Raw genomic sequence first — 111,359 nt, 5'->3', positions numbered from 1 at the left:
CCCAGCCAAAGCATAGAAGCAATTTGATGTAACCTCTCTTCAAGCAGGCCATTTTAACGCTTCCCTTTCACATACTATCTTCAGGGGCTTTATGTAAACTCCCCATCAGTAATGATTAACATGGGAAAAGCGTAGGATAGAAAAAGCAGATGTAGATCATTCAAATAGACTGTTGCCAAGTCTGTTGGCATCTATAGGAAACCAAGAAAGTCAGCAACTCCAGTGCCGGCGCCGACTCTGATCATAAAAAAAAATCCCATTTTTAGACTCGCTCATGAGATTTTGGCTACCTAATAACTGGACCTGGGAGAAGCACACCTACTGATTTTTGGATCTGTTTTCTATTCTTAAACGTGGAGCAAATTCATATCCCACCTGTCAAAAAACACAGAAAGCGAGATACATATTTTTCTGTGGTGGTTTCTTTTCATAATTTTTAGTGTCTTTTTTCTTCATGTTCATCCCTGTGTATTTATTCAAGGCACCCATTTTTGTTTGTTTTGGGGAGGATGTTTTCTCCATTCTACTAGACACTGTTATGTTTATTGTCCTGCCACCATCCTGAAAACTGTTTCACAAAGCTAGAGGCTTTATAAAATGTCAAAAAGTGTTGGGCTGTCCAGTCCATTAATACCTTTTAGAAAATAACAGATCTTCCAACTAGGTCTAAATAATTATCTTCTATATTTCCCCTACTCCTACTGTTCATCTAACAATTATGGCACCACAACAAAATTCATGGCATATTTCCCACATCATTTCTCTTTCTTATCCTCTTTTGGTCTGTGTCAAACTTGCCTGTACTTTTCCTTTTATGGGCAGCTTCATCTCCATGTTAGACCAAAAGTGTGCTAGATAACCAGTAAGGGCCATCAACTAAACCATCAACATGGCAACCCTTCAGCATAACTCCTTTCACAAAAGAACAATTTCATATCTAGTGGGGTGATTGTTTTCAATTACGTAACTGTGTATTCATGCTGGTGATGATCAAATGCACAGATAAATGCAGCATGTATGCAACTGACATTTGCAAAATAATACAATGCGAAACTGTCTTCTACGTTGACATTTTATGACTTTCAAAAAAACCCCTAAATATGCAAGTCAGAATGCATCAATTCTCCGCATGTATAAATCTGTGTGGTATAAATCTGCTCCTTGAACATCTGTCAGATACTTCTTTGTATAATGTATGAGAACATGTAAGTGCACTGATATGACACACAGGATCACAACACAGACTGACATACAAGCAGAAGGACATAAATAGACAAGACAGAGGTGCTCTAGTTGTTATCTCACACTGAGTAATACCTCTCTCTTCTAACACTGATTTCAATGGGACTTGCTTGTGGGGTATTGTATAGTCAACATAAGGGTTGCAGAATCTGGCCCAACATGAGAACAATAGGCCGGATCCTCAGCTCATGGAATGCAGCATGTCCCCATTGGCTGGCCCAATATCATTAAAAGAAAACAGATAACCCAGAGTAGAAGCCAGTTACAGTGATTGGTGTAAGAGGGTCAGAGCCAAAGCCTGATAATAAAATTCATATCTCTCTCTCTCTCTCTCTCTCTCTCTATATATATATATAGAGAGAGAGAGAGAGAGAGAGAGAGAGAGAGAGAGAGAGAAATGGAGAGAAAGAGGGAGATCATCTCTCAGAGCTCATCCAGAGCTCTGTGATAATAATAGAGAGCCCTTGAGGAAGCCAGCCCTGATTACAGAATGGGCCCCACCTGAGAGAAATTAGGTGATTTCAGGTTAACTACTGAGTGGGCCCAGCTGAGGAAGGGCTGGAGGAAACAGAATGCAGGGAGTCAAAAGGTGCCTGCAGGGTGTTGAGTGAGCACCCAGAGGACAGATTGGGAGACCTAGAAGGGAAGGAAAGAGGTGAGGAAGGAAATGGCCCATGGAAAATGGTAATATGGGTAGAGGATTTGATTGAGCTGTGCAGTACAGAGCCCTGGGCTGGAACCTGAAAGTGAGGTTGGGACTGGATTCCCCTACCAGCCCCAAGGAAGCGGTGTACAAAGGTAGCTGAGCCCAGAGAGGGGGCTGGAGTCTGAATGTGACCTCGCTGAAGAAGGAGCTGTGGAGAGGCTGGAAGCTTTTTATTTCTGTTAAAATAGCTTTGAATTTGAGTGTGGATCGCTGACCCTGGAAGGAACAAGCTAAAGACTGTGCCCTGGCTGGAGGGGTGAGTTATCTGCAAGAAACCACCCCAGCCCCAGAGTGAGTGTTGACAAGGACACTGTGATGCTCTGCCTGGCCATGAGGAAGTGCATAGTGGTGAGTAAAGCCTGTTACAATGCTTTTTCTTACATTCCTTTAACTGCAGCATGTCTACACTTTTGTAGTTTTCCCTGTCCACTCTCTCTTTTCCTACACCTCCTGGCAAGCACTGTATCCCAGCCCAGGTGTACGACCAGCTGATGATAGCACCTTTGGCGAACAGTAAATGACATACTGTTCTTGGCTATTTTTCTATTGTGTGACTCCATGTGCTGCTAGCCCCCTATCTGGAGAAGGGATTCTTTCAGCAGCAAATTAACATGAAGTGATTTACTTTGTCCACATTGGATACAAAGTTAAGGAGGTGGGGAGCCTGACTCCAGGTTGCACTTGCTTTTGAAATTTTTATTTCCTTATTCCATAGGTCCTTTGGAAGAAATTTCCTACAAAATGAAATCCAAGATTGCCTACCTGGAACTTCTTTTTTTGGATGGGATAAGTACTGCTGGTAAGTCATATAAATATCTGTGCTGCTAAGATTTGAATTTACTTAGCTCCTGGCCTAGCCCAAATTTGATTGTGTGTTTTTTCTTTATTTTGTTTGTTTGTTTGTTCTTATTTTAGATTGTGCTGCCTTGGAACAATAAATAAACTCCAAACTAGAAGAGGCCCAGTCTGTGCATTAAGGGCAGGCTTGCTCTCTCCTTTATTTTCACTGAGCAGTACTTTCATTGCACAAGTCATCCCCCTGACTTGAGTGGGAAACTTTTACTAATAAGACACTAGAAGTGTGTGCTGTAGCAGCATCGATCCCTTGTTGGCACATTGTCAAGAGCTCAGTTCCCATTTGGGTGCTTTAGTGAAGTAGACAGACTTTCGAAAGTGCTCCACAGCTGCCAGCTCCCACCATTCTAGCCTCCTGAAAATCTGCTGCTAAATGTTTGTCTGGACCCTCTTTAAAGTGAGAAGGAATGTGGGCTCTTTTCTGGTAGAGTAGTTCTGAGACATTGTAGCTGAGGATAATAGAAGAGACTTGATTCTGCAATTCAGCTAATTCAAATGATTGCGGTCCCTGGCTGAACTCCATTTCCCAGGATTATTTCAACCTAAGATGAGAACTCTTCCTCTTCCCAGGTCTGAATTGCAAGCCCTGGAAAGTCTTGATAGAGCATCTTAAGCAGCATAGTGTAGAGCCCATCCAAGCAGGTATGCATGGCTGTCTAAATGACTGAGTTTCATTAGCCCCGATTTAGCTTCTCCCTCCAACAACTGTGTAACTTAACTTATCCTGTAATTCTATGTTTTCTTAACTACTCGTTTTTCATCAGCTCACTACCTGTCAGCTTTTTATTTCTGTGAAAATAGTTTTGAATTTGAGTGTGGATCGCTGACCCTGGAAGGAACAGGCTAAAGACTGTGCCCTGGCTGGAGGAGCGAGTTATCTGCAAGAAACCAGCCCAGCCCCAGAGTGACTGTTGACAAGCACACTGTGATGCTCTGCCTGGCCCTGAGGAAGTGCATAGCGGTGAGTAAAGCCTGTTCCAATGCTTTTTCTTACATTCCTTTAACTGCAGCATGTCTAAAACAAGTACACTTTTGTAGTTTTCCTTGTCCACTCTCTCTTTTCCTACACCTCATGGCAAGCATTGTATCCCAGCCCAGGCGGAGCGGCCAGCGGGGGGGCGTCCCGCCGATGGCCGCGGAGCTCTTCTCCATTTGATTTACTTCTGAAGGGTTAAATAGTCTCACTGCATTTCATACGTAAAAGGAAGTGAGTGCGCATGGGGCTTGAACTTTGTAAAACTGAGGAAACGTCTCCCTTTTTCTGTCTGTCCTCCCAACTGGAGAGACGAAGAGGTTAGATAGCATTGGCTCGCTGACCCAGCCGGAGGTGGCGGAACCATATCCCAGACCAGAATCCATGACCATTTGGGGAAGTCATTCTGACTGGGAGGGAATCAGCAAGGACATTTCTACCTATCTCTGGTGTCATGAGGTGTGCCAGAGAGTGGTAAAGCCCAAGACTAGGTCAAGGCCCCTCTTCAGCCACTCCCCATGATTGAGGTTCCATTTCAGCATGTAGCTGTAGATATTCTGGGTCCTTTCTCTAAGAAGACCTCCAGAGGAAAGCTGTACATACTGACTTTCATGGCCACAATGCCAGGGCTGGTGTCGGCTGTGGCCACAAGGCCAGGGCCGGCGCCTGAACCATCTGAACTGAGGAGTCTGCTACAACTTTGACTTAAGGGGCACGTGGCTTTCAGCTCATACAGTCAAGGCTCTTACACTAAGATTCAAATGTCCAAGGTTCAATCCTGCCCACTGAAAACTAGGGCCTGTCAGCGTTACAAGTGGGGGCTCATCTGAGATGTCAACTGGGAAGTTTTTGAAGCTCAGAATGTCCTTCAACATGTCCTCTCCCAGAAGTACACCCATAGGTGTTTTACCTCTTCCAGGGGCCGTGTAGATCAGGGGTGGCCAACCTGTGGCTCTAGACCCACGTGCGGCTCTTCAGAAGTTAATATGCAGCTCCTTGTATAGGCACCGACTCTGGGGCTGGACCTACAGGCGCCAACTTTCCAATATCCAGGGGGGTGCTCACTGCTCAACCCCTGGCTCTGCCACAGGCCCTGCTCCCACTTCACCTCTTCCTGTCCCATCCCCTGAGCCTGCCGTGCCCTCGATCCTCCCCCCTCTCACCCAGAGCCTCCTGCATGCCACAAAACAGCTGATCGGGAGATGAGGGGAAGGAGGGGGAGACGCTGATCGACAGGGCTGCCGGTGGGTGGGAGACACTGGGAGCAGGGTGGGGGAGCTGATGGGAGGCTGCTGAGTATAACTGTGGCTCTTTGGCAATGTATATTGGTACATTCTGGCTCCTTCTCAGGCTCACGTTGTCCATCTTGGTGTAGATTATAACATGCAAACACTTTGCCCAGGATTCTAACACCCTAGTGCTATTTACTTCAACACACAGAAAAGACACAGATTGGAACCAAAATTGTAAACCCGATATGCAATTCCCTGTCTGTTTCCTCAACACACCAAACCATTCTATGGGCCTGGATTAGGGTCACTTGGTGTCATCCAATATCCTTCTGTTGCAATGCATCACTTATATGCACAAAAACACAGCCTTCTCCCCCGGCTCACATAACCTTACCTTGGCCAGTTTATCCCCTTCCTTCCTCTGCCCCAACTGTCCTGTGGCTCTTCCCCCAGTGATTTCTTTTAGAACCTTTTGTTCTCTGTCAACCTTCAATAACTTTCCACTCCTAACCCCCATTCTCCTTAACATCAACTTGGCCAAACTGCTTCCCTACTTAGCATAAGTATGTTTCCCATTGTCCTCAGCCTAGTGAGTACCTGCTGTAGGCAGTGCCGGCTTTAGGAAGTGCGGGGCCCAATTCGAACAGTTTCGACGGGGCCCTGGCAGGGATGACTAAAACAAAAACACACACACACACACACACACAGACAGGCTAAAAAACACATGGGGCTTGTACTCACCGGACAGTGCTCCGAGTCTTCGGGGGCACTTTGGCGGCGGGTCCTTCACTCGCTCCAGGTCTTCGGCGGCACTGAAGGACCCACCGCCGAAGTGCCGCCGAAGACCCAGAGCACTGCCAGGTGAGTAAAAATTAGAAAGGTGCTTCTAGCCAGGGAAGAGATTCTCACTGGGCATGGGGCCCTCTTAGACGCGGGGCCCAATTCGGGGGAATTGGTGGAATAGGCCTAAAGCCGGCCCTGGGTAGGTCCTGTCCATCAGGATGGATTCGCATAGAAAGAGGTTTCCTATGATTAGGAAATTTTATGACGACAACTTCATAATATCAACTAGAATTCACAAGTCTTACAGACAGACCCCCCCTCCCCCCCGACATGCACACAAACAAATAAAGACATACAAATCAGGCTTCTGTACACTCAAGTCAGCAATTCTATCCCTCGGTTTTCTGACCAACTGGTGTCACCCCTCCACACCCTCCAAATCAGGCTTGTGTGCTCCTTGCCACCAACAACCAATTTGGTGTACAGAATGTATTAAACTTTCAGAATTAACATGAACAATGCCTACAAATTACCTAAAGCCAACATTTAAAATGATAGTAATAAACCTGCTGGTGGCATCAGATCTAGTGAGGATCTACCTCTCTACCAACTTCTAGTGGTGGATAGTAATTCTGAAAATACTACTTTGCATTGAAAGGATGGGGGCAGGGAATCTAACAGGACCAGAACTGAGACAGATGCAAGGCCATGCAAGTTCATAATTATACAGCCCGAAAATAACACTAAGGTTTAATAACGCTTAAAGATACTCATATTTTGGATTTATAATGCTGAAAGATGTTATTCTTTATTCTTTGGCACCAAGAAATGCATTTTTCCACAGTATTTGCTCAATTCTTAACCATCTACCTGTGACGTGTGTTAAAATGACCGTTTGACATGTAGCAACTTGCAATAGCTCCACTCTACATGAATTTCTGCTTATGTGACCTTGATGTATATTAGAGTTAGGTTTCACTAGCATTGCAGCTCTTGCCGCTGGCGGGCATGTTTCATTGTGGCTGAGTTATTGCATATCAAAGTTGTGGAGTGGGTCATCTTGACTCTACCTTGCAAATTGAAAAAAAAAAATTCACTCAAATATTTATTTTTGCAGTAAATTAAAGATTTGACATATTAATAAATTCTCAGAAGTGTAGAGAAATGAATTATAATTCATATTCCTTCCGTACGCACACAGGAATTGAAATGATGACATCTTCCTTATTTTATTTGTATTTTTTTCTTTTTTTCCTTTTTTTAATTTTATTTTTTTCCTCGAATTTGGAACTCCATTTAACTTGGCGTCCTAGGTGACCGCCTAGTTCACCTATATGAACGGGCCATCCCTACACACACACTCTCTCTCTCTCTTTCATTCCTTCCTGTGATGGGGTGTTTACCCCACTGTTGCCTGGAAAGGGTTGATGCAGACTGGCTGAATGAGGGAGCCCACCTGAGGAGGAACAAGCTGGACTGGGACTATAAAGACACGAGATTGGAAGCAAAAGGGACTGGTAGGAAACTCTGTAGTTCCAGCCTTGGAGAAGGGAGGTCTGGTTGGGCTAGCAAACCTGGAGTCAGGCGAAGCTAGGACTCAGGAAAAGGCAGGAAGGTTCTAGAAGAGACCAGACCTTGACTGTTGACTAGTGGGTCCCTAAGCTGGAACCTGGAGGAGGGTGGACCCAGGTTTCCCTGCCAGCCACTGAGAGAGTGGCATGATGAAGCAGTGAATGGGAAGACTGCCTAAGGCTGCTGGTAAAGACAGACTTTCCCACCCCAGGAGGTCTGCTCTGGGGTCTTCCGTGGCCCCGCTCCCCTGACCAAAGCGCTGGCTGGAGCACGGCAAGCCCCGCGGCCCCGGCTGGAGCTCCGACCAGAGCACGGCAAGCCCTACCCTGCAGCCCTGCTACCCCAGGGCTCTGGGGGCTATTTAAATGGCCTCTGCTGCCCCCCCTGCCTGCAGCCAGCTCTGCACCCTGTGCCCACAGCCAACCCCTGCCAAACCCCCAGCCCTGTCTCCAGCCAACCCCTGCAGCCCTGTCCAAAGCCAGCCAGCCCCACACACACCTCTGCCTGCACTGCAAGCCCTGCCCGCACCCGGCCCCGCACCCCCCTGCCCTGTCTCCAGCCAACCCCTGCTGCACCCCCCTGCCTGAAGCTAGCCAGTCCCGCACTCCTCTGTCTCCAGCCCTGCCAACCCCTGCAGCACTCCCCTGTGGCCCTGCCTGAAGCCAGCCCGCCCCACACTCCCCTGTCTCCAGACAGCCCTGCACCCCTTGCCCTGCCTGCAGCCAGACCCTCCCTCCAGTCAGCCCCTGCCCTGCCTCCAGCCAGCCCCATGTCCACTGCTGCCCTGCAGTTCCCAGGGCAGTAACCCCGCACACCTACTTCAATGAGGGGGGCAGGGAGCAGCTGGGACTCACATATGTGCACACCCCAGGGAGTGGTGGGGACCCACACATGTGAAACGGCCGTCATTAATAACCAATCAACAGCATATATGATGCAATGTACATAATATATAATTTTATTATTTATATAGCTCTGGAAAGCAAATAGTACATGGAAGAAATTAGAGGCTTTTTTTTTTTTACACTTTTTTTTAGTCATCCCTCCCAGGGCCCCGCCGAAAATGTTCGAATTGGGCCCCGCACGTCCTAAAGCCGGCCCTGCTGGTCACCCTATTTGAGACAAGGTCGTAGGTTGGGTTTGGAGGTATCTCATTTAGGAAGGCTGGTGGATTGGGGTGTTTGTCACTAGGAGGCACCAGTTCCTCTCTCCAGGTAGGGCCATGCCAGGGGTAGGTTTGTGCTGGGATGGATGCCCAAATATGGGGCTCTGTCTCCTTATATAAGGCATGTCTCTCGCCCCCCCCCCCCGCCCGCAAACATCTGCCTCTCTCCCTCAGTCTTTTCCCCAATCACTCAGCAAAACAGTCACAGCCCTGCATCCTCCCCCAAACCCCAGCCATACACACTGCAGGATGTTGTTGCTTGAATCTCAAAGCTAGACGCTGGGAACCCACGTACCAAAAAAGCCACCGATCATTTCCTGTCAATATATTCACTGAGGTTTCACAGGCTGGGCGGATTCTCAGAAACAGAGACCTAGGTGACGCCTTGTTTGCATCTCCTCCCCTTTCTGCCTGATACTGTCTTGGGTGGCTTTTTTTTTTTTTTTTTGCAAGAGGCTGGGACCTTATCTCAGGCACAAGGAGCAGCAGCTGCAGTTTCTGCAAAAGCGATAGCAGCCACAGCAAGCGGGGTGGGGGAAGGCGTCAGAGAATGTCGAGTTTCCGCTCAGCCCCACAATCCCCTTGTAGCTGCGGGAGGGAGGAGGTCAGTGGGAGAAAACAATTTTCTGTTTGCCAGATCTGCCCCAGCTCTTCTGAGCGAGCCTCACCTCCCAGTGGCAAGGCAAGGGACAGAGAAACCACAGAGAAAGAGAGACACACACACATCAAAGCTTCCCAGGGCCAAAACAACAGCTCACTAACAGGAAAGAAATAAAAAAAAAAATAAAAAAAAGAAGACGCAGGCTCAGAGGCAGATCTGCTACTTGGACTAATCACAGCTGTTCCAGAAGACACACTGATCTAGACTGGTGCAATTAGGGAAGTAGATGTGGGGAAATCTTCCGCCCAGTACTCATCCTCCCCTGCAAAGAAAGAAATAAACACATAGGCATGCATGTGTGCAGAACTGCCAAGTTTTGTGCCGCTCCCTGCGTGACATGTTAGGTAATATTATGTACTGAGCTGTTATGCATATTCGCAACTAATTTGCACATTCGCATAAAACTTCGGGGAGGGAGGGGGGACAGCTGTGTGAATTTACTGCCCGAGAGTTGTCAGTTTGACAGCTCTAGTGGATACAAAATGCAGTTTATCTACTGTTTCCCAAGTAGATTGCCCTGCCAGCATGCCTCAGACCTAATGTGTGTGTGATTTTCTGTAAAGATAACTGGGGGAGTTCAGTCTTCACAGCCCATGCAGGTCTTGGCCTCTCTGCTGTGTCTGCCAATTTTTGTTAAATAAATAATTACTTTATTATTATTATTATTATTATTATTAAGGCCCTACTTAATTTGTGACATTGCAGAAATTGTGGATCCTGCAATATTAGGCTTCCACCATAATTTTAATTTTAATTAGCTTACATTGCACAGTCTGCAATTTTGCATATATTTTGGGGGTTGCAATACACACTTCCCCCCCATTAGTCAGTAGAATCCCATTTATCCAAGCTAATACTGTCTAGGCAGGGCTTGGGCTGTCAGCCCTGCACATGGCGGGACTTTCACTGTCAGCCCCATACATTAATGACTATAATATAGTTGCCGCAAAATGTCTGGTTATAAAAAAAAAAAAAAAAAAGACCAGGCATAACTTGAGTGTTTATATTGTTCCAGCGAATTTTTCTTAAACAAATAGATCTTCTCTGGCTTTTTCAAATTGCCACAATTAATAAAGGTCCATTATTACTTTTCTGTGATTTTCCCTGTCTTGTCCTCAACTCATCCACAATTACTTGACCATCATCCCGCAATTCAAGTAGGGCCTTAATTGTTTCGTATTATCATTGTGCCTAGGAGCCGCAGTCATGGAGCAGGACCCTATTGTGCTGTACAAACACAAAACAAAAAAGATGCTGCCCCGAAGAGCTTACAATGTAAGTACAAGCTCACAATCTGATACAAAGCATGGGGGGGGGGGTAAGAGACAGAGATAGGGGAAGCATGGTTTCCAGTATTACCATCCTAAAAAATCTAATACATAGACAGAAAAAGCCTTCCCATAGCTTCTTGATATCTATTATTTGTTATCCAGTAGCACCAACAATGCCGTCCATGCGCATACACATTCCCTGCTTGGAAAAGATTAGAATATAAAGCCAAGCCATATCCAAATATACATTTTATTTCCCAGTATAAGTGATGGCCAAGATTTTCAAAAACAGCAAGTGGCTCTGGGTTGCCTCCATTTTTGTTTTTGTTTTGGGGGGCTGGTGGTGGTGTCCATAAAATAGCCTGATTTTCAGAGGATGGATGGTCAGTGGAAGTTTTGCTTCCATAGTAGCAGGACTGGGGGCTAGGGAACTCTTGAGTGCTCAGAACTTCTGAAAATTAGTCCACTTATTTAGGTGCTTAAGTATGGACTTTTCAACATCTTGATCTATAAGGTCTCTGGACATAGATCATGTCATATGTTTTTCTGTTAATGGTCAGTATTGATATATTTTTCTGTGATTAATTTATTGTTATTATTATTATTGATATAGGATCATCCCACTAAGTCTGTTAAACTGGATTTCATATGGGTATGTTCCCTGTTATATAGACTAATTATCCCACATTCCTCCATTGGGGAGCACGGTGTCATGGAACAAATGAGGAAACAGCAAAACTGTTTTCCAGTATGTGACCTTCAGAAGCCGCATGTCCCCTGGTGGAGGAGGCAGGTGGGGAAGAGAAAGAGAGGTACGTTGGTAATGGTCCATAAATGTATGAGAGAGACAAGGTGGGTGAGGTAATATATTTTATTGAATCATCATCTGTTGGTGAAAGAGACAAACTTTGAAGCTCCACAGGCCTCTTCTTCAGGTCTGGTGAAGCTCTGTCGAGCTCAAAGCTTGTCTCTTTCATCAACAGAAGATGATCTAATAAAATATTTCAGAGTAGATGTTCAGAGTAAAAGATGTTACTTCACCCACCTTGTCTCTAGCATATCCTGGGGCCAACATGGATAAAACACTGCAAACAGAAATGTATAGGCAGTGTGTTACAAAAATGTGGGAGTCAAGGGTCATAGGGGAAAGGAAAATCAGTCTGACTATAAAAGTCCATTGAAAGTACTCTCATCTGTAAAAGAGTAGTTTTATACCACAAGCAAACTTATTGCATTCCTGCATGAGGATGACACATGATATTCCTTGACTTTATTGTTTTAAATTAGACAGAACCAGGAAGACAAAACTGACCTACTACTTATCTGTGTCAAGTGGTTAAAGAAAAGTGAAGGCATTTAGGATAGTTCAGTTGCTACCTTTTAAGTCATTAATGACATTAGAAGACAAGGTAGGTGAGGCAATATCTTTTATTGGACTAACTTCTGTTGGTGAGAGAGACAAGTTTTCAAACTTACACAGAACTCTTCTACAGGTCAGATATTACCTCATCCACCTTGCTTCTCTAATCTCCTGAGACCAACATGGTGACAACAACACTGCAATTATTAATGACATTGTTTAATGAATAATAACGTGTACTTACCTAGTGCTTTTATACAACTCTTTCAAAGGGTTTTGCAAGAGGGAATCACTGTTTTACAGACTGGGAAAATGAGGCAGTGGAAGATGAAAAGACTTGTCCAAGTCATTAGTACCCATCTATGGTGAGTCATAGCTCCAAACACTTACCACTTGACCATGCTACTAGCTTTGTGGATGGTAGGAATGCAGGCTCCAACCTATGCTCTGTCAAGCATGAAAGTAAACCTGCTAATAAGATATAAACACTGGTGCAGAGGTCTGTTTTAGTGTACAGTTGCCTCTTATTTTGCAGAACAAATGTTATTAATAAAAAAAAAAGTAGGTGTTCCTAGAAAATCCGGCAGTGTTGGTAACGCGTTTCCTGTTTGGGACAGGAGAAGGACAGAGACGTAAGAAAGAATTGTTTCTTGATGGATGGAGTTGAGGAAAAGCAGAGGCAAAGTTCTTGTTTTTCTCCTTTTAAAGCACCACACTACAAAGATAGCAGAAGCTCCTATTGAAACAGAGACTTTGACTTTGCTGATTGCTGTCTAGGGCCCAACTTCCCCCCTGCAGGATACTGGAAGTGGATTTCAGTGGGGAAAATCGTGTTCTGTGACCCTACGTGGAGTGGAACAGGTTAAAACCTACGGCTCATTACGTTGGAGAACTCACCATATTGGAGGATGGGTATCTCCATTTTCCCATTTTGTGGGTCAGGGTGGGATATGACACTCCAGCCCTGCCCCTCTGCTAACATTCCTACCTTGCTTTGCGGGCTGCACGCCATTTATTACCAGGGAACAAAACTGTTTTTTGGGTGAGGGGAAATTACACCTTTTAGAAATACCTACATGTTGTCTAGCAGGTTTCTAAGCATCATTGACTTTAGGGCAGGCAACCGAAAGTTCAGCACTGCCCAGTTGGGACAATTTAAAGGGAGAAAGATTTAAAAAAAAAAATGGAGTGTGGTTTTAAAAGTCTCACTGAAACAAAGAGCCAAGCAATGCTTAATTATTTTTACAGTACCATAGAGAGGGCCCTTCTGACATCAAGGCCCCACTGTGCTAAGCACCCTACAAATGCGCTCTAAGAGACAGTTCCTGCCCATAACACCTACATGGAACCAGACAAGAAAGAAAAGGGGAAAGAGAAGTGAAGTGATTTGCCTAAGCTCACACAACAGGTCAGTGTCAGAGCTGGGGATAAAGCTTGGTTCTCCTGATTCCCAATAAAGTGTCGTGGCCAGGAGCCAACACTGCCTCTTTGCCTACAAAGGATGCTCATGTTAATTCAAAGGAGGTAAACTTGAGAGGTCTGGGAGCTGGCAGCCTGGATCATCTTTGCTGAATGTGGGACATAATGAGACCCAAAACAAGGGATCTGAAGGAAATAATCATATGCGAGACTCTAAAGGAAGTCAGATTAATGTCTTCATCGTAAATAACACCTATTCTCACTCCTTCATGCTAGTAACCATTTATAGTAACAAAAGAGAGGCAGATACCACCAGATCCTGTTGGGAAGGAAGTGACTTTGGGTCTAAAATGAAGAATACCCTTTTTAAGGGAGGGATTGAGAATAGTAAAGAGACTTCTAGAGCTGCAGAACATCCTCATGGCCCATGCTGTGCCTCTCTCATAGTGGCTGGTCCAGGCTGATTATAAGAGCCTCAGACTGCTACCAGCTAATGGAGTTTCCCCTTTATTATTATCAGCAGCACCTAGGAGCCCTAGTTATGCACTAAGACCCCCATTGTGCTAGGTACTGTAGATAGATTGCCTCACCCCAAAAGCTTTTAGCTTATGCTTTGAAGTGGTAGTTCCTGGATTCTGTCATGGCTCAGGGTAATTACACTTCAATTTAAAATCCAAGGACTCCCTTCCTCCCCACCATCTGGGGAAGTAGGCAAAATCTCTGAAAGAAGGAGCTACTTTCAAGTTGCATTTTCACTAACCAGGGGCACAGGTTTTCTTTCCCAAGTCCTGCCCTGTTTGGAATCAGATACATTACAATACATCCTTACCATTGGCTCTGAACTCGGAATGGCAATTTCATGGGCTAGTTTTACTAACCTCCATTTTCCATAGTGGAATGGTGCAGGCAGCAGGTATTAGTGGCAAAACTAGATATAAGGAAGAGCTTTAGAAGACGAGGTGGAAGAAAAGACTAAGATGCCATGCAGCTATGTGAGTCTAATCATTACAACTCACTAAATACATGAAGCCCAATACATCCTTGCTCTAACACTTTGTAATGTCACATAGGCCATTAGCTAAGCCTGACCTAAATTCAAGCATTTTTAAATCTAGACAAAGTTTTTTGTTCTCTTGGAGCATTTGGTATAATTTACAATCATGCATAAGAAGCTTTGATTCTTGTCTAAGTTTTTTCCCATTTTTATTTTATTTATTTATATTTTAAAATAAAGTAGCTGCAGTATGAGCAATCTGAAAAATGTTACTAATGTGCAGTTATATTCTGAATAGTGACCCTGAAACTACGGTCTTGTAAGGTGCCGTGCTTATTGTATCTTTATGGCTTACATGATGAAGTCATTCAATCTACAAGCAAAATTATTTTCTTTGTAATTACTTTCAAACTCAAAGTACATTCTGCCAGTCAAGTTGGGATCATGACCACCAGTACAAATGATTCGGCAATTGGAACTTTGTTAACAATTCTATTCATGATGCCTGAGCCAGAGTAGAATCTGTCTCCCTCTTCTTCAGAACTAACAGTAGTAACAATTCATTTTTGTAACTCACGTCAGCAGTTATGACTTAACTATACTGCTCTCTTGTGCCTGTATGTGCCATTTCTACCTAGCCCCTTTTCTAAGCACAACCACATTTTAAAAATCATAGGAAATAACAAATGCACAATATAAATGAAACATTTTCGGGCCTCAGTTTTTATGGCTGCAGTTTCCCCCTGATTTTGCTCAAGACACAGATATGCTCTTTCTTCCCTGGCCTATCCTTTCCCCACCAAAGGGATTAGTTATGTAAATTGGAACTTAATCCCCTAAAGGCAAATTTGCAGTTCAAGTCCAAGTGCCTGTTTGCATGGCCAACTGGAACCAAAACCATGAAGAAACTGGGGGTGTTTCGCATTTTACCCTATTTCCTTAAACTATAAAGGTCTCTGTCAAGTTATAAAGGCAACCGACCAGATTTTTTTTCCTTTTAAACAAATTCATAATACAATAGATAAAAGGGAAGGGGGGGGGAAACCTTCCTAGAAAAGTGAGCTAAGGCTCAGTGAATTTCAGCAACGTGGCAAACATATTGTCTGCTCCTGTGACTCTCAAAAGAATGTAATAAAAGGAAGACAGCAGCCCAGCAGGCAACTTCTAGGGGAGCCGTCTGCCTTCCAGCCCCTTGATGTAACGCTTGAACAGGTGCAATATAAAGGATGCTAAACTGGTGATTATTAGGGCTGTTGGAAAAGGTTTCCTCTCTGCTGTCTGATGTGAATATTTTTTAAAGGCACAGTATTAAGTGATATACCGGCCTTTTACAGATCACCTCTTCTAAGGGGAATACTATGTTTGCACAGAAAAAGAAAGTTGATCGTTTAAAAGATATTCGTCCTGATTTGTGGCACTGTATATCAGGAATACTTCTTGGGAAATCAATGGAATGATAGGGGTGTAAGTGAGAGGGGAATCAGGACCACTGTGTTGCATTTCAGATTGGCTATTTTTCTCAGCAATGTCAGCCATTCCCTGGACTGACTTCAGAACAATAGCTGACCTCCTAGCCATTCAAGTTTGCATAACAGGCTGCAAAAGTTTTTAGGTGTGTCTATCTTTGTGGAAGTTGAGATAAAGTTTGTTTTTTTCCCTTCTCTGAAGTTGCTGAACTTTCAAGATTATCTGTCCTTATGGCTCAGCAACCAACCAAAGACTAAATAACAAGCAAAGATCCCATATGGTTCAGTGATTTCTTGGTTAAGCTTCTATCCAAGAGGCAGCATTCTCTTATTCTTTACATGATTTCTTTTAAAAACAAAACAACAACAAGAACAACTGAGATTTACAGGAAGGGAAGTATGTTTAATATCAACTATCCAACTTTAAAATCCTCTTTTTATTGAGGTTACCCTCTTCTGTTCCTCAGCCAGCTCTGATCTCTTATGCAACATGTACTACTAGTACAGGAATAGAATTGAGCAATTTAAAAGGACACCTACCTATTAGACCCCTCCTAAACTAGTGCAGGATTGTCCCTACACTCTACTTTTTTCTGTTGCTTTGTCCAGTCTACTTTTTAGTGCTTTACTCTCTGGGACAGACAGTGTTGCCTAGTGCATGGGGCACCGGGTTGGGTGTCTTGAGACCTGGTTTTGACCTGCTGTATGACTAGGGCAAGTTATTCCTGCTCTCAGTTTCTTCCCCACCCTTTGACTATGTAGACTGTCATATTTTATGGGCAGTTGGAGGTTGTTTGTAACTCTGAAAAGTTCGTAACGCTGAACAAAAAGTTATGGTTGGTCTTTCAATGTTCAGTTGTAAACTTTTGACTTTAACAGCTTTGAAACTTTACTATGCAGAGGAAAAATGCTGCTTTCCTTTATTTTTTTAGTAGTTTACATTTAACACAGTTCTGTACTATAGGCTATAGGCTAGGACTATAACAGTGTTTAAAAGAGAACTGGCTAAATTCATGGTGGTTAAGTCCATAAATGGCTATTAGCCAGGATGGGTAAGAATGGTGTCCCTAGCCTCTGTTTGTCAGAGGATGGAGCTGGATGGCAGGAGAGAGATCACTTGATCATTGCCTGTTAGGTTCACTCCCTCTGGGGCACCTGGCATTGGCCACTGTCGGTAGACAGGATACTGGGCTAGATGGACCTTTGATCTGACCCGGTACGGCCGTTCTTATGTTCTTATGTCCTGTATTTGCTTCTTCTTTTTTTTGACTCTGCTGCTGCCTGATTATGTGCTTCTGGTTCCAAAAGAGGACTGTGGTTGACTGGTCAGTTGCTAACTCTGGTGTTGGTAACTCCGATTAGTGTCATCATAATCTAACTCAGTGTACTGTAATAGTGCTCCTTACACTATGCTTTTCCAGCTACACTTTTAGTATTTAACGTCAAGATATCCTTACGCAATGGATGTGAAACTGGCAGGGCCATTTTCCTCCCTGTTCCCCTGGCAAGATGCTTTTTCTAACAGGTGCCAATGGGTTAACAAATAATTATTTTAGCTTGTTAGGAGCCAATGCATGCCAGACGGTGGCGCTGGCGGTGCCCCTATCTGTCAAGAAGGAATTGTGTAGATAATAGGATTTGGGGAATGGTCCTAGCTGATCACTCCGGAGATATCCAAAGTGACTGGAGTGGGGAAGCATCCCAAGTTTTGCACACACGTACGGGTGCATATTTAGATTCCTGGTCAGTTTCCAAGGGGAAAGACGCTAAAGCGAGGAAGCAGGGGAGGAGAAGAAGAACAAAAAAGCTCCCTACCCATCAGGCTCCTGTCTTTGAACCTAAGATTTTACAGAGCTTCTACGTAGCCATGATTGCTGTATAGACTGGAGAGCTTGTGTGTGTGTGTGTGTGTGTGTGTGTGCGTGTATGACTGTGTGTGTGTGTCTGTGTGCGCCTGTGTGTGTGGATGGGACTGTGCCACCCTCCAGCGCCTGCCTGAGCCCTTAGCCAGCGCCTGATTGTCTCCTTGCGGGAACAATGTGGGTTTGCGCTGGGGGTCCCAGAATCCTGTCCCCGCCTGTGCAAACCGTGTGAAAGGCAGATTTTGCGAGAAGGGGGCAACGCACGGAGGAGGAGGAGGAGGAGTGTGTCCGTAGCGGGAGGAGGGGTGGAAAAAAGGAAGCCCTCATGGAAGTATGAAGGAGATGGTGGGAGGCTGCTGTGTTTGTTCTGACGAGAGAGGATGGGCAGAGAACCCGCTGGTCTATTGCGATGGACACGGTTGCAACGTGGCTGTACATCAAGGTAAGGCGGGGAGGGGAAGACCCCTCTCCCCAGAGCCGGGCTCGGCTTGGGGGGAGTGGAAGGGGTGTGGGGAGAAGGGAGGGGGGAAAAACCCAGATCCCCGCCCCCCTCCTTTCCAGGCACAGAACAGTGATGGGAAGCTCTGAGCCATCCCGAGCTGGGGGGGGGGTAGAAAAAAATGGGTGTGGGGGGGCTTTGTTTTATCCCTATTGTTCGAAATAACGGTATTATTGATGGGCCCTGCTGCGGTGTAGGGGACTATGCCCAGGTGGCGGAGCAGGGGGCAGGAGCAGAAGCGGTTTGGGGACCCTGGTGCGTGTCACCATTGGGGTGGGAGTGAAGGGGGTGGGTGGGATTTTTTTTGAGGGAGGGGCGCTAGGTGGGGAGTGGGGTCTTAGCCTCGGGTGCTGAAAGCAGCAGCACACACACGGGAGGCGCCCGGGTTGTTTACTATTCGCTGTTGTTATGTTTGGGAGCAGGGTACACTCTGGGAGTCCTTAGCAGGGTGCAGTGACCTCTGGCTGCGTTTCCCCTGCTTCCTTCCGGAGGAGCGTGTGGTTATTAGGAGGGACCGGGGTAGGGGGACGTCTGTGGGGGCAAGCTCCTTAGGGACAGTGTTTGTGGGGGTGGGATCTGATGGGAGGTGCAGACCCCCGCTCTGCAGGCGGGGCAGGGGCTTGCAAGAGGTGACAGAAAGGCAGGGAAAGGGACCGGGGCTGGCAGCTTTAGCGGATTATTAACGTGGGAGCGGGCGGGCCGCAGGATTGCGAAGGGGGTTAAAAGACCCCTCTTGGCAAGTGTTTCTTCAGCTCCCTGCTGCACATGGCTGGGATATTAATGCCTCCCTGGAATGAGTTAACCCTTTCGAGGGGCAGCACCGGGACCCTCTCACAGGCTGGGTCCTGCAGAGGGAGGCAGCCCCACTTATCCTGCCTCCCACCCCCAATAAGGATCACTTGCATGTGTACATGACTTTACACAGCTGGAAATGTTGCCCTCCTCAGATCGGTGGGAAATAGTTGTTTTAGTGGAAGCCCAGCAGAAGCAGAGATGGTGAAAAGCTGAAGAAGCATAAGATTATCACGTGACTTTTGTTTAATAATAGAAAGTATCCTGCTCTCACCTGGTGTCTGTCTATCATCATACACACCCCAATATCTATCTATCTATCTATCTATCTATCTATCTATCTATCTATCTATCTATCTATCTATCTATCTATCATCTATCGCACTGCCCTAACTGCCCCAATAACAAGGAGGTGAGTGAAACCAGACAGTCACTACACTCTGCAATGAACTCACAGCAAAATGAAAAGAAAGAAAAAAAGACAGAAACCGTCTTTCACTTGTGGGCAAACGCTGCTCCCAAGTGATCACTTTGTATCTGAGCTCTGAGTCCTCCTCAAAGGAAATCTGCCCAACACGTTCAAAAGCCAAGCCTCGGAACTTAAATTCATAACTCTGCTAGACACGAAAAATCACGGACTTAATAAAGACACCAGATTTATGGCTCATAACAACAATCTGTAACTCACTAATCCTCCTTTGTCCTAGGACATCAGAGGTGAAGACTGCCCACTTGTCCTTGAATGGTCTCTTGCAACATGTGCTAACGTGTGCTAACTCCTGATCTGTTCCACCTTGTATTTAGCTGTGACACATTTACCTTTCCCAGACCTGAAGAAGAGCTCTGTGGAAGCCCTGAAGCTTGTCTCTCTCACCAACAGAAGACATTACCTCACTCACCTGGTTTCTCTTTCTCCTTATTATACATAAGCCAATAACCATCATTATTGTACATAAGCCAATATCTATCGTACCCCAATATTTCTTTTCCTCTTGTTCTCTTTCTTTCTAGACTTTCTTATACAGGTTGCTGTGATTGGGAAGTTGGGCATTCCTCTGTGGCTTATATGCCAAGCTCGCACCTGTAAAAAGAGGTCATTTGCAACCAGGCAAGCAAGGGGAAGTTAAACAGAAGCAGGGCTGCCCAGAGGATTCAGGGGGCCTGGGGCAAAGCAATTTAATAAGAAAAAGTTGCAATACTATAGAATACTATATTCTCATGGGGGAAATTGCCCCACTTGCCCCCCCCCTCTGGGCAGCCCTGAACAGAAGAAGCAGAGCGTGCAGGGGAATTCTCCTCACAAACAGATGCGGTGCCTCCTGTCATAAAAGAGTTTATTCCAGGATGCCTCTAATGATCTGTTAGCATGTAGTTGGTCACTCTGAAATGACACTGGCTTGTTGTTTTAATGTCACTGGTGTAACTCTTCTACTTCCTATTTTTGTAATACCAGAAACTTGAGGATATTTTTCTTCACTACTGATTATTGGGAATGGGGGGAAGAAGGGCACTGGCTTCTGTGCCCCACCCCCGGCCCTGAACATTAACACATATGCTTTTAATTGGTAACTAGGACAGTTCCCGCTTTTACAGTGCTTTATGAGTCTGAAATGTCTTTGTGTACAAGCCAATGCAATTATATTGGGACTGTATATGTTTACTACTTGCTGCAGAGACAGCAGAGCAGGCACAGAACGTTGTTTTGGTAGGGCCTACAAAACCAACTTCTAGTTTATAAAAGCCTGAGTCATAAAGTAGTGTATAAAGTATCCTACAAACTAGATGTTTAGACCTGGAAGACTTGCCTCCTTCAGGTTATAATAATTTTAAGGGACATCCTATTTGATATCCTTGCCACCCTCCCTTACTACAGTACCTATGAACATGGTATTTGGATATGATTTTGGCATACTTTAAATTTTCTCTTCCAAACAGAGTTACTTTGTTAATTTATCTATTTGGGCTTTTTCAACACCAGCAAAGGTAAACCATGTTTAGCTTTTGACTGCATGAATAAAATAGAGCCAAAAATGAGCTTACTTTAAAACTTCACGTTAGAGCTGGTCAAAAAATGGAATGCAATTTTTTGTGAAAAATGTCATTAAAATGTTGTCCCTTTTTGTTACTCAAAATTACATTTTTCAACAAAAGTCTCAAAAGCAAATTAAGAACATTTTCAACTCTGGTCCATGTCCAGCTTATATTTTCTTTCTTTCTCTCTTCTTGTTCAAGCAACAGGCAGGGAAACTAATCATGTCTTCAGCTGAGTGCTTGCCTCTGGCAGTAAGCCCATTGCTAAAGATGGACCCAAGGCACTCCTCTGTCATTGCTTTTATATAGTTTCTATTTTCTTATGTGTATGCCTTGGCTCGTCCTGGAGTGAGCCAGCCCTTTCAGTTTAACTCCACCACCCCCATTCCTCCCCCCGCCCCCCCATCTCACATAAAATCTCAGACATTAGAGAAATGGAGAAAACTTATAGTGGCCCTGTCCTGTCTATCCCCAGGGAACATCACATGAGTGCTTCCAGCATTATATTTTCAGATGCTTTGTCCAACCTAGTTTCAATGTTGGGGACTCCATTCCAACTGTCAGCTCAGCTTTGAAGGTTGAGTAAGGAGGATGTAATTTGTTCTTTGCTGACGGGTCCCTACATCCTAGCTGGAGCATGAATGACCCTACCCCTGTCTTCTCTTTGCTTCTGTTGCTTTAAACCCACATGCATCCTTCCAGAGTCAGCAACACTTTCTTAAAATCCAGCAAGTACATCCCTTGATGGGTTAGATAGAGGCACTGCTGCTGAAAGAGGTAGGGCATCCTCACGTGACATCGCCAGTCCTTGGAAAGGATTATAATGGCCAGGATGTCGGCTTGCCCCATGGCAGAAGGGAAGCAGGCCGATTATAAAGGAGAGAGCTTCTGTTGACACAGAGGGAGCTGGAGACAATCAGTTATGCTGGGAGAGCAAAGAGAGGGGAACATTTTGATAAGAGTAGGGTGAAAATATGAAGATTTCATGGATGCTAGCTGGAGGCTGTTACATTAAAGTGGAGCTTCTTCCCCACGTTGGTCCAAAATAGCCCAGATTTGGTGACCTTCCTGGCATGCTGAAAAAGGCATCTCTTTGACAGGGTTTTTGGAGAGGGCTAAGGGCATGCTTTTTACAGTGACAAAGAGATGGAAGGGATTTTATAGTTGTCTGGCTGGCAAAGTTCCTGGTGAAACGATTGCTTTAATGCTGCTGTGATTTTACTGTATTATTAATGATGGTTAGGGCACCTAGAGCCTTGGATAGGAGTCTTTTTAATTATTTTAAATCTAAATAAAGCAGAACCGGGTGGATTTGAAATTGGCTGGGGATTGTGGGAGTTGTCTCTCCACTCCATTTAGGTCAGATTTTCCAATGAGCTCAGCTCTCATTCAGGCCAGATTTTTCAAAAGCTTTCTGCATGTTGGGTGCTGACCTCTTCTGAAACTGGCCTGAAGTGTCACAGTGAAGCTGCTGAGTACTTTGGAAAACTTCCTCACTTATTTAAGTGCCGAGCTCAGCTGAAGATCTGGCTCCAGTTGTGGATCTAAGGAGAATGTTCCTTACCTTTAAAGCCCTCCTCTGCAGCCTAGAGCTAACTGCATGCCAGACAGCTGCTAAGGTCCTGTAGCAAGGCCTTAGTTTTGAGAGCCAGACAATCCTGGGTTTTATTCCCCACTCTGCCAGTAAGGCAAGTCAGTTTGCTGCCTTGTGCCTGTATTTACAGGGTGAAACTCCACAACCTGCGTTATGCTGCAGGTCAGACTAGAATTAGATGATCTAATGGTCCCTTTGGCTCTCTTTTTACAATGCACTAAGGTCTGCAGGTCTGACCAGAGCTAGAGGATGTTCTACAACAGAGTGGGGGTGGGGGTGGGAGAAAGAGGTGGGTGTATTGTGTTGTGTTGTATTGTATTGTGTTGCTTGGTGGTGGGAGTCGGGAGGATAAGCTGCTGTTTAATTTTAATTTTGGCTCTTGTAATTTAAGTCTGGCTGCCTATAGCTTTGGAGAGACAGCCCCCCCCCCTTTTTTTTTGTTTGTGTATGAATCTGAATAATTTAAACAAACAATGAAAAAGCCGAATTAATTTTCTCCTGCTTCCCCCTCACAGCTTGCTATGGAATCGTCCAGGTTCCCACCGGACCCTGGTTCTGTCGAAAATGTGAATCTCAAGAGAGAGCCGCCAGGGTGGTGAGTACAAATCACACCTGTCTTTACACTGAATAGATTATTCTGTTCCCCGTTTACTCCCCAGGAGTGGTCCAGTGGGGTAGGAAGTGGAACTCAGGAGATGTGGGTTCTCATCCCAGCTCTGCTGATAACCTTAGCCAAGTTACTCAAATATTCTTCCTCCTATTGAAGTTTAATAGGATTTGAGTGCCCAACTCCCTTTGAAATACCCTGCTTGATTTAAATCAAACCCATCTTGTATAGACAAGGCCAGAATCAGTAGAAGCCTGGTTTAAGAGTGCCCACGCAGCCTTTTTCACTGGTTTAACTACATTATTTTAAATCACAGCTTTAGTTAAACTAACGTAGACAAACCCTTGCTATGTATTTGTGCAGCACCTATCACAGTAGGGCCCCCTGTCTCAGCTGGGGATTGTAGGGGTCCTGGCAATACAATTATAGCTGTTTCTCCGATGGACACACATAAGTGAAGTGAGTTGGCAAGGAGCTCACGCTAAGGGCTTGTCTACACTGCAGAGTAGTAAGTGGAAGAGTTAGGAAGAGAACCCATGTCTCCTGGCTTGCAGACCCCAACTCTAACCATTAGATCCCACCCCCTGTTGGAACCGGGACTGCAAACAAGACCTGACTCCCAGACCCCGACCCTTCTCTAACCATTGGGAAATGCTGCTTTTATATACACTGTGGTAAAGAGTATGGAATGTGCCTGAAGGTGGTTTTATCTCACGCAAATAGTTTCCTAACAGAGAGTCAGGACAGGAACGGTAATCTGGATTTCACGCCCCTCCTCCCCGTCGCCTGTGCAGAGGGAAGGACACCCTGCTGCATTAGTTACAATGCAAACAGTGTCTAAGCTGAAATAATATACACGCACATGCAAGTCCTCCTCGGGGGGGGGGGGGCCCTCACCTGTGAACCTGGTGAGGACTGTAATGTTTCAGCAGGAGACTATGCCCCGCAATCTACCTTCAAGATAGCAGGAGAATAATGGCCCTGCAGGTGGTTCTTCTTTTAACTCACCCTCGGTGAAATCTGTTGGACAATGCATAGTGGGCTTCAGTCATGCCATTCATTCATGTGACATTCAATCCTGGCTCCATAATAACCGGACAGTGATAATCTTATTTCCTAAGAAGAGCAGGGGGTGACTGTCTATCTAAATCTCTTACCTTATGTGTATTAGATGCCAGCAGTCCTAACAGCAGATGCACAGATGGGTAAATACCTAGAAAGAGTCTAGTCCTTTGATGTAGGAAGCTGTGCATCTGGTGATCAGAGTGAGGGACTGACTCAGCTCTTGTGAGTTCTATGCTGAGCTCTGCTAGCTATTTACTATGTGGCCTTGTGTACCACAACACAGTGGATTGGGTAGTACGCTGACACCTAGAAGACGTGGGTTGTGTTCCTGGCACAGCCAGAGTCTGGTGGCTTTGCTGTGCCCTAGTTTCGTCCTCTTTAAGAGGAAAATTATCTGCCTCTGGGTAGCCTTGGTTGCAAAACACTGCTGTAGAAGTGCAAAATGTTCTTAGTATCCCAGTGGTAGGATCCATTGGCATCCATATCTCACTTGCAGTGATTGGCTCTGAGCTAAACTCCACTGAGAAATAACAGCCAGGCTCTGATAAGGTTTTGCACTTACATAGCTCTCGCCATATGAGAATCTCAAAGCACTTTATAAAGATTAAACCTTACCTCCCCCCAGAACATGAATTGGGTGAATATTTATAGCCTTGTTACAAATGGGGGAACTAAAGCACAGGGAAATATATGACTTGCCCAAGGTTTTAAAACCTAGATCTTGTGATTCCATACCCCTGCTCTGACCACACTCCCTCGAGCTGGGAAGAGAATCCAGTAGTCCTCGCTCCCAGTTCCCGGCTCTAACCATTAGGTTGTACTCCCTGCTCTAGAATTCCTAACTTCTAGGCCCCCCCGCTCTAACTTTTAGGCTCTGTTCCTTTCACAGAGCTGGAAGGAGAACCCAGGAGGCTAAACTAGAGACCATGTAGGTTGAATGTAAGGAAGAAGTACTGCTAATCCCTACTCAGAACCCCTCCTCAAATTCGCAGGTCCCTAAAGGCTGCTGTGGACGTTAGTGTGCTTACAGTAAGCAACTGAAAACCTATTCCACTTTGTAATCAAATTGTCTGGGAAGCCCAGTGAGCTGCAATGGCCCGGAGGGCGGCTTTAGCTGTCTTTTAGAAGCAGGGCTATTAAAAGTCTTGTGTGGGACTGTTAACCCCTCTTGTTATGATCAGAGCTTTGCTAATCGCATGGTGGGAGAGACACTTTGATCTAAGGGTTGGAGAGGAGAGTGTAGGGGCCTTTTCAAGTGCAAATTTCTTATTACAGGGCTTCAGTTTACTCTGTTCTCTCTGGGCTTTTCTGGGGTTTCCATGCGGATCATGGGAGCAGCTCTCCAGTGCCCTCCCTGGCAATCCCAGCCCAGTCAGCAGAAGTGTGCAATGCAGCCATGACTATTCAAATGCCAAAGCAATACCCAGTGTCTTTCATTCTTGTGCTGGGGGGGAGGAGGGGTTAATGCTGAGTTCCTGATGGACTCTGCCATTTCCCCCCACGTTTCTTATTATTTTTAATATTATTTAGCGCAGGTGAAAGTTGCCTGTTTGACAGCCCATGAGACTTGAGTCTCTTATTTATCCAGAGAGCAGGTACAGCATAGACCAGGAGAGCAGAAGCTTCCCAAACTCTGCCCATGACCAATAATTTCTCAGGCTATTTTTATATTATATACACATATTAATGTGTATTGCACTAGAGATCAGAGACCATGTGTGCGGCTGCTCACATACAACTACAAGATGATTACAGAATAAGGGTCTGATTCTCCATTGTCATGCATCTTCTGCAGTCATTGACACCAGAGCAAAGTGGGTGTGAAACGTTATCAGATCGGAGTGGTAGGATCTGATGCCCAGTTTGCACTGGTGCAAAGTGCATGGCGATACAGAATCAGGCCCTGGTGCAGCTACCCTGTTGCAAACCCCTCCTGTAGACACAGTTTGCGCTGGTGCAGCATAATTTCCTCTGTTTTGAAATGGGTCTAATCTGCCCTGGGGCATATTGTGTGTGTCCCACCAGCATAAAGCACATCTGCACAGTCGCTAACACCCCATTGTAGAAAAGAGCTCAAGCCTATAGAAGAGGTTACCTCCAGGGGGCAGAGAGGAGTTGGATCTCCATGGCCCCTTCAACTATAGATGTTTTTGACGAGAATGCCAAAAGGGAGCAATTGTTTGTTGCTAACTGTGATGGTGATTTTTCTAACTCGGGACACTGTTCCACTGAGGAGTGGAATCTCTAGAGCTTGTTACATCCACATAACACAAAAAAGGGCCCACATCCACTACTCTCCCCCCCCCCACTCATGATGATGGCCCCCATAACAACAGCTGGTCATAAATTTTCAGTGGAAACATTTTTTTTGACAGAAAATGGCTTTTTCAACAAAATGAACATTTTTGCAAAAAAAATAATCAAAAAATCAGTTTTTCATTGAAAATTTTCAGGGTTTGGATTTTTCTTCCCAAACCTGAAAAACTTAAAAGAAAAATGTCAATAAAAATAGAAAATACATTTTGTTTGCCTTTAATTTTTTCAGGGGAGGAAAAAAAAATTCTCTCCTGCAGCCTCTTGTCACAAACATTAGTGCGAGGTTGGAGGCACGAGTTTGCCAGCATCAGACACGCTCCTGGGAATACACATTTGGGTACAGAATCCATGCCAGTATTGGCACAGCCATCTTGAAAGCTCATTGTGGGTTGGGGTCGTCCAACCAGGGAGCAGGAAAAATACCATGTGAGCCCTCAGCTGTCACAAATAGTCAGATACAAATTGCCAGTGATACAAAAAAGTGTGGAAAGAATTAATACTGGGACTCACCATCTGCTGTGAGGTACTGGGTGGATCCAACGTCCAGGGCAGGGTGTGTTAACGAGTCTCCACTTCCATTGTGCCCTCCGGCCATTTTAATTAGTGCAGCCAGGTGCGTGTTCTTGAGCCAGGCTCTTGTCTGTTCCCTCCTGGCGGCTTCCTTTGCGGGAACTGCAGGGGGCTGGCTGGGTTTGGGCAGGTCTCGCCTCCCCTCACCACTGGAGGGCATTTCCTCAGCCCCCTTTGGCTCCAGCAGCCTCCCTGGTCGTGGGGCTCCCTCTCCTGCTTCCGGAGAGGCTGGTGGAGATGGGAAACAGGCCCAGGAAGGACCCGCAGCCTGGTGTGAGGCAGGGAGTTGGTCTTGGGGGGCTGGTGGTGCTGTGGAGGGGGCCCGGGGCTGAGTTGGGTCTTGTCTCCTCCCCGTCCGCCATGGCCATTTCTCTCAATGGGGCCAGCCCCCCTCACCGCCACACTGCACTATCTCTGGGGCCACTTCCTCACTCTCTGGGCTGCCTGCCCCTTTCCCTTCTCCACAGCGGGCAGCCGGCCCTCGCCCACTGAGGCCCCCTCAGTGACCGGCTGAGGGAAGATGGCGAAAGGTGGACGGGGGGCTCCAGCCATTGGTCAGAAGGAGAGCTGGGGCGGGGCTCCCTTTGGAATTCCGGCCTCTGCATCCTGGTGAGTCCGAAGCCTGCAGCCAGGGTGAGCTACAGCAGGGCTGCCCAGAGGATTCAGGGGCCCCGCCGCCGAATTGCCGCCGAAGGCCCAGCACTTCAGCGGCGGGTCCCGGGGCGGAAGGACCCGCTGCCGCGGGTCTTCGGGGCACTTTGGCAGCGGGTCCCGGACCGGAAGGACCCCCCGCCGCCAAATTGCTGCCGAAGACTCAGAGCGGAAGAAGCTCCGGGGGCCCGGGCCCCGTGAGAGTTTTCCGCGGCCCCCGGAGCGAGTGAAGGACCCCGCTCCAGGGGCCCTGAAAAACTCTCGTGGGGGTCCCTGTGGGGCCCGGGGCCTGGGGCAAATTGCCCCACTTCCCCTCCCCTCCCCCCCCGGGCGGCCCTGAGCTACAGCCCTGGGCAGAGGGCCTGCGCTAGGGTGACCAGATGTCCTGATTTTATTGGGACAATCCCAGTATTTGGGGCTTTTTCCTATATAGGCTCCTATTACTCCCCCGTCCCCATCCCGATTTTTCACACTTGCTGTCTGGTCAGCCTAGCCTGCGCACAGCACTGACAGCCCCAAGCATCCAGAAATAACGAGCCAGACCAAAATCACACAATTGGCTGAAAAATCCTGAGATGATTTTAAAGCCCATTTGGGTTCTTTTTGTTTGCCTGCGGCTTCTTGAGTCCTGGTTTCTCCACAACCACAAGGGCCAGAAATTTACTTTAAAAAAAAGCTGGGAGTTTAATGTAATTCCATGACTACAGGAGCTGGGATTTTAACATCAAACATTGTGAGACTTGTGATAAATACTCGTGAGTTGGGAATGCTGCTGGATTTTACACTCAAAGCGGTAGCTACTGAGAGCACTTTATGACCAACCCATATTATGTGAAATATCTTCCCATAAAACCATTACAGGTATAAAAATTGGTGCCTGGGCCCTGATAAACCATGGACAGAAAAAGGTGCAGGATTTTTTGAATTAATTGTTTCCTGCGGATGCTTTGCCCATCTTTGAGCTGAAACCCTCCAAGCTCATTTCACAGTCATTAATAACTCTTGGGCCTAGAATTGTAAAGGCTTTCAGGCATTGCCACACTCAGTGTGGCAATGCCTAACTGAGTCTAAATCTCTTTTTCAAAAGGGATTGAGACACTTAGGAGCTAAAATTGCATTGCCAGTTGATAGGATTTAGGTGTTGCAATGCTGACCACAGCAGCATCTAAATAGCTTTAAAAATCTGCTCCTTGTTCACTACTGACTGAGGTTGGACCAGTGACCTAGAAATGAAAGACGCTGTATCCCCTGAGCTAGCTTCCTTCCACCAAGTGTATTATCACAATGAGGCAAATAGAAAAGTGACCCTGGCTTAGATCCTCAGCTTGTGTGAATCACCATAGTACCACCGAAATCTATGGAGCTATACCAGTGGTTCTCAACCCCTGGGGGTATGCAGAGGTCTTCCAGCAGGTACATCAACTCACCTAGTTATTTGCCTAGTTTTACAACAAGCTACATAAAAAGCACTAGCAAAGTACAAACTAAAATTTCATACAGACAATGACTTATTTATACTGCTCTCTATTACTATACACTGAAATGTAAGTACAATATATATATTCCAGCTGGTGTATTTTAGAATTATATGGTAAAAATTAGAAAGCCAGCAATTTTTCAGTACAAGTAGGCTGTGTCACTTTTGTATTTTTATGTCTGATTTTGTAAGCAAGTAGTTTTTAAGTGAGGTGAAACTTGGAAGTACGCAAATCAGACTCCTGAAAGGGGTACAGTAGTCTGGAAAGGTTGAGAGCCACTGAGCTACACCAATTTACACCGGTTAAGGATCCGGGCTCTTAATCACGCACTGGATCCCTCTGGTGTAAATGCAGCACTCTGGTATTAGAGAGATAAGGTCAGTGTGGTAACATTTTATTAGACCAACTTCTGGGGGAGGAAGGTACAAACTTCCGATCTACACAGAGCACTTCTTCAGGTTGGGGGCAGGAAGCCGAACAGCTCAGTCGGAAGGAAGCAGAGTGACTCAGACACTTTACTTCCTTTCCCAGACCTGAAGAAGAGCTCCGTGTAGCTCAAAAAGTTCATACCTTCAACCAACAGAAGTTGGTCCAATAAAGTATGTTACCTCCCCCACCTTGCCTTTCTCATGTCCTAGGACCAACACAGCTACAACACTTAAAACACTTTGGTATTGCAGACAGGACAATATCTGGCTCTGCTATCAAGTATCCTCTCTCCCCTCCCGCCCCCTTCCTCTCAGTGAAGAAAACATCATCCCACATAATCCAGCCATGTGCTAAATGAGAACATCTCTGTCCCCCATCCCCTACCAGGAATCATACTAACCTCATTGTTTCTGTTTGATTTCAAGAGATGTGAGCTGTGTCCCCACAAAGACGGAGCCCTGAAACGGACCGACAATGGAGGTAAATGCCCCTGCACAGAGTAGCCAGCTTGCTTTCTCATTGCATTGTCTGCTGGGGTGATGGCAGCACCAGTTCCCGATGCAGAGTAGTGGTTAATAACCCAGAAATTACCGCACTCATTGTCCGTCTAGGTTGCCAGTGCTGGATGCTGTCTAGGTTGCCAACCAGTGGACAATACTGAATGCTCCAGAGGAAGGAGTAACATCTCTCCTATCATACACACATGTGCCTCCTAATGTACCTACAAAGGCAAAACTATTATCTGGAAAAAATCCTTCCTGACCCCCATCTGATATTCTGGTTTATGCCCTGAAGCATGGGGATGGCCTTTGTAATTTTCACCTAAGATAGTGTCACTGCAGATGCTGCTATTGTTCATATAAATATATAACCTACTAAATTATTTACTTCAATCATATGCTGTAGCAGTGAGTTACAAAGGTTAATTATGCTGGAGAGAATACCTCCCAGTAGGGATAAGAGGGGAATTGATTCTCCGAGAGAGCTATTCAATCCTTGCCCTCTCTGCTGAGACTTCCAGCAAAGGAGTCGGTTAGTGGGGAGGCAGCATGGCCTAGTGGATAAAGAAGAGGTTCTGTTCCTAGTTCTGTCACTGGGTTGCTGGGTGACCTTGGGCAAATCACGTCACCTTCCTGTAACTTAGTTTTTCCCCATCTATAAAATAGGGAAAATGATACGTCCTTGGTAAAATGCCTAGAGATCTGTGGAGGATTAAGAGCTAGGTATTCTTATCATCATTACTAGTGGCTGTTGGGATGATGGTTCAACTTAGGTACTTGTCCCCAAGAAACTGGACTGAGACCCTGCAACTCATTGCACAGAGACAACTGAAGAGCCCTCAGGTGGCCGCAGTTACTAATGAATAGATGTGGAAGGCTGAGATTTTTATTGGTAAATGTCAGTAAATGTTGATTTCACCGTACACACACAAACTGGTGAAAAAATATTTCCATCGATAATTAAAATGCAAAGTAAGAAAAATGCTGCTTGAGAACTTCTTAGAATTTGATTTAAGGATATTTGCTTTGTATAGTTTGATGTGATGTTGACAATTTTTGTGTGAACGGTTAGTAAGCTTTAAGTCTATGAATCTCAATGCCTAGTGTCATTAAATAATTATTGTCTGACCTCCGCTATTGTCTGTCCCCCCCCAAATGTCCCGCCATTATGAAAATTTTAATAGGTAATTGAAAATAACTGCTTAAAAATAAACATAGATAGTAGATATTGACGTTATGAAAATATAAAAATTTAATTTTGCCAAGCCTACGAATCACCTAGGCTTCGTCTGAGCCAGTCAGCTAAACTGGAAAGAGTTCAGTTCTTTTTAAGGTGAAATGTTTTCATTTTGGATGAGCTGCCCCTGCTGGCTGGAAGGCAAAGCATGGTCCTGACCTGCAAGAAATTTGTGGCTCAGGTACAAGAGTTCTCTGGTCTGGAAGGAGTGGGCGTAGGGGATTTGTGTACCTCTGGAACATAGCAGCCCCTGCTGGCTATCCTTCAGACTGGCAATAGCATAGGCTCCCACAGAACATCATTGCTCTGTTCTCTGGGCTGCAGTAGCCATGAGAAATGCAGGGCTGAGATAGGCAAATGACTAGGCAGGGGTGAGGTTGGGAAGAGGGGAAAAACAGCTGTCCAGTCTTCCCACACAGGCACTTGGTAGGGTGCTCAGTGCCTGTCCAGAGCTGACCTGTTCAAAACATGGGGAGGGTAATGCTGGTCCCAGAGGCAGCTGGTCCAGAGCCGGCTGGATGAGAAATGTCTTCCCCATTGGATGCAGAGCAGGCAGGGTGGGATGGTGCATGCCTCAGATCAGTCAGGGTGGACAGCGCCCACCCTGGTCTTCACTAGCCTCAGAATGAAAGATGAAAGGAAGCAAAGGGAGCTGTCCCACACTGCAGAGTTTCCTTCCCCATTATCAGACGTCCCCAGCCTCTTGCTGCCTCGAAGCATGATGGAGTTTGGTCTCAATGCTCACGGCTTGCAGCCAGCAACGTAATCAGCTCTGCAGAGTGACTGTTACTTCTTCAAAGCTGCTTATTTCCCTGCAGTGCTGGTGAGCCTGCCCCTGGGTCGCACTGAGACCATCAGGAGTTGGATCAAATGGAGAGAGCTTTTCTCTGATGTCTTCCCAGTTTAGGGAAGGAGCTCATGAGGGCCCCTGAGCTGCAGAGAAGGGACTTTAAAGGTGGTGGGACCATTAGGTAGAGCCAGCTACACGATAGCTGCCTTGCCACAAGGCTAAGGGCACAACTGCAAAAGCCAAAATACCACGTTGGGGGATTGTATTGTAATAACATGATAGTCTTCTTCCACTAACGTTATGATGTCGTTTGGGCTGTGCCAACAGGAACTAGAAGTGTTATAACCATGTCACTGGATAGCGTGACAGCCGCACTGCTTACAGGGCGGTGAGATGATCCCGTAACAACGGAGTTTGGTCCTGTCTACGTGGGCCAGACCATACTGTGTGCCACCAAGATTCCTCCCAACGTGGTAGATTAGCTAGTAGAGAGGGACCCTAACTGTCTCGCTGAGCTAATGCTGTCCCAGGCAGGGTGGAGATTCTGCTTCTGCATCTGATTCCATTGAGGATTCGGAACTTAACAATCAAGCTGGGGGAGGGAGAGGGGCTGCTGAAATGAAGGGGGACTTTTCCTCCAGACTTGTCCCAGCCGCATCTTGTGGAGAGTTGTCCTTCTCCCAGGTGGCTGGTGGTTCTGGCTGGTCTGCAACGATCTGGGCTTCAGATCTCGAGTCGGTCATTTGTGGGGAGGAGTGGACATTCTAAACCTGCTCTCCCCAAGAAATCTCGGTCCCTTTAGTTAATATTTGAAGGTGGTATCTAGCTATCTGTCTGTCTACAGAGGATGGCCATCAGTTCTTCTTCATGTTCACCGATGGTGGGACAGGAAGGAATCAGCTTAATTTGAAGTAAGACAATGTAGGTCAGATATTAGGAAAACATTTCTAACTCTAAGAATAATGATGCACTGGAACAGGCTACCGAGGGAGGCTGTGGAATCCCCATTGTTGGAGGTTTTTAAGAACAGATTGGACAACCTCCTGTTAGAGGTGGTCTAGGTATAATTCATCTTGCCTCAATGTGTGGGGATGGACAAGATGACCTCTTGAGGTCCCTTCCAGTCCTATCTGTCTCTCCTTCTCTCTCCCCATCCACTGATCATCACCATAGGATCTGAGTTCCTAACAAAATTTTCACAATCAAAATCTCAAGGCCAGGCTGTGATTTAGTTTAGTTCCCTCCCTTCCAGCCTCCTCCGAACCTTGATTCCATCCCGCTGCCCGTTTGCTGTCCTCCCCAGGTCTCTGGCATCTCATGGGGGCCTGCTGTGATCTTCTCTCTCCCGTTTGCCTCCCCAGGCTGGGCCCATGTCGTCTGTGCTCTGTACATCCCTGAGGTGCAGTTCGCCAACGTGCTGACCATGGAGCCGATTGTCCTGCAGTACGTCCCTCACGACCGTTTCAGCAAGGTGAGGCTGCCTGAGGAGGCAGAAGAGTTATTAGAGCTAAAAGATTTGGTTGGCACAAGGACAAATGGGGTTAAACTGGCCATGAATAAACTTAGGCTGGAAGTTAGAAGGATTCTGACCATCAGAGGAGTCCCTCTAGGAGCAGCGGGGAGAGCAAACAACCTAACTAGTTTTAAAATGGAGCTTGATATAGTTATGAACAGGATGATATGACAGCCTGCCAACCCCTGAGCACACCTCCTTGTGGCATGGCATGGCCCCAGAGCTTAATTCGTGCCCAGGCTCAGTGCTGGCGCCTCTAGGCTTGCTGTGTTAGTTATGAAAGTAAAAAAAATTGCTTGAGTCCTGGCACCTCTTTCATTACAAATTAAGCCCTGCGTGCCCTCTCTTCTCTCTTCCTCTTGTCATGCAATGATTTACTAGTAGACCAGAGTACTTAGACCAAGATCCCACCCCCCAGCCCCAGGAGGCTTATTTATTAACTCTTGCACAGAGTACAAACTCCTTAGCTCCTCAAATCCACCCTTCTTCTGGGAGCTAATTCAGACAGGCCTCCTCCCACAGTCTCCACCTGGGCCTGTGTGCACTTAGCCAGGTAGACTTCTACCTCCTGCTAGCATCTCTATATGCTGCTTTCCATGAGAGCCTCTTTTCTCTAGGCGCACCCTCCCTCAGCTGAGCTCTTACCTTTTTATCAGGTGCAAGGGGGTTAATTATTGACGGGGGGCTGGGCTGGGCTCATTCTCCTTAAAGAAGCCCTTTGTAGGTAGACTGAGCCCTGCCTCCTTTTAAAGGGGCCAACCACTCTGTGACATAAGGGCGGACTCTATGATCCAGGAGGTCTCTGTCAGTCCTTTCTCTCTTTACTCCAGATGCCCCCACCTCCATATGGTCTTTGTTGGGCTTTTTCTAATTCCCTGCATTTCCTGTCCACTTTGGGTTCATTTCCAGGTATTTTATTCCCTTTCAAAAACATATACTAAAGTGAAGTCTCATTAGAATTCTAGAATCACAGGGTTAGAAGGGACCGCACGGGTCATCTAATCCAATCCCCTGCCAAGATGCAAGATTTGTTGGGTCTGAACCATCCCAGGCAGATGGCTATCCAGCCTCCTTTTGAAAACCTCCAGAGAAGGAGCTTCCATGACTTCTCTAGGCAGCCTGTTCCGTTATCCTGTGGCTCTTACCATTAGAAAGTGTTTCCTGATGTTTAAATCTGCTCTGCTGTAGTTTGAATCCATTTCCTCTTGTCCCACCCTGTGGCAATTCTGGCAAGTTACCTTGATTTCCCTCCGTTGTCATGGCTCAGCTTCTGACTTGTGCCTTTGCATTCCCATTGTCCTCACCCGGCCCTTGCCCAGAGAACACTTCTCGTTGTGTATGTATGCAATGCCCCATATTGTGGTGTGAACCACTTGTTATTGGGTGGGGGGGGGGAAGAATATGAGTGGGATTAGACCGCATCTGTTCCTCCCCCCCACATATTATTAGGGGATGGCAGGAGTGGAGCTTCATCTACCTCAAGCATTGCAGGGAGAATGGGGATGGGTCTCCCTTTGACCCACATGTTATGGGGAATTTGTGGGCTGAAGCTCTCTCTGACTCACGGGTTATGGAGAAACATGTGTGGGGAGGAAGGGGAAGGAGGCTGTTATTGGGATCAATGGGGCTGAGGCTGAGTGGAATACTGAAAAAGAAACCAGTATCAGTGTCACAGGAAGGAACTGACACGGCCCAATAGAGAGAAGTTTGGGAAGGTCTTTGCTGCATATGGAGCAGTGTGCGTGGGATGGGGAAGGCCTGTCCTTTGGCTGCCCATTGCATGGCCTCCATGGGGCTAGGGGGATGGCTCACAGCCCTCCGTTTCCTTTCCCTAGACTTGCTACATCTGCGAAGAGCAGGGCAGGGAGAGCAAAGCAGCCTCTGGGGCTTGTATGACCTGCAATCGACATGGCTGCCGGCAAGCCTTCCATGTCACCTGGTGAGTCGCCGCGGTAACAGCCCCCATCCGCTGTTTTGTCTGCCACAGCCTTGAGGCCATGTTAAACAACAGACAGGACCCCACTCCAAGGGGGACTGGGCAAATAACACTGGCTTTATATTTTGGGGGGGGGTCCCCCTCACAACTACCAGAGGTGGAGGAGAGTCCCCAGGGTTGTGTGAAATTTCACAAGAAGGAGGCATTCCCAGGGCGGGGCGGTGAGTGACGGGGAATTCCCTAGGACTGGGTGAAATCCAATGACAGAGAGGCTGCCTCACAACCCAGGGATGCTTTTTCACAAGCACAGGGCCTGGAACAGCTTAATCAGAAATATGTGATTTTCCCATCTAGGGTGACCAAATAGCAAGTGTGAAAAATCGGGACGGGGTGGGGGGTAATAGGAAAGCCCCAAATATCGGGACATCTGGTCACCCTGGTCCCATCTCTCATGTACCCTCAGAGCCTGTCGATCGCGGGAAGGTTGGAATTCCCTGCCTTGTGCTGGGAACAGCCTGGCTTATGAGATCTTGTCCCTTGGAATAATCACATATTGCTCAGACTAGGCCTCAGCTAAATGCAAAAATTACGAACAGAGGTGGTAGAAAATGTTCAACGTTTCCACTAAAACATTTTGCGAAAATTTTCCCCACCAGCTTAGAGAGAGGTTGAAATGGTTCCAAAGTGTCGAATTTTTGGTTAAAATTTTCTCCCACCGTTTTTAAAGTCGCCCCACCTCCCCCCATCACAAACCATTTATTGAACAGGCCAGGATGGGAAGCACTCAGCACCTGGCCTGTTGAGGTTTATGCTCTGCCCTGCCCCCCAATCTTGTGTATTTCAGTGCCCAGATGGCCGGCCTCTTGTGTGAAGAGGAAGTCCTGGAAGTCGACAATGTCAAATATTGTGGCTACTGCAAGTATCACTTCAACAAAATGGTGAGTCCCTTTGTTTCGCTGGTAGGGCTTATTCCCGCTTGAAAGGGGAGGCAGCGTCTTGGGGGTTGACCCTGGATCATCCCAATGCCTGGCAGCAGGAGAGGATCTGAGGACATTTTGGGCAGACCGTCTGCCTGTGCCATGGACGACTGCCTGGTTCTCTTGCTCCGACAGGGCTAGCAGAGCCTGCGAGTGGCTACCCTCCCTGACCTTTGACCCAAAGCACTTTAAAACTATGGAGCTGGTTCTGGCCCCCTGCTCCCGTCCCTGTAGGGCACTCTGGGAGCACTGAAGGGCTGTAAATAAGCCTTAAGGGGCCGGGGGGAGGGAGAGAAATTCTCCAGGTGCAGGAGCAGGGTAGGGCTGATGTAAGCTGCCCATTACTGCTCTGGCCTAGGTGGTGGTGTTGGGACCAGTAGGGGACGTGTCGGGGCAGGAGGGAATGTGGTGCTACAGGGCTCTTGGTACTAAGGGGGTTCTGAGCCGTTGTCCAGACCATATGCCTTCCTGAAGATGTTGCTGTAAGACAGAGCTGCCCTATTTATGCCTGGAATCTGGGGTGGCCCAAAGATGGCATGAAGCCACCCAGGAAACGCGGCACAGAATCTGGCCCTATCTATATATACAGCCCCATCAAAATGCAGCCACTTCTGGGGAGGAGGCTGGCACGCTGCCCGGCATTCAGGGTAGATTTGGGGCAAGAGGAACATGGGCTCCTCCTCATTACATCACTAGAGGAATAGGAGGGAGAGGGACCCTTCCCAATTTAGAGACCCCTCTCTCCAACCCTACTGGAAAGGGCACCTAATCCCCTGCGCTCTCGGCCACTCCTTTGTTTGCTGGCTTTTCCCAATCTCCTTCCCGCTTATCAGGGCTGTCACATTCAGTGTCTACTATCTCCGGCCTCCTCCCCAAAGTCAAACCAGAGGCCACATTCCTGCTATGTGGGTCCCTTCATCACCCAGGGCAACCATGGTCCTGTATCTACTTTTCCGAGGCTCTGATAGGTGGCAGGGCTCCCCAGCAGCCACCTCACCAGGGGTCTGAGAACAGAGCTTCCCTCACCCAACATCTTACTCAAGAGCATTGGCCTTATCTAGGAAGGGAGCCTGTATGTAGAAGCCAAGCAGGGGGGTGGGGTCGGGTCTGGTTTGGGCCTATCTATATATATCTACCCGTGTGAGCTGAGCAAGGGTTTAGGGTGGTACAAATCAGGTCAGAGTGCCGTTGCTGGCACAATTCACCTCCTCCTCATAGGTAAGCTCCTCTCCTCCTTGCTTACAAAGCTCTCACACCCAGGCTGGGCCTAGCTACTTCCTCCGCCTCATGCGTGTCTTTGTGCATTGGCCATGTGTCGGGAGACCAGATGTCCCGTTTTTATAGGGAAAGTCACGTTTTGGGGGATTTTTTCTTATATAGGTGCCTATTACCCCCCACCCCCGTCCCGTTTTTTCACAGTTGCTATCCGGTCATCCTAGCTATTTGGCATACAGGAATTGGATAGTATCCCTTGAAGCAGTCTGTGAGCCCTCTAGAGCAGGGGTAGGCCACCTATGGCCCGCGTGCCGAAGGTGGCACGTGAGCTGATTTTCAGTGGCACTCACACGGCCCGGGTCCTGGCCACCGGTCCGGGGGGCTCTGCATTTTACTTTAATTTTAAATTAAGCTTCTTAAACATTTTAAAAACCTTATTTACTTTACGTACAACAAGAGTTTAGTTATATATTATAGACTTATAGAAAGAGACCTTCTAAAAACGTTAAAATGTATTACTGGCACGCGAAACCTTAAATTAGAGTGAATAAATGAAGACTCAGCACAGCACTTCTGAAAGGTTGCCGACCCCTGCTCTAGTGGCACTCAGAGCAGAAGTATGCATGTGCAACTAGGCTTGGCATGTCAGTTGTGTGTACTAAACGCACTTGGGCTCCCCGTATGGTTTCTTCACACCATTATTGTTGTGTAAAGGGCAAAAGGCACAAGAGGAGGGATGTGAAGTGGAGCCACATTTAAGAAGCGGGGGGCGGGGGGGAAGGGCTGTCCATCTAACCAGATGGAGAGGGGAAATAAGGGAAAGCATGTCTCATTAATCTCCTGTCCTCATTCAGCTCTCCCAGGAGGTTGGCAAGCTGTAGATTATCCTGCTTGTAATCTTCTTTCTAGTGAAAGGGTGAAACTCCTCCATCCTCCCTTCCCAAGACCGGTCCAACATGTGCAGATCCAGCAAAGGATCATGTGCCACTGTCTTAGGCCATGTCGACGCTACAGGTGTTACAGTGGCACAGCTGCAGCTATGCCATTGTAGGAGCTGTAGTGTAAGATGCTTTTATGTCGACAAAAGGGGGGTTTCTGTCCCTGTCGGTAATCCACCTCTCTGAGCAGTGGACAAGGGAAGAATTCTTCTGTTGACCTAGCCACGCCTACACCGGGGGTTGCCTCGGCTTAACTACAGCATTCAAGGGTGTGAATTTTTCATACCCCTGAGTAGGGTGACCAGATAGGATGAAGAAAATATCGGGACACATTGGGGATGAGAAGGGGGGGGAGTCCCATGGGCGGAGCAAAAAAAAAAAGCAGGAGTGCGAAATATCGGGACAAATTGAGTCCTGACCGAACATCGGTTGGGAGGCGGGACAAACGCCTAAATATCGGGACGTCTGGTCACTCTGCCCTTGAGCGACATAGCTAGGTCGATCTAAATTTTAAGCGTAGCCGAGACCTTAGTCATGATTTTGCTGTAGTGCTGAAGCTTTGGCCCTAAACTCACCATTGGTTCTTTGTTTTTTGTCTATTCTCCATCTCCTCCCCCCACCCTGCTTATCTCAGAAGACATTGCGTCACTCTGGAGGCAGCTCCTTCATCGCTGGGAGAAGAAGCCGGTCTGTGTCACCCGCTCAGGAGAAGCCCGTCTCCCACCATGAGAGGCCAAAGAAGGTAATGTTCCCCTGGGTATGCGTCTGTGCATTGAGAGAGCAAGGACTTGATCATATGGGGTGAAAGAGGGGAGAAGAGGGGGTGGAGGACACCGGTATCCTGTCTGAGGTGTCATTGCCATCCAGAGGTGTTCACAGCTGGAGATTTGCCCGTTGGGCTGCGTTTTCAAATCGCACTCTAGAAATACCTGCTAAATTTGGAAGCATAGCCATGGTGCATGTGAAATGCTGCACGTACAAAGGGAACACGTGCCAGCAGAGGTGCCCATGTAGCATGCTTCCCCTCCCTTCCCAGCGACTGCTCCATACGGAGGACAACAGTCTAGTGCTGCTGCCCGCTAGCAGAGTTACTCCTTTAGCTCAAGTGGGAAGAGTCTGTGCTGTGGTGCTGAAAAGCAGTGGGTTCAAATGCAGCTGGTGACTTATGCTCGAGGTTGTTATGCTCACAGACTTTGGAGGTTTTGCTTTCAAGGACCAAGAAGTTATGGGTCATAAAACTTTAGCCAAGTTGTTAATTGTAAACAATAAAATAATTCATAATAACAAGGAAGGTGCATAATTAGTCAGATTAAGCACAGTCACATGGATCCTGCCCTGCGGTGCAAAACTAACCAAGGAAATATCTCATTTTGGTTAAATGATTATTCTGAAGAATGTCACACTCTTTGTCTGTCTGGAATGATAGTTATTTAGATGAGTAAGATGTGCTCACTGAAATCACGACAGTATTACATGTTAACGAGAGAGACAGTTATGTGCTCTCCTATTGTCCACATTGATGTCTTCTGAGACTTTATGGATCAAATTCTGCTCTCAGTTATCCTGGTGTAAATCTGGAGTGACTCTACTGAAGTCATTCAGCTTTGCACCCGTGGAACCGAGAGCAGAATTTAGCTCATTGCACAAATGCAGCTGATGGTGCCATGCAAACTGGAGCAGGAACTCCTAAGATCTTGCCATGGGTGGTGTCTGGGGATATCTGGCTTGCTAGCTTTTATTTTGTCTTGTTTTAATACTGCAGCCCTCCATAAATAAATAAAGCAATTCAAATCCAGCACAAGCTGGTAATAACCAAACTCCAGAACTCCCTGATGGCTTGTTGGGTGATTTCTATGGAATGAGTTGGGTGGGTCTCAGCCCAGTTCCCAGTGGGCAGGCAGGTCCACCTTAGAAAAGCAACATGGCTGCAGTGAACATGCCACCTGACTTCCTTCTTGACAGCCCCTGCCGAGAGGGGCTGAGTGGGTCGCGAAGATTCATCTCCCCTCTCGTCCCTATTGAGGGGTCCATCCAGATCTGGGTTGAGGCACATCGGCCAGTACGTGCGAGCACCGTGTAGTACCTGATCTGTAGTCGAACATGGGAGACGTCAGTTTCCAGGGATGCTTGTATAAATTCATATGCACCCAATTGCTGACTCTGAATGGGCAAATTTCCTGGTGTAGACGAAGCTAAGATGCACTGGGATATATTTACTCCTCTTATAAGTTGCAGCTGCTGGGAAGGAGGGAGAGAGAAAGAGCCTCTGTTTCATGGATAGAGAGAGCTGGAGCTTGGCACAGGGTAAACAGCTGTAATGGAACGTGCTATTTTTAGCCAGCACCAGCCAGAGGGGTTGGGGGAGGGGGATGGGATCAGTGTGATTGACAGGAGCTTTGGAGATCCCAGCTGGAATTATAACTGATTGACGCTGCGAAGGTCAGGGACTGTAAGACGGTTCCTATATTTACACAGACTTTGGCAGCGGGGGTGGAAGGGGCGGGATCATTGTCATGTGCGTGGCAGGTAGGAGCTTAGGTGGTGCCAGTCTCCAGGCTGAGGCTTGAAAACAGGTTGGCACCAGAGGGGACGCCAAAGCAGGAGGAATGTATGTTTGTTTACAGGCATTTCGGCAGCGCTTGCTGCTGTTGTCATGTCTGGGTGCCTCACAAACATGGATGGACTCGGCTCCACAATTCCCCCCCAGCCCTGGGGGGATCATTGCTGCGTTTGTACAGCCCCTAGCATAGTAGGGCACAGGCCCATGATTCCTAGAGCTCTACCGCCATGCAAATAAATAATCATAATCGTAATCATTCCCCCAATACAGATGGGGAAACTGAGGCACCAAGACGGCTAAGTGTAAACCTCCTCTCTCGAGGGGGATGAAGCAGCTGACATGAGAATGGTCATGAAGCACCCGGCCTTGCCCCTCCACTCCCACTGAAGTCTGTGTGAGTCATGGGTGCTCAGCAACATACAGTTAGTTGTTAAGGTGCAGGAATTGAAAGAATTGAACTGAATACAGATTGTGCGGGTACCATAACCGTGTCTAATGCGCTAGTTCAGATCCGTTACTCCCCGAGCCTTTACGCAGCAAGCGTCTAGTGGCTAGATCAGGGGACTGGCTCTCAGGACTCCTGGGTTCTATGCCTGCTTCTACAGATGACCTTGGGCAAGGTCACTTTCCCTCCACTTCTTAACCACTGGTAATACAGGCATTGCAAGACTGAGCTGTCTCCCAGGGAGCATTGTGAAATGATTCATGTTTGCAGAGCTCTCTGAGAGCCTGGATGAAAGAGATCTCGGTGTTATTAGGGTTATACCTTACTATACTGGTAAAGGCCTTCAGCTGTCCTGCCCTCTCCTCTGGCCTTCAGGAGAGGATTTGAAGCCCTGGTAGACCTTGGGTTCATCCTTTATTGCTAATTATCTGGCTAGCATAGGGTTTTATACTGCTGCCCCTCACTCTAGTGTCTGAGTGTCTTCCATGTAAAATCGATAGCAATAGCGAAATCCCTAGTAGACGTTATATTGCTATGGAGTTTGTACCCATGGCAGCCAGTGATATGGAGCCTTAATTCCATTACCCACTTTTTAGCTTAGTAGGGAGGCCCTGGACAGGAAGGACTCAAATGAAAAGCCCCAGTCAGATTTAGGAGAAGGGTTTCCCCTTGTTTGCATCAGCCCTGATCACATTGCCAACCCACGCTTGCTCCAAGCCCCGAGGAAGTCATGTCGCAACACGTTACCTCACAGCGTGACGACACAGCCTCATTGTGTGGTCATGCTGCTTTGGGGTGCCCCAGAAAAATGCGAGACTCTTGCTGTCCTGTGAATGTGTGATGGACTCATGGAAATCAGCAGTGGCCCACATGTTGGACGTAGCTTGGGGCTGGAACTAGCTAGATTACCTTAGCCGCACGGGTTCGACTCAGCTGTGCCTGGTGTAATTTCCCTGGAGTCCGTAGTCTTCAACAAAATTACACAAGAGGTGGATCTTGACCACTGAGTACTAGGGGCAGCTCTCATAGATGAGCTCCTAAAAGGAGGGGATCCTGTCAGCTGTTGCATAGTCATTATCGGCCACACGGCACATTTCAGAGTAAATGGGATTTGCTGGGCAAAATCTTCCTTCCTTTTTCTCCACTTTCCCCTGCTGTGCCTTCCATCCCAGAGATGGCTGCATTTCAGCAGAGCTGTATGTACGTAGGACCATACGCCAAGATCCTTACATAGGTCTGAAAGCTGCAGGTGCTTCCTGTTATGTGCTTAATCCCACTGCTTTGTAGGGGACTCTTCACTGCCCAGCAGCAATGGTTTGTAACATTAGGATCATGGCTTTTTACTTGGTCTTTACGGAAGCAAAGCTCTGACTGACGTGAAGAGGGAGTCAAAACAGAGTCGAGAGAGAATAAGGAGCTCAGGATTTAGCCCGCTGAATTTGTTAGGGGTTGTGTCTGGGCTTTGCTAAAGAAGGGCTCATAGTTTGTAAGGAGCGTTCACTACACTGGAAAGAACCCCCCCCAGCACCTGAGTTTCAGAGCCCAAGTCAATGTACTTGGACTCACAGGGCTTGGGCCATGGGGCTAAAACTAGTAGTGTAGACGTTCCTGCTTGGGAGCTGGGGCTCTGGCCCCAGTGGCAATGTCTACACTGCTATTTTTAGCCCCGCAGCCTGACCTCCATAAGCCCGAGTCCATTGGCACAGGCGTTGAGACTTGGTGCCATGGGTTTTTCTTTGCCATGTAGACATACCCTTTGGGACAATAGACGCTGATGGTGTGGCCCTGCTAGCCTGTGTGCCAGTCCCTCTCAGGAACCTCCAAGCGCTCGCGGGTTCAGCAACCCAAACATTTCCTTTCTCTTGTGCTGTTCCAAAAATGGGTCGCTCTTGTTTTAAGGCAGTTTGGGTTTTTTCTCCAACCACACCCAGGGCCTTAGCAAAAGCACCACCATTTATTTCTTTGCCTTGGCATTTCCAAAGCGCATGCTCATTGCTTAACCCTTCCGGAGCCTGTTTGCATTTTTTTAAAACAATGCTAAGTGATGAGAAAATGGTGGGTGACATCCGGATGTTGAATGAGGTACAGACGCCCGCGCCCCATCTCCCGTATGTCGGAGAAACTTTAAAAAACAGCCATGCTCTGTATGCTGAAGTTTTCTGTGCACCTGAAGTTCCCAGGAATGGATGGAAACAGAGACTGCTTCCTCTATGAAGTGGTGGACATTCTAAAATATATATATAACAGGCCAGATCCTCAGCCACTGCTGTTATTATTATTCATATTGCAGTTTTACCTAGTTGTCATAACCCAGGTCAAGGCCCCATTGTGCTGGGTATTCTACATCCATATATTAAGAATCAGTCCCTGCCCCCAAAGAGTTTATCATCTAAATATAGGAAGGAAATGACTTGCCCGAAGTCACATGGCAGCTCAGTGTTAAAAGCTGGGAATAGAGCTCCCTTCCGAGTTGTAAAATAGTGGTCTAACCACTAGACCACACTGCTTATCTATAGGGGTTTATACCAGCTAAGGATCTAGTCCAGTATATCTAGGTCCCAGCATGTGTTAGAAAGGGGGGAGGCAGTGAGATTTCACATCCAAACCCCTTTATGTTTGGTGGACGTGTTAGTGTTCCGACCTGTCCCAGCACCAAATCTGCCAGGGATCGTTTTGTTTCCACGTTGGATCCAAAGAGGGGAGCAGCCTTCTTTCTTCCTCTTAATGCAGCCAAATACTTGTGAGATCAGCATCCGGGCTATTTTTGGTACGGTCAGATCCAAGCCTGCTTCAGCCTCAAACCCAGCACCCCGAGCCCTGATCCAGATCCCAGGCTGAATGACACCCCTTTTGGCCTTTCATTAGGGGGCACTGTCTGGCCCACCCCTCCCAGCAAATTCTTTGGAGCAAATAAATAGAGCAGCAACAATTGAAGAGCAGATGCTGCTATCATGCTGCCTCTGAGTGAAATCCAGGGGGTAACCCGCTCACCTGACCCATCTGGGTGCTCGCACCCATGGATAAACAGCTCACCTGAGCCATCTGGGTTGACTTATACCCTCTGCACTCACTGGGCTAGCTTCCCCTCTCTCTGACACTGGTATAACTCAGAAGGAAACCCATTGCCATGAACAGGGTGACACTGGTGGAAGATTTCAGAGTAGCCGCCATGTTAGTTTGTATCTGCAAAAAGAACAGGAGGACTTGTGGCACCTTAGAGACTAAAAAATGGATTTGAGCATAAGCTTTCGTGGCGTACCCAAGTCCTCCTGTTCTTTTTACTGGTGGAAGAGAGAGCAGGATGAGGCTGTAGCTTTCACTGGGGCAACATTTTAAACTCCTCCTTCCTTTCTCTGCCTTCTTCCTGCTGCTGCACCCATATCCTGGCCTCCTTGATTTCTGGATTATTAGAGAGTAAAAACCAGAGACCGCTCGCCTCTTCCAAACTCAGATCCCAACCGCCCTAGGAGCCTCTTCTTCCTTCCCCCATTCCAAGCTGCTTTTCATGGTCCGCTTGCTCGTGCCCAGCAGCAGATTAGGAGTGGGGCTCAGAGCAGGGAGTGGAGTGTGTGGATTGGAGGCGGGAGGGAATAAACGCCCCAGAGAAACCCTTTTTGGCAGCCAAGGGATCTTGTTTCACTCCGCCTGCCGTTGGAGAGCTACAAGTTGGATTGTGTGTCTCAGTCCCGCCCCGCTATGCGAGCCCAGTTCCCCCCTCCTTCCCCAGTCAAGTCTCTGAGCTGCTCCATGCAGAGATGCCAATCCCCAGCTGTTAAATCCTGCCTGGGGAGAATGTGTTGTTCATGAAGTTGGTTGCTTTGGGGGAGGTCTATGTTCGCCCCAGAGCCCTGCAGGGAGCGTGCAGTGCCTGGAAGGTAGGGGGGTACTTTGTTTTTTGAGGCAAGGTGTGTGTGTATGGTGGGGGGGGTGTTCATATATTGCCCCCCCCCCCTTCTCCAGTGAAGCTGCTTTCTGCCAGCCTCCACTTCTGCCCCCTCCACTGCAGGTTCCCCAGGCAGGCAGGAACCACTGGCAGCGCTTCACTAGGGCTGCACACCAAGATTCCTGGAAAGCAGATTTGCAAAAGGGGGTTCTGTGTGGGGGGGAAGGGGAAGGGGGTGCTGGGCACCGAAGGTCATGGGTTGGCAAGCAGAGCAGGCTCCGGCTGTGCCCTTCCTCGCTCGCTCCCCTCCAGGCGGTGCAGTCAGTGGTGGCTCTTGCAGGAAGCATTCAGAGCAGCAGTGATCCTCGTCCCCTCCCTTTCCCCAGAGCGAACGGACACGTTTAAATGCCTGGGCCGAGCGCTGGGGGGATGGCACGGGATGGGGCTGCTGCCTGCCAAGCTGGGCGTGGGCGGCACAATGGAGCAAGGTGGAGACAGGGCAGGGCTGCAGGATCTGGGTGTGCCTGAGCATGCTCGCAGGTAACAGGGTAGCTTGTCTGGGGGTCTGTCAGCACCACTAAAATACCCAGGAGTAACTAGGGACCTGGGCTCCTGGGTGCCAGGGCCCCCGGGTGGCTGGGAAACCAGACCCCTCTGGGTGCCAGACCCCTCTGGGTGGCCAGGTAATCTGACCCCTCTGGGTGCCAGTGCCCTTGGGTGGCCAGGTAATCTGACCCCTCTGGGTGCCAGTGCCCTTGGGTGGCCAGGTAACCTGACCCCTCTGGGTGTCAGAGCCCCAGGTAGTAGCCGGGTAACCTGACCTACTAAAGAATCAGGAAATAACCTGACTTGTCCATTTCCTGGGGTGTCACTAAGGGACTCAGAGCAGTCAGGCATCCTGAAAGTTGCAAAGTGGAAGCGCAGGGGTTTGGGAGCTGAGGTTCCACCCGGTCGATTTGGCCTTCTGATCCACCAAGAGGGGAGTGAGGGAGTGAGGGATCCGCAGAAGCCTGAAAAGTCGAAGTGTTTCCTAACTGAGCAGGGGAGGAGAAGGAGGTGGCTGTGGACATGGCCCGGAGCTCTTTGTGTTGGCTTGGAGCAGAACTGCAATTCCACTTCTGGTCTCCTTGCAACACTCTGGTTTTAATGCAGGAAGTGGCTGCTGGGTAAGTTTAAGCCGGGTTCAAAGTCTGGCCTCTGCAGAGCAGATTTTCCAGAGGTCAGAGCCAGATTCCCAACTGCTCAGCGCCTGCACTTGGGGCCACCTTTTCAAAGGAGCCGAGCACCCAGTGTGCTGAGCTCTTTGGAAAAGCCAGGGCTGCCGGGGGGCGGGGAGTGGGGCAATTTGCCCCAGGCCCCACAGGGGCCCTGCGAGCCCTGACCCTGGCTTCAGTTGCTCCGGGTCTTGGGTGGCATTTCGGCGGCAGGGGGTCCTTCAGTGCTGCCGAAGACGCAGAGCGACTGAAGAGCCCCCGCTGCCGAAATGCCGCTGAAGACCCGGATCGCTGCCGGGGGAGTACAAGCGCCTCTGCTCCCCCGCTTTGCCCCAGGCCCCCTGAATCCTCTGGGCAGCCCTGGGAAAAGCAGGCTACTTATTTTAGGTGCCTACATTGGAGCTGAGCTCTTTGAAAAATCTGGTCCCAGTGCTGAGTGCTTGCGATGTGTGTGTGCATATATATACGGTATATATATACGTTCCTAGATGCAACCAGATGCACTGACAAATATGCCCAAGCAGGTTAGGCACCTAACTGCCATTGAAAATCAATGGGATGAGGTATCTAACTCACTTAGGTGCTTTTGAAACTCCCACTAGGTGCTTACTTGCATCTTTAGGCTCCTAAATACTTTTGCAAATCTGGCACTTGATCTTCCAGGGTCTCAGTTCTCCAGCATTAAAATAGGCGTGTGGATCCTTCCTTTGTTTAGACTGTAAAAGTACTGGGGCAGTGACTGTCTCTCACTATACTGTGCCTACAACCATAGGCGGCGAGTTATATGGGCCCGTGGTGCATGGGCACCAGGAATATTCAAACACAAGTTTGAGGCCAAGTCTCTCCCTCGGCCCCGCCTTCCACTCTGGACGCTCCCCCCCTGTGCCTCTCCTGGAGAATTTAAAACGGCCTGCCCCCATCCACCACTGGCAGCGCAGCAGAGCTGAGCCAGCTTCCTGCTCGCTCCACGTGGCTGCTGGCCCCTCCCTGCGGCCCCTGGCCAGGGTGTGTCTCTGTCTACGTGTGCTGCTCCCACCCCAAGTGCCCCTGCGGCCAATAGGAAGCTGCAGGGGCAGTGCCTGGGGGTAGCAGCATGCAGAGGCCCCCCAGCCTGCCCTGCTTAGGAGCCCCAGGTAAGTGCTGCACCCTCTGACTCCCTCCCAGAGCCTGCACCCCATCCCCCCACACCTCCTCCCATCCCCAAACTCCCTCACAGAGCCTACACCCCCACCCCCGCCCCAGCCTGGAGCCTGCACCCCTCACCCCTCCTGCACCCCCACCCCCTGCTCCATCCCAGATCCTGCACCCAAACTCCATCCCAGAGCCTGCACCCCTCATCCCCTCCTGCACCCCCACCCCCTGCCTGGATCCTGCACCCAGCACCCAAACTCCATCCTAGAGCCTGCACTCCAGACCCTTTCCCCCACCCAAACTCCCTCCCAGAGCCCAACATCTCACTCCTTCTGCACTCAAACTCCCTCCCAAAGTATGCACCTCTCCTGCACCCCAATCCCCTGCCCCAGCCCAGGGCCTGCACCCCAGACCTCCTCCCAGAGCCTTAGGCAGGTGGGGGGCAGAGTTGGGAGGGGCAGGCTCTGGGTGTTCTGAGCACCACCAAAATTTCTACAAACCTGCCACTCCTGCCTAGGACAACGGAGCCCTGATTTTGTTTGCGGCTCTTAAGTGATACTATAATACAAATACTAATAGCCCTGGCTCTGCTGCTGACTCATTATCTAGCCTTGGGAAAGTCACATAGTTACAGCACCACTCTCTTTGGGTAGCTCTGTTTTTGGATGACCAGCTTGCAAGTGCCCCATGTGACTCACACATCCAGAAGGCTACCAGGGGTTCAGGTTGGAGAACCAGGGGGAATCAACCTGTATAGCTATTCTGGAATTGTTCCCCCTGTGGATACTCTGTGAATAAAAGCCTCTTTGTTCTGGAATAAGTATTCTGTTTATGAGCTTTTATGGCAGATGCAATTTCATGCCTTCTTTTTTCAGCTGCTTCCTCAACAGAGTTGCACCAGGGATGAATCTGGCCCCAGGGCATTCATCACACACAACACTCAACACAAAGGAAATAATTATCACCCTCTACCAAGATCAATACACAACAGAAAGAGCAGAGAGCAATGAGCTTGACTGCTGGAGACAGTTCTTTTGCAGGCCTGATCCTGCAAGGTACCGAATGTCTCCATGGCTCAGTGACTTCCTTGGAGGTTAAGGGTGCACAGCACCTCCGAAGAAGTTCTCAGCAACCCACAGGATCAGAACCTTGCTCTTCAGAGTAGCTTTACTCCTGGCATGGGAGATTTTAAGAATGGGAAGCCTAGAAAGTCAGAAGTTATGGGAACAGGGGAGCCTCTACCCTTCCAGCAATCTCATCCTTTAAAAATAATATTATTCCTAGTCACAGTGCTTGGTGCTTCCACAGACAGCCCTCTTCATCTTTATGGCACTTTATAAGCATTCATTTCTCTTGCTAAGCTATTTGCCTCACTATCCTGCAGCAGTAAGTTCTCCAGGGTTAATTATATGTCACATTTATTTCCATTAAAAAGTGTGTTGCTTTAAATATTTAAATCTTGCTGCCTTTTAAATAATAATAATACCAAGTAATAATAAGTAATTCTCAGTTATTATTTGTATTACTGTAGCACATAGGAAATCCCAGTCAAAGAGCAAGATCCCACTGCTCTCGGCACTGTGCAGACACAGAAGCATCTTCCATCCAAGGGTCTTTACGGACCAGTTTCAACTGTAAGCCCTAGACCTCCGATCCTGCATTGAGTTCTGTGCAGCACAGGGGTCCGCACACATGAAGCTCATTTCAGGCCTAAATGTTGGCAGCTGCCAGATTGGATCAGACCCAAGGTACAGCTAGCCCAGTATCCTGTCTCTGACAATATCCTGCACCAGATGCTTCAGAGGAAGGTGTAAGAACCCTGCAGTAGCAGATGTGGGATAATCTGCCCCCTACATAAGGTCTCATCCTCCACTGTAGTAGTTATAGATTTGCTTAAGCATGAAGTTTAATATCCCTTCCAAAATGGAAGGTAGCCGTAACGGTTATAACTCTGGATATTCTTGCTCTCTGTATAAATTGTTTGGTCCCTCTTTGTATCTTGTTAAGTTCTTGGCCTCACTATCCTATAGCAGCAGGGCTGGCTCCAGGCACCAGAGGAGAAAGCACATGCCTGGGGCGGCACATTGTAAGGGGCGGCATTCCGGCCAATCTTGGAGCAGCACATTCCGGCCGCCCTGCTGTGGTTTTTTTTTTGCTTTGGCAGCCCGGTCTGCAGCTCCGGAAGCCCCAGCCGGCTCCCTGTGCTCTGCCAGTCCCAGCCCCGCCGGGGCACAGACCCCGGCCCAGGGGGCAGGAACTAGCGATCCCCGCCACTCACAATGCCGCCGGGCTCCCCGGGACGCGCCACTCCCCGCCGCCTGCACCGGCCTCCGCCTCCTGCGCAGCTCTGGGCCCGGCCTGGCCGAGCTGCCTTTAAAGGAGCGGCTGAGCCAGCACCTCCTGCAGCCCCCAGGGGCTCCGCCTGCCCGGCCGGGAGAAGCACCCCAAGGCCGGAGAGGGGAGTCCCTCTCGCCTGGCTGCGAGCGGGCTGCAGCGCCACCCTTCACCCCCCTGCGAGCTGCCTTGACTGCCCTCCATGCACTCCCTGCAGCGGTCTTTTTTTTTTTTAATTCGGCAGTCCGGCAGGCAGTAGGAGGTTTTTTTGGGTTTTTTTCCTTCGGCAGTCCAGCCGCCCCTTTTTGCTTGGGGCAGCAAAAAAGCTAGAGCGGCCGTGTATACCAGTGAGTTCCCCAAGCAACAACAATTTACCAGGGGAGGATAGCAGCATAGGGTGGTATTACACTTTTAGATAGCTCCCTTTTCAGCTGTCAGCTTTCTCCGTGGCAATCAGTAATACATTATTATAATTAATAGAGCTCTGCAGAGGATGGCAGTTCTGTTTCACAACATATTTTGAATTTTCAAAAATTAGCTTTTTGCCAAATTGGAACAAAAAATGAAAATTTTGAAATTCGTCACAAAGGAAAATTCTGATTTTTTGTTTGTTTGTTTCAGGTCAATGAAAATGTTTCAATTCAATTTCAACTTTTTTATTTTTTATTGTATTTAAGGCATCTGTTGTGTGGGGGGGTTATTAATTTCATTTGGGGGGGGTGTATTTTGAGCAATTTTTGCGTTTTATGTAGATGTCCAAAAATCAAGGGGTTTTGGTGCTATCTCTGTGTATATACTGCAGTATTGTGTACATTACTCATTACAGCAGTATACACAGTAATGAGTAATCTCTTTGTAACATTCGCTAGTGCACTTTACCGTAGTACTCTTTCAAACAACACTATGTTAAAGTGCACTTTAGTGCACATCGGCAGGGTCTACACATGGACCAATCAATCTGCCACAAGTTAGTGCGCTTTAGAAATAACAGTCTTCGTTAATGCTGTATGTAGACAAGCCCTTAGAGACAAGTAACCACTTCCAGTGTTTTTGCAGTGTTTGTTGCATAACCATCAAATTCTTTTTTATTTTTTTTAATCAGGGGTGTTTTATCACTGTTTATCAGTTAAAGCCAAAAGTCAAAAGCCCTAATTATATTATAATCATACATTTAAAAAAATTCAAAACAAAAAGTTGTTTCATAACAAATAAATGAAACGTTTTGTTTGGTAGATGTCAAAACAAGACGTTTTGACATTATCAGAACTTTTTTCCCCCAGTGTATTTGCAAAATGAAATTCTAGCAAAGCTGACCTGATTTGCAAAGCATTTCAATTTGGACTGAACTGCATAATCCAAAACTATAGTTCCATCTAAATTTTTCCAACCAGCTCAATTTATTATGAACCATTATCATCAGATAAGATGATATTGTTTCCGAATCTGTTAAAAATCTGGGCTCCTGGAATCACAGGGCCTAAGTGTCCCCTGCCTTGTGTCTGTCTGTCTATCTGTTTTAGGGTTTTATTCAGCCACCCATCACTGTAGGAGTTTAGCATCTGCAGTGTAAAATCATTAGCAACAGTGAAGTCCCAAATGGACTTTATGAAATGTCTGTCATATCTCCCTTTTTGAGGTAAAAACTGCTTGGGGTAGGGTTTTTTGAGGAATCTCATTTATTTGTTTCATGGTGGGTTTTGAGGGGAAGGTGTTGGATAGAAGAGATTCCTGAGGTTGTGTCATTCATGCTAGAGTGGAAAGGTTTTTTCAAAGAGGAAGGTATTGTAGTTTCCTAAAGAGAGTCAGGGCTTGTGTACATGGTACGGTCATGCACTCTATGGGGGCGGGTGATTTCTAAACCACACTAACGTGTTATACGTTATTTGGTCCATGTAGACCCTGCTGGTGTGCTTTAATGTACCACTGTTTGCAACTGTACTATGGTAAAGCGCAGTAGGGAACCTTTAGTGCGCACCAGCAGGGTCTACACGGACCAATTAGTGTACAACACCTTAGTGTGATTTAAAAATCACACCCCCATACTCCCTACCGTGGAGTCATACCCCTAGACACTGGATTTGCCTAATCTCCCCTGGAAGTGCCTTCTACAGCAGGGACTGTGTATCATCCTTTGTACCTGTAAACCGGTGCCTGCCCCTGGTGCGAGGGAACAAGTGGAGAACTCTGATATGCTGGTGTTTTATAGCCATCTGGCGCAGGTGTGTGTGGCTGTCTGCGTGGAGAATCAGGCCCATTCAGTTTTGAATCTTTTATCATCAGGATTTGAGGGTGGTTGTTTTGTTAAACCCCCTGCTAGTGCAAACAAATCAGGCTGATGAAAAATGAATGAGAAGTAACCATCATCACTGTGTGTCAAACTGCAGAGTAAAAAAAAATCAAATGCTCTCACGCCTACCTACAGAAGGCCAGTTAATGGTATTGTCTCAAGTTGATAGAGAGAGGCAGCATGTTTAGTGTATGAGGCACTGACGTGGGGTTAGGAGACTTGGGTCCTAGTCCTGGTTTTGCCACTGACCTGCTGTGGAACCTTGAGCTAGTCACTACCCTGCTCTGTGCTTCAGTTTCCCTCCCACACGTTGTCAGCCTTGGCTGTAAGCTCTCTGGGGCAAAGACTGTTTCCTACTATGTGTATGTACAGCACCTTGCACAGTAGGGCCTTGATCTCAGTTGGGGTCACTAAGCATTACCCTAATAAATAGTAATGCTAATAAAGAGGTGGTGTCCCCTTGTACAGGCTCAACAGGGACGCTCAGTTGGTCTTCTCTGTATAGCACTCGTTATTTTATCTTGCCAGGATCAGTGCCTAAGAAGAGCTTATTCCTGTGGAAGTCTGTGGTAGCCGCAAGGTCTCAGCACCTCTTGGGCCATAATCTTTGCTTGGTTTGCAGCCTGTACAAACAATCCCACTGACTTCACTGGGGCTTTAGAGGATGGAAACCAGGATGGATTTTGCCCTGAACAATCCAGCTGTCATTGATAGAGGGGCCCAAACCAAGCAGACTGGGAGGAATAAGAACATAGGAACGGCCATACTGGGTGAGACCAAAGGTCCATCTAGCCCAGTGTCCTGTCTTCCCACAGTGGCCAGTGCCAGGTGCTTCAAAGGGAATGAACAAAACAGGACAGTTATCAAGCGATCCATCCCCTGTTGTCCGCTCCCAGCATCTGGCTGTCAGGCTTAGGGATGCCCGGAGCATGGGGTTGTGTTCCTGCCCACCTTGGCTAATAGCCACTGATGGACCTATCCTCCATGAACTGATCAAATTCTTTTCCGAACCCAGTTATACTTTTGGCCTTCACAACATCCCCCGGCAAGGAGTTCCACAGGCTGTCTGGGCGTTGCATGAAGAAGTACTTTCTGTTGTTTGTTTTAAACCTGCTGCCTCTTAATTTCACTGGGTGGCCCCTGATTCATGTGTTATGTGAATGGGTAAATAACACATCCTGATTTGCTTTCTCCACCCCAGTCATGATTTTATAGACCTCTATCATATCCCCCCTTTGTCATCTCTTTGGATCTTGAGCTTTGCCACCTGGGTCACCCCCTTGGCCTGCTGATCGCGTTAACCATGTGTCCCCGTACAGAGAACAGTTTGATGGACTGTCCCACCAACTGCAGTGCTGCGCGAGTCTGAGACCTTTGATGAGGGGATAGGGCTGAAGCGATGGGGCACAGAGCCCCTGTGGGCGAAGAGGAGGAGGGCTTAAGTTTCTTGAAATCAGCCAGGGCATGTTAAACCGTTCCCTGTATCATCTTACCAGAAACGGATTCGGGGGATCCTGTGGATATTCTGTATGCCAGATGTGGGCTGCAGCTGGGGGAGAGCTAGTGGGAGTGGGACGCTCCCAGAAGTGGGTGTGAGGAGGCGAGGCTGGTGTGGGGGAGAGAGGAAGATAAATGAATAGCTGTAAATCCACCCCAGCACAAACCACCTCCTCTTTTCTCCTTTTGCAATCTCTGTTCCCACCCCGGCGGAAAACTTGTCCTTTCAACACTTTTCTCGGTTCCTTTGCAGAGTCGGAAGGACAAGGAAAGACCTAAACAGAAGCACAAAAAACATCCGGAGTCTCCCACCAGCCTCGCCCCGTCCTCTGTGCCCGTCCCTGCTGAGAAGGTACCGGATTCGTGAGGTGCTGTTGGGTGGGGGCTATCTCTGGGAAGTGATGGGCAAGAGGGGCTTTATCCCTTTATTTTGATTCCTGTTTTCTCACATTCTTCTGCCCTTATTCGCGCCTCCCCCTACCACCACCTTGGGAATTTCACCGTGCGGCTGTCTCTCGCTTTCTGTCGGCACTGAGGACCCGATCAGCGGCCTAACACCCCAGTGGCTGAGCGGCAGGTCTTAGCCTGCTTGGCAGCGGATGTTTGGGTTTAAAGCTCCGGTACAATAGATGAAACATCCAGGGGTTGCCCTCTCTGCAGCCGTGCTGTAAACAGCATGGGCAGCCCAGGTACCTCCATTTCAGGGTAGGAAGGGACAACTGGAGACCAAGGTCCTGGCACTTTGCCTTTCTCTAAGCCCTTCCAGCCAAGCCTGAAAGCACCCCAGGAGGGCAGACAGGTAGTTACTGTAGTTCCTTAATTTCTGGGGAAACTGAGGCACAGAGGGGCTGAGTCCCTACTGCCCTAAGGCCCCCTTCATGAAAGACATCACAGCTCCCTACTCTGGAGCACCCCTACTATAGGGGCTTCCCTGGATGCTGCAGAACTGTCTACATTCGCTCTACACCAGCCCCAGTGTTGGGGGCATGCAGCGCCCCACAGGGGGCTGTTGCAGCCGAGTGTAAATTAGAACAGCCCTGAGGCTGCTCTGATTTGTGCCAGGGGCCAAGCCCCAGAATAAGTGGCATAGACGTGGTGGAGCTTGGTCAGAGCAGAGTCAGGGCCAGAGAGGTGACATGTTTTGCCCCAGCGTCACAGCAAGAACGAGAACCCAGACATCCTGACTCCCAGAGCCTGATTCTCCTCTCACTAATGCCAAAGTAACTGGAGGTAAGGCCAGGCTGCTCTATACAGTTATACTCTGGCTAGAACCCATAGAAAACACGGCCCGCCAGCCCCCCTCAGAAAGACTCTTTAAAGGTGGTTGCGTGTATACCCTGCGCTAATGGCATCTACACACAAGGAATACTCTGTGGGGAGGGGATAGCAGCCGGGCAAGGCAGAGGCGAGCTATCAGAACGGTGTGAGAGGCCCAGAGCTGGAATAGCAGCGGGTGTGTTTCAGGTCAGGATTGAAGGGAATGATCCAAGTTGCCCGTGAGGCCCAGGGCTGGAACAGCAGGGGAGATGCGGGTCAGAACTGAGTTGCGGCAGCAGAGTGCAGGGGCCAGGACTGGAATAGCTGGTGGGCACGATCGAGGTGCCCCAGCTGAGCTGGGCATGGAATCCCGCACTCCACTTATTTGCACTCTTCCCAGCCCAGTGTTAGTGCAGTTAGACGTGCTCTCCTGAGCGGCAGAGCCCCCCAGTTTGCAGAGCTGCCGGGGACTGATGTGCTAAGAAGATTATTTCCACGCTCACGTCGAAATTCAAAACCTGGCTCCCGACTAGCGAGAGTGCCTCTTAGACAATTGCCCACTGTCTCCTCCCGGGTCCTGCCAGACCTTTGTACGAATGGGGGGAAGGGCCTAACTCGATTTATACAGGGACCTTTGTAAGCTGAAATTCAGGTGATCCTGATTACGCTGGCTGTTGCTGAGTGACGAGGCCATAGTCTTTCCACAGGGTGTTGTTATTAATCTTCATAACAATGAGTGGCTTTCCCAAAGTGCCTTCTGTGCACAGATCCTAAAGCATTGCTCAAGCTTTCTGCTACTGAAATGCACCCACTTCTGGGGTGGAATGCAGCAGCTGTTTAACAGCACGCTGCAGCGTTGCACAACAGTTCAGAACTGGAAGTGGAAAATCTGTTTGAAACTGCAGAAGGGTACATGATAGATACTGGCACCGGTGTGATGACACGAGTGCAGTTGCACAGTTACACTACAAACTTAGATCGGTGTAAGTTACATCCCGGTACAGCCACCAAAGTTAGTATATCGCTGGTGTGCGTGCATATTTGGCTGCTTGCATCAGCACGGCACGTACTCACCAGCAGTGCTGGTGTCAATGCAAAGTGCAGTCCGCCATGGGTAGGAATCCCTGTGTCCCTCGGGCCACCATCCTGTGCAATGCCTTTTGAGAAATTTTTGCAATGTGTTGTGGGATAATAGAAATGACTCACCCAGGGATCTCTGGGAGATAGGAGCCAAGCTCCCAGCATGCACCTTTGATTGGTGGAGATGGGTAGAATTACCCCAACTGGACTTTGTCTGGGACAAAGTTAAGTGCCCAGATCTGTGGGGGCGGGTGGCAAACTAAAAAGTATTTGTGGATGGACTAGTTGGTAGAGCTTTATCACCACGTTTAGATTTATAGTGAGAGAGGCAGGGCAGGCTAGTGGTTAGAGCATGGGACTAAGCATCAGGAGAGTGGGGTTCTATTCCTGATGTTGACAGTGACCTTGGGCAAGTTGTTTTCCCGCTCCGTGCCTCAGTTTCCCTCACTCTGGCCTGTTGAGGTTGTGTGTCTGTCCAGTGTCGACTCTAGCACAATGGGGTCCTGATCTCAGTTGGGTCCCTAAGCGCTACTGTGATATCACCAGTGGCACTGCCTCCCTTGAGATGCTTCGTGACCACGGCGTAGAACCAGAGGAAGAGACAGCGACCGTGCTGCACGCTTATCGTCAAACCCCAGCCAAGTCTACCCATGGAATGGCTCTTTCCCCAAGACAGTGGGGCTCACTTCTTCCTCCTTCCCTGCAGCCCTAACACACTCCTGGCAGGTCTTGTAAGAGTCTCCCTGCTGGGGCCAGAGCAGCCTCTCCTGCAGCCGCTGACCTAGCCGTCCTCCTGGATTCAGGCTCTTATCCCGGCAGCTGGGGGGTCACCCACCACATTCCAAGCATTCCAGTGGCTCTGGGGACAGAGACCGCACCCTGTCCAGCAGCGGTGAAGAGAGCTAACTGGGGGGAGAGCAGGCTCTGGTCTAAAGCAGGAAGCAGCATGGCTGGCTCAGCGGTAACAGAGCTGGATGTCTCTAGGGCATTGGCAACGGGCAGCCCTTTGCCGCTTGGCTGCCAGTTTGAATCCAGACCAAGTTGCGAGCTGGGTGGGTTTCTTCACTGCCACAGCACATGGGCCTCTCCATGGCAGTCTCATCAGGGACGCCAAGAGTTTGATGGGACCGTGGAGCCTGGTGTTCCAGTGAGAGGGTTTCTGAGGGACCCTCGAAAAGCCTGCAAGGTCTGAAAGAACCAGGCTCTCCGGTGATCACCCTTCTGTGTGATCCAGGGAAAGTCACTCAGAGTGACCAGATGTCCCAGTTTTATAGGGACAGTCTCAATTTTTGGGTTTTTTTCTTATATAGGCTCCTAGTACTCACCCCCGTCCCGATTTTTCACATTTGCTGTCTGGTCACCCTAAAGTCACTAGACTAATGGAGAACAATGTGGAGAGGAGCTGTCCTTGTAACCCTGGGCCGGCCTGAATTCAAGAGGGCCGGATGTCTGCGTCCAGGCATCTGAACCTTTCCAAGGGCAGCAGCATCCTCCCTCTCTCCTGGCACCCTGTGCGTGGAAGGGGCACATGGGCAGCCCTTGGCATCCAACCCAGAGTAGAGGCTGCCAGCTAATCTCTTTCAGCTTGGCCAGGAGCGGGAGTTGGTAGCATGGTTGCCAAGGCAGCCACATCTCCAATGGGATTTGTGCTTCTGTCCCAATATGCAGACAGGCAGGATCAAAGCTTGTCAGCGTTTTCAATGAGTGCACGAGTTGTGGGGGGAGGAGAAGGGGGCGGGGAATTGTTAACTCAGGCCAATATTTGGGTGCCAGAGATAAGGAAGCAGCGTGAGGAGCAAACACTTTCGAACTCATAAAGCCTCCGTCTGTCTGTCCCACACTCTTTCCCAGCAGCTTTAGCCACCGGATCTCCCGAGTCGGGGGCGGGGGAGCTGCTGGTGGGACTGGGATAAGGAGGATGGTGGGGGTGAGTGAGAGGAGACCAAAAGTAGGTTTGACCCTCTCCTTTGCTGCCACCTCCTCCCCTGCAGAGTCAGCCCATTAGCACCCGATGCCTCTTGCAGCAGGGAGTGGAGGTGCAGGGGGGCAGCCCTGGGCAGTGGCTAGGCAAGCCAGCATGTCGCATCTAAGTTTGGGTCTCATGAGACCCGGGCTCAGTTCCTGGCTCTGCCCAGGGATCCCTTGTTTGACCTTGGGCAAGTCACCTAGAACTAGATCCCCGTTTAAATTGATCAGAGTTGGGCTCCTGACTCCTCGAGGCAGCCTGGAAATCCAGTGCCGACCTGCACTTCAGCCCAGATCCTCAAAGGTATCAGGCTCCCAGTGGAAGTTAGGAGCCTAAATGCCTTCTAAGGATCTGGGCCTTAAATACCTTTGAACTTCTGCCCCGGAGGGTGTGTCTACATTGCAATTGAACCCGGCTCAGGCTCGGGCTGCGGGGCTGTTTCATTGTGGTGTCAGTGTTCAGGCTCGGGCTGGAGCCCGGACCCTCCCCCCTTCACAGGGTCCCAGAGCCCGGGCTGAAGGTCTACACTGCGGTTAAACAGCCCCCACAGCCCGACTCAACTGCCCCAGGCCAGCTGTGGGGGGTTAACTGCAGTGTTAAGGAGGATAACTAGGATAAAGAGCTCACTGAGGAGAGCCATGTCAGTCGCACAGAGAGCTGATTCCGGGTGTGTTCCTGGGCTGGCGTACAGGCTGCTAGGGGAGGGGAAATTGTGGTGGGGAGGATCCAGGCACAGGGTTGGCGTATTTAGGAGCCGGTTGGGCGGTTTGTGCGACCAGAAACTCGTCTTGCAGCAGATGCTCGGCCATTTTGGTCCCAGGTATCCAAGCCCGGTACACAACGGCGGCTGTGTCTCTCCTCTCCGCCTGCAAAAGCCCCTGGGGAGCCATCCTGGCCCTGCCTAGTGCACTTGCAGTAAATCTGCCGCCATTCCTGGCTGCCCCAGCTGCTTTCTCCCACCAGCTGCAGACATCCTGATCACTTGTTGACACGCAATCGCACATGCTTCGGGCTGCAACATCTGGCAGGCAAGGCCGGCTTGCTCTGGATTCTGCAATCCAAGCAAGTCATCCATGCCAAGGCCTCCCCCTCACCCACCCTTCTAGGTCAGGTGTTGGGAAGGGGAGTTGGGGAGGGGAAAGCATCTGATTGGACATTTCCATCCAGGAGGCAGGGCAGCTTTCTGGTCTCCCAGTGTTGTCTGTACACCAGCAGGCCTGAGTCTGTCATGAGCCAGAGCCCCATCCTGGAAGAGCTCTGGGAAATTTTGCCCCAGGCCTGTTCCATCTTGATTTGCGGTCCCTGCGATTGCATGAGGGGCAGTGGAGGCAGGGGGAGATGCTCATGGTCCCCCCCACTCCCTCCTGGAAATCAGAGCAAGCCTTAATTAAGCACTTAGAAGCCTGCAGTAAGGATCCTCTCACCCTTCCTTGGTCTGAAGCATAAAAGCACATGGCTTGAAGTCAGAAGTGGGTTCTTCTCTGCAACCTAGAGCAGGGCTGACGAGAGGGTGACAATTGTACCAGGAAACCGAGCTCCGCCCCCTCCCAAAAACTTCTGTAATGTCTGTGTAAATAAAATGAAATGGGACGGGGGGAGGGACCCCAGCAAACGTGATGCCCAGCCCATCGGGAGCACTTTGGGGTCCCGATACACGTCACTTCGGGCCTGATCCTGAAGTCTGTTCTTGTACCATGCGGCACCGCAGTATCTGAGCGTCTTCCAGTCGTGCACTAAGTGGGTCTCAACCAGGGGTCCAAGACTCCCTGGGGGGGCATGAGCAGGTTTCAGGGGGTCCGCCAAGCAGGGCCGGCATTAGACTTGCTGGGGCCCAGGACAGAAAGCCAAAGGCCCACTGCATGTGGCTGAGCCCAGGGCCCTGAGCCCTGCCACCCGGGGCTGAAGTCGAAGTTGAGCAATGTAGCTCCGAGGGGGGACCCTGTGGTCTGGAGCTTGGGCAAGTGCCCTGCTTGCTACCCCCTTATGCCGGCTCTGGTTTTTATATGCAGAAAGCCAGTTATTGTGGCCCAGGTGGGCGGTGGAGTTTTTACAGCATGTTGGAGGAGCCTCAGAAAGAAAAAGGCTGAGAACCTCTGCACTGAGCAATGCGATTCCGCGCCCAGAAGGCGCTTAGTTAGTACGGTGATGGGTGCGGTACAAGAACCTAGACAGGGTAGAAATAGCCAGTGGGAGTTTTGCCATGAATCATCAGAGCAGCCCCTGAATCTCAGTTGCTCAGTTTTCCCCTCCTGAGGATGGAGGTAACAAGGCTGAGTTGACCTGTGTCCTCAGATGGCGTCTTTCATTGATGGCTGCAAGGAACTTGGAGAGTCTCAGAGGGGGGCTGCTCCAGAAATGCAACGTATTATTATGACCTGAGGTTTTCCAAAGGAGCCTGAATGAGCTAAGTGCCCGGGTCCCACTGGAACTTGGGAACAGAGCACTGAGGGACACCCCCAGCTGTTATTATTAAGCAGCCCCATTAGAGCTCTCCTAAGGAGAGGGATGGGGCAGTGGTTTGGGGGTTCATTTAGGATTTGGAAAATGGGGGGTTGACTTTGCCTGCTCTTTCGCCAACTCCCTGTGTGACCCACTTAGGCCCTGATTTTTAAAGGCGTTTTGGCGTTGCTGTGCTCAGCATTGCACTGCCTAACTGATTTAGGAGCCCAGGTCTCATTTTCAAAAGGCACTTAGGAGCCTAAATCCTATCAACTGTCAATGGGATTCTGGCTCCTGAGTGCCCCCCTGAATCCCTTTGAAAATGCGATGTAGGCTCCTAAATCAGTTAGGTGTTGCAAAGCCTAAATACCTTTTAAAATCTGTGCCTTCAGTCTCTCTGTGCCTCCATTCTCCATCTGTAAAATGGGTAGATCAGCACGGCCCAACCTCACTGGGGCGTTGTGAGGATAAATCCATTCAAGACTGTGAGGCGCCGATGCTGTGGTGATGGAGCCATTCACGTACCTTAGGCAGAAGGCTCTCGCTGCCAGGGCCAAAGCTCCATCTCTAACAGGCAACTGGTTCTTGCTGGCCCGTTTGGGTGGCTGCTTCCCTGCATCCCTTTGTCTGGCCTGGGTGGGGAGAAGCTGCTGCTGTCACTGGATTGTTCACTGTTCCCATCCTCCCCTCCCTCACCCCCCATCAGTATTAGTTTAATCCAAGGCAGGCAGTTCTGTACAAGTGTTTTTCACCCCTCCCCCTGCTTCCTTGTCAGTGGTTCCCTCTAGCAGCTCATCCCACCAATCAGAGCGCAAAGAGACGCTCTTCTGATTTCCGATAAATAAATTAATGAATGAACAGCTCAGGCGCTGCAGAGTGGCGGACGGAGGCCGGGAAACAGGTACAGCTGCGAGGGGGGTAGCATGTGGCTCTGGGAGTGTATGTGGTGTATGGGTCTGGTCTGGTCCTTCCATCTCCCGGCTCACGGACCTGCGGAATTGGATTCCTCGTAAGATTCATGGACTCGGCTGGGCTGGGAGACCCGTCTCCCTTGTGATTTTTTTAAACAGGCCTTTTAAAATGTAAATACCTCTGAGTTTTTGCGAGGGATCTGTCACGTTCTCAGCCCTGTGGGGTGTCTCTCCACAACATGCTCGTCCTGCCACACACACACACACACACACACACACACACACACACACACACACACACACACACACACACACACACACACACACACACACACACACACACACACACCCCCCATCCTATGGAGTTTGCCCCCCTTGTCCCCGTTCTGGTGAATTTAGTGCTGGGGGAAAGGTGACAGCCCTGGAGCCTGAAGGCCTCTGTGTAGCAACAGGACAGATACAGAGCGGACAGCAACAAGGAAATCTTCCCACCCTCAAACAGCCTCAGGGCTGAGCAGGACAGACCACCTCTAGGAATGAGAGGGGATTAAAATCTCTAAGGTCTATTCAGTCTTTGTATTATGGTAGCGCCCGCCAAGATCGAGGCCCCGTTGCGCTAGGTGCTGTACGTACACACTCTATGTCCCAGAAAGCTCACAGTCTAAATGGACAAAAGGTGGGGAGGAGAAACAGAGGTACAGAGAGGGGAAGTGATTTTCCCACGGTCACCCAGCTGAGTCAGGAACAGAGCCCAGGTTTCCTGACTTCTCCTATGTGTGTGTGTGTGGGGGGGTCGGGTCGGAAGGTTTATTTCGGTGATATGGACGGCTCTGATCTGGGCTGCGACCACCAGTTGGTTGCACATACACACAGCCAGTACTGCCAGTAACCATCCAGCGCCCTGGTGGGAAACCCTGGCCACTCTGAAGTCAATGGGAGTTAACTCTCAGGGTTGGAAGGGCCCTCAGGACCAATCCCAACTAAATCATCCCAGCCAGGACTTTGTCAAGCCTGACCTTAAAAACCTCTAAGGAAGGAGATTCCACCACCTCCCTAGGGAACCCATTCCAGTGCTTCACCACCCTCCTAGTGGAAAAGTTTTTCCTAATATCCAGTACTTCCTTGTGGGCCAGGCTTTCAGTGCTGCAGGTGAACGGCTCTGTAGCCCATTGCCAGTCCCCTGAGCCAGCACGGCCCCTCTGTTAACTGTATCCATGTGTTTAATTTTGCAACCAAGATCCGTTTGCCAGCGCCGATTTCACCCCACTGTGCTGCTAATCCATGATGCTCCCCGCACTCCCTTCTTGGCCTGCTAGATTAAAAAGAAGGCTCTTTGATATGGGTTGTCTCCCCACTCTCTGCCCCTTGGTAGCCTGGCACACCTGGTGGGAGGATCAGAAGAGATGGATTTGTGAGGCAGTCTTGAGGGCTTTGCACCCATTTTGACTCCTGTTTCAAGGGGCATGTGTCAGCATCCTGGTGGAGCTGCTTGAGACAAGAGGTGTACTTTCCCTGTGGTGTTTGAACGGCCTCACTGCATCCCATTGCTCCCAGACTTCGCTCTCCCTCCTCCTCTCCGTCTGCCCTCAGCTCGCAGATGGGGAAGGTCGGAAAGATTTTCCTACTCCCTCTGTGATCATAAATCAACAGAGCTTAATCTTCAACATCCAGAAGTTAGTGATGAGAAAACACAGATGCCCCCACCCCACCCCTTTCCCAATTTCCACCACTCCCTTCCTCCTGTCTTTCATATTCCCAACACATCTGGCCCGCATTAGGCTGCCAGCCATTGCATTGTGTGGAGTGATTAAACCAAGCAGGGGAAATAGGGATAGATTTTCATCCGAGCATCCATGTGTCTGCATCACAGGCCTATTTTTTACCCTTTCCAAGAGGAGGTCCCCTGGAGTCGGGGAGCGTGGAGCCAAGATCTTGCTCAGATCTGCCCCTCAGCAAGCTCTGGGGCAGTACAAGGAGCTTGCAGTCGCGTCACAGGTGTTTTATTTTGGGCTGGGACTGTCACATTGCAGCGGTGGCCAGAAAAGTGACCGTGGAAGTAGCATCCTGCACTTAGTAACTTTCAAACATTACTGGGCTGCGGCTGCCTTCGAACTGGCGAAGGGTTGAAAACACCACATCCCGACCCACCAGACTTTCCTCCTGTTCAGCCCACTGCATTTCCTGGCCCATCCTTCCAAGTTCCCGATTCCCCAGCATCTGACTAGTCTGTTTCATTCCACGTGGATGGACACCTCAGATTCTCTCTCTCTCTCTGGGGTTTTTCTCTAGCATCGGTCACTGCAGCATAGAAAGCTGCCCTGCCAATGTAGCTTTGCAAAAACATTCTCCACTGTAGACAATGGGAAGGCTCCAGGTGATCTTCTAGGTTAGCCAGCCTGGGGTTCCTGGGCAGACCAGACATTGGTGCAGAATGGTAGCAACAAAATGCAATGGAGGCATGAAGGGAGCTGCATTCATGGATGCTTGGTGGACGAGCAGCGTAGGGCTTGACATGCAGCGGTATCACGTCACCGAGCAGGGACTTGATAGCCCCACCCTGTGTAGGCCTGGCATCATGTGGAATATTGCATTCAGTTCTGGGCACCTAGATAGCAAGAACGATATGGCTACCCGCTCAGAGAAGAGCGTGGGAAAAGACTAAGGGACTGGGGAGACGAAAGGGCTGACGGGCTGATTTTGAGATGTGCCCGGATCCTGTGGACTCCAGCTGGAGTTGGGGCCTGCTCGACATTTCTGAAAATTAAAGCCCTGAGCCTGGAATTTTCAAAGGTGCATAAAGAAGTTAGATGACCAAATCCCGTTGGATTTCAATAGGTCCCTTTGAAATATCCCAGCCTAAATGCACATGGCTTGGCCAAGCGAGACCGCAAGTTTCCCAACATCTGAAGGGAAGAAGAGGCTATTTAGATTACAAGGGAGCAGAGCCAGGACTAATGGGACGTTCCCTTTTCTTAATATCAAACTTCCCGACAGCAAGGACTGTGAAACTGTGGAAGAGTCTGCCAAAGACAGTGGTGGGCAATCCGATCCATGAGAATTTTTAATAGCAGCTTGGACAAAGCATTAGAAAACATGCAACAGGGTACAGCCCTGCATTGGCTCCACCAGGGAAAGGCTAAAATGCCCCATCTCTCACGTCCGTGGCTCTGAGTGCTGGCAGCCCCACAGATTGCAAATCAACACGAGATAATTATCGCCCCAGAGGTTCTTATTGTGCTCATAATGTCTGTTCTGGCCGTGGCATGTAGAGACAGCACTGCTGAGTTCTGAGCCATGGTTATAACTGGGATTGAGACAAAAGGCCTCGGGATGTTCTGAGCCTCTTGGAGTTGTTACCAGTCGAATAGATCCCTTTGGCTCCGGAAGATGCCCTGGCACCATTCACACGCCAGCGTGGGTTTTGTAAGTCTAAGGGAGCCTTACCAAGGTCAAGGGAGTCCAGCTAAGAGCAGGCCAGTATTGTCTCATTGCTCCCTTATGCTCCCCCATCTGGCTGTGTCCATCTCTCTCTTCTCTCACCCTTGGATTGGGGCAGGAACTGTGGTTTTGTTCTGTGTTTGTACAGCCCCGAGCACAGTGGGGTGCTGGTCCACGACAAGGATAAAAACAAATACTTATCAATAATAAAATGTTAATATTATTATATTGCTAATAACAATCACTTACGCCACCTTACACATCACCTCTAAATTTGGCCCGCAGAGTGTGACCTGGAGGAAGTCACACAAGCCCAGATTTTCAAATGATCCTAGCTTTGGTGCCTGGTTTTCAGAGGGGGTTGTGCACCCACAAGTCCAGCTGAAGTCAGGAGGAGCTGCAAATATCCAGCGCCTCTGAAAATCAAGTCCTCGGACTCTCAAAACAAGTGCCCCCAAAATAGCTGAACTGTGAGAATATTGCTCTTCTCCCCGGTGTTGAGTGGGGTGAAAGAATTGGTCATGAGCTATGCTTGGACTATCCCGTTATTGGAATGAATGACATACAATGGAAAATCGGTAAAGAGAGAGCCAGCTGCGTGCACATCTGGCCTGACTCTTGGCCCCTGTGTCTGTCTGCTTTCCAGGGCTCCACCGGCCACCATGAAGGTAGCAAAGAGACCTCGGAGGTCAGCAGGTCAGAGGTGAAAGGCAAGAAGTCCTCAAGCCATGGCACCAGCCACAAGGGGAAAAAGACGGGAAGTGGGAAAAGCTCCACCAGCTTCACCTCAGCTCCCTCCAGCAGCACTTTCCAGCCTGCAGGTAAGGGGGTGTGCGGGTAAAGTTGGCAGGGAGAGAGGAGAGCAGAGACTGAGGGAGGAGAGAGCTGGCAAAAGGAGCAAGGATCGCTCACAAGGCAAAGCAGGAGGGAACTGTATAAGTCCAGCATATAAAGTGCGGAGAGCAGATACGCCCATAGAGTTCTTGGTCCTCCAGTGACCAGAGTGGATCAGGTTATAAAGAGTTAAAAGCAACAGAGAGTCAGACTCATCCCTGGTGCAGCTCCACGGCTTCAGGGGAGCAGTTTTCTTGGGCTCAATGAAATGAACAGCAGTGGGGTGGGGGTGGAGGGGAACCGAGGCCCCGTTATTAAATCCCCGTTGCTGTCTGAATACAAACCGAGAACCCCTGTCCATACAGGCTTCGGCTCCCCAACACAAGTGAAAATCCCCCCTCAGCCAGAAAGCTCAGGGAGTGTGATCTAGCCAGGAGCAAAGGAGTCAGGACACCTGAGCTCTATTCTTGGCTTTGCCCAGGGTGACCTTGAGCAAGTTGCTCCCCCTCCCCCCGCGCCTCAGTTTCCCCCCAGCTAAAATTATCCTTCTGCGGGAGTTAGAAAACTTCCTTAATTACTGATTCTAAAAGCCCTTGAGGTCCCATCAGAGTTTTACTATTATTAATTCCATGTGGGGAGGGAATAATCGGGTCCAGATGTGGACTGGAGTTACCCTCTTGAATGAGCCTGTCTTCACTACAAGGAAAGGAAGGTCCATCTGTCAGAATAAAGGGAGAAGGAAAAGGAAAATGCACAGAGGGGGCCTGTGCAGCACCTGCCCTTTCCCCCTTGAGTCAGTGGTGTCCCCTCCTTAACGTTGAGGTGGGCCTGAACCAAAACCTGGCATCCAGACACCCTGAGCCTTGGATCTGGATCTGAGCTCAGGAGTTCTGACCTCACCAGAACCATTGGAATAAGCATTCCTTCCTCTAGCGCCTCTTATCCCATGGGACCCCAAACTAGGCTGGAGGGGCGGTCGCCTCCCCACAGACAGAGCCCTGCATGACGGGAGTAGGAATTGGGGACAAACTCCTGACTCTTACAGAAGAATGTAGTGGGATCTTTACTGTTGTAATGAGCCTGCTAGCACACATCTCTGCTGGAGAGGACTGCTGCACTGTGTGTCCTATACCCTATACTGCAGATGGCGATCCTCCTTTAGCTGAGGCATCCGGGCTTTTGCAGCGGGAGGATTTGAGTTCTGAATTGCCTCCCCCCACAACTCTTTGTTCCTCTTTGCTCCCCCTAGGCACCTCATGCAGCTCCCTGCAGGGCTCCCAGGATTTTGTGACATTTCCCAAGCTCGAGCAGGAAGAAGAGAAGTACCGGAAGCCCGTCTCCTCCTCCTCCTCCTCGTCCCACTGCTCCCCGCTGTACGAAGGACAGAAAGGGGACGTCTTCGAGCAGAAGGTCATATTCTCGGGCTTCGGTTCTATCATGCGCTTCTCCACCTCGGCGGTGAGCCAGCAGCGGGGCCGCGTTGCCTCCCCCGTGGACTACAAGGCCTCGAACCCGGTCAGCGGCCCCTCGGGGGGAGGCGGTGGCACGGGCGGCGGCAGCCACAAGCGCATGCCCTCCCTCAGCATCGAGGACGGGGAGGTGCTGAAGGAGAAGAAGCACAAAGGCAGCAAGAAAAGCAAGCACGGGCCTGGCAGGCCGAAGGGAGGCAAGAACAAGGAGATGCTGGGCACCCAGCTGGCTGGGTCCACGTCGACCTCCTCCTCACCCTTCTCCGGGGGCTCCCTCGTCAGCTCCAGCATCGGCAACTCATCCCGGTCCTTCAGCCACACCGGGACCCTGCCCAGCCTAAGCCTGGAGTCCCCCCTGCTGGGCTCAGGTGTGTTCCCCTCAGCACCCGTCCCGGGGCACGTGGCTCCCTTCAACCTACTTTTCCACTGTACAGCATGCATGAGGCCCTCCTCCCAGGGTCCTCAAAGGTATTTCGGTACCTGGCCCCTCTGAAATCAGTCAGAGTTAGGCCCCTAAATATCTTTTGAGGATCTGGGCGTTGGCGGCTGGTGAACAGAGGAGTCCAGCTTCAGGTTCTTCTCCTCTCAGGGGGCTCTGGTGTGAATCCATTCCAGATGTCCATAAAAATCCAGTTCAAGTTCTCCTTCTTTCCAGCCCCCCCTGCTCCACCCAGGCCTGTGCCCCAAATCCATTCCAAATGACCATAGAAATCCAGTTCATGGTTTTTTCTCCTTTCTGAGGCGGGGTTCAGAATCCCTCCCAGGTGAGCACAGGATTTAATCCAATGTCAGGTTCAGCTCCAGTCAGGTGCGCTGTCCTGCATCCATTCCAGAAGGCCCTAGAAATCCAGTTCAGGTTTTCCTCCCCCCCACCCTACTTTCCATCCATCACCTGGGATCCGTTCCAGGTGAGCAGGAGGATCCAGGCCAAGTTTTCCTCCTGCCAATCCAACCCCCAATGGGCATGTCACACCCACATTTGCACAGGTGCCATCAGATTTAACCAGACTGGAGCTTATAAACAAAGGAGAGGGTAGACCGGGAAGGGACGGGATGGTCACCATCAAAACCAGAGCTAGCTGAGATCCGGGCGCCGGACTGAGGATCGATAAACAGATCTTACATTGTCCTCCTTTCTAGAGCAAAGGCACTTTTTAAACTAGCAAATACCTGTTCTGCTGCCCGGGGTGAGTAAGCGCTAGACACTGAGGCCTGGTTTAACACAGTTAGGGAGGTGAATTTTTTTAATTGACCGAGGGCTGATGTACACTAGATCGACCCCGTTACGTCGCTCCGGAATGTGAAAAACCCACACCCCGGGAGCGGGGTAGTTACACAGACTGAAGTCCCATGTAGACAGCGCTAGGCTGACGGGAGCATTCTTCCATTGACCTAGCTACCGCCTCTCAGGGCGATGGATTTACTACTTCGGTCGCTGTAGTAAGTATCTACACTGAAGCGCTTCAGCGGCCTGGAGGAAGTTATACTGATAGAAAGGTTTGGCTTATACGCCTTCCCTTATGGGAATACTGGCATAAACACGCCTAACTAGTATAACCTGGCTAACCAGTCCTCTCACTAACCGACATGACTAACCAGTCCCACTGAGCCCACACTAGGGGTAGACCGGTATAGTTTAAAAGGTGCAACTTCTATGTGTAGACAAAACTGGAGTCGCCTTGCCCAGCCCTACAACCCTCCTTGCCAGAATGGAGGGCAGCGGTGCTGAGCTGTGGCAGGAAAGGGTTAAGGCAAGGGAGCAGGAGGAGGGGCCTGGCGCTTAAGCCTGCTTCTGAGGCTTGACACTTCTGGCAGCAGAGTCAGTCTATTGTGGGTTGTTTGCAGATGCTCCTATTTAGGTCAAATTAGATGGGGGCGGATTTTTTTGCATGTGCTTGGGAGCAGTGGCCCAGTCTGTCTGGGCTGCCGGAGAGAGTTGTGGTGGGGAGGTGAATTGGGGCGGTGGTCTGGGGAGAAGCTCTCAGGAATTGATGCAGCCTCCATAGCCATAACCTTGGGCGATATTTCTCCTCTTCCCCCGTCCCCAGAGACGGTTCAGAGCTGGGGGAATGGCTGCCAGGCTCCCTTCTCCCATTCGCTCATTCCCTGACCTCCTTTTCCTCCTCCTGGAAGAGGATGTTGGCAGGGGCTCTGCAGGATCCAAGCCCTGGGGCCCACTGGCTGCCGCAGAGGGAACCCCTCCCTTGACAGTCATTTCCTCACCTTTCTACCTCATTTATCCAGCTTCACCGCACCTTGCCGTCTGGGCCAGCATGTTGGCTTTTCTCCATGGGAGCGTGGGCACATGTCGAGAGTAGGAGACAGGGAGTCTGGGCTCCTGGGTTCTCGTAGCCATTCTGGGCCTTTGTGCCTCGGTTTATCTGTCTGTAGAATGGGAGCATCATGAGGCTGCAAAAGGCTTTTGACATTCTCAGGTGGAAGGACTGAGCTCCATCGCTATTCACTCTGTGTGCCAGGGCTGAAGGGGCACCAGTGCTCATGGCAATCTGGGGCTGGAGATGCCAAGGCTGGCTGTATATGACCATGAGCCGGAAGGTCTCCCCTCCCTTCCATTCTAGAGTCCAAGAGAGTAAACAAGGTGCTCAGTGCGCCTGGTCTCAGGCAGCAGGGGGCACTCTTGGGCCTCAGTTTTCGAGTGTCCACTCTTTACTGGGTGCCTTAGGTTTTGGGGAGCCCAGCTGGAGACACCTAAGGCCTGGTTTTCAGGGGGCGTTGCACCCCCAGAGTTCCAGATGAATTGACAAGTGCTGAGGGTGTTTGACCCCTTCTGAAAAATCATACCCCGGGGGGGGCCCAAAATGGAGGCACCCAAAATCAGTGGACACACAAACACTTTAGGCCCCAAATGAAAACGGGGTTCCATGTCCCTGGATAGGGCTGTTTTGCTTATCTCCCACTTGATTTGGGGCCGGGAGGATTCTAATCTAAGCTGCCTGCAATAACCTTCCAGCCCCCTGACTGTCTTTCCTCAGGCGGGGCACAGTCATAGACCACTGCCGTGGGAGAACTTAGTCTATTTCTTAGTCGCATGCATCCGACGAAGTGGGTATTCACCCACGAAAGCTCATGCTCCAAAACGTCTGTTAGTCTATAATGTGCCACAAGACTCTTTGCTGCTTTTAGTCTATTTAGCTCATCAAAAGGAAGATCAAAGGGTGACTTGATTATGGTGTATACTAAATGATCGGGTATTAAAAGGATCTTTAATCTAGGGGAGAAAGTCCGAACGAGAACAAACAGCTGGAAGTGAAAGCCAGAGAAATTTGAAGTAGAAACAAGGCGCACATTTTTCACATTGTGGGTGATTGACCATCGGAACAAACGCCCAAGGGAAGTGGTGGGTTCCCCATCTCTTGATGGCCTTCAGAGCAGGACCGGATGCCTCTCTGGAAGATGCTTTAGCCCAGCACAAGTTATGGGGCTCAGTACAGGGCAAACGGGGGGAAATTCTCTGGCCTGTGCTAGGCAGGAGGTCTGATTAGATGTTTTAGTGGTTTCTTCTGGCCTTAATCCCCATGCAGCTCTGAATGCTGAGCAGGGAATTCTTACTGCTCCACCCTCTTCTGTTTTCCATGCAGGGATCTACACCAGTAACAAGGACCCCATTTCCCACGGGGGCGGGGTGCTCCGGGCCGTGTGCAGCACCCCCCTCTCCTCCAGCCTCCTCGCACACCAAGGCACCTCCTCACTCCCACAGCTCAACCGCTCCCCCTTTGCTAGCACCATCCCGGCCTCCTCCTCTTCCGCGGTGTCCACCACCCAGGTAAGAGCATGTGGCTGGGGAGGGAGGGAGGGGGAGTTATAATACAGGAGGTGATTTGGACTGGCCCAGTAGCCTAGCAGTGCAATGCAGCCAGGGGAGGAGGGGGTTCCCCCTCTTAGGAGCAGTACTGAGGAGGGACCACTGTTGCTGCACAACCAGATGGGCGGGAGCATGTGGGAGACCTCACTTCCTGCACCGCTGCTCCCCGAGATCCATCTTGCCAGCACCCACTGACTCGGAGATTCAGTTCAGTGGTGCGCTGCTGGTGGCCTTCTTCCTCCTTCACAGACCACCCGGGATCAGAAGAAGGATGATCCCATGGTTAGGAGGCTAGCCTGGCACTTGGGAGCTCCAGTGCTCTGCCAAGCTCCCTGTGTGACTTTGGTTAACTCCCTTAGCCGCTCTGTGCCTCAGTTTTCCCCATCTGTAAAATGTGGCTAATAGCCCTGCGCTGCCTGAGGATAAAAATGTTAGTTCGTGGTACTACAGATGCTATGGCCATGGGGACCATATAAGTACCTAAGACAAAGAGCAAGTCCTAGCCAGGAATGCTGTCTGATGTGTTAACCAAAGGCATTGCTTCTCGAAATTCAGAAACCAGCCTGATTCTCAGCTGTTCATCTGAACCGCTTGGACTGGGAAGCACAATCAAGAGCAGGCTCTCCCGTGATACTCCCTGCCTTTCTTTTTTAATACTTGCCCTGTTGGCTGGGACCCATTTGGAAGTTCAGAGGAGGCGTGGGAATGCAGCGTCGGGTTCCCCAGGCTGTTCAGCAAGTTTTCTGTGTCTGTTGTTAATTTCCCACCTGCAGGTGTTCTCGCTGGCAGGATCCACCTTTAGCCTCCCCTCCTCGCACATTTTCGGAAGCCCCCTGACCTCTGGCCTGTCTATGAACCCTCTTTTGAACCAGTCTGAAAGCAGCCGGGCAGGTACGTGAATCAGAAGGTCTGTGAGTTCAGAACTCAGAAAGAGTCTCCCCGGAAGAATTGAGACAACCAGGTCCACAGTTTGAGCTCCAGTTTCCCTGCTGTCTCCCCATCCCAGGAGCTGGAAGGCCGAGAGTGTGTGCTGGGAAGAATGAACTGTTGAGATCAGTGGTGTCTTTGTCAGCTCATGCTATGTCTGCATTAGCAGAGCACTTGGCTGGGAAGCTAGCAAGCTGTGGGGGTGGTCCTGTGATGAGAGCACACATGCTGGATTGTCCGTGGGAGACTCTATGGCTCTGGGCGTGTAGTAGAATGGTGAAAAAATGTGACCATTTTGAGATTTTGTCATTTTACGCACTCGAGCGGCGCAAATGTAGTGAACATTTTTTGGAAAAGTTGGCACAACATTTTGCACTACAAATGTTCCTCTTTTGTTTTGGGGTGATTTTGTCCCCCTTTGACTCTGGCTTCTCTGTGAAATGCAACAAAACCAGCTATGTTCACACTGAAAATATTCTGGCGCTGAATTTGACTTTGGAATGGTTCATTTCCCCCCGGCAAAACAGGCTCATTTGCTTTGAGAAAGGGCCATGCTCATGAGGGGGAAACCACCTGCATTGCAGTGAATGTTTCTAACCCAGCGGGCCCATTTTTTAGTTTGCAAGAAAATGCACAAAAAAGGCCCCGCACACTGCTGACTTCCAGCCGTTTTGCCTTCGGTTGTTGTGACCATCTCGCGCTCCTCGGGGCCAGAATTTTCAGGAGCTCAGTACGTTGGATGCTGAACTCTTGGGAAAATCTAGCAGTAAGTGTCACAGCGGGGAGTTGCTGGGGGGGTTGAACCCCATTGCCGATGCTGATCCCTTGAATGTCTAGCCCTGAGCCCTTTTGAAAATTGGGCCCCTCGTGTGTGCGGCACGTCAGTTTGTCTGCGTGAGAGCGCATGCCTATGTGAGGAGCACGTACCAACGTTTACTCCTGTGTTTCCATACTCGTAAGCCCATGGAGAAGGTATATCGTATATGTGCATGCCATGGAGTAGGGGTAGCGGGGGGGGGGCTGTCCATGTGCCTTGGGAGCTGTTTGTCTGTCTTGGAGCTGGGGTGTAGTTTCCAGCTCCTGTGGTCACACTAGTTCTCATACCCACGCTAGCTCTGATTGAAAATAGCCATGTAGCCGCGACTGCGTGGGCGGTGAGATGGGCTAGCTGCCCGGGTACCATCCCATCTGAAACCTAGGTACGTACTTGGGGCGGCTAACCCTAACGCTGCTATTTTTAGCCTGCTACCACGGGTATGTCTGCCTGGGCTGGAAATGACCCCTCTGGCTCCACGGTTGGACGTACCCTGAGTGTATGAGGAGCGTAACAATGGTGCTGACGTTAACTCAAGAATTAAAGGCCCAATGCAACAATCCTTCCTCCCTCCTTCTGTCTAGAGCTGGTCTGGGAGAAAAGGATGGTCCAGGAAGGTGTGTTTCCTCTTAACATGCTGGGGGATGGAGGAAGCGGCACAGCCGCTCCCTTCTGCCGTTACTTGGCCAGGTGGGGAAGGATGAAGGAGAAGAGCTCACTTGCAGGGATGGTCTTGTGGCTGGGACTCGGGAGACCTGGACAAGTCACTTAGGGCTCGATTTTGGTCCTCTGATATCCTGAGTTCTGTTTAAAATCTGACTCTCAATGTCAACTTCCGGCATTGCTCTTTTTGCTTCATCGAGATCTTTGCTCTTAGAGCAGCTGCCACAGGGACCTCTTGCTTGTCGCCTTTTGTCATCTCTTTGTCCCCATCTCCTCCTGATCGGTCTTAGGTATTTGTTTGTTGTAGCTGAGCACCTAGGAATTGTCCGTCTATTTATCCTGTGAGGTAGGGCAGTGCCACTAGCCTCCTCTTACAGCTGGGGCACCAAGCCAGGGAGACACTAAATCACTCATGTGAAGTCACTCAGGAGGCTTTTAGCAGAGGAGGGAATTGAAACCAGGTCTCCGGCTAGCACCCTGCCCACCAGGCCACCCTTCCTCCTGATGCTGCATTCTGGGGATGCGTTAGACCCAACTGCCGCCTTCTGCTGAAATCTCCTCTTCAGTCTTGCACCTTCTCTGGTAGCTCAAATGTCTTCATGTCCTCTAGCGTGACCTTCAGAAAATGGCTGCATCTCCCCAACGAGGAGGAGCCAGTTGAATTTGACTGACAGTCAAGGACTCCTATCTGTACGGGAAGGTGGGACTTCCATTCTACCTCCCATTCCAGGTGGGGCCTCTCGAAGGGGACTCCACGGGGCTGCTGCCTGGGAGGCTGCAGTCAGTAACCAGCTTGGGGCATTACACCATAAATCATCCCACCCCTGCCACCCTGCAGTGCTTCCCACAGGAGAGGTCCTGTATCCTTGCGTGCAAGAAAGGTTCCTGAGATGAGGAGGAGACGCAAGGAGGCCAGCTGGCACAGGCTGGTGCTCACAGCATCTGACACATACCAGCGTGATGGGGGACATATGCTGGCTGAGAGGCAGACATGGGAGTGGGGAAGAGAAAGCTCCTGGCTGATGATTATACTCTGCTTTTTTATTGGGGGGCTGGGGACACCACACGCACAGAGTCTTGAGGGGGGGAAACTCTCACGCCCCATTGTACAGATCAAGGCTGTTGGCTGTTCCCAGGCAAGCCACCAGCAGAGGTAGGAAAGGAACCCAGGAATCCCAGGCAAGCCACCAGCAGAGGTAGGAAAGGAACCCAGGAATCCCAGGCAAGCCACCAGCAGAGGTAGGAAAGGAACCCAGGAATCCCAGGCAAGCCACCAGCAGAGGTAGGAAAGGAACCGAGGAATCCCAGGCTAGCCACCAGCAGAGGTAGGAATGGAACCCAGGAACCCCAGGCTAGCCACCAGCAGAGGTAGGAAAGGAACCCAGGAATCCCAGGCAAGCCACCAGCAGAAGTAGGAATTGAACCCAGGAATCCCAGGCAAGCCACCAGCAGAGGTAGGAAAGGAACCCAGGAATCCTGACTCTCAGAGCTGTCAGTCCTAGGCCACGCGTCCCTCCCAGACAGGTTGAGATCTAAAGAGACGGTTTGGTCTCTGAGTGACTGCAGAGAGTTCTTTCCCGGGTGGCTGCTGTGAGGTCTTTCCCACATGCTCAGGGACTAACTGATCACCATATCTGGGGCTGGGAAGGAATTTTCCCCAGGTCAGATTGGCAGAGACCCTGCGGTTTTTTTCCCCTTCCTTTGCAGCATGGGGCTCGGGTCACTTGTAGATTTAAACTAGCGTAAATGGCGGATTCCCTGTAACTTGACATCTTTAAATCACGATTTGAGGACTTCAGTAGCTCAGCCAGAGATCAAGGGTCTAGTACAGGAGCAGGTGGGTGAAGGGCTGTGACCTGCGACATGCAGGAGGTCAGACTAGATGATCACGATGGTCCCTTCTGGCCGTACAGTCCATGAGTCTGTTGGAGAGAGACCTTAGCAACCAAGGCAGTAGACTGTAAGGGGCTGCCATTTGCTCTCTGGACAGTGCCTAGCACATAGGGATACCCGATACTGGTTGGGCCAGGAGGGCCTTGTTATAATAATAACAGTCTGCCCCAGAACAGGCGCCACAATCCCTGCTGGCTGGATCCATCCTATCTAGTCTATCCAGGCTGTTCTCTGTCGTATCTGAGTGCCAGGCCATCTGGCTCTGCTCGCCCCTGTTCCTAGGGAGGGGTCGTGCTCCTGGGCAGTGACCTTTGAGGTGTAATGCACAGTGCTTCGTCCAGCTCAGAAAGGAGGTGGCTCCAGGTTAGAATATGTCCGAGAGCCCTGTCTCTCCTAGGTACGTACAGCATCTGAGCACATCACAATCTCTGAATGTATTTACCCTCCCAACCCCCCCGGGGGGGCAGGGCAGGACTATTATCCCCATTGTGCAGATAGGAAACTGAGGCACAGCGACTTGGGTAACATCACACAGCGAGTCGGGGGGCCAGCAGGGAATTGAAAGCAGCTCTCTGAAGTCCCAGGCGAGGGCCCTAACCGCTCTCCTTCCTCTCAGCTCCCTGAACCGCCCCACCCCCCCTTTCCCCACCCAGAAGAGTGAAGGGGGCAGTGATTCCGGGGGCACCTGGCCAGCCTACAGACTCTACTGCCAGACCACGAGACAGGCTAACGGGGTGTTACGTAAGGACAGTGGGGGAAAACTGCTCTGTGCTGCCACCTAGTGGAGGCTGTGGCCCTGGCAGCCCTTTGGCCCAGGCTAATAGTTGCTGGAGGCAGAGGAGAAATGCTTTGTCTGCCTCTGTTTCCCCTCCCAGAGCCCGACCTGGAAGACTGCAGTTTTGGCTGCCGAGGAACCTCCCCGCAGGAAAGCCTCTCCTCCATGTGAGTGCCTTCTGGCTGACCTCCGACACGGGGGTAGGGTGAGCTATAGGCAATACCAGTGGGTGAGGAGAAACTGAGGAACACGGTGCGGGGAAGGGAGGCAGCCGCTTCCCAGTGTGGAGCAGAAGAGGGGGGGGGGCTAGGAAGGAGTGGAGCGGTGCAGAGACACCCCCTCCCAGGGTGGCGCAGAAGGGCTTGGGAAAGGGGATGTGAGAGGGGCAGAGACCGACCCTCCCTGCGTGGGCTGGTAAGAGGGATGCAGAGACAGTCACTTCCAGTGCAGGGCAGGGGAGAGGGGCTTGGCTGGGGAGGGAGGTGCAGATACAGCCCCTCCCAGTGTGGACTAGAGAGGGGTGAAGGATTCGAGTCCCATCTTCTGACAGCCCTTCTCCCGGGGCCACTCCCCAGGTCCCCCATCAGCAGCCTCCCCACCCTCTTCGACCAGACCGTGTCCTGTAGCAGCAGCGGGCAGCTGGAGAACGTCCCCCAGGCCACCCCCAACATCGAGCAGCTCCTGGAGAAGCAAGGCAACGGGGAAGCCGGCGTAAACAGTGAGTCGGGCGGGGAGCGGGCTGGGGGACCCCCATGGGGCTGGGTCCCCCAGGGACCTGCCACCAGCTTCATGGCCAGCCATGCCTGGCACGGGGGTGGGCGTCTTCCCCTCTGTTTGGGGGTAAGGAGTTGGGGAGGCCGCAGACAGGGGGCTTGGCGGGGTGGGTAGAGAGGTGCTGAGACAGCCCTTCCCAGGGTGGGGAGGGGAGCTCCATGCTAACCTGTGCCGAGGTGGAGAGGACAGTGGGGGCTGGTATGCCCCTGTCCCTGCACAGTAGATGCTCTAACTGTGTCACCCCCGTGTGCCCCCTCTTCTCCTTCCCACCCCTCCTCCCTTCCCTTCCCTCTTCCACTGCCCCCCTCCTCTCTCTGCCCCCCCGCCCCGTCCCCCTTCCCCCCTTTCGTTTCCCGCAGTTGTAGAAATGCTCAAGGCCCTACACTCCCTGCAGAAGGAGAACCAGCGGCTGCAGGAGCAGATCATGACCCTGACGGCTAAGAAGGAGCGGCTGCAGCTCCTCAACGTCCAGCTCTCCGTCCCCTTCCCGGTGGTGACCACCAGCAACGGCCCTTCCGGCCACGCCCAGTACATCCTGCCTGCCAATGGTAAGGGACCGCCTCGCCCAGGACCTCTGGGATCGGGACTGCGGGGGATACCCCTGTGCCCATTTGTAATGGTCCCGCCACCCCGGGAGCCTGCCACAGAGGGGCACAGAGGGATTTTACCATGGTGCATAAAACCACGCCGGGTCCAGCCATTGGCTGCACCTGCTGTCCCTCTGCGTCACTGGGGTGATGCTGGGCTCTGCCCCTGACTTCCTCCTCTCCCCTGCAGTGTGCAACAGCGACTCCCTGAGCATCAACAAGAACTCCCCCTGCAAGAACAGCTTTGGGATCGAGAACTCCCTCTCCACCTCCTCCGAGGTACAGTGGCCGCCGAGACCCTGCAGTGGGGCCCAGGGACTCCCCCCACACTATATCGCTGCTCCCCATCAGCAGCACACAGCGATGGCCAGACCCCCTGCACTGAATGGGAGGGTCCGGCAGGGTGAAACCAGCCCGTACCCACCGCCCTGGGTGTTCTGTGATCTAAGGGACTGGCTTTCTGCAGGTGGAGTCAGGGAAATCGAGGCCAGGACTGGGCAACAGGGGGCTCCTTAAGCTTTGCTGACTCATCTCCATGGCGCATCCACCCCCACCCAGGGCGTGGAGGGCCGTGGTGGTGGGTATGCGCTCGGTGCTGTACAAAGGGAAGCGAGCATGCTGACAATTTACTCTGCATCCCTAGAGATCGGGCATTTGGGTGTCAGCTTCCAGCCAGGCATGTGAGAGCCCGGCAGCCTCACCCCACATGCAGCATTCCTGCCCCTAGCTGGGCACACACCTCAGCTGCAGTGAGGGGAGCTGAGCGGCCAGTAAACAGCACCCGAGGTTCAGTTCTCACCCTCTCTCCGTTTCTCTGCTTCTCCCCCCAGGATCCGCACTCCGGCTGCCCCAGCAGAAGCAGCTCGTCCCTCTCCTTCCACAGCACCCCTCCTCCCCTGCCGCTGCTGCAACAGAGCCCCACCTCGCTGCCCCTTCCCGGGGTGCAGCAGCAGGTCAACGGCCTGGCCAGGGTGACGGCCGGCTCGCTGGGGGGAAGTGCGGCAGCCAGTCATGGCCTGTCCACAGGGCCCGGGGTGGATGGCCTGCTGGGGAACCTGGCGGGAGGCCAGCAGGTGCCCATCAATGGGATGCTGGGGAATCTGAACGGAGCTCCGGCCGCCCAGCCACAGAACTCTCTGCCGCAGACGAGCGGGCCCCCCGCCCTGCAGCTCTCCACCAGCCTGAGCAGGTGAGAGGGGCCCCCCAGGTATCCCGAGGGGGAGCAGCACCATCATCCCTGCATGTCCGACCCTCCTCCCCACGGCACAGCCTCTGTCTCCCTGCGGGGCTATGACCCCAGGCCCTTCATTTCCTCCTTCCTCCAGAACTGCAGCCTCTCTGTGCAAACGAAAACAGGCATGCTCACAAAATTAGGTGTGTCCACGGCAAACTAAACATGTGCATCCCAGACCACACAAACCCCTATGGGTGCATTAACTCCCCAAAGCATGCACCAAGCAACATGTGACAGTACATACGAACACAGGTATGACAGTTTTTGCTTGTGTTAGGCACTGTGCTCAATTACATGTGTGCTCCTAGTGAGAGAGACAGTCCCTGCCCTGAAGAACTTGCAATAGAAACAGACAAAAGGTGGGAGGGGAAACTGAGGCACGGAGCAGGCAGGTGACTTGCCCAAGGTCACACAAGTGATCAGTGTCAGAGCTAGCGTCCTGCCCACTGGACCGCACTGCCTCTCATAGAGACAGCTTAGTTTGACCCCTGAGGGAAGCTCAGCTTAAATGACTTCAGCTGTGTATCCGTACTGAGAAGCCTGGCTCATAGTTTGTGGCTGCTGCTCTCCTCGGGGCTGGGCGTGGGGGGTGTGGAAATACCTCAGCAGGAATGCAAGGGAGCAGGCTATGCTAACATCCCGTTTCCCTGCAGCGTGCCAGGCCTGAGCCCCCTGACGGAGCAGCAGCGGCACGTCCTGCACCAACACGAACACCAGCTGCAGCAGCTGCAGCAGCTCCTGACGTCCCAGCCGCTTAATCCGGTAAGTGTCCCTGTGCCGGATTTCTGCCCCCTCCAGCAAGGGCCTGGCCTGAAGTTTGGATTGGGGGAGATTTAGTCCAGTGAAGAAAGCCTGGCGCATCCGTCGCTATGTTTGCTAAAGGCCTTGTCTACATGCACAAGTTGCGCCAGTTTAACTGTGGGCTTTATCTACACGTCTTTAAACTGGGACCAATGCTGTGGAGATCAGCCCTAAAATCAGTTCTTAAACCAGTGCAACCCCCTGTGTGGACACGCTCATTTTGGCTCTTTTTTGGGTTAGTTTAAACTGATTCCCAGTCACACACAAAGTTCCACCACTTTGAGTAACTCAGTTTATACTCACACCTTAGTTAAACCGAAGCCAATGTTTGTGTAACCCACACACCTCCTGGGTGTGGTGTTCCGTCCCCTCTAGTGGCACCAAAATCACTTAGAGATTAATGACTCTGCTACAGCCTTAGCTAAGGGCCACGTGGCTTTTAGCTCATGCAGTAGAGGCTCATGCACTAAGCTTCAGAGGTCCCAGGTTCGATCCCACCTGCTGACGACCGGGGTCTGTCAGTGTAGACACGGCCGTGTGGATTTCAGCGCATGCTGTGAAAGCCAAACCAGAACCCAGGGCGTTGCTAGCCTGTGGCACCGCATCTACACTGCTATTTGGAGCAGTGACAATCACTCAGGTACAGGTAGCTCGATAATGTCTGCCTATGCTGCAGTCACAGCTCGGATCGCAGTGTAGATGTGCCCTCTGAGTGCTGATCAGGTCCCAGGGAGCCGTCAGCAGGCACAGGCGCCAACTTTCCCCCGTGCCGGTGGATGCTCGTGCCCGGCCCTGCCCTGACGCCACCCTTCCCCCACCCATTGGACCCCTGCCCCAACTCCGCCCCTTTCCTGCCCCTGTTGGACCCCTTCCCCAAATCTCCGTCCTGGCCCCGCCTCTTCCCCGAGCGCGCTGCGTTATCCCTCCTCCCCCAGCCATGCAAAACAGCTGTTTCGTGGTGCAAGCGCTGTTAGTTAGTGGATAAAAGCAGGCATTCTGCGCACTCAGGGGAGGAGGTGAAGGGAGTAGGGGGCGGGGAGCTGCCGGTGGGTGCAGAGCACCCACCAATTTTTCCCCATGGGTGCTCCAGCCCCGGAGTCAGCACCTATGTCAGCAGATACATGAGGCATCCATGTGCCATGAATGGAAAAACAATGCAGCTCACGCAGACTTGGCATTGGTAGGTGGGCAGAACCAGTGCAGTTGACACGCCAAGCCTGGAAAGTTGGTGAAGCGGGAAAGGCCGTGCCTAACAAGGGCCTGATTCTCCTCTCACTTACACCAGTTGAATTCCACTGACTCCACTGGGGAACAGCCCTGCTGTACACTGGTGTAAATGAGATCTGGCCTTGTGTAGGAGCGGGGCGAGACTGTTTACCTTACGATCTCGTCTCATTTGCTTCGCCAGGCATTGCCTCAATTTGGCATCCAGCGGTGTGCAAAAAGGAGCGTGAATTGCACGTCCTCTCCATTTTCACTTGTTTCTCTGGCCAGCTGGTGTGTAACTTACAGCCTCGTTCACGTCACTGCCGAGCCGGGCCCCACGTTTCACTGGCACTCGTATAAACCACAAACAACCCTGTCCTCATGTGCTGGACATAATTGATCTGTACACTCATGAAACGTCAGTAGAGTTAATCCTGGGTTAACAATCAGGATCTGTGAGTGTGTAAAATATTTCAGGGCGGATTCCCAATTGGTGTAAATCAGCATAATTCCATTGAAGTCCATGGAGCTATGCAGCTTTACATCAGCTTAGAATCTCACCCATTAGGTGCCAGTCTTACATGATACACACAGGTTTCCAGTTTAACTATTTATAATCAGAACAATATTTTTCAAGGGGATTCTCTTCTACGTTAGCTGATGTCACCATGTCATCCCCTTGCTCCCTTTGTGTGTGGGAACTAGTCGTTAGCTCCATGGGTGTGCTCTGTTCGATGGTTTCCATGGAAGCTAAAGTGGTTTAATTTGATTGGAGCACATCTCTGCCAGCTCCAGGTGAGTTGGGTCCCTTCCATCCCCCCAGGATTCAGCTCACCTGGAGTAATTAATTCCACCAGAGGAGATTAAATATAACAAGAGTTTCGGGGAAGGGAGGGGAATTGAAAGCCAGTCTGAGAATTCATAGCAATGAACTCCACAGGCTGCCGGACATCAGATTAAATACTGCAGATAGATTGAAACGGGGCTGGATCCATTTGTGGGCCAATGTGTTTGTAGGGATCCTAAAATAGGAGTCATCCAATCTCATGCTTCAGGGTGCCTGGTGCTGACTGAAGAGGTCAGGAAGGATACCAAGCACATTCCCTCCCCAGGACCATATCTACTCTAGAAAAATGGATCATGTTAGAAAACGTGATCACGAACACAAGATGTTCAACATGACTTAGCCACCCAATGTGGACAGGGATACGTTGTGCTTAAAAATGTGCCGGCTGGTCGTGATTAACCTAGTGGGTCCAATTTAACATCGCTAGACCAGGGAGGAGCCATGGGATAAGAGCTAAGAGGGGCGGAGAGGCAAGCAAATCCACCGGCTGTGTCAGTGAATCGGCTGTGAGGTACATGTATGCAGAGCCTCCCACGTGCCCTGTCCCCTTGTCCAGCCTGACTCTCTCTCCCCCTCTCCAGGAGCAGCAGGCCTTGGTGTTCCAGATGATGCAGCAAATCCAGCAGAAGAGGGAGTTGCAGCGGCTTCAGATGACGGGCACCTCCCAGCTGCCCATGACCAATCTGCTGACGGCCACCTCCACGCCCCTCCTCCACTCGAGCGCCACCGCCCTGATGACCTCCGCCGCCCCGCCCCCTCCCAGCGGCAGCTCCCTCCTGGCGTCCATCTCCCCCCAGCAGCTCAACCCCGGCAACAGCCTGATGGGGACCCCGACAGCCTCGCCCCTGAGTGCTCCGGGGAACAGCTTGATGAGTTCAGGGGCGGGAGTCCCACCAGTCCTTTCCACACAAACCAACCCCTTCCTCAACCTCCAGGTGGACAGCAGTGCCCAGAAAGGAACGGTGCGTAAATTAGGAGTATTACGGTAACACCTAGCTGAAATCAAGGTCCCCCTGTGCTAGGCTCTGTACAAGGGTGTAATAAGAGACAGGTCCCTGCCCCAACAAACATGCAGTCTAAATAGGGGAAACTGAGGCAGAGAGCGAGGCAGCGTCTTGCCCAGGGTCACAGAACGCATCAGTGGCAGAGCGTACCCTACCCACGAGACTACGCTGCTTCTCGGGCTCATCCGCCTCCCTCATTAGCCAGCCAGGTGGGTCTGATCCTACCTCCCCTGACATCAGTGGGGTCAAGACAGGGCGCTGGTGTGAGCAAAGGTGCCCCCAGAGATACCTACCCCCGCACATGCCAGGTCAGCTGCAGAAGCTGGCACAGAGGCACCTGGATTTGTCTCCGTCGCTCGTGACTAAGGCTGCGAGTCTGTCACGGACGTCGCGGGTTCCGTGACTTCCCATGACCTCTGCGACTTCTGCAGCAGCAGCAGTTTGCTTGTGTGGGAGGAGACTCAAGGCTAGGGGCAGGGGGTTGGGGTTGTGGGGGGGATGCTTACGTTGGGGTGCAGTGCTCCCCGGCTCCCACTAGCATGGTCCTGCAGCTCCTCCTAGGCAGAGGGGCCAGGAGGCTCCGTGCGCTGCCCCACCCCCGCAGCCGGCGCTTGTGGCGGGAGCAACACGGGGAGCCCACTGGCCCCTCCGCTGCCTAGGAGCTGCAGAGACGTGGAGCTGGGTAGGAAGCCCCTGCCAGCCCCGCCAACCCTCCCCACCCCAGCACCAGCAGGGGTCCTAGGCTGTGCGCCGCTGCCCGGCGCCCCCACCACCTCCTCCCCCCGGCATCAGTGGGGTCCCAGGCCATCTCCCCCAGCACCCGCGGCGCCCCTGGACCGCCCGCCCAGAGCACCCATGGCCCCCTGCCCAAGTTTTAGTCAGGGGCATATAGTAAAAGTCATGGACAGGTCACGGAGACTTTTACTAAAAATGCCCATGACTAAAACAGAGCCTTACTCATGACACCTGGATGGGGCACCAGTCTGTGTCCAAATAGGGTCTTTCCCCTCCTCGAAAGGTGAACACCGTCCCTGGGCCAGAGCAAGTGGGGGCCCCTTCCGCCTGCAGTCCCCCCACTCTCCCCTCCCCCCGGCATTCCTGTCAGGGAGCGGGAGCAGGGCGCGGGGGCTTGCCCTGCTCCACCCATCACTGCTGATGGAAATTGGGGTGCCGGGCAGGCAGGGGGAGCGGAGCAAGCCCCCGTGCCCTGACCCCACTCCCCAGCAGGAGCGCCGGGCGGGCGGAGCGGGTTAGGGTGCAGGGGCGCCCAGTTGTCTGGGGCTCCTGGGCACGGGCCCTGTTGGCCCAGTGGCTAATCGGCCACTGTTCCCAGGCGCTGACCTTCGTGGCTTCCTGTGGTAAAACACAAGGGGGATTGCTTTCTTGAGCGGCAGGGGTCAAGAGGGGATGCACAGGCGGAGTCAGGGGCACAGAGAAAACAGGACGGTGTTGGCTGCTGTCAGAGGCAGGACTCCAGATTTGAGAGGCCAGTGGTGTGATGTGCTATGACAAAGCCCCGTCAAACTCGCCTCCTCCCTCCAGCTCTTGCCTTGTAGACAGGGCCTAGCAGGCCCAGCCTGGTGGAGCGCCGGGGAGCAAATGCCAGAGTCAAGGAGGCTGTTTAAACTGGGAGCGGGGAGATCTCCAGATCGAGTGTCTCTGCTGATCTCAGCCTAGGGGAGAAGCGGGCATTCCTCATTCAGGCTGCGTGCCCCAGCAGGGCAGGCCGGCAGCGTGGCAGGGCTTTCCCGTTTCCGCTCACTTGCGGGTTGCTGCCTGTCTGGTGACTCTCTTCTCTGTGTCTTTTTTTTTAAAGAGCATGAGTGAAAAGGGAGCGGCTGTCACCCAGGACAAGGGCTAAGCCGTCCCCAGCAGACCAGCGGCCCGCTCCTCGCTGCTCCAGGGACACGGCTCTCCGTGGTCACACATCTGGATACTTTAGAGCAATGAGCACAAGGCTTCTGAGAAGCTCTTCCCGACCATGGGAAGTGCCCGGTGGTGCTTTAGAAGATAACGTGTCTCCGGCCAAGACCTGGTATTGGGTGCCCTTCTAAGAGGAGACATGGGGCAGGGGGAGGTCCCTGCCGTTTTGATCCGTGGCGCACTTGCACGAAGCCAAGTTACACTTCTCCTTGCTAAGCAGAGGGCGAGAGTTCGCCTGTGCCCTGACACCTTCCGGCCTCTTCTCCAGTGCGTGTGTGTGTGTGTGTATGAGTGTGCGTGGGTGTGAGGCCTCCGGGATGGGGCCCCGAACCAAGACCACAGAGTATCCTAGGCCAAGACTGTGGTTGAAGAGTCATCTCTGCTTGTTTTCTGCACAGATTCAGACAGCTTGCAGCGCCCTCCGGGGGCGATGCCAGATATGACGCGGCTGGAAAAGTGGGGTGGGGCCATGGGGGTGGGGGAGTCAAGATTCTGTCCCATCACATGAGGAAACGAAGAGGAATATGAACTGTGAAAACCCTGCCACAAACCTACAGCAGGGACTTCGCTCCTGCCTGTCGCCTTGTGACCCCTCCAGGAGATGTTCTGCCCTCGGGAACCACCACCCCTCCGGATCCCAATCCAGCTTGGGAAGACGTGGATGGCAGAGCTCTGGAAGGGGATTGGGCATCAGAGGTGAATGCCACCTTCTTCTTACCCCAGCCTCTGTGGTGGGTGCCTCTGCTGAAGATTAACCTTAAAGACACTACTGGGACCTCTACGCCAGCTGCAGGGCGGATGCCGGTTGGTCAGCTGGGTGCTGTCCCTTCCACATGAGAAGCACACTCCTCCCTCTCACACTCTCTCTCGTTCTGTCCTTCCCAGGGTCTACAGGCCCAGCATTGCCACTTGAAAAGGGCTAACGCCAGTACTACCCACTGCCTGCCCCGCCGCAGGGGGTGAGTTCTAACCAGGCCGTCTTCTCCCGGGGCTAAAATGGCACCAAGGAGGCAGAGGGAGAGAGGGTCTGAAATCTGTTACTTTTCTTCCTTACCCACCTCCCGAATGTGGCTACTCTGGCAGAGAACTTTCTCCCCCCTCGCTGGCACTGGATAGCCCAGGCCCTGGAAATGTGGCCAGTCTTCCCAGCCTAGGGCATTGGATAGCTTCATTGCTTCACACGGTCTGGTTTTAACTCCACCTGGCCCTGTGGCAAAGAAACCTGCTTCCTCTAAGGTTGGACAATGCAGGGTTGGGTTTTTTTGAAGGACAGTTCGGGGAGGGGGAATCCGCGTCAAACGTTTGAATTCCCCCTCCCCCGGTTAAATCTGGATCCCTCGGGGAGGCAGGGGGGGACGGGGGGAGGGTCAAGACTCCAGCGACTGGAAACACTGAGGGTCTTAAAAGAGTTTTCAGACCTTACTGGATACAAATGATTCTCAGCACACTCCCACCGCCTCGTCTGGTTTGCACTATTCAAATTTGTCAGCGGTGGGTCTGTGCTGATGCCGGTGGAAAAGCTCATCACCGTTCGACTCCATCTATTAAACCCATTTCACGTTTCTTCTTTGATTTGATTTTAAAGATGGTTGCCCCAACGGCTGAGCAGAACTAACAGCAGAAAGCGCCCCCGCAGGGGTCTCGCTCTCTGTTCTGTGAACCGGGCAGAACAATGCTCTCTGTTCGGAAAGCTATTGGGTTGGGGTTTTTTAAGCTATTGTTTAAAAACAAGAAGAAGCTACTGGAAGGATGGAGATGGCAGCTATAAAAGTGAAAATGGGAAAAAGAGTAGTTTTGCTGTCATCCTTCTGGTCTCTGCAATACCAATAGGAGAGGCTGCAAAATGTGATTCGAGTGAATGTTCCTTCTCTCTCCCCAGCCACCTCCTGAGTGAGTTAAGAATCAAGCTGTGCCAAACTTCCATCGGCCTGGTACACGTCACAGCCTGGAACGCTGAATTCCGGTTTTCACTCGCCTGATGGTTTTTTTATTTGCCCCTGACCCTGAGTTGCACGATTCTGTGCCTGCACTTTTTTATGTGTAATTTTTTTCCCCTCTGCAAGTGGGGGGCTCCCTCCTGCCAGCCCTCCCCCCACTGGAACAGTGATACAGGGCACCATGTTTCCACATGCGGCTTGGGTGATCTGATGCCGACCTGGCATGCGCGTGGGAGGATCCAAGTGGGCCTGTGGGATCCCACCCGTGAAAAGCTGCACATGCAGAATTGCAATTTCAGAGGCTGGCTGCGCCAAAAACCGGCTCCGAAATATTCTGCCAGCTGCTGTCCTGGGCTGGTTTTAAGGTGACCAGATGTCCCGATTTTATAGGGACAGTCCCGATTTTTGGATCTTTTTCTTATATAGACTCCTATTACCCCCCACCCCCATCCCGATTTTTCACACTTGCTGTCTGGTCACCCTAGCTGGTTTGTTCCTTTACTATAGAACTCCAGATCCGGGTTGCCATCTACCCCCCTGTTAGGACAACAGTCCATTAACGCAGTGGGGGGAGCATTTCACTTCCCGGCCCCTTTTTCATTCCAGCCAGTTCTACTCATGATGCAACAAGTTCATTCTCCAGGACAAATGAAAGCGAATCCAAGGAGTCTGGTTCCCAACCACCATCTCCATTGGTGTTGGTTCCATTCAAGGCCTGGTTCGCTGGATTCCTAACTAACCCTGTGCGTATTTGACACATATTTTTTTGTTGGCATACCAAGCCTCCAAGCTCTAAGGCAGCTTCGTAGATCAGACATGGGCGAGGTTGAGGATAAGAGGAAGGAAGAGACAGATAGCACTTAAAGAAAAGATTTCTCTGGCTTCTTCCAAAAGCACCTGGTCCCTTTAAAGTAAGCTCCTTGCCTGGTCCTGTCAGGAGATTAGGATGAGTTAAAGGGCCACTATTGGAAGGTTGACATTAAACTTTGTATCTGCGTGAAAAAGAGGAAGAGGAGAAAAAAATAGAAAAGCTAAAGATTATCTGTGTTTTGGTTGCACTGGGGTACACGGTTCTTTACCCGTTTTAAGGCTAATGTCACATTTAGTATGTTGCATGTGTCTTTTTTTTATTATTATTAAATAAAAGAGAAAAAATGTGTATATTTTTGGCAATTGAAGGTAATGTAGCTAAGATATATTTTTTTCACGCTGCTTGACTGTTCTTTATTATAATAAATAATATTAATATTAATATTGAAGACCTTTTTGATACATTTAGGGTTTCAGATTTTAACTAAGGAAGGGGGTCGTGTGTTGGAGAGGTGAAATATAAAAATATCTTAGTTTCCGTTAAAGCTACCAACAGTGTCTGAATCATCCGTGTAAAAGGAAAAAAAATGTTGCTCCTAATTTATTTTAAGGTTCCATTTCTATAGATGTTTTAATAAATGGATTAATCAATTGTTATTGGTTGTTTTAGAGTCCAGTGAGTTAATAGGTTGCTTCTGACCAGCTGTAGCACCTTCTACTGGTGTGTTTATAACCCTCTCTAAGACATGCTATTCATCCTTACGACACCGCTTACGAACTATTGATAAATGAAACCTTACTATAAAGTATGACCAAAATGTTATGTCTGCTAATTGTTAATTTTTTTTTAAAAAAGCTAAGGGTGAATTTTTCAAGTGACGAATGGGGTCTTTGGGGATGTGATCCAAAGTCTGTTGAAATCAAGGGGGGTCTTTTGCATTGATTTACAATGTGTCTTAGACCCTAATTAAAGAAAGCACCTAGGCATATGCTTAAGTCCATCCCTCTGCAGGATGGCACCTGGACACATTCTTAACTTCAAGCAGAGGTGCTGAAGTCTCGTTGACCACAGTGGGACTTGAACACCTGCTTAAGTGCTGTCCCGAATATGGGACGCTTTCTGGGAGCGCGGCCTTTACTGGGGCTAGCTGGGTGCTGACCCCTGAGCTGCAATGGGCCTGGTTTCCACAGGCACTCTGCACCCAGGCAGCTCCAGGTGAAGTGATGGGGAGCTGTGGCTTCTTGGCGTCCTCAGGAGAATCGGATCTGAGGTGTCTTAACCCTGGGAGCTCCAAAATGGAAGCACCCAAAATCAGCCCGCCTTCTTGGGAAAGCTTCGGCCTACTGAACGGGTGAAGGAAAAGAGCATTGTCCCCTAGCAAAGCGGAGTGCAGCTTAGTCATGTGGTCCTGAGATTGCGGGCTTAATCTTACGCCTGGCTGGGGAGGGAGACAGCCTGAGCTCCGACCCAGTCAAAGGCTCCAGAGCCTTTGTAGAGGGAGAGTGGGGGCAAGACCAAAATGCCCCCTCCCTCTCCACAGCTGGCTGCTCCTGCAGTGAGCCAGCTGCCCTCTCTTCTGGTGCCACAGCAGCCCCTGGTGGGCGAAAGGTGTAATTGCGCGGCACCTCCCCAGCAGAATCTTAGTCTGGTGGGGACATGAATTCTGTACTTAACGTTTCTTTTGTTAAAAAGTGGGGGGATGGCCCCCTTCACCACCACCCCCGGTCCAACGCTGGTGGACCAGTCCCCACAGAAGAAAGAGCAGTCGCTTCCTGGGCTCAAGATGTCTTTGTAACCAGTAGGGATGGGCCTGAAACTAAACCCTTGCTGCCATATCTGGCCCTTATGCCTGGTTTTCCAAAGGGGTCCGCTTCCAATTAGGCAGTGAAAAAAACGGCCCTATTGTTCCAAAGAGCCCTGCACGTCAGGTGCTGTGCTTTCTTGAGCTCTGGCTGCTTATTTCGGTGCCTCTAAAAGGACTGGTCTTCTTAGGAAATCTGGTGCTGATGGTGGGGGCAGAGCCTGTGCATATCCAGCCCTGTGTCTGCACAGGACAAACCTCCGGACTTAGATACACTCTAGTGGGAGGATAGTTTGTGGTCTCCACAGTGTTCATCCTTCTATGGTACTAATCTAGTCCCCCTTTACCACCTCACAAGCTGCAATGTATTGTCCCCTCCCAGCGCCCCCTTGAGACAGGGCACGGCTATTATCCCCCTTGCACAGATGGGGAAACTGAGGCCTAGAGGTTCAAAGGTATTTTGGCATCTAACCCCCATTAATTTAAAGGGGAGCTAGGTGCCTAAATACCCTAGAGGATCTGGGCCAAAGGACTTTCCCAAGGATTCCCAGAGCGTATGTGAGAGCAGGGAACTGGACCTCATTTTCCTAAGTCCTAGCCACTATGTCATCTGTCCTCTTATCCCCAGAGTTTTCCTATTCTTTTCTTTTACACACACACACACCAACCTCTATCACTGCTTTTCATGCTCGCCCATCGAATCCACCATCTTAAGTACAAGTCTGTTTTGCCATAAAGCTTTAGCCACACACAGAACTGGGTGTCCGGTCTACACTGCAAAGTTAGGTTGGCCAAACTACACCAGTCAGGGCTGTGAAAAATTTCACGCCCTTTGTGACATAGTTAAACCAACCTAAACCCCAGTATAGACACCGCTAGGTCAATGGAAGAATTCTTCCATCGACCTATCTCCCCACCAGTGGGTTTATGACAGTGACGGAAGAGCACCTTCCATTGATGTAGTGAGTGTCTATGCTGCAGGGAAGCAACTGTGCCACTGTGGTGGTGTTAGTGTAGACATACTCTGATTTTTAAACTGATTTAGTTAAACTGGTGCCAAATGCTGTGTGGACATTCTTATTTCAGTTTAAATTAGGAGTAGGCCTACTTTAGGCACAAAGTTGGACCAATGTAACTGAAGGTGTGATCTTATACCGATGTCATAAAACCGGTGTCTTTTTGTTTGTGAACACTCTTACAGGAGTTCAAACCTGTCTTACATCTATTTAGCTTGCACATGTCAATTTACAGATGCAAGCTCAACCCATACGACCAGTTTTAAATCAATATAAGGGCATCCAGGAGGGTTCTTGCTCCAGTTTAACTAAATCAGCTGTCTGTAGCCAAGGCCTCGGAAATGGATAGCTTGTTTTTCCTGGGATTCTTCCTCCCAAATTTCGCCTTCCCATTTTTTTCTGGGCAGGGGTAAAGTAATTAACAAAAGTATTTCGTGTTTGAAACTCATTCCAAGAGCTCCCTGAGCTGTGAAACAGAATTTTGGTTCAAATCCATCTAAAATGGATCCCACAGGGAAGTCCGTGAGCTGCATTTGCAACATTGGTTTCCCATCTCCGCCAATTGCAGTCGACTGGGAGGGCACAAACACTGGGTCACGACTGGGGAAGAAAAATTCCTGGCAATTCCTTCCCCTCAACTATTTTTAAATTTTAAATTTCGTCAGACTTTGAAACAATTTTAACCAGCTTTACCGTGGGCTGAAAAAAATGGGAACAGAAAAATTTGCAATTTTTGTTTTAAATTTTGAAAATTCATAAATCTCAGCTCCTGGAACAAATGTTTGTTTCACATTTACCGTGGAATTGACAGTGAGGTTAGTCAACATGTGAAAACACGACTGAAAATAAAAGCGTAGACCAACGCTAAGGCCTGGGTTTGATCCCAGACATTCCTGTCTAGGCCCCATCTACATCACTAAGGCAGTTTGGGCTGCTGTAATCTCCCTGAGGCAGTTACAACAGGGCAAATCCCTAATGTAGATACATTCGCACTGACACAAAAGCAGGTTTAATCTAACCAAGTCAACCATGTCAGGGTATCTATCTATCCGGGTGTGATTTGCACTGGTGTAGCTACAGCTACAAGCCTGGATGCCTTTGTAGATTATTTTATTTTTTTAAGTCAAACACAAATTATTGCACTCGATACAGGGGTGAGTGGGTGCAATCCCATGTGCTGTGTTATACAGGAGGTCAGACTAGATCAGGGTTTCTCCAACAGGGGTCGCCGCTTGTGTAGGAAAAGCCCCTGGCGGGCCAGGCCGGTGTGTTTACCTGCCCCGTCCACAGGTCCGGCTGATCGCAGCTCCCACTGGCCTGCTCCGTCTGCTGCTCCGGGCCTGTTTGAGAAACCCTGGACTAGATAATCCAATGGTCTCTGCTGGCTTTAAAATCTAGGAATTACTCTGGGCTTAATTTTTTTTTAAATGTAGACAGGGCCTTATTTGTACATCACATTGCATACTACAGTCTGTGTCCATCCAAATTTGAGACCCCAACCAGCTATATCTCCATTGCTGGCAAAAGCCTCAATTCAGGAAAACATATAAGGACATGCTTATCCATCCCTGTTCAGGAAAGCCCTTAAGTGTGTGCTGACCTTTGACTTCAGTCCTTAAACATATCCTTAAAATTAAGCACAAGTACATGGATCACTTGATGATTACTTGTTCTGTTCATTCCCTCTGAAGCACCTGCTTTGGCCACTGTCGGAAGACAGGATACTGGGCTAGACGGACCATTGGTCTGACCCAGTATGGCCATTCTTATGTTCTTATGCTTAAGCTTAAACCATAAGCAGATATTTGTGTGATTCTTTTCCCTAAAAAAGGTTTTCATTTTAGGTCCAGAGTCATAGCCAGGAGCGTGCTAACTTTCTTATAATGTTTGTATGACTGCCATCAACCAGGCATATTCCATTTTTGCTTGGCGAACGTTCACTGGGATGACACTCTTTTAAAAAAAAATCTTTCTATGGACAAAACCCCACTTCAGGTGCTAAATAGCGGTGGAACGTCTTTGACAGAAAACTGCTCCTATTTACCCTTCCTCTGCCATCAGTGATAAAAGAATTCAGTGGGCCTCATATTCTCTCTGTTGTGTAATATGCAGATAAGAGCGTCTTTGTATCATTAATGTATTTGTACAACCAGGAAATTGTTGCAGTCCTTGTTCTTTTATTAAAAGAGTTATTTCCAAAAAATAAAAAGTAGGACCAAAAAAAAGTGAGTTCTGTATTTTATTTTATTTTATTTTTTTCATTTAATTGTCGTTTCTGACACAGCACGAACAGTCCAGGAATAATTATAGCATGGTGTCTTTCTAGCAGCATCTACATTGTATAAAGCATTCTTAGAGAAAGTCACGACTACTCAGATGCAGCCAGCTCTAGAGTGGAGCACAGCAGCTGTTTAACAGCCCACAGCTACACTGCACAAAAGGTTGGTGACCTATCCAATTGAAACTAAGGGGGAATTTTAGAGAGGCAGAACATAGTTACACAGTTACCTGAGTCAGGTTAACACTTCTACTCTTATATATCTAACTGGAGTTAGGGATTAATTGTTCTGTGGCTAGGTTATTCCAAAACTGCCAGCTGCAGGGTTTCTTGCATCTTGTTGGGATGCAGCTGGCCAGTTGGAAACAAGGTTAGCTGGACGATGGATTTGATCTGGTACAGCAATTCCTGCTTCTCTTGAGGAAAATGCCTTTGAGGGTCTGTAATAACCACAAGAGGCAGCTCCAGCAGCAATACACTGCCCAAAACCATGCTGGGCCATGCTGGTTCAGTTCTGACGCCGGCCCTGATTCAGGAAAGCACTTATGCACGTGCTTAATTCTCATTGACTTCAGTGGGATTTAAACACATGCTTAAATGTTGTCCTGATGAGGGAGGTTTTCCTGAATCAGGTAAGAGGACTAACTACTAAAGGCCCTGGCCAGGCCACTTCATCTGTTTATTTTTTCCCAGCATTGGGTGATATCTCTAACCCCTCTCTTTCGTATGAGCGCTCTTGAGAGCAGGAGTAGGACAACAGCAGAGTGAACAGAAGAGCAATGCCCTGACATGTTTTGTCATCTGATTCCTCTGGAAGACGGCACAGACTAAGCCAGCAATCTTCCTGGCCCCTTCAGTGCTTAGCCATCTGCCCAAGGTAAATCATCACAGCTGTCAAAAAGTTACATTTTCCCCAGGGTAAATGTTAAAAAACCAAACCAGAACACCCTTCGACGCTTCAAATATTCATTAAAGGGAAGTGGATGAGTCCTGGGTAGCAAAGAGGCTAAATTCCCTCTTCAGCTCTGATGTTCCGGTTGGGGGAAATCCGCAGAGCTCATGGAAAGCACAGTCGGAGGATGTTAAGATGAAATTGTCTCATGGTTTATTAGGTCAGCAGAATCCCTTCGTGTATCGACAGCCGTGGAGTTCACGTGGCTATTGTATTGAGCAGATATAGCATTAAAAAAAAAACCCCACAAAATGACTGCAAAAAAAGGGGGCTATTTCTGTTCCTGGCTCTGATGTAATCAGACATCAGTCTGGATTAAGGGCTCCGTTCTAAAATAAACATTCCAGCCCTGATCCTTAGGCACATTGCTTAGCTTTCAGCTCTTGGTTGGTCCCATGGATGTTAACAACACAGTGTTCACGGTCGTCCCACTAAGCCTGCAACAGAGCTAGGAAAGGAACCCAGGAGTACTGACTCCCCATCCTATTATGTATTTATCTGTATTTCCCTAGTTCCCAGGAGCCCTTATCATGAACCAGGCCCTCCCTGTGCTAGTCACAAACACAGGACCTGCGAACCGTCCGCAGCTGCGGGAGGTCCAGCCGAGCCGCGCGACCAGCAGACCCTCCGCAGTCATGCCCGCGGGAGGTCCGCTGCTCACGCGGCTCCGGGGCGCCTCCCGCGCATGACTGCTTGGGGCGGCCAAAAAGGTAGAGCCGCCCCTGCTGCTGGGGAGATCAAGCAGGGTACCTGAGGCAGAGCAGGGCTGGGGAAAGGCAGGCAGAGCTGAAGTGCTTTGGCTTGATGAGTGCCCAGGCTAAGGCCTTGCTAAAGGCCAGGGGAGGTACTACGGCTGCGGGGAGGTAGCTGGGGCTGGAAAGGGGCCGCTCCAACCCTTGGCAGTGATGAGTGGTCACTTCAGGCTCAGTTTGCCCCTGAGGGGGTCAACAAGCCTGCGGACAAAGGAGATCCAGTGGATGTAGTGTGTTTAGATTTTCAGAAAGGTCCCTCACCAAAGGCTCTTAAGCAAAATAAGCAGTCACGGGATAAGAGGGAAGGTTCTCTCCTGGATCAGTAACTGGTTAAAAGAGAGGAAACAAAGGGTAGGAGTAAATGGTCAGTTTTCAGAACGGAGAGAGGTAAATAGTGGTGTCCCCCAGGGATCTGTACTGGGCCCAGTCCTATTCAACATATTCATAAATGATCTGGAAAAAGGGGTGAACAGTGAGGTGGCAAAATTTGCAGATGATACAAAACTACTCAAGATAGTTAAATCCCAGGACTGCGAAGAGCTACAAAAGGCTCTCACAAAACTGGGTGGGCTGGGCAACAAATGGACAGATGCTTATTTAATGTTGATAAATGCAAAGTAATGCACATTGGAAAACATAATCCTGACTATACATATGCAATGATGGGGTCTAAATTAGCTGTTACTGCTCAAGAAAGATCTTGGAGTCATTCTGGCTAGTTCTCTGAAATCATTCACTCAGTGTGCAGCGGCAGTCAAAAAATGTTGGGAATCATCAAGAAAGGGATATTTTCTGTCTTATTATCTATCATATTGCCTCTATTTAAATCCATGGTACACCCACACCTTGAATACAATGTGCAGATGTGGTCGCTCTGTTTCAAAAATGATAGACTGGAATTGGAAAAGGTTCAGAAAAGGGCAACAAAAATGATTAGAGGTATGGAACGGCTTCTGTATGAGAGCTTAATAAGACTGGGACTTTTCAGCTTGGAAAAGAAGCGACTAAGAGGGGATATGATAGAGGTCTGTAAAATCATGAGTGGTATAGAGAGAGTAAATAAGGAAGTGTTGTTTACTCCTTCTCATAATACAAGAACAAGGAGCCACCAAATGAAATTAATAGGCAGCAGGTTTAAAAAAACCACAAGAAAGTATTTTTTTCACACAACACACTGTCAACCTCTGCAACTCCTTGCTACAGGGTGTTGTGAAGGCCAATACTACAAGGGGGTTTAAAAGGGAGCTAGATGGATTCATTGAAGATAGGTCCATCAATGGTTATTAGCCAGGATGGGCAGGAATGGCTGTGTGTGGATGGAGGAGCCTTCACGTTAGGCACCCAACTTTGCAAAATCCCACCCACCAGTTTCGGGTGCCCCTACTAACTGGGCCAGCAGGTTGTTGGCCAGATAATTGCACCAGGGGCTGTCCAAGGGTGAAGTTAGCCAGACGCAATCCCCAACAGCCCAAGCCTCCGTTGCTGGGCGATAGGAGTTCATAAAAACCTCCCGCGGTCTTGGCAGCTCCTCACTGGGGTTGTGGGCAGCCAGTTCCTGGAGGCAGCAAGAGCTGCACCTGGAGGGAAGCTCCCCCAGCAAGGCTCGCTCCATTAGCAGCCTGGAGCCCAGAGGAAGTGGGCTCAGCTGCGGCGGGACGAGGGGCGTCCACACTACAAAAGGGGGGGGTGGAGCTTCCAAGCCTGCGCCCTTGCAACAGCCTGACTGCATTGCATTGCACAGCACAGCACGCGACATTGCATTGCAACAGCCTGACTGCATTGCATTGCACAGCACAGCACGCGACATTGCATTGCAACAGCCTGACTGCATTGCATTGCACTGCACAGCACACGACATTGCATTGCAACGGGCTGGCTGCATTATAGGCCTGGACGCCCGCCGTGCACAGGGGTGGAACCCTTGTGCCGCTCGCCCAGCTCCCCGGCTGCAAACCGGCCCGGCATTGCCTGCGCCTTCCGGCGGGGCGGGGCTGGGCTCGGCTGCGGAGGCGGGAAGGTGACCCGGGCAGCCGGCTGCGCGCCCCCGCTTAGCCAACATGCCGGCGCTGCAGAGCCCGGCTGCTCTTGTGACACTGGTGAGCGGAGCCTGCGCTAGGGCGGCGGGCTGCTGGGTAAGCGCACGGGGCAGAGGCCAGGGCAGGGCTGCTGGTGGATCTTTAGGGGCGGGGAAAGAGGGAACCCCCCCCTCACTTAGCCCCCCAGCGCCCCGCTTTTTAGTGTTTTTCCAGGGGCTCCTCATGTGCCAGGGGGTTGGGCTCCAGGCTAGACTGAAATGTGTGTGCGTCATCCTGACAAAACAGCCCCCCCTTGCCTGCCCGTCACCCAGCCTTAGGGATTATTTGATTAATGAGGTTTACTAGGCTAGGACCTAGGGACCCCCCCTCCCAAGACCCCTCCGTGCAGGGTGCAAACACACCTCAAACTTAGGTCGGCCTCCCTGGGTCGCTCAGGGGTATGAATTTTCACACCTGAGGCCTGGGCTACGAAAGTCGCTGCGGTGGCCTTGGTGTCTACGCTCAGATTTCTTTCCGGCCAGCCCGAGTGCCCTGATACGGTGCCGCAGTAAAAAAATAAAAAATAAATAAAAACCACCTCCCCGAACGGCGCAGTCAATCTACTGAGGTCAAGGCAGACCCAGTGTAAACACTGCATAACCGGTGTCAACCCTGGCAGCCTTCCAGCAGCTGGCTAGGGTGACCAGACAGCAAACGTGAAAAATCGGGATGGGGGTTGGGGGGTTATAGGAGCCTATATAAGAAAAAGACCCAAAAATCGGGACCGTCCCTATAAAATCAGGACATCTGGTCACTGTACAGCTGTCCCACAATGCCCTGTTCCCTGGGACAGCAAGAGGCGTAGTTAAGACAGCCTAGGCCAGCGTAATCACCGCTGGTAGACGGAAGAATTCTTCCATCGCCCCAGGAGATGGATTTACTACAGGGATAGTAAATAGCTGCAGCGAGTAGCGGCAGTGCTTGCAGTGTGGACGTCCCCTCAGGGCACATCTGTGCTGTGAGTTGGGGGGGTGATTGCTGAGGAGACCCACCCCGCTTGCTGCGAAGCAGCCGGTGGGCTAAAAATGGAGTGTAGCCACAAAGGCATGAGCTGCAGGAGGGGCTATACGGCATTTCAGACCGGTCCGTACTTGGTGCGGCTAGCAGCCTCCCCCGCCACTCGCTCCGTTGCAGCTACGCTCTTGTTTGCCATGCACTAGCGCCATCCAAGCGAGCACGAGGACGTCGAGCTGGGGATTTATGTATCCAGTCCAGCTTGAAGCATAGACCTATCGTACGTGAAAAAGCTAGACAAAGGGCGGGAGGAACGGCTGGAGCGTGCTTTACCGTGGTGTTGGAGGGGGGGAATTAATTGTGTTTTGCTCACCTGTGAAAACAAAAACATGCCCTTTTCCCCCAGGACAGCCTTCTCCTAGAGCAAACAAAGGAGTAAACTATTGGCGGAGACCTGTATCAAAACTGATCAACTTCTTGTAATATAATAACTCGCTCTGTATTGCTCAAAGCACTTGACAAAGGAGGTCTCGGTGTCATTATCCCCATTTCACAGATGGGGAAACCGAGGCACGGGGAGGGGAAATGACTTGCCTAAGGTCACATGGCAGAACCAAGAATAGAACCCCAGTCTCCTATCCACCAGGTTATACTGCCCTGAAGGGAGACCAGCGTTTCTCTAGGGGTGGGAATCATAAGCCCCAAAGGCTTCGATCTTGCAAACACTGACGCCCATGCAATGACTTAAGAGCACAAGACTGATTCGCTTTCAGCAGGATTTGTGCTGCTAAGATATTTGGGATGTTGAAAAATCTCTGCCTATGATATATAACATGTATGTATGTGGTAGTCTGGTGTTTATTGTATGGGAGTGTATGTATGGGATAGACTGCTTTGGTGGTTGTAGTAGGTGTTACTCCTTTATATTTAAAACAACAACAACACGTAACTTTAAAAAGTTACCTCTACAAAATATCAGATCACCCTCAACGTCCCAATTCATTTATTTATTCTTTAAATCCAATGATTTTTTTAATGCATAGCAACACCGAGGATCGGATCCCTCTGTCACCCTGGCTTGCGTAGTCCTTCGAACCGGTGTCGAGTGGGTACACAATGCTAGCAGAGCAGGGCGGTGGGGAAGTCAAGCTGTGCAGTGAGAGTCTGGTTCTTTGGGGAGCTGGTGGCGGGCTTATAAATTCAGTGATTATTTCTGTGAATAGAGGCCCCCCCAAAGGTCAAGGGCCCATTGTGCCGAGCGCTGCCCAGACACACAGTAAGAGGCAGGCAGTCCTTGCCTCAAAGAGCTTCCAGTTGAAATAGACTCGATGCAGAAGGGATGGGAGGAAAAGCCGCACAGAAAGGCAGAGCTGAGACTAACCCAGCTCTCCCGAGTCCAGTGCCCAGCCCACTGGACCGGTCTGTTGTCTGGCTGGTGAGAGATCAAAATTTAAAGAAGAGACAATATTAAGTTGAGAGGGCTCAAAAGTGCTTCTCTGCTGAGGCAAATATGATCTCTTAAGCCAGCTGGGAGTGTGTTTTCCTCCTCTCGCAGCCCTGCTGCTTGTTGTCTGGCTCTGCATGTGGTGGGAAAAGGAGTTTATTACTTTCGAGAAGCTCAGGCTAATAAACCCCTTTCCCAAGCCGTTAGGGCTTCAGGCATCATAAAACTGCTAATGTCACTGGCAGTAAAATATGTATATTTTAAATCTGCAAGATGTCTTGACATAAGAAAACATTTTGCTATGGCATCTCCCACTGATAACAGAAAAACCCTGTTAATCTCTCTCTATGGGAACATATTCACACAGTAATATTATAGTAGCCTCAGGTGCGACTGGGGACTCGGGGTGCTAGGTGCTGTACAGACACAGCGTAAAAGACATTCCCTGCCTCAAAGAACATATAGTCTAAATCAGGGGTAGGCAATCTCTGGCACGCGTGCCGATTTTCAGTGGCACTCACACTGCCCGGGTCCTGGCCACCGATCTGGGGGGCTCTACATTTTAATTTAATTTTAAACGAAGCTTCTTAAACATTTTAAAAACCTTATTTACTTTACATACAACAAGAGTTTAGTTATATATTATAGACTTATAGAGAGAGACCTTCTAAAAACATTACAATGTATGACTGGAAACCTTAAATCAGAGTGAATAAATGAAGACTGGGCACGGCACTTCTGAAAGGTTGCTGACCCCTGGTCTAAATAGACAAGCACAGAAGAGCCAGAAGTAGAACCCGGCTCTCCTGATTCCCAGTCCAGTGCCCTAGGCAGTAGACTGGCCACCCCCTGTTGTTATGCTCCCGGCTTAGATTTTTAGTTTCACCCAGTCCTCAGGTGTTACACACAATGAGATCTTATAAAAACAAGATTCCCCGGCTGAGTTTACCCTAATAGGACAGATCCTTTACAGCAGATCTCTGCCCCTGACCGTACCTCCCTCTCCACAGGTAAGGAGTTCTTCAGGTACCTCTGCATCCCCTTCCCGGCCAGCAATTGCAGCCAAACACCCGTACCAAGTGGATTTGAAGGCAGGAAAGCGTTATGCTTGGTGTGCCTGTGGCCACAGCAAGAAACAGGTAACTTCCAAAATCATTGTGGTTTCTCCTTCACGTCCGCACTCCCCGAGCTTCTTAGCAATTCACCCAGCTCAGGAGCATTTTTCATTGGCCTTCTTCGGCATTTATGCAAAACTCTGAAGACTATGGGACTTCCATACACCCTTTCACCTAGTCCAAGGTCTGGCTTCCAAACACCAGCTGCTTCAGAGGAAGGAACAAGAAATACCTCCCCCCAGTGGACATGGCTGGGATAACCTAGTTGTCTCCCTAGCTCCTATCAGTTCTAATTGCCTTGTGCCATGAAGCTTAACGTGATTATATTAAAATATATGTTTTAAATTATCTTTAAGTAACTGTCCCATTGTTGAAGCTGGTGGTAGCTAAAGACAAGGTGTTCTCAGGATCGGGCCCATGCCTCTGCAAGGCGCTTCTAATGGAAATATTTTGAAGCCTAAAAGGTGGCCCCATTTTAGCATGAGTTCGCCCAGCTGTGAGCTATGACACTGAGCCAAGGCACTGAGCCCTCTGGCTAGATACTCGCCTTTCTCTGCCCTTCTAAAGCCAGGGGTCTGTGGGAAACCAGGGTCTGTTTGCTGCTCTGATTTGGAGATTGCTGGGGTCCCAAATTCCAAGTGCATCCAGACACTGCACTGAAAGGCAACAAGTGAAATACTTGATAATCAGTTAGAGAGAGGCAGCTTCCCACCCACTGCTGGCCAGACTGGGTCAAACCAATGGTCCATCTAGCCCAGTATCCTGTCTCTGGCGGTTGCTGTTCAGAGGGAGTGAACAGAACAGAGCACTCTCGAGTGAGCCATCCACTGTCGTCCAGCCCCAGCTTCTGGCATTCGGAGGTTTAGGGACACCCAGAGCATGGGGTTGCGTCCCTGATCGTCTTGGCTAATAGCCGTTGATGGACCTGTCCTCCATGAACTCATCTAATTCTTTTTTGAACCCAGTTATACTTTTGGCCTTTACAACGTCCCATGGCAACAAGTTCCCCCGGTTGACTGTGCACTGTGTGAAGAAGTACTTCCTTTCATTCCTTTTTAACCTGCTACCGGTTAATTTCATCAGGGGCCCCCTAGCTCTTGTGTTATTTGGAGAACTAAACAACACTTCCCTATTCACATTCCCCACAGCAGTCAGGATTTTACAGACCTCTCTCTTTGTTGTTTCTTTTCTAAGCTGAACAGTCCCAGTCTTTTTAATCTCCCCTCCTCATTTTTGTTGCCCTTCTCTGCACCTTTTCCAATTCCAGTATCTCTCTTTTTGAGATGAGGCGACCAGAACTGTACACTGCATTCAAGATGTGGCTGTACCATGGATTTATATAGCGACATTATGATATTTTCTCTTTTATTATCTATCCCTTTCCAAACGGTTCCTAACATTCTGTTCGCTGTTTTGGCTGCCGCTGCACGCTGAGCAGATGTTTTCCGGGAACGATCCACCGTGACTCCAAGATCTTTCTTGAGCAGTAACAGCTAATTTAGATCCCACCATTGTGTGCATGTATAGTTGGGATTATTTTTTTCCAAGGTGCATTACTGTGCTTGGGACTGTTTACGAGCAGACAGCAACCAAAAATGGGAGTCAACTCTCAACCATCCCATTCTCCCTCTGGACATTACATTTCCTACTAGGAACATCTCCCTGTCCGCCTGTGTCAGTCGCTATCTCCTGCTTGGAGAAATACCTGTTTTGTGGGGGGACTGAAGAGGTTTCTGCTATAGTGTTTCCTTTAAATCCTGGAATAATGGAAGAGTCAATCAGGTTTATTATTATGCAGAAGCGGGAGGCCTGATTTGGCAGATAACTGGAGTGTGATGTGCAACACATATGGAGCCTAAATACTTTATTGATCAGGTGTATTACGGTAGCACCAAGAAGCCCCAGTCATGGTGTTAGGTGCTGTACAAAGAAAGAACATAAAGACAGTCCCTGCCCCAAAGGGCTGACAGTCTGTCTGAGACAAGAGGGGTTGAAAGAAAGGTAGGTTTGACCCATTTGTAATGTTCTGTCAGGCTGTGGGGAAAATGCCTCCCATTTAGTCACACACACACCACGTACAAGCTAGGAGCCAGTGCAAAATCCAGCAAGTGAAATTAACGTCATGACATGTTGTGAGCTGCATTGTCACCGATCATCTGGCTCTCTGAATACTGAGTGGGGCCTAAAACACTGATGCTTCCTCGGCTCTTTTGGTGATCTCTGCTGGTGTGGGGGAAGGAAAGCACAGGAGAAAATGGGGAGGCCAGTATTAATTCCCCTCTTGCTTGGAAATGCAAACAGATCTTTACCCGGTTATGGGGCAGAGTCTCTCTGTGCCTCAGTTTCCCCATCTGTGCTCTGCCCTCCAGGGGCTGGAAGACAAATACCTTAAAGATTGTGAGGTGCTCAGATAGAATGGTGATGGGGGGCTGGATAAATACCTGAGCTAGATGGAGCTAATCCAGCTCCTTCCCAGCAGCCCTGCCACACCCCCTCTTTGCACAGTGGCGCCAAGTAAAACCACTGCTTTGTTTCTTTTGCTCTGCAGCCTTTCTGTGACGGATCCCATAAAACAGCAGCCCCAGATCTCTCTCCCCTGAGGTTCCAGCTGGAGGAGGCCAAGAGCGCCTGGCTGTGTGGGTGCAAACACACCAAATCCCCTCCTTACTGCGACGGCACCCACAAGGAGGAGTTCATTCAGAAAGCAGAGCTCCCTGGGCAGCCCTGATGCGGGGCTTCCTCTCCTGAGACAAGCGGGGAGCCCTTGCAGCCTGTTTCGAGGGGCGGGGGGGCTGCAGGAATGGGAAGATGTTCAGGCTTTCAGTGTTCTCTGGTGCATTGGATCAAGTTTTCCGAACAGCTCCAGGTTCTGTTCTTATTTCCCTGTAAATGAAGTTCTGTACAGACCAGGCCAGTCAAACACACACACACTGGGCTGGTGGCTTCATCCAGCTGCCAGGAAGGATCAAATAAAAGCGACAAGGCCTTTTTCACGTTGCTGCCACAGAGAGAAAGATGGGTTTGGTCTGCATTGTTGCAGCTCCATGTTATAAAATAACTCCCAGCATTACAAGAACAGAGCCGACTGGGTGGCTAATTCATAGATTCTCTGCAAAGAAACTTCCAGCCCATGGGAGCAAATGGGATCCCAATGCACAGATGTTGTAGGAGGAAAACTGTGTGTCATGCTGTATCATCAGTTCCTCTGGGCTGTCCCCGCAGCCCTTGTAAACCGTAAAAAAATGAGGAACTCTGTAGGCTTCAGATTAGCGAGCCTGCTGCTCCTATCAGCCCAGCTGTTCCCGTTTGCCTTGTCCCCCGCCTGATTGTAGCTGGATCCTGTTTCTTTGATGACTTTGTTTTCAGTTCAGGCTGGAGATTTCCCACCGCCCTCCCACCACGACTCCAGTTGAATTATTCCTTGTTGCGCTGACACTTGATGACTCGTGGAAGTAAAGTGAAGCACGTACCCAAGTGGTTGCAGGATCAGGGCCCGATTGTTTAAGTTAAAGGTGGCCTGCAAAGGGAAAAAATAGGCTTGTGTGGTTTTTCTTCTTTATGATAGATAAAAAGAACCAGAAGAATTGGGGGGGTTGGGTTTGGAAATGATGGGTTTTTTTCCTTCTCTGCTTGCCTCTTTCCTCGGGGATGTCAGGTTTTGTGTAGTTCTCTGTTTCTGGTGTCAGATTCCCCGGAGGACTCAAAGATGCGGATTGGGAATTTTCTCAACCCTCCAACAGAAGGGGTGTCAAAGCCTTTCAAAGAGATTTTATTTGTGAACTCCTTTTCACTCAGAACTTGGAAAGCCTCACCGGTTTAAGCAGTTGGACTGAAAGCCGTCAGGACTTCTCTTCTGAATGAAATGACATGTCACTTCCTTGCTATCCGCCATAAACCTCCACGTTCAAGTTTTCCATAGACTCTCCCAGGAAAGACAAGATCTGAATTTCTAAGGCCTTGTCTACACACCCCAAGTTGTATCAGTTTAACTATAAGGGTGGATCCATTTATACTGGTATAAAGATGCTTATACTGGTATATTATTTCCCATATGGGAAGAGGAATAAGTTATACTTCTGCAAGGCACTTTTGTATACCAGTGTAACTGCTAGGGATTGTATTGGTATAACTATATCGGTTAAAAAAATCATACCCTTCAGTGTACTAGTTATACAGGTACAAAATCTGTGTGGAGCCAAGGCCTTTATATATACAAAACAAGCAGAAGAAAAAGTAACAAAAAAGCAACTTTTCAGGCCTTCTTAACTCATAATCAAGAAGTAAAAAAACCACATTTCTTTTTCTTTGTAGGTCATTTTTTAACAGTCAAATTGCTCTTTCCTCTCCTGTCTTTGTTCTCACAAGGGGTTTCTTACAGGGCAGCTGGTTTTGGATATGATGGGGAGGGCTGTAACTGACAAACCGCCACTTTTTTGTTGACCTCTGTTTAGGCACGACAGGTAAAAAAAATTTAAAAAATGCCGATGTCATGGGAATTCAATGGGACTTTGGTGCAGACCCTGAAAGATATTTAGGCACCCACCTCCCATTGAAATCAGTGGGAGTTAGGCATTTAAACGCCTTTGGAGAATCTGGCCCTTATTGCTGATCTACACAGAAAGTTGTATCCGTTTGACAAAAGGTCTGATTTAAACTAGCACCATTTTCTCTGTGGAACAAACTGGTTTACGTTGCTTTAGCTTGTGCATACTAAAAGGTGATGAGAGTGTCCACACACCAGATTGCATCAGTTTAATTAGAGCAGCATACAAGTTAAACCAGTGCTGCTTGTGTGTGTGTGTGCGCACAAGGGTTAAGTCTCTGAGGTACTTTTAAACCTGTAACCCCGCAAGCCTGGTTCTCTGCTACACCATCATTTACACCCGTGCAAAACAAGCGATCCGAGTGACATGGTTGGAAACCGGATCAGAATTACCATGTTTTACGCTGGCTTTATACTCGTGTGAACAATGGTATAAATCGCCAGGGCCATGGAACATTAGACCCTTCTTAATTAGCCAGACCTTCAGAATAGAAGATGTGCGTGGTACATCTGAATGGCATTTTTCTATCAGGCCCTATGAGTTGGTTTATCTGGAAACCAGAGGAGGTTATTTCTGCCAACGTACAAGGGCAATTGCTCCTGTAACAGGCTGCCATTATGGGGGAGTTCTTTGCACAAACCCCAGAGACTTCCAGATGCTGCCATAATAATAAACCAAACCCGGTTGTCATGCAGAGACGCGACTTGTTCTTGTACCATAGCGTCCACTCTAACAACTCAGGTGGTCAGGGCTTCGAGAGATTGCAAGGGACCCCTGTTTCTCTTGAATGGTTGTTTTGATTATGAAACAGTTAATAAAATATTAACATCCAGCTAGATGGCTCTGCATCTTTCATTTGAAAAAAAATTCCCAGACCCTGGGGGTTCCCCATCACAACCCTACTTCAGTGGGGTCTGGTTGGGGGAAGGGAGAAGCCTGCTTTTAAAGTTAGCAATGCAAAGAGGGTTTGGAAAAGTTATGTTCCCTTGAGGGCTGTGAATTACACCAGAGGAAGGAACACCTGTGCTTGTCTGTGACTCAGTTTTCCCAGCTTGCCTCTCCTAATAATCCCTCCACCTGTCCAGAAATCTCTGTTGGTAGATATTAGACACAGATGAAGCAGATCACCTGGATAGATCATTAGTGGGGATTGACCCCTAAATCTCTGGATCTAAAACCATGAACTGCTACTCTTTGAGCCAAATAAACAAATCCATTAGCCTGGAGGCTGTTTCAGACTCATGGGCCCCATACCTGGTCCAGCCAGTAGAAGGAGACAGAGATCCACACGGTTAAAGTTCTGTAGGATGGAGCCATCCATCAAAACAGGCTTCCTGCCTTATCTTGGTGTCAGTCCAGAGTGACTTCGTTTGAGTTGACTGGGGTCGAAACAGATCAGAATCTGGTCCCTTCTCCTGTGATCACTCCCTGGTTGCTTTACCTTCAGCTAAAGGCAGCTGATTGATCTTTCTTTCCCCCTCCCTGTCCCTATAAAACCAGATTATTGTCTCTCCAAAAATAAGTTGCCATATTGTGGAGAGGAAAGAACCAGCTTTAAACAACAAAAAAAAACCCTCAGCGAGCAGAGCCCTGAATGCTCTAGACAAGTGAACCTGCAAGATGGGTTTGGTTTGGGGCTAGTGAAATGTATATTTGAGCAAAGAATCAGCATCACAGAGCTGTCAGCCCGCTACACAGAAACCCGTTGACATTTTTGAAGGGGGGGTTGAGGATTGGTGCGGAAGATGCGCCCACGCTTCACCCAGCCAGGCGATTCCTCCCCAGACACACACCAGCTGGTGCCAGCTCAGCGAGGAAAGGGAGCAAGAAAAAACCCAAGCCATTCACAGAGCGGGCTGGGGCTGGCTTTTCCTGCCGCCCATGCTAGGCGGCGGGTGAATTACTAGCGCGAAGTAATCAGTAAAATCCGGCTTCTCGGGTGGCGCAGCAGAGATGGGGTGGCGCAGGAGTTTGAATTGTTTTCCAGAGAGACCCAGCCTGCGGATCTCACCTGAAACGCAGCCTGCCGGCCAGACAACCGAGCTGAGAGATTTCCTTCCAGGGCAGACAGAGCCAGGGGTCTCCAGGGGGCTTTCCTGCGCCTCCGGCTACAATCCGATAGTAAAACCTTGCAGCCGCCAGGAGAAAACTGGAGCTTTGAAGAAAACAGCCTCAGTTTTGCTTCATTAGAAAACAAAAGCTCCCCCCGGGTGGGAATAATGGAATCCCAACTGCAGCCAACAGCACCCGGGTAATTTGCTTTTTGTGTCTGCCCTGGCTTCTCTCGAACCTGGGGGCACCGTTTTTGCTTTTTAGATTAAAAAAACACAATGTTTATTTTGCTTTCCCCCTTTACCTCCAAAGACTCATGGGTTGGGACAGGACCCAGATCTGCCTCACACAAAAACTGCAGAAGTGACTCAACTAACTTCCCGTCCACCCCTAAAGTTTTGTGTTTCAATAGCTGCCAGGCCAGAAAGAAAAAGAAATCAAGTTCTGTCTACACTGGGAATCCCTCTAATCCTTGTTCCCCTCCCGCCCCATAACAAGTGGGGAGAGGAGTCCCTTTAAGAAGCCCAGACTTGCTCTGAGCTTGTCTCCAATGTCTGGACACCTACCTACCTGTCAGTTTTCAGAAGGCTGTTTCTGGCAGCCATAAGCCATTGGTGGTTTGTGTCTTTAAGCAGTTCCACCCCTCTGAGGAGGAGACACCCTACAGCAACTCCCCCCCCCCCAGATCAGGCGCTGTGCCTATAATGGGGGGGTTACGTGTGTACCTGAAATTAACAAGCTTGGAACGTTTAAGGTAGGAGGCGACCCATGAGTTGTCTGAAAAAAAACAAATGAATAGTGGGAGGAGGGGAAACGGGAGGCGTCGAGCCCTCGCTATAAAACCTGCCTGGCTTCACTGATAGGGAGATGGTTAGCGCACCGAATAATCGACTCGGTTCAAAAATCGATCCGCGTTTGGATTTGTCCTTCGTGAACGGGGTTTAAAAGACCAGCGCGAGACTGGGAAATGGGAAGAGGAGAAAAGAGCTTGTGAAATCGCTTGGGATTTTTTTCTTTTAAGCCGGAGAGGAAACATCCTGTTCTGATTGGATCGCAGCAAAATGCGAAGGGATTTCCAGTTGTAGCCTCGCGTGCATTCCACAGCTGGATTCCTACTTCCCCGGGTAGGTAATGCACAACGAAGCATGCATCGCCATGCAAGTGTGCTCATGGGCTTGGCTTGAACCCGTGGGTTTAAAATCCCAGCGACTGTGCACGGGAAGGCGATCGTGTTTTAAAAGCCCCAAACTCAATCCGCAGCGTATTTCCCCAGAAATCGGAGTGACACCGAAGCGAGAAAGAGCGGCCTAAGGAAACGGATCCTCCGCTTCCTTTGAGGCAGGAGAACTCGAGCAGAACCTCAGGCGTTCAAGGGAAAGCTCGGAATCGCGAGCTCGGTTCGGCAGCGCGCCGCCGGCTAATTGCTTCTTTGCCGCTTTGGAATTAACCAAGAAGGAATCGAACCGGATCCGAAATAAATCACCGGGGGGGAGAAAACAGCTACAGAGAAAGCGTGTTTCCTGCAGTCTCTCTACGGGGCACTACCAGGCGGGGTTTTGTTTTGTGCTGGGGTGACTCCCGAGATGATGTGCATTGATCCCCCAGAACTGCAAAGGGAAGAATAGAAGAGACTAAATAGATCCCCCCCCGCCCCGCGAAATATTTCCCTACACTGTGTCCAGTGCATTATGCGGGAGATAAATCCCAGCTCGCAGCCTGGTCCTGGGACGTGTATCGCCTTTCCTCTGAGCTGCCCGGGGGCGGGGGTCCAAAACCCTCGGGGTTTGAATTGTAATGACAGTAACCGCGCGTTAGTGCTGCGGGTGACTTGGTTCAAACTCGGGGGCTGGGATTCTGCTCCCATTTGCACCCGTGAAAAATCCAGCGCGATCCCCACTCGCTTTCGTGGGGCTGGCTGGGGCCGCTCGTGATTTCCCAGCGGTGTCGTCTCGAATTAACACGCGTCTGCCTCCAATCTCTGCAAAGCGTCTCCTGGAGCAAACAAGCTCGCGGAGGGGGTGGATGCGGCCCTGGCCAGGTTCCTTCACGCCGCAGCTCTGGGTTTGTCAGGTGAGCGAGTGTGTGGGGCCGGGGCCTCCCTTTTCTGCGAGCCTCTCCCCTTCGAGGGCTTCTAACCAACGGCCTTCCTGGAGGCCACTAATCCACCCTCTTGCCGCTTTTCTAAGCCAAACCTTCACTTACCCAGCTGTTTCAATCCAAACTTTTTCAGAGGGTGAAGATTTTTTGCCTCTCTCCTTGTTTTGAAGCCTGTGCTGTTGCTAATTGTTGGCCTACATTTTTATTTGTAATATAATGTTTTGACATGTTAAGATTTCGCATTAGCTATGAAATGAGCAGAATTTTAAAATAATAATACAACGGGGCAGGGAATGTTTCCGTATTCCTCCCAGAACTGGGCTGAGCTTTGATCCTGTCATCAGCAAATCTAGTTTCTAAATCAGATCTGTTACATTCCCAGACCACTGGCTACAGAGGAAACTTTTGTCCCCTCTGAAACCCTCATTGATAACAACATAAAGTCTGCTCACCTAGTCATCTCTGCATTTAAAATACTATTTTTTAAAGAAATCTTCTTCCTTTATTCATAGATTCTAAACCAGAAGGGATTACTGTGATCATTCAGTCTGACCCCCTGTATAGAGAATTTCCCCCCCGCCCTGCCCCCCGCAAAAAATTCCTAGAGCAGATCATTTAGGAAAAAAATCCACTTTTGATTTAGAAATTGTCAGTCATGGCAAATACACCAGGACCCTTGGGAAATTGCCCCAATGGTTAATTACTCTCACTGTTAAAATGTTGCCTTATTTCTGTCGGAGGTGGCATTTCACGGGCAGGACCTTCCTGCCGCCTAGGCCGGCAAAAAGGCTGGCGGCGCTCCTGCCGGACTCCTTGTTGTTTTTGTGGATACAGACTAACACGGCTACCCCCTGATACTTAACTCTAAGCAGGAGAGTAGCCCTATTGAAGCCAATGGGGTTATTCATAATTTTTTAAAGGCAGAAGGGAGCGGTATGATTGTCCCGTCTGTCTTCCTGCACAGCACTGTAGGACTTGCCTGGATGAATTCCTGCTTCAAGTGATCACTTCAGCCGCTGAAAGCTTAGCCTGGATTTTCCTGTAGGATTGAGGACTTGGCTTGCAAGAGCTGCTAAACTCGCTGGCCAATCTGGCCCTTCCTTAGGTGGCTTTAAATGAGCTGAGGAATCTTGAAATATTCACCCCTGCTTTGGGGGCCGAGTCCAGGCCAGTCTGGCCCCCAGGCCTCAGCACTGCGGCACCCCTAGCTTGAAGCAATAGCCACCGAATGAATGCATGGCTTCCATCACAGACACTGCGGGCAGCTTTGGTCAGTGGCTTTCAGCGCCCCCAGCCCCGTGTGACTTCTGGATCAAGCTTCCAGTGACACACATCTGATAATGAAGCACTGAGGAGCTGGCTAAGCAGGGGACTTTCCCCCTCCTATGATCAACTATGCTGGATGCATTTCTGAAAAAAAAGAAAGAAAGAAAGAAAGAAAACCTAGCCTGTTGGTTGGACTCAGAAGCCCTGCTGTCCTGCAGAGAGGTCAGATGCGTGCAGGAGAGGGAACTAAAATGGCTCCTATATGTTCTTTAATGGAGGCGGACAGGGACCAAATGGTTTATAATGTAGCTCTTTGCTAGGCTAATCTTTGATCATCTGCCCCCTCCACTCCTTCGCTGCCACGTCCCAAGGACAAAGCGATTTGCCGGAGAGACTTGTGGTGGAAGGAGTGTCCAGAGCTGAAAGCGAGTAACCCCCTCGGCTTGAGCTCGGAGAGGGGAAGTGGCTGCAGTTTTACTGGGGGAAGGTTGGTTCCCAGATGCATTCGTGTCAGGGATGGTGCCATCTAGCTTTAAAAAAATGGACTAGATCCCCCTTGGCCCCGCCCGCCCTGCAGTGATGAATGGTTCCTTGTATTGGTGAGGACACTATGGTTTGTCACTGTCTGGCAAACTGGGGGAGAAGGCAGCAGAGGGAACAAAACTGATTTTTTAAAAATAATCTTTCATTGGGAAAAGATGTGTGGAGGGGTTCCACAAAAAGATGTGTGGAGGGTTTCCCCGCAAAAAAATAAAGTTAGCGGAGGAGGGTGGTCTTGTGGCTAAAGCACTAGACAAGGAACCTGGAGATCTGGGCTACGTTTTCTGCTTTGCCATAGACGGCCTGGGGGAATCACTTTTGGGATTTCAGTGGGAGGCAGGTACCGAAATGGCTTGGAGGATCTGGGCCTTACACACTAGGGTCATGACAGCTGCAGATAAATAGACTAGCCCAGATCATTTTGGATTTCACAAATAAATGCCCTTAAATCTACTTAGGCTTTGTCTAGACAAGGCAAAGTGACCGCATTTAGGCCAGGTTTAGCCAGCTGGTGGTGACTAAGCCCAGCATGTAATAATACCTCGCTCTTGCGTAGCACTTCTCATCTAGAGAGCTCAAAGCATTTTACACAGGGTCGTGAAGTTATCGTTGGCATCATCAGCCACCATTATCCCCGTTTTACAGGTGAGGAAACCGAGGCACAGGGAGATGGCAGGGCGTGTCCCAGGTGACCTGGTGGTGGTGACAGGAATAGACCCTCGGTCTCAAGTCCCAGTTTAGTGCTTTATCCACTGTGATAGACCCAGGCCTGTTGGGAACAGCAGAGTAGTAGAAGGCAGATATACAGGCCACTGGATAAGCAGTTTTCTGTTCCCTGACTGACCAGAGCAGGGGCTGCACCAGGCTAGGGTGGACACATGACTCCAATTAGCCTGCAAAGAGTCAGGTGAGGCTGTTAAGCTGCTGACTCTAATTAAGGCCCCTCTGATGCTATAAAAGGGCTCACTCCAGTCAGGCAGAGGAGAGCCAGGGGAGAGGAAGTGCGGCTG

At 49.9% G+C, this 111,359-nt stretch overlaps 2 protein-coding genes across 5 annotated transcripts; both read left to right on the top strand.

Moving 5' to 3' along the window:
• Positions 1-17,586: 17,586 nt before the first annotated feature.
• On the top strand, positions 17,587-87,904 carry MLLT6 (MLLT6, PHD finger containing). Of its 4 annotated transcripts, none has more exons than XM_044999544.1 (20): positions 17,587-18,003; positions 22,993-23,072; positions 30,019-30,073; positions 33,482-33,591; positions 35,469-35,572; positions 36,414-36,507; positions 39,337-39,441; positions 54,304-54,402; positions 65,788-65,962; positions 67,225-67,812; positions 71,044-71,228; positions 72,041-72,158; positions 76,440-76,506; positions 76,915-77,057; positions 77,473-77,661; positions 77,891-77,979; positions 78,531-78,889; positions 79,588-79,696; positions 82,370-82,750; positions 84,609-87,904. In XM_044999544.1, the coding sequence occupies exons 1-20, from the start codon at positions 17,895-17,897 to the stop codon at positions 84,651-84,653; spliced, it is 3,204 nt and encodes a 1,067-aa protein (XP_044855479.1). In that variant the 5' UTR covers positions 17,587-17,894; the 3' UTR covers positions 84,654-87,904. The 4 variants fall into 4 exon arrangements, with proteins under 4 accessions (XP_044855479.1, XP_044855478.1, XP_044855480.1 ...); XM_044999543.1 differs by having other exon boundaries at positions 39,334-39,441; XM_044999545.1 differs by having other exon boundaries at positions 17,588-18,003; positions 39,334-39,441; positions 77,479-77,661.
• Positions 87,905-96,213: 8,309 nt separating this feature from the next.
• Positions 96,214-105,226, top strand: CISD3 (CDGSH iron sulfur domain 3). Its single transcript, XM_044999895.1, has 3 exons — positions 96,214-96,394; positions 99,746-99,874; positions 102,399-105,226. Exons 1-3 carry the CDS (start codon positions 96,320-96,322, stop codon positions 102,576-102,578), a joined length of 384 nt encoding a protein of 127 aa, XP_044855830.1. The 5' UTR covers positions 96,214-96,319; the 3' UTR covers positions 102,579-105,226.
• Positions 105,227-111,359: the final 6,133 nt, after the last annotated feature.

This window comes from Mauremys mutica, chromosome 25 (genome assembly GCF_020497125.1).
Source record: "Mauremys mutica isolate MM-2020 ecotype Southern chromosome 25, ASM2049712v1, whole genome shotgun sequence".
NCBI classification, from domain to species: domain Eukaryota; kingdom Metazoa; phylum Chordata; order Testudines; family Geoemydidae; genus Mauremys; species Mauremys mutica.
The sequence above is the reverse complement of the archived record's forward strand: the minus strand, read 5'-3'. Positions and strand labels throughout refer to the sequence as shown.

Excerpts from the sequence above, each read along its gene's own strand:
- MLLT6 (XM_044999543.1), top strand. The coding sequence starts at position 17,895 with ATGAAGGAGATGGTGGGAGGCTGCTGTGTTTGTTCTGACGAGAGAGGA. Across the intron at positions 18,004-22,992 it reads CAACGTGGCTGTACATCAAG|CTTGCTATGGAATCGTCCAG; the intron begins GTAAGGCGGGGA and ends TCCCCCTCACAG. Across the intron at positions 72,159-76,439 it reads GTCTGAAAGCAGCCGGGCAG|AGCCCGACCTGGAAGACTGC; the intron begins GTACGTGAATCA and ends TTCCCCTCCCAG.
- CISD3 (XM_044999895.1), top strand. The coding sequence starts at position 96,320 with ATGCCGGCGCTGCAGAGCCCGGCTGCTCTTGTGACACTGGTGAGCGGA. Across the intron at positions 96,395-99,745 it reads CTAGGGCGGCGGGCTGCTGG|GTAAGGAGTTCTTCAGGTAC; the intron begins GTAAGCGCACGG and ends CCCTCTCCACAG. Across the intron at positions 99,875-102,398 it reads GTGGCCACAGCAAGAAACAG|CCTTTCTGTGACGGATCCCA; the intron begins GTAACTTCCAAA and ends TTTGCTCTGCAG.